Below are 121,896 nucleotides of genomic sequence, written 5' to 3' on the forward strand. Positions count from 1 at the left end.
CGACAAAGGCTTCGACGAGGACGTCGAAGGAATAAGTGGGGGAGAATGTCACGGACAAACTTCTAAACAGGATGTTTGATGTAATGCTTATGTATGTCCGTGTCTTTCGGTATGTTCATGCTTTGTACAACATGTAGAGGGACGACCGAAGGCTTAATAGTCGTATTTTAGTTAGGTTGGTGACCGCTTTAGGCTTGTAAATAAAGATTGTGTCATGTGGATATGTGTGAGAGATTTTTGATCTATAATGGATCATTTTACCCTTTGTTGTGCAACTGTTCAGAGCTTGTAAAGTATGTTTGTAATTTGCATTGTCTATGAAGTGTTTTTCGGAGATGTTTGCTTGTGGATCCCGATTGAGGCGTTCTCTCTAACCCGTTCTCTCTTTTGTTGGTCCTAAAAGATAATGAGAGGCTTCGGGGAGGCTAACCTTTGCGGATGGACATGCAAGGGTGCCGCATGACTTAGGCAAAACCAGCTAAGTCCGTGACAGTATGACGCAACATTCGTGACTGTTGGTTTGCGACGTTTGTTGGTGATTCATCTAGGGCCAAAGTATACCCTATCACCTCTCAAAAAATTGGATGTTAAATATCTAATGTTCGCCCCTTCCAGTAAAATATTATATATTGCTTGATTATTTAAAATTTAGACACACATATATATCTCCTTCAAATATTTATATGTTTAATATATGTTTAATCAATTAAATTTAACTATAACAAATTTTATAAAAGTTCAAATTTAAGTACATGAATAGTCATTTATTACTTTCACCTCTCATGAATATAATTATTAACTATAATGACATATATATACATATATGCTAAATTTAAATTTAAAGAGGCAAACAAAACTAATTTTGAAGGGTTATATACATATATATAATTTTTATTTTTTCCGATATATATAATTATGAAGAAAGAAATCATTGTCCACAACAGAGCTAAGAAATCAATTCCGATATATATAATTATTCTCTTTTCCCCTCGAATAAAATAAATACAAAGATTCTGAAGAATAATACGTCAGAGTTCAATTTAATGCATCAGTCAACAATAGAGCAGACTCCGGACGTCATATATATATATATATATATATATATATATATATATATATATATATATATATATATATATATATATATATATATATATATATATATATATATATATATATAAGGGTTCATAAGTTTGAATCACTATACCGATTGATCGATTGTACGATATGCATCGCTTTGTTGTAATTGTTGATATGACGAGACGCACTTAACAACATGAAAAAAAATAATAATAATATAAAAAAATAGATTAAGATTTTTAAGTTAAAAATAAATATAAATTTAGTAAAAATAATCTAAATTAAGAAAGAATAACAATAAATATTTTTTTTGGCTTCGAGAAATAACTTTGTGACATGTTTTAGAATGTCCTTATATTGATTCGAATTATTTATAAAAAAATAATTTGAATTATTAGATTATATATTAAATAACTTAAACTTCAAGATTTAAATTAAGTAATTGATCGATGGATATATCTGGTTTTATCATAAAAAAATAACGATGAGACTCCATGAGTAATAGATCGGATCCTCGATCTTCTGTATATGTATATCAATTTGATATGTATATTGAACTCAATCCTGAAATTGATCCCATAACATAATATATTGATACAATATATATCATTAGTAGATAAATATTGTGATGATCATAGTCTGATTATCGTAAATCATACGTGTCCGATATGGCTCCTAAGGCAAAGTATGATTGTGGTAAGTATTGACGCGAATGTTAGAGAATATTAAAACTTCTACTTTCACCATTGATCTATTACTTTATATCAAAGATCGATTATAGTACTACTACTCGAAGAAGAATGATCAACTATTACCGTAATGCTATTTGTCATAAGATTTTCCATAATATAACAATTGTGAATACAACGAGCTTTGCTTTATGGCTACATCATGTAGGCTCTATCACATCTACTCAAAATTATCTATTATCTTTCTCTTCCCCTTCCACGTATAAAATTAACAAGTATTTTGCTAAGCTATATAATCTGAATCTTGAGTAATATATGAAAAATATTGCTCCTCGGTCCATGCACAATCTTTAAATTATGACGTGACTATTGACTCCCCAGCATCACTGTAATAATCAATCAAGATATTATTGTCCATGTCACTATCATGTCTCTGAACTGAGTGAGTTATTGAATGTAATTGAAAATGTGTCTCGTCGTCCGGCTCAATTTTTTCTAACGGTGTGACTGATGCTACAATCTTCCCCTTTACCTTTGCCTTTACATTTGCACACTTAGTGGACAACAAATAGTTAGGTGTCTCTAGTTCATCGAGTAATCTAACTCAATATTATATGGTTCCTTTAATCATGTTTTGATCGACAATTATTTTATTTACAAGCCTAAAGCGGTCACCAACCTAAAGCGGAGAATGAACCAATTATTTTTTGAAATAATCGATCCTTCATAATAGTATTGATTGCATCAATAATATTTAGCAAGAGTTGATATATAATATTTCTAAGTGATAACAATAAATCAGATCACGATCTAAGGCAATACCAAAATTAAATAGTTGAATTTAGATAATACATTATAAGATAAATAATTTTGTTAGTAAGAATTTTTTAAATATTAAAAAATTATTAATTAGATTACATTGAATATGAGTTTACTTGCATTAAGGATGTCTTTGTCCATATAAACTTTGATCCTATAATCGATGATCTATAAATATTGCTCTACCTTAAATCAACATATGTATAAGATAAGACATATGTAAACAATTATCCATATCAACCTGACGTAGGATAACCTAAGGTGGTTTTACTCATATTGTAATTTCATTCGTAGTATCCTAAAATCTAGAGGAAAGAATAATCTCTTTCATATATTTTTTTTGCTTGATCTTGAATACCTGAAATTGCCTTTGGACCCTACCTCTTTTGCTATATTGAATTTAATGCAATAAAATTTATAGCAATCCGAGTGACTCCGAGTCGGAGTATCTCACCATATGTATACTATTGTATCAAAGAGTGAATCCAATGATGCTTATATATAAACTTTATGATTGACTATGCCCAAGCTATAAACTTATTATCTTATGATAGCTCGTTAATTTTCTTCGTTATTAGATCTATATAATGAGCTGCACATGAAGTCCAAAATAATATTTTTTTAATCAATTTTCTTAAAATTGACTCTATTATCAGTGACTATTTGAATAATGAATTATTATATGATCTCCTCTACTATGGTGTCCATTAGATTTTTAATATATTTTTAATCATGAATTTTATTGAAAGTATTAATTGATTTATGAAAAATAATTTGTTTATTGCAATAAATACAAAAATTAACGATATTCATTTTTATTGGTCCCATCTAATTGTCACACATCTGTGTCACCTCATATTTATCTCACTAGTTCTTAAAGGGTTTGATTTAATCCTCCAGTTCTACCACCTCTTTATTTAAATACACATTGTGAATCTCCTTTGATGTTGGAAGCTTGATCCTCATATCGGTCTTTTTAATAGAGGGCTGTTGAGTGTCGATAGATGATCATCCACTCTCGATGCTGTGAGAGGAATATCCCATATGTTCTTGCATAGACAAACCCTGACCAGGGTCATTGGGATTGAAAGATAAAGAATTCTTCGGGAGAATCTGATTAAAGCGATACTCGAGTAGAAACCGTATGAGTCTGACAACACCATGTCCGGTATACGGTCTCTGAGATATTAGATGGATGAGGGACTATAGGTATACTGTAATTGAGGATAAACAAGTCCAATGATTGGATTCCTTTGTATCGTCTGGGGACTACGGCGTAGTAGCCTAGTACATCTACACTCGACTCATCGACTGTAGATGTACTAGGCCACTACACCGTAGTCTCCAAACAATACAGGGGAATCTAATCTATTGGACATGTCTGTCCTCAGTTACCGTATACCTATAGTTCCTTATCCATTTAATATCTCAGAGACCGTATACTGAGTATGGTGCTATAAGACCCATATGGTTTATGCTCTAGTCTTGCTCTAATCGGATTCACCCGGAGAACTCTTTCTCTCTTAATCCGAATGACCCTAACTAGATATTTGTTTGAGTAAGAACACATGAGATATTCCTCTCATGACACTGAGCATAGATGGTCATCTATCGACACTCAATAGTCCTCGTAAGGTTGGCTACCACTTCCGATGACCGATTGTATAGGATCTAAATCTTTCAGACCTATAAGTCCCGTATCATAGAGTGGAGTACTCATACAGGACATCCTTGGTATCTCAAGTCCAAGGATCAGATATACTACTGGGACTACGGAATTGCTATTTGACAATAAGGCATCATCAACCATCTAACATTCCGTAAGCGGATCAATTAGTTAACGCATTCTCCAATTAGTACTTGTACTATATCCCTAGTGTCCCCACACGAGCAGCTATGAGACCAGCTGTATCCATCATATAGACGGGTATACAACACACTAATATGTCCGGTTATCTTGATATCCATCTTGAGTAATCTATGACCGGGATTATTTAGAATTTGTGTTTAAAAGCGAATCAGTCTCATTATCGTGATCTCATCATGATCTGATTCCCATTGCACAGATCCATGAACATCATAATATATTCAAGCAACAGGTAATATAAAGTGATAAAATACCAAATAATAATAATAAGTAAAAAGACTGCATGTCAAGTAATACATGTCATCACTCACATGATTGGCTTGTATAACACTTATGACTAACATATTCTTCTTTAGTTATTGTCTTCTTTTTAATTATATTATCCATAATCTATTATAATGTATCTTAAAATGATTTACAGATCTACGTTGGAACCTTTTTTGTATTTCACAATATCAGAATTCTTTTACCTTTACTAATGTATTCATAATAAAAACACTCCAATGATAATGGTTCTTGTCTCTTTCGAGTATGATTATTTCTTAAGTGTCATGTTCTTATCAAAATTAAATCAAATAAGTAAGTTACGATTAGCTTTAATTTAAAATAATAAGGTATAATTAGCCCTAATTAGCTTTATTTTATTATAATAAACATGTCAAATATTTTAATAATTATTAAATATACAAAATTAACCCATTATAATAATTATTAAATACATAATATTGACCCAATAAAGGGTCAAATAATGATAAATTTATTATTAAATATAATAATTATAATATTAAAAATTTAATTAAACCTAAATTAGTCCTATTTTACTACAATAATTATGTCAAACGCACTAGACATTAAATACATAAATTTGATTAAATATATATCAAATTAGGTTAAAATTATTATTAAATACACTAATCACATAATTAACATAGTTAATTACTCCATAATTATTTTTTCCAATGTTACAAATATGTCAAACACTCTAATATTTAATCTCAAGAAATAAATATTAAACACACTAATAATAATATTAAAGGTCTTAATTACTCCTTAATTAATATTATTTTACCATCATAAATACCTCAAATAATATATTAAACATGGAGAATATAGAATAAACTTAATCATCTTATACATTATTAAAAATTAATAAAAAAAATATACCTTTAATTTTTTTTTAACTTCGATGTTAATCCTCCCTAATTAGCCTTTCAAGTTTGATTCAAATAATAAATTATAACTTTGTGTAATTTTAAAAGAGTGTAAATATGAGAATTAGATAAAAAAAAAATAAGTGAAAAGAGATTTAAAAATTAGAAAGTAAAAAAAGTGAAAGAGGAGGAAGAAAGAGTTTAAAAATCTTTCAAATGAATACAAGTCGGAATAGATTTTAACTATTCCAACCGATATTAACCTCATATCAAGTGATACGCGATCCTTTAGCATATATCATCTAGTACAGGATGATCCACATACCGATCATCTATTTGGACTGGTATGTATCGTTCTTATCAAGCAATATATCGTGACATGATAAACTTATATATATATATATATATATATATATATATATATATATATATATATATATATATATATATATATATATATATCCTTGTTTTGTTATGTTTATCGACATTCAATCAAACTAAATTGATTGATTATAAATCTCGTCATTCAGATTACAAGCTGAAACAAGCTTTGATCGAAGTGTAGCGTTTGTCACTTGGCTTGACTTCTGTGAGTCATTTGGTCGAACACTTACCGAACACAGGGGCAAAGACCACGGAGTTCTTCTGGCCTTCATCAAGGATGTGACGTCGACCGAAGAGTGTCTGTTAGTGGTCTGGGGGAGTGGCTACAAGTAGTCCTTGGATCTGGTCGTTTCTTATCGTTACCTCACATCAAACGAAAAATGATTGCTGTCATCATGTGGACAAAGGTAGGAAGATGGTAGCCTTGCGTTTACCAGTGATTCAGATCAAAGCGAACTGCCGAAGATTTTCCAGCGCAAAGCATCATCTAACCGAGGCTGTAGATAGAGAGGACGATGCATAGTTTGGTGGCATCGACCTACCCATCATCCTTCCCACTCGATTCCATTCGCTGTTCCAGATCTCACTGCTTCCTACAAACGACATCTTGCAGCCATAAAGAGGTGAGTAAGAAAGGCCTTAAAGACACCTGGCCTTCTATTTCCCTTACCCTCTTCGGCGCAGGCTTCTTCTTGGGTCCTCTTCTTGATGGGCTACACTCGAGGGTGAATCTTATGATCTACCAAAATGGAGCAGTTGATGTTGGCCCTCTGCACACCAATATCTGGGTACCACCCTCTTCTGTTCTCTCTGTTACTTCTACTCTTACGTGCTTTGTAGTGCCTTGAAGGTGTTTGATGGAATGATGTTTAACCTGCGATCAGGTTCCTCCTATGCTCGGGGCATTTTATTGCACTGTGGGACTGTTGCAGCTGCTTTTGGATGAAAAAGCACCTTCAAAATCGAAGGTTGGAGTAGGGAGTGTGGAGAAGACAGCAATCTCACTGATGTATGCCATCTCAGCTGTTTGCTTCCCCTTGTGTTTAAGGTCTTCAACCTCATGCAAGTCTCTGGTTTTGGTTCATCAGAACACTAGCAGCTTTCATCGAATTGAGTGCTGAACTGTACAAAGCTGGAGTGGCTGACAATGTCGAAGCCTACACCTTGTTTGCACTGGCAGAGTTCATATGGGTTTTCCTGGATGGCACATGGCTTGGATTTGCCTTGGCTTGCTTTGTTGGTGTTGCATGCCCCCTAGCTGAGATTCCAATGATCAAGTAAGGAGAATTCAGCTTGTTTCTCTCTCCATTTTTCTGCAAATAACAAGTGATCGAAGCATGTTCAACTCCATTGATGTTGGAAATCCTTCAAACTTCAGACTGTTTCATCTGTGGAATTACCCTGGTGCTGATGTCCAACTCTTTGGTGAGGTGAGAGTCTAGCAATTGTCGAGTTGTTCTTGCAATTACACAGTGAAGATTACCACAGCGAATTGCTTTCTCTGCTTCCAGGGATTAGTCAGTTGGACATCAACCTGCTACTTCGTTTATACACCATTCTTGACCAACCTCGCACGGTGGCTGAAGTCTGCAACAGCTGAAGCTGAGGACAGTGATCAAGTAGTTCAATAGAGAGCTTTATCAAGCAGCAGATAAGAATGATTGGTAGAGGATCTTGCAGAAGATCTCTCTCCCTACATCTAGCACTCATCAGCTGGGTTGCATTGTCATCAAGCATGAAGCCTTTACCTACTCTCTGCTGCAGCCGTGAGTCATTTGGATCTGTAAGTCGAACTTTAATTGCTTCTTGTGATGAAATAGAAGTGCTTGTGTTGATTTTACATGCAAGAACTGCACCCTACAAGTTCCATGGTTGAAAGATCTAACTGAAACATAAGAATCTCTGGTTACCACATTTACTAACTATGGGCTTCTTTTCCCATGGTTTAGTCACTGAATTAGCAAAGATTCCTCATAAAACTGAAATTAGATGACAAGATGGTTGTCTATGAGACATGATTGATCTACACAATAGTGAAGTAGCAGGTTGCAGAATATTGTTTACCATTGCACTAGAGAGAAAACTGAAAAATTCATACAAGGAGACAGAATCAATAGTGAGATCATAATCTACTAAATGTTCTTAAACATTAAGTAATTTTATTTCTTTGGAATGCAGATGGAACAAACCCACAAATCCAACGTATCAAAAGGGTAGGCATCCACAAATTTGCCTTTCAGTTTTTTTCACCCAGATGTAAGCCCTAAGCATGTCAACTACATGGCTGATGGTTGAATAAGAATGATCTACACACAGATTAAGAAAGATAAAGAAAGGGGAAAACCTCAGACTTCACATTTATCAATTGAATTTGAAGCCACCAGAAGGGACAGAGGGTTGGCTGATGGCGACCTCGGACGAATGTTCAGCAACCTCAGTAGATCCTAGTGCATCCTGTGCTTCATCTTCTTCCTCGACCCAATACCTCTCCAGTAGCTTTATGGTCTTCTCATAGATCTCGTTGTTGTCATGACCCTGCAGATTCTCGATCTTATCCAATCCTTCACATTCATCGATAAGCTGCGCATAAGGGTTTACTCCACATTTGCCGAGATCCTTCTCGATCTCACCGACCTTGAGTATGTTCTCTAGTCCTTCAAGGCATACAGTCACAATTCTAGGGTCTGGGCAGACAAGAAGATCACATAGAGGCTTGATGCAACCCTGGCTCGCCAAATAACTGCAAAAAAACTCAATTATATGCTTAGTTTTCCATTATATTTCAAAAGAATTCGTAAAGAAGATATCTAAGAGCAACCCATCTTTACCAAATGCCCTAGAAGGACAAAGCAAAAACTTCAAGAGTCAGGTTGTTGCATTTGTAATTAAGTTTAACCAATACATGCAAGTGGAAATTATTTGCTGCATAAGAAAACTGCACTGTATATGTCCCCAAACCTTAAATTTATATGCAAGCACCATGTTTCTACAATTTACATCATGCAAAAAACGTCAGATAGATTTGAAACAAAAAAAGTCCTTTGTGCATGTTTATGATCGACAGAGTAAAAATATAAAAATGATACAAAATAAGAAAGTGAATAGGCTCGAGTATCAAGAATAATACAAGATTGTTGAACTTGAAATGTAAAGTTAAGGTCAATCAGCACTAATTAAAAATCTCAGGTAGACACAATATGACAATATCTCAAGTTGTTTCGGTTTACTGTACTTTACATGTAATCCACGGTAAAAGAAGATCCAAAAAGACTCCTAAAAGGTATCTTGGGGATATCTTGGAGCTATATAATTAAGAAATTCCTAAAACAACAAAGCAATGACTTTCAGGAGTCAGATTGATGCATCTGTAATTAAAATTTAACAAATTTTGTAGATGTTCAAAAACTCTTTTCATTTGCAAGAGGAAATAACTTCAGTGTACAAGGTTTGTGGATATCCATAGTAGTGCAATTTTCTTATACACTGAAGTTAGTCATGCAAGCACGTTGTTCCTAAAATGTTTATGATGAAAGACATGTCATATAGATTAAAATAAATCCCTAATGCACAATTATGATGAACAGACTTCTTGACTATTACCACAAAAGAACAAAGTCAAGAGACTTATCACAATTAATACAAGACTGTAGAACTTCAAAAGTAACTAAGATGAGTATTTACAAATTGATATAACAACAAAAATTGTTATGGTTGCTGTAATTGATGACAGAACAAGATCAAAAAGTTTAGGGCAAGTAAAATCTTCAAGAATAAGAAATATTAGAAGCTTACTGAATCTGCTCATTGGAACTGCCAGAAGTGGCATTTGATATAGCCCATGCAGCCTCTTTCTTGATATCAAATTCTGCATGTTGAAGTAGATGTACCAGAGGACTGATAATATTTGCATCAATAACAGCCTGTTGCAATTGAACAAGGATCACAAAAAGAAGCTAAAAAGGAGCGCTACTTTGAGAAAGTAACACAATAAATCTAGAAGTTCAAAGAGCACAATATAATCCGATCAAATCAAACTCAAACCATATGATCACCAACTTTATGATTCAAGCTTACCGCATGCTATATTCCTATAAGTCCCACTTGAGATAGCACAGATGAACGATATAGCACCAGTAGTTACCTGGATCTGAGCTCTATTCCCTGCTGTAATGTTGGAAATTGTCCAGCAAGCTTCTTTTTTAATGCTCTTTTTGTGACTTTGTGTAAGGAGTTGAAATAGACAAGGGAGAGCACCTTTCTCTATAACTAGCTGCAAGTATGTTTTTACATCTTAGTCTCAGTATTATGGGAAGGGGCACATATAGAACAGTCAGCAATATTTAGGTGCCCCATGGATTAACATGTATAGATTACAGTCCATATATAGAGTATGAAGATACGCAACCATGAACTCACTGTAACAAATGGCATGAAGTCACACATACGAAAACTGACAAACTGAACCATATTCAACAATTACCATCAAATTTTTTTCTTAAAAGGTATCACCTCAATGCCTGACTTAACAAGTACCTGAGTCTGTGAATCATCTCCAGTAACAATGTTCCCAACTGTCCTCAGGGCAGGAATAAGAACTGTAGGTGATGGATGACTGCAGAATATCAATATCTTGTAAATAATAAGAAAATATACAAGGAGAGGAAGACAAAAATATAGAAGAAAGTATATTATAACTGAATTGACAAAAAATTATACATGTGGAAACACATACAGCAGAAGCTCCACAAGTCTTGGACAAACACCTGTCTCTATGACAGATTGGATTTTGTCATTTGTTCCATCAGAAAGATAAGAGAGGGCCCAGCAAGCATCTGTTAGAACCTCTTCGTCACTTGAATGAATAAGATGCCGAAGTATCTGAATCGCTGGTTTGGTCTAAAACAACAACAACAAAACCGTAAGTCCCAACTAATCGGCTACATAGATCTTTTGCCACCATCAAGTAAAATCAATCAAAGGGCACACATGTATATTTAGTGTTTGGCAAACCATATGAGTGAAATAATGCAAATATAAAATAAATTTTGATGGGTGTTATGTATAAATTTAATGGCCAAGAAACCATATTAAGGGAAAATAATTGCAGTTTAACTTCCTCAGACCTGTTCAAATGGTGCTGGAGGCTTCCCGCGGCATAAGTTAGATAACGTCCATGTGGCATTTCTCAGCATTGATATTTTTGAATACTCATTTAGTTGAGCCATTACTGGAAGAAGTGCCCCATGACTAAGAACAAGATCTCTGCAACTTGGTGAATCACCAGCTACATTACCAAGTGCCCATACAGCCTGTTCAAAGTATCAAACGATAAGAGTACTGACATAACATCATGGAAGTTATTAAGGCAATTAACCTTTCAAAAGATAAATAATGCATAAGAAAAACAGAGATAGTGCATAGACCTGTTCTCTAACATCATCATTTGGAGAACTAAGAAGTTCTATGAACTTTGGAACTGCACCATGCTCAATGACAACTCGTGTGTGCTCAGAAGTTCCAGAAGCTACATTGGTCAGTGCCCATGCAGCCTCGAACTGCAAATGAATGATAGCAGTGAGTTTTGTGTCTACAAAGAATCTTGCCATATTTAAAGCATTACACTTTAAAATGTGAAAAATGAAAATACCTGCAGTTGTGGCAGATCATGCCGTGAAAGAAATTCCACAAAACGTGGGACAACACCTGCCTTAATGACCTCTTCAATTGGAGGGCTCCGCTCTAGAAAGATGTTATGAAATATGGATGAGAGATATGGCTTTTGTCTCTTATGCAGATACCTACTAAAATCCTTAAGAAAAACAATTATTGCACACCAATTGACAACAGCTTCCTGAACTGAGTAGTTGCTTCCAATTGTGTATTGGGATTTTCAGACCATACCCCCTGCACCATTCCCTGGAGGTTTTCTATCTGCCATGGACACAAAGATAACTGACATTAAAGCAGGAACAACATTAGAAAACACAAAGAGAAGAACCAAAAATATCAAAAATTGCATCGCCTCCTCATCAACCATCAATATGTATTTAATGGGAAAAGGTATATTCATCTTTTACCAACCAAATTTATCAGAACTTATGTTTCATGATAAGCTTGAAGAATTGCAAAATCTGCAAACATATTTATGATACAAGAACCTTTAGATGCTTGAGCACACGTTGTAGGCTATACACTTGAGACGTCTCGATGACAAAGGCATTTGGATGTTTCAGATATTTCAAGTTAAGCATCATTTTGCATGCATGTATGATGCTAAAATCTAGATTTTCAGTCAAGCAACCAATTGACCGTTATTAAAAAGTAAAAATATGATTTTAGCTATAAAACATATTCAACATTTATATAATTGCTCTAATTTGTTTCAAAACAATGGAAAACCCTTCAAAGTAAAATATGGATAATTTATGAGTAAACTTTAGTGTATAGCTATCATAGTGCTTGTAATAACTTGTCTTAACAAGCAAAGTGTGGAAGAGTTATGTGGGAAGTGCAAGTCAAGCTGCACTTTCACACCTCCCACCCTTACTTTCTTTGATGATTTAAGAACTAAATGTGACTTGATGCTAAAAACAGAATTTAAGAATTAAATTATGTTTCTATTTCACCAAAAAAGACTGTTATAAATCAAACTCCTTTTGAGACTTGGTATGATATAAAACCAAGTGTAAGTCATCTAAGAATTTTTAGTTGTATTGCTTATGCTTTGGTGATTTCACAAAACCATCACAAGCTTGATAAAAAATCTGAAAAATACATCTTAATTGGTTATTTCTTACAATCCAAAGCATATCGATTATATAATCCTGTTAGTGGTAAAGTTATTCTGAACAGAAATGTTGTTTTGATGAAAGGGCAAGTTGGAATTGAGAAACCAATAAAGGTGTAATACAAATTCAGATTCCAGCAGAACTAAATACTCCACAGAATCAAATGACAGATCTTGCTTCAACAAGTTCAACGTCAACCTCACCCAGTAGCAGTTCAAATTCTGATTCCTCAAATGAAACCCCTCCAGGAAAATTTAAATCACTAACAAAAATTTATGACTCAACATTTGCTTTGTTTATTTCAGATCCTATAACTTTTGAGGAAGCAGCTGAAAAAGAGGAATGACGAAAAGTAATAAAGGAGAAAATCAAATCAATTGAGAAGAATAAAACTTGAGAGCTAATGGATCTACCAAAAGAAAAAAAAGATATTGGATTAAAATGGGTGTTCAAAACAAAGTTTAATGCAGATGGAAGTATCCAAAAGCATAAGGCTCGACTTGTAGCAAAAGGATATTCACAGCAACAAGGTATTGATTTTGATGAAACTTTTTCTCTAGTTGCTAAATTCGAAACCGTGAGAACTTTCTTGGCTTTAGCTGCTCACTTGAATTGGCCTGTTTATCAATTTGATGTGAAATCTGCGTTTTTAAATGAAGATTTATATGAAGAGGTTTTTGTTACTTAACCTGAAAGTTTTTTTTGTTAAAAGACATGAAAAAATGTATATAAGCTAAAGACAGCTCTTTATGGGCTTAAACAAGCTCCAAGGGCATGGTACAGTAAAATTGATCATTATTTTAATCAAAATGAATTTAAGAGGAGCAATAATTAACATACTCTTTATCTAAAGAAGGAAGGTGAATATAATATTCTAATGGTTTGTCTTTATGTTGATGATATTATATATATGGGTTCATCTAACTCTTTTGTAGCAAAATTTAAAAAGTGTATGATGAATAAGTTTGAAATGTCTGATCTAGGTTTACTGCATTATTTTCTTGGATCGGAAGTGAAGCAAGGATCAAATGAAATTTTTATTTCACAAAAAAAGCATGCAACGGATCTACTCAAAAAATCTAACATGATTAATTGCAAAGCTACAATAACACCCATGAATGTAAATGAGAAATTGAAACTTGAAGATGATACATGTTTGACAAATGCAATATATTACAGAAGTTTGGTTGGAAGTTTGATTTATCTAACTCATACTCGACCAGATATTACCTTCTCTGTTGGTGTAGTATCTAGGTTTATGCATAACCCAAGCAAACATCATCTCAGAGCTGTTAAAAGAATTTTACATTATATTGCTAGAACTACAGATTATGGTATTTGGTATTATCATAATTTTAAATGTAAATTATTTGGTTTTACTGATAGCGATTGGGCAGGAGCTTTAGATGATAGAAAGAGTACTTCGGGTAATATTTTTAGCCTCGGATCAGGAGCTATAAATTGGAGTTCAAAAAAGCAAGCAACAATTGCGTTATCGACATCAGAAGCAGAATATGTAGCCGCAACATCAGTAGCTTGTCAAGCAATATGGCTTAGAAGACTTCTAGAAGATCTTCATCAAGAATACAAAGAAGCAACGAAAATATTTTGTGATAACAAGACCACAATTGTAATGACGAAGAATCCAACATTTCATGAAAGAACGAAGCATATAGAGATACGCTATCATTTCATCTGGAATCTTGTAGCAAATAGACCCATAACATGAAGTATTATGGAACAGATAAACAAGTTGCGGATATCCTCACCAAGTCGCTTCCAATTCAAAAGCATATTTATTTCATGTCACAAATCAGTGTATGTAACTATGAATCAAGGGGGAGTGTTGAGAATTGATTCATTGTAGTTATCATGTTCTAGGTAATGACCCATGATTTAGAAGTTATAGGGTAGTTCCTACACCTAAGTCAATCATGGGTGATATGATGGAGTGAGGTAGTTACCTCTAGATCCTATAAATAGGATCATAGTTCATGAAACAAGATAGAGTGTGCACACTTGGGAATATCTTGTAAGTGTTCTTATCTTATCTCTTATTTAAATACTATAATGGTTTTCTTGATCGAAACGATTCTTTTTAATTGCATCGTAGTATTCTGTTTTTATCGTTTTTCTGCTCCTCCAGGAAAGGAAATCTGTCTCTTTTCCCCGACATGTTAACTACCACCAATGCTCTATTATTATAATGGTTGCATTGTGGTTGGCAGGTTTAATTTCACTAGGTGACAAGATTTTGGCACACTATCATGATGCATCAGCAGAGATCTGGACTCCTAGACCAGATCGAGCAAGAATTTTAAGTCCAAAGAGTAGTTAATTAGGGATATTAAGTTCATTTCCTAAGAGAACAGGAGGTTCAAGAACCTTTTCCAAATCAGACCAGGAGAAATTGGCGTGTGTTTGGGGTAGGAAAAAAGGTCGAACAATATCTCCCAGCCACTTTTAATTGCAACAGAAGTCTACAGTGATTTCAGCAGAACATTGTCCAAGACAAAATTTTTAAGTTGATAGCGTACCTTGAAGCTTTTCATATGAACACCTTTATAGGTTTATTGCTGTAATAATTGTTTGGTTAATATCCTTAATATTACATTATATCATGATCTCACCAACATTAATAATAATAATAATTAATTATTAATAAATAATAATAATAATAATAATAATAATAATAATAATAATAATATCCATGACATTACATTACGTGATGATCTCACCAACATTAATAATGCTCTAAGTTCGAATTTTCAGAAAATGTTGAATCTTCAGGAAAGGGAAGAAGTGCAAGAACAAAGCCCAAATCCGACCATGAAGAAAAACATAAAATGGGGTATCAACCACATTATTGCAGCAAACTACAAACTACGATTATGCGAACAGGAACGTTAAAGATCGCAAAGAAGACGTTTCCGCTCAGATCAAACCTAAACCTTTCTTCCGACAGATCCACCCAAAAGGACGCACAGTAAAACCGTAGATTAGGTTCCAAGATAAAGCCACGACAGATCAAGGTCACACCAAGGGCGGAAAAAAGGAAAAGCCGCACCTTTTTGTCGACCCCAGACGGAGAGAGGGCGGGTGGCTCGCCGATCGCCTGCTGCGCGGCCTGGAGGAGCACCTCCCTCCTCTTCTTGGTGAGACTGTCCTCGCGCTTGCTCTTCCTGATCTCGATCAGGTTCCCCTCCCTCCGCCGCCGCCCCTCGTCGACGTCCACCCCGGCCTTGTACGACTTTTTCCGCACCTCCGCCCGCGTCCCCGGTCGCAGCGACATCCTCGCCCCCTTCGAGCACTCCGACGGCTCTACCCCCTCTCGGTTTCTATATGTATCGGATCGATTCGAAGAGATGAGAATTTGGGGTTGGGAAGTTCCGAAGTGAAAGCAACAATGGCTACCGGAAAGCGATCAGAAGTGGTCGGGGCTCAAATTAAAATATATATATGTTAAATTACTAATGTGCCCCTCCCAATTCGCAGTTTTTCGTATTTATTTCAGTAAATCAAAATTTAACACATATATTTTTTTAAGGTCGATTTTCCTATAAAATATTCATATTTAGGTATTTTTCAATTTTTTTTTTCAAATTACATTCTTAATTTAAAAATATAAAATATCTCTCAAAAAAATTTTCATCAAAAATTTCACTCATTTTCTTACCCCTTTTTAACTATTATAGTGTTTTCATTTTTCCTTATTTTATATTTTTAATAATATTTATAATATTTTATTGATATATTATAAATATTATAAATATTATAAAAAATACTGTGATATAATATGTAATTAAGTCAAATAATTAAGTTAGATTTTTTTTTTCTTACTTACCATTATAATTTAGAAAATCTTAATCCATTTCCTTGTTAATATGAATTAGGAAATAACTATTAAGTATTCTAATGATGATATCATATTTGTTAGTATATTAAATATAAATAATTTATATTAAATAAATATAAAAATAAAAATAAATTTCCTATGAGGGATTTCTCTCTCCTCCGTTCCTCGTTTAGCCACACCTAGCAGTAGCGAGAGAAACGAGAAGTTACACCCTATTGATGAGATATATGTTTCCTTATCTTTCTTGAAAATAAAAGTTTTAATTTTTATTTTGATTCTTTAAATGTTGAAAGTTTTATAGTTTTAAAATAATTATTAATTTTTTAAATATCAAAATTTTTATTATGGTATTGAAAGCTATTAGCTGACTTTTTTTATAATTTTCTTTCACCCTTGTTTAAGGTTTTTATTTTTAGATTTAAATATGTTAAAATTTTACATGTTTTATATATTAATTATATGATATTTCTTGACATCACAACTTATCTTTAATCTTATCCGGATTAGAGTTTTTGTTAGATTAAAATATGTTATCTAAAATTATTGATATTTTTTTATTTGAATTTTAAAATGTGCTATTCTTAATGATTTAAAATTTATTTGACTAGAATGTATTGAAATTATACATTTGTTGAAAATATAATTTCTATTTGAATTTAGGAGGTTATTTTCTTGTATTAAAGTTTATCTCTTAATCTATCTTTTAATATGTTATTTTGTTTTTATTTATATAATTATTAGTTAATATATATTGTAGTATTAAATTGGATATGAATTGAACTAAAATTGTTCATAGGTCAGGCTCAACCCATAGGTCAAGCCATAACCCATGGGTCAGGCCTTGGCTTGTAGTCTAACCCAGCCCAACCATCATGGGTCGTCATATATGATGCACTTGACCAGTCCATGGGCCAAGGCTGAGCCAACTTTGTGTGATGTATGTTCAGTCATGTGTAATGCACATGACTAGTAGATAGACTGGTTCAATCTAGCTCAATATTGTTGTTGGGTTTGAGCCTGAATATTGATTGAACTAAACTAGACTTGATTAGTCTAGATCAATTCAGGGTGATTCCGAATTGATAGACTTATTCAAGCTAGTTTAACCTAAATTATACTAGTCTAGAATGGTTCTAGACCGGTTAAATGAGGATTAGAGATCGATTCAGTTATGTTCTAGTAAATTAAATTCAATTGGATCAATTGAACTAGGGTTTAAGTCAATTGAGGGCTAATTTATATTATTTGATATTGATAATATTTGATAGAGATGTTTTAAATTTATTATTTCATCCTGATATGGATATGATCAGTGTGAAATTATGTTATTTCCCTACCGAGAGCAGGTAGGGCGATTCCCTTCGTAGATTAGCGGGTCGTCAAACGTGGCGACTGGATAGTTCCTCCATCCGCTGTTGGGAGGAACGTGACCCTACTTTGACGGGTGAGGGATATCACTTCATCCGCTGTTGGGAGTGCGATATGAGTTTGCCTCCATCTGTTATTGGGAGACTATAAACTCATCACATAGGATAAAGCCGCTTCATTTGTTGTTGGGGGAGTTCTCCTTCGGGTATTTGATATACGTCAATGGAATGATTGAATTTTGATAATGTATTCATTTTGAGTTGACTTTTGAGATTCCTACTCAGCATTACTGAATTTTCTTTATTTTTTATTTTTAAAGCAACCTCTCCGGTATTTATAAAACTACTTGGATGATTTTTAAAGTTGACATCACTACATTTAATTTTCCACTTATGATTTGATGAATAAAATATAATAAATATTTATAAACGAGGAATAAAATGATTGGCCAGGAAAGATATGTAAAAAAAAAATTGTAAATGCAGGATATGATATTGTATCATTTCATGTCCCTTTAATTATCATTACTTATAATATCATGTTTTTAGGCTTATAAGTTAGAATAGTTGAAATAGAAGTTTATTTATATCATCTTCAATATTTGAAGTAAATTTTACAGAGTTTTTTTTTGACAGATCAAAAATATTATAATAAACAAAAAAATTTAATGAATAATATGGATATTTTTAAAATTAGAGATACATTGTTTTGAATGATTGATCTAATATTCCTTTGTAATTATTGTTTTAAATACAACTTATTAGGTAATTTTTTGTTATAGGAAACTTTTCTAACTTTTTCAAATAATCATGATAAAATCATCATTAATATTATTAGCAATGCAAAGACAAATAATTCTCGTGCACTTTGCCTTGACCTACTCCCAATCATTATTGCTTTTTTTTTCACTTCCTTCTCCCTTATTATTAGGTTTTATTGAAGGAGAAGATCTTTCATCCTTTTTTGCCAAGTGAAATTATTTCTTTCATTAAAATTTTTCATATTAAAGCTAACAAAAATAACTGATGATATCCTTATTGAATTTTTAATCACTAAATCTTTTGGATACTAATACCACTTTATTGAGGAGGAAGAGAAAAAAATTTAATACTAAAAAATCCAGAGATCAATAATAAAAAATATATCGAATAAAAAAAATCAAAAAGCTGATGTTAGATAAATATGATTAAATAAATCTCACCTATATCAATAAAATAAATTAAAATTTTCACTATATAAGATTAATTATGAAGCTCTTAGTTAATTATCTTGATTCAAGTATAACTCACTTTGTAAAAAAAAATTCATAAAGATCATTCTCACGAACACTTATTTTACCTCTCTCATTAAGATCTTCAAACTCAATATATATTTATAAAGATAAATTTTAATTTAATAAAAATTTAATCGATTAGAATTTTTTTCATCAATCTAAATATAATTAATTTGGCCAACCCATATGGCTCGCAGCTGAAGTGGGTCTTTCGAAAAGAAGTCTATCATGCACGTGGCTGAACTCATGCCGTTTCATGTACCTTTCTATGCCTATGCGGCTGCCTGTTTAGCTTCAATGGTCAGACTTTGGCCGATCTTTTGGACTACGCCGTATCAGTGTTATCGTGTCACACAGCTGCTGTATGGATAGCTGCGCACATGTATGACGTTTGTAGATCTTCTTTTAACGTGAACACATGCATAAGAAGAGAGAGAGAGAGAGAGAGAGAGTAGTATATCCATAAACTACGTAATATTTATTTCTGGGAATATACTAATTCCCATTACATGAGATAGGAGTATAAATAGCTTAGGCTTACTTCAAACTTCGTGCGAACCGTTTAGAACCCACCACCACCACCTCCTCCTCCACCGCCACCCCCGATTCCACCGCCCGATCCACCACCTGCACCGCTGCCGCCTCCAAAGCCTCCACCAATGCCGCCTCCTCCGCCAAAGCCCCCTCCATTACCACCCCCGATTCCTCCTCCAAAACCTCCGCCGGAGCCACCGCCAACCCCGCCACCAGCACCACCTCCACCTCCGATTCCTCCGCCAGCACCACCACCAGCTCCACCTCCGCCTCCAGCACCTCCACCGGCTCCACCACCTACACCTCCACCAGCTCCACCTCCAATACCTCCCCCAAAGCCACCACCTGCACCTCCACCAGCTCCACCTCCTTTGCCTCCCCCAAAGCCACCACCTGCACCTCCACCAGCTCCACCTCCGCCCCCAGCCCCTCCACCGGCTCCACCACCTACTCCTCCACCAGCTCCACCTCCATTACCTCCCCCAAAGCCACCACCTACACCTCCACCAGCTCCACCTCCATTACCTCCCCCAAAGGCACCACCTACACCTCCACCAGCTCCACCTCCGCCTCCAGTCCCTCCACCGGCTCCACCACCTACACCTCCACCAGCTCCACCTCCGCCTCCAGTCCCTCCACCGGCTCCACCACCTACACCTCCACCAGCTCCACCTCCTTTACCTCCCCCAAAGCCACCACCTGCACCTCCACCAGCTCCACCACCTACACCTCCACCAGCTCCACCTCCGCCTCCAGTCCCTCCACCGGCTCCACCACCTACACCTCCACCAGCTCCACCTCCATTACCTCCCCCAAAGCCACCACCTGCACCTCCACCAGCTCCACCTCCGCCTCCAGCCCCTCCACCAGCTCCACCTCCTTTACCTCCCCCAAAGCCACCACCTGCACCTCCACCAGCTCCACCTCCGCCTCCAGCCCCTCCACCGGCTCCACCACCTACACCTCCACCAGCTCCACCTCCTTTGCCTCCCCCAAAGCCACCACCGGCACCACCTCCGCCACCTGCTCCACCACCAACTCCTCCTCCAGCTCCACCACCTTTGCCACCTCCAAAGCCACCGCCTCCACCAGCTCCACCACCCTTGCCACCTCCAAATCCACCGCCAGAACCACCACCTCCACCACTCCCTCTACCACCACCTTTGCCGCCTCCAAAGCCACCTCCAGCACCGGCACCTCCACCAGCTCCACCTCCAAAGCCACCTCCAGCCCCGCCACCAGCACCAGCACCACCACCAAAACCACCCCCTCCACCTTTACCACCTCCAAAGCCACCACCGACACCAGTCCCGCCACCAAAGCCCCCACCAACTCCACCACCGAACCCTCCTCCGATCCCACCACCGCCAAGCAAGTTATCTTTCTCAAGCCGACGCCCTTCAGCGATCCCCACAACCATCACCATCGCCAGGACCATCAGTCCGAGGCTACACGCGCACTTCACAGCCTTCCCCATCTCCTCGACACCCTCAAGGAAAGGAGGACTCGCTCCTCTTTTGTGTTTGAGCTCTGAGCGACTGAAGCATAGATATATAGAGCAAGAATTCAATGCAGGTGGTTGGCGGGAGCTCTCTGTGCATTGGACAACAGTTCATACCCACAAATCCAGCAGAGCCGAAGCTACCAAAGTCTACAGAATTGGGCTGTGAAGTCTTATCACTCTGCCAGTGGCGATTCCCATTGAATGCCACGCGTCGATCTCAACCAACACGATGCTCTCCGACACCGCCGCCCCCTCCCTGGTTTTTACGCACTCGGTTACGTGCATCTACGTATACGCTGCAATACTGGAACCGTAACGTCATGCTGCTTTGGCAAACTAGGTTTCAAGCCTCCATGAAGACACAGCCTTCTCCTTGCTTGAAACGACACAGAGCAAGACACTTATAACAAATTATGAGCGTTATGTTGGTAGAATCACAGAGAAGTGACTACCAGTGAACGATCAACTGAAGCCTATATTGCCAGTGAACATTAGATGAAAGAAAAAGGCAACATAACAGCAAGATATTGCATAGGACTGCATGAAAATGATAGATATGCTCGGGCAAACAAGAAACATTGCATTTAATGATATCACATGCTGGATGCTGGATTATGGTCCATTCATTTTGTTATCAACAGGGGGCTCACAGAAAAAGTTCGATTAATACTATACTGTGTAACACGGATAGAAACTTGGTGGTGTACTCTGATTCATGCACAGGGTCTGACACTCTTTGGTTCCTCTATTGTGGCCACCAAATAGAGTAGAACAGAAGGCCAACTTTTCTTGCCTTTGTAGCCTGTAACAGCAACTGTTCATCTCAGTAGATGGCGGAGGAAGCTGATCAAAATGGATATACATTTTACTGCTGAATAAAAATGTAGATGTGATGCTTGCCATTTCCTTGTTTTATGAGAATTATTGTGACCTTTGTCTCAAATAATTCAGGATTCTTAATCTAGCTAGGATGGTAGACAACGTGTAATGTCATCAACACTCCTTGACAGAGAAGAAAGGGAACACATTCAATTGGCTAATTTTCTCATGTGCTTGCAGAGAGTTATTACCAAATCTACTGTACAGTACGACGCTGTCATTTTTGTACTGGAAAGTGACTTCGTTTAGGCAGAATGTATCTTTCAATCAAGTCGTAGATTTGGTGAAGGAAACCCTGTTCTTGAGGCAACACTTGCCTGCTCTTCAAGTTTCCTACTGCCTAAGTCATGTCATTAGACATGAAAAATGACGAGACTGTTAAGATTAATTTAAACAGTTGATTAGATAAAGTAAAAGATAAAGATGTAAATTTAAATAAATAAATTAGGATGAAAAAAATTATTTGAGATATGATAGATTTTTTTATTATTTTAAAAATTTATACTTTATCCTTTAATCAATATAAAATGGTGCTTTTGGAACAATCCAAAAGCTACTTGAAATTATATAGAAAAACTAACAGTTCTATGAAGATCAATAAAAAAAAATTGTTAGTAGATCTAGAAAAAAAACAAGAAGACGAGTAAGTGCTCATAATCTACTTCTTCTTATCTTCAAAGGTGATAATTATCAATTTTGAGCTATTAAGATGAAAATTTTATTTATCTCATTAGGATTATGAAATTTGGTAAAAGATGGTTTTGTTAAGTATGATCAACAAGATTCTAATATTACTAAAGATAAAAAAAAATAAGATGAATGAGAATATATAAAAAGATGTAGCTATATGCTACAATAAGCAAAATAAGATGATTCTCTATTTTCCCAAATCATTATGTCATGACATCAACATAAGTATGAAAAATACTAAAAAGTGTATTTGAAGACACAAACAAGGTAAACATTTCACAACTTTAAATTCTCTAATATGAATTTAAAACTGTTATGATGAAAGATTCTGAATCTATCATTGATTTCTTCTTAAAAAATATCCTATATTATGAACCAAATGAGATCTTACGATGAAAATCTTAAATATCAAATTATAGTAGAAAATATTTTATAAAGTTTATCTCTAAACTTTGATATAATTTATACTACTATAAAAGAAGCTATAGGTATAAATACATTATCTATTGATGAATTAATGGATTCCTTTTTAGCTCATGAACAAAAAGTAAATATATCTTTAGAAAAAATTTCAAAACATGTTCTTTAAATGAAGATAGATCAAAAAAAAGGACCAAAAGAAAATTTTAAAAGTTAGATCTCAAGGGAGAGATTAAATTAGCAGAGGTTATGATCGATCAAATGAGGGTTAAAGGAACTCGAACAAAGGTAGTAAAGAAACCTATCAATATTTTTATTATAAAAAGATTAGATATATTGAAAAAAAATTATTAGTACAAAAATAAAAATCCATGCTCTTATTATAAAAAATATATGATCATCTTGAAAAAGATTATTAGAAAAAAATTAAATAAATTATCATGAGAAAAATAATGATGAAAAAAAAGATGAAGAATATATTTTCTTTATAGCATCTAATAAAGAATATTCTAGATCTATTTGGATTTTAGATAGTGAATGTAGTAATCACATGATATGGGACATAATTTATTTCAAAGACTTGATGATTCAATCAGATTTACAGATGGGAAATGACATCAAGATTCAAGTGGAATGAAAATGAATAATTTCTATGAACACCAAATCTGATAAAAAAATTTATTGATGATTTGATGTTTATTTCTAATTTAAGACAAAATATCATTAGGTTAGGGCAACCGATGAAAAAGAATATTATATTATTTTTTATGATAAAAATACTTAATTTATGATTAAAAAAATAAAAAAAAAATTGATAGCAATTCTAAGGATAACAAAAAAAATAAAGTGTTTCATTTATTATTTTTGGATTTCTCCTTCCATGCTATTGTTATTAATGAATAAACATTATAGCATAAAAGTTATGACCATTAAAATTTTTCTAGATCTATACAAACTATCTCATATAATAAGTTCTTTAAAATTCAAACCGATAAGAAGATGCCTTAGAATAAGACTAAAGTTGATGAAAGTTTTGATGAGAGCAATGAGGAGCCACAATTAAAGAAGCGAAAAGTTTTAGATTGTGTTTCATCTACCATTGGTAAACTTGTTACAAAGACTACAAAAAAGAAGAGCACTAGTAGTGATGAAGATGAGGATGATAACTTTCAATAAAAATTTTGATAAAATGGTAACAAACTAAAATGTCTCAACTATCAAAAGACAACGTGGTTGTGACGAGTCTTCTTAGAAAAGTGAAGATGAGCAAGACTCTGAAAAATGTTAAAGATGCAAAAAAATAGTGGATGCAGTGTCGAAGATCAGTTTATTGATATCTTCACAAAAACTTTAGTGAAAGAAATATTTTATTCCGAAGATAACTTTAAGTTACGACTATTCAAATTAGGGGGTGTGTTAATCAATTCAAATAGTTAGATTATATAAAGTAAAAGATAAATATTTAGATTTAAATAAATACATTAGGATGAGAATATTTATTTGGGATACAGTAGATTTTTTCTTTGTTTTAAAAAACTTATATTTTATCTTTTAGTCAATATAAATAGGTGCTTTTGGATTAATCTAAAAGTAAATTGAAAGGGGTAATTACATATTACACTCTATAGTTAAATAGAATTTAAAAAACAGTTTTGAGATATCTACACTTATGAAAGTAAAACATTTACCCCAATTTTGTACATGTTGTCAATTTCATCATGAATAAAAAGGGTAAAAAGTTAATTTCCTATAAACTTTTCTGTGGACGATAGCGGTGTTGGTGGGGCACAAGGTCGGTAATGCTAGTGGCATACGAGGCTAATACTCATATCTCTTCTAGAATACCACCCTCACACATCTATGGTTGCGTTGCAAACTATAAACCATCGACAACATCGGTGGCACGTGAGGTTGGTGCTCGGATCTCCTTTGGAATGCCACCCTCGTGCACCAACCTCACATGCCTCCAGTTGCGCTATTGATGATAGACCGATGACAATATTAAGTAAAAAATATTGTGCCACCAACCCCCCATTCCTTGCAAAAGAAGAGTAAGACGAATGGGTGAGGTGACTTGATGTTTATGTTCTCCAAGCAGTTCATGGGGGGCGATGTCGAGGCTATGGACATGATAGGAGGACAAGCTCTTCGAGCAAGCCTTGGTGGTGTACCCGGAAGGCACCTTGGACTAGTGGTCTGCCATCGCAACAATTAGCAGAGTGGAGTTCCGCCAAGGCATTGGAGTGCTACTAGGACCTAGTGGAGGATTGCAACATGATCGAGATGTCGGACTACTAGGGCAAGGCAGACAACGGTGGGAGTGACGACGAGTTCAATAGATGTGCATAGCACCACCAGTAATAGATCGCCTAGGGTAAGAGAGAGGAGTGGAAGTGCGGTGTCCCCTAGGCTAAGATCGAGAAGGGGGGATTGGAGAAACATCTCACGGTGGGTAGTGAAAATGAGAATACCGATGTAGGTCACCAGCCATGCCTAGAAGTTCTTCATTCGCTAAAACCACAATAGTGCCAGTAAAAGAAAAAACACAGAGAAAAAGAATATACATGACATCATATAAAAAATTAAGGGTAATTATTTTGTGAAAATAAATATATGATGAATTAAGATCTCGGTGATTAGAAACCCAAAAAACAATAAGAAAGGTGATCATATGTTTTACATTCTTGCTAGCGTCAAAAGTTTATATGAAATTATATTTTTACCACTACAAAATTGATGATGTGAGGATAATTATAATAAAATATTTTATTTTCATAAATATAAAAATCTTAATATTATTTTATAAAAAATGTAAAAATCAAAATACTAATCATATATAACTAAAAGGATAATATATAATTATCCTTCGATTGAAAGAACTCCTAATTCTTTCTATTATTCTCTTTCCTCCCTAAAGTTATACAAGAAAAGCCAACAAAAACTAACCAGAATGCCCCTTGATTGATGAACCTCCACCAAATGCAATCCTTTTCGCTAATGTTGACCCTCTTGTTCTGTTAATACTATCCTAAACTACAATAAATAGAAGGTAGAAAGACAATGACAAAAAATTTTAATACTGTCATTATCATCGGTCGATAAGAACTCATGGCAAAAAAAACATACTGTACATACTACATCCACATATAACACTCGAAGAAAATGTTTTTCTATCAAATCGGTAATTACATAAATGATATACAAAACGACGTTTCAATTATATCATTCCGAACTTAATGAATTAGATTTTAGCTCTTAAGCTAGATATCGTTCTCCCGTGATCAATCAGATCAATGCTAACATGATCTATTCCACACAAGAATACGATAAGTGATATGAGACGTGAATATTTATTTTACCTTCGAGAAATTCAGGATTGATCTGGTTTAAGATTTATTTCTTTATCTATTCCACACACTATAACTCTCAGAAACAAGTTGGATCGATACCATCATATCAAACTTATAATCAAAATTGATTGTATCAAATATGAGCTTCATTTTGCCTAAATTGTTAGGAGACAAATAGCCTATAATTCAAATAAACCCTTAATTGTCAGATTTAAAGATAGGGCCTACGTGATAACTTCCACTTTCAATGGAGATTTAACGTCGAATTCACTTTTTATACATATATTTTTTAAAAAATATTCTATCAACTAAAATCTACAATATATAAAAGATACTTATGTTAAAATAACTTTTGCATATTAAATAATAATAATAATAATGATAATAATAATAATATTTTAAAATTGATTAATAAGAAACTTCGGTGTTATTTTCATATCAACTAAAATCTCGGTGTTATTTTAGTGATTGGATGTTGCACTCGTGCAATTATCCATTCAGTTCATCCACAACATTATTAGAATACTTAAGTTGCCCAAAGTTGGATAGGATATAATATGAATATTCTCAACTTTTTATTTTATTATTATTATTATTATTACTATATACTACTTAATCATATAATCCTAGTTAAAGATTTTTTTATGTTAAATAATGATGATGTCATGAGTACTGTATTGATGAGTCAATACGGTTGATCCACTATCGAAGGTACAGGCTCAACCAAATGTCTTGGTGATATGAGAGACTTGGTGAAGTGAAACCGTACAAGCGACCTAGTTAGAAGTCATTCTGTTAGTGAGGACTCGGTTTGAGATGATCAGGTAGGCGATATAGGACCTTCTTGGTTGTAAGGTTCCTCCTTAGGGCTGGGTTATCCAGCTTTCCATGGGCGGATAGTTGTCTCGTGGCTGCATCCTGATAGTAGAGTCACCTCCTAATCATCGACGATCTTACATGACAAGTCAACGTTGGTGGTTGTCTGGGACAGTCGTATAGTCCTTTCAATGCTTAAGTCAGCAAAAGGGAGAAGATAATAGTGTAAGTTGTATGATTGAGTTGATGTGTAAATAATCCTCTCTCAGCATGAACTGATGGGTTCCTTTTTATACTTGATCCCTGAGCCTTTTTATTGGCTAGCCTAAGATAAGATTAGGTGAATCACTTGATATCATTAATGCGGGGCATATCGGGATGTAGTACGACGTCAGCTAATGACTTAGAGCCCTATTTAGGTGTCGGTCAACCTCGGTGGCAGATGAGTTGGCATGAGATAAAATCATCCCTATCAAATAATAATAGAGATGATATCTTGAAAATAGATCAATTAATATATAAAATAAATTTATTGGTGAAAATAGATGTATTTATATTTATTAACGATAAATATGGTTGCACATAGGCTTAATATAGAGAGCATTGCAGTTACAAATCTGAGGCCAGCAAAGTTCTTCGCCTGCTATTTATTAGGATCGCATGCATTTGTTCTCGGCGCCGGGCTTCCCATTCCTCAGCCAGCAACCATGAGGCCAAGCCACCTCCTCCTCATCCTTCTCTCCCTTTTCTCTTCCCTCCTCCCTTTCGCCTCTGCCGGTCCCACGAACAAAATTGGCGAGGTCGCTGGCATATGTTCCCACACAGACTACCCATTCCTTTGCATCTACGCGTCCACCACTTACGGCCAGTCATATCTTGCCATCGACGCTGCGTCCTTACTCGCCATGCACATCAAGATGACCGTCGATCACACCCAAACCGCGAAGGCCATAGCGTCGACCTTTGCCGTCAACCCAACCACAACCCCCCAAGTGAAGCAGGCACTGGAGGTCTGCGTCAAACAGTACGATGATGCATTCGATGATCTCGCGACAGGGAGCACCGCCGTCGCCGGGCACGATGCAGGCACAGCCAACAGCATGCTGAGTGCAGTCATATCGTACTACGGCACATGCGATGATGCTTTCGCGGAGATTTATAAGGCAAATCCCTTGGCCAAGCAAGATGATTTCTTGATGAAGATGGTGAGCAATGCCCTCGCTCTTGCCCAGTTGATCCTCCAGTGATGGCTGCAGCTTTTTCTTGGTGGCAGCGGAAGAGAAAGTGAGAGGGAGGAGTTTGTGGCATGCAAATGGAGATGTGGTTTGTGCCTATAATTGGTTTTCATCCTCTTTTGTGACTCCCTATATCATCAATAAATGGGAGCTGGCCTAATTATCAGCCATCTTAGATCTTATGATCACTAATTTGGTCTAATTAATAATTTATCGGATGCTATTAACGATGATGATTGTATTATCGTGTCAGGTGCCAATGTCATGCATAAATTGGATAACGATAATTTAAAATTATCTAAAATTAGAAAATGAAAAGATAAAAACATAAAAGTATATGTGAAATATACATTTATTATATACAAAATTCAAATAATAATTTTAAGATGTCAAATTAATTACTAAATATAAAGTAATAGAATGTCAAGTTCAATTGTTTACCAAATGAGATAATTATTTTCACAAAAAAATAGTTGATAATAATTATCAACTCGACGAAAGTGCCAATCTCAAAGCTAATGATCTAAGCGGGTTAGATAGGCTTTAATATTCGTGAAATCTGATCGCTGTCGTTGGTAAAGATGAATGAATAGTTTTGTAATTCAGAGCAAATGTGGGGGCGTATATGTAATTGGATAAATAGAGAAGAAAATTGAAAGGTCGGTTTCTCTAGAAAATACTCGAATATTTTCCAAACAATATCCTTAATTTAAGTATTATTTGGGTATTTTAGATGTTTTTATGAAAATAAAAAGGTACCCACTTTTAATTTTTTTCAAATACCCTCAATTTAAAAAACCTAAAATACCCTTTACAAGTTTTATGTCAAATTTTTTGCTCATTTTTTAACAAGTCTTCAACTATTATAATATTTTTTAATAATATTTTATTATATATTATTAGGATATTAAAAATATTATAAATGATATCATATCCTGCTTTTTTTTTATTGTCATTCGTCATATATCACTATAATATTATATTTATAATTTTATAATTAATTTGATTAAAATTTAAAAAATATTTATAATATTTATAATATTTTCAAGTAAATTTTGTAGTAATTTTGTTATGATGGTTAAAATACTGTAACATGTCAATAATATTATAACAAATAGATAGTTTCGCTATTCTTAACTTCGGGCATTATTTGAAAAAAATAAAACAAAAATATTGATTGAAAAATACTTCAAATATGGGTGTTTTCTAGAAAAATCGCCCAAATAGAAACCTAATTCCAAGTGACTCGCTTCTCTTATCAGATCAGATTCGTCTCAGGGAAGCAACCGACGGCTTCCGCTTTACCTTGCGAATTGGATAAGAGGAGAGAGCGCGGTGAGTCGGGTAAAGGGGAAGATCCGGCAGAAGCTATGGTGTTCGCGGCAGCGACGACGACCACGACGGCGCCATCTTCCGCGGCCGCCTCCCCCCTCCAATCCCTCGCGAGGGGAACCCTTCGCCTCTCATTCGGCAGCCCTCTTCTCCATCCCCAGTCCTCCTCCGCTTCTCCCAAGTACCCCTCTTGATCCATTCTCGCCTTTTCTTTCTTTCTTAAAGGATGATTGATCTTACCGTTTAGTTCGCTTCTTCTCTACCAGGAAGGGTAGGAGGCTCGTCTGCAGCTGGAGCTCTCCCAAGGCCGTTTATTCCGCTAACTCCTGGGCTCCCGAACGATCTCAGAGGAAAGGGATTTGGTCTATCAGGTATCTTCTTCTTTTTATTTGTTTCTTCTATCGCGTTGCTAGGAATTGAGTAAAGATTTGTCCTTTTTGCGTGTGTGATTTTTATTTGGTTCTAATTTAGGGATGATTTGGTGATGCCGTCGTCACCCTATTTCCCGATAGAGGCACAGGGAGGGCAGGGGCCGCCGCCCATGGTGCAGGAGCGGTTTCAGAGCGTCATCAGCCAACTCTTCCAGCATGTATGATTTTGGGATATCCTATTGTGGTTAGATTTTCTTGATTTATAGCCAACTCTTGTTTGTAGAGAATTATTCGGTTCGGCGGACCTGTGGACGATGACATGGCAAATATAATCGTGGCGCAGCTTTTATATCTGGACGCTGTTGATCCTACAAAGGTCTTTTACTTACCAAATGGATATGCTATTTTCTATGCTTTCTTAACTAGTTTTCTTTCACAAGTATTACAGTAAGATGCATAAAGATGCTCTTCTATGGACTCTAATTCGAAACCTATTAACTACACGAAACTATGTGAACCACTAGGATATTCAACAGACATTTTCATTGACTTTACTTATTTTGAGTTATATCCATAGGGAACTTCATTTAGCTTCCTGTTTCTAGTTCTCACCAGTGGTAAATATCCACTATGCTTGGTCATAACTTGTAACTTTGTTTTGTGTTGAAGAGAAGCACATCTATATGGAGCTATTTCTGAGATACATCTTGGATGTACACAAGTTATGACGAGCTTGATATTTACTTATATGTATATTCATAAGGTGCACACTGGCACTGGAAATTTGGGTTGGTAATTCTGAGATTTGTTGAACTATCATAGTATTGTCTTTTCATTTCCAGCTCTTAATGCTGTATAGTTCAGAACTGATGTAGCTCAATGATAACCAAGTTTTAGAATTTTAGGAATTATTACATGGTTCATAGACAAGTGAACCATTCCCAGGTCTTAGGGACACACAAGTGATGCAATAACAAGCAGCTTAGGCCATGGTTCACAGACCAATATAGTTTTCAAATGTTGCTCTTGTGCGTTGAACCTCTTAGTTTAAGTTGTTGCAGACCTAATCCATGCATCTATTATCAGAAAAACCTTTTCCCTTGCTATAATTTGATATGAATCTTGATTGGCTTGTGGCATTAAAGTGTCTTCTGAGAAAATTCAACATAAGGGTTGATGCATCCTACTCTAGGACAAAGAACTATGTCTTCTTTTTAATTTGATTTAGTTGAGTCTAGATTTTTTTCAGTTATTTCCTAGACTTAATTAATTTTTCGATGTTGATTTTGTTTAACATAAGTCTTCTTTTGTCATTACCTTGGGTTATCTTTCATTTTTGTGCTAGAATGGTGACAAGATAAAGCAGAAAATTTATCTGAGTTCTAGATGATTTTAAACTTGTAAAGCATAAGATTGGGTCCTAAGCTGCAATTTTAGTTTGTTAGTCTACAAATAAAGGCTTCATTGGTTGACACATTTATAACAATGATATCATGATTATTTTTGGCCAAAAAAGAAACAATGTTCCTTTCAGCCTTGTGGACTTGGCTATCTTTTTGTCTCCCAATGATGTTTTTTGTTTTTTCCTATCTTGGTCTTCTTCCATCTTGCAGTTTCTTCACTTTTTTCTTTACACTTTAAAACTTATAAACTTGGTTAATCATTTATTTGCTGCATTAATTTTCTATGGTATATTTATGATTGATTCAATATCATATTAGAGCACAGATTTGGACTACCATGTCTCTTTGTGTTGTGTCAAGTATTTTTTATGAAATTATTTTGCATATGATGTGTCTTGGGTCTTAACAATAACAACACAAATGAGAGCAGGAACCTCAGAAACTGCAAAACTACAAGAAGCAATAGTTTCCGATATTTATATCTCTTTGCTCCTTCATCTTAAGTTAATAAGTGTGCATGCGAAATTTAAGTGCATTTACTGCCCTTTTGATGATTTTACAGCAGGATACTAAAGTGTCCCACCATGTGTGAGAATTTTGACAATACCTGGCTGTTTTGTAACCATCATAACAGATAGCTAAAAGGATGTTATGAATATTAATCTCTTTTATTATTACAGCAGGACTTTTATATTTAAGCTGTCTTGTGTTGTTGAAATCGAGGGTATAAAATGTACAAAAAAGTTTTCTGAATCTTGATTTCTCTCGTGACTCTGTGGTTTCTCATGTGATCATTCAACTTTTAGATTCAAGTTATTGGTATTTACATGATCAGGCTTTGATTAGAGATCTGCCTCCTCCTGTTTAAATGCATAACTTTCTGTAAGATATTCAGTGAAATGTTTGGTGTCATTTATTTTTTGATGAAAAAGAAAAAAATGAATCTTATTCTTTCAAAACTTCAATTGATTATGTTGTTCCTTCTTAACTGAATTTTCTTAGGAATTTTTCTTTGTTGATCTCTATGCTTTGTAAATGCCATTTTCATATGATTTCTTTTTTAGTCCTTTCATATAAACAAGTCAATCCTAGAGCATCTTAGTTATGGAAGCCATCTTAAATCATTATCTTGTTGTCTTGTAGGATATTGTCATGTACGTGAACTCTCCAGGAGGATCAGTTACAGCTGGTAACATTTCTTCTGCTTTATACGTATGTATGTTAATATTATCTTTACACGCAGCTGTGTGGTGAGCACAGAGTGAACTATTCTTTGGCCTTTAACTAAAGAATATTATCTTTACTTTTCTGTTGTGCATTTTATTCTAAAGTGTTTGAGCTGTATCATTTCTAGGCATGGCTGTATTTGACACAATGCGACACATTAGGCCTGATGTTTCTACTGTTTGTGTTGGTCTGGCAGCCAGGTAATGGCACAATGCATTTTATTCTAACATAATGGTAATGTTTCTACCGGCACAACGCATTTTATTCTAACGCACATCTGCTCCACCTTATATGAGAATGCATTTTGTCGAGCTCTACTTAATTTACTTGTGTATAATTATAGCGCAAATGTTTAGGCACTTGTTTTTGGTGGTTTTGTTGGAACTTCCATGTAAACATGGAGCCATGTGAAGAGATATCAACAAATACAGAGTACAGAACATGGAAATTGATATGCAGTCTTTTTCAGACAGTAATATGGTCTTTGCTTTCTGTGTCATATTGGTTGTGTATGACTGGAACCTAGTTGATCCTTTGTGAAATTCTTTTCTGTTCTATGTGCATTGATTGGTCTGGCCACTGGCAATGACAATTATAACTATTTACTTGGGCCCTGAACTTCTGAATTTACGTTTGGGGATTAGCAGATAACAATATCTTACTCTAGTACCTACAAACACTGTTTCAGAATGAAATTGAAGTACGTTTCAAATTTGTTCTGATGAATTTAAAGGATAAGTAAATTCTCCACCGCCTACTGGCATAAACAGTGTCTACTAGTGCCTATGTTCATCATTATTGTCTGTAAATGTGATTATAATAGAAGCTGCTTCATTTATAATTGTTTTCCCCTTCGATCAATTTATCACCATCACCGAAATTGCTTGTGTTTCTTGATTTATTATATTCTTAGTTATGTCCATCTCCACTGGCCACTAAGCTGGCTTTTTTTCATTGTTTCATCTTTCAACAACAGTATGGGTGCTTTCATTTTGAGCTCTGGCACAAAGGGTAAGTCTTCTAGACTTAGGTTACTCAACCAAGTTGATAATGGCTTTTCCATTCGTTTTATGTTTGTGCAAATAAAACTATTGCAGGGAAAAGATACAGCTTACCAAACTCCAGGATTATGATTCATCAACCTCTTGGAGGAGCTCAGGGTGGGCAAACCGATATAGACATCCAGGTAAAAGCCAGATTTTCTTTTTTGTGAAAATTTTCATAAAACTGTAGATACTTTAACACATTGATGTGGATGATGTATGATTTGTCCTGAGATGTCTAGTCAGTCTTTGACTGGACGTGAGAATGTGGACTTTAGATGCCTGCCAGAGTGTCAAGTAGCGATTATTTATCATCCAGTCTTAATTTGCATTTTGATGTTAGGGCTTGGGAACCCGATGATTCTTAAGAGATTCTTGGTTAAAGTCTCAAACTCAGTTGTCATAAAATATCACTGTTTATCATGTTGACTTGCAGGCAAATGAAATGCTTCATCACAAGGCCAATTTGAATGGATACCTGGCATACCACACTGGTCAAAGCTTTGAAAGGATCAACCAAGACACTGATCGGGACTACTTCATGAGTGCCAAAGAAGCTAAAGAATATGGTTTGATCGATGGTGTGATCATGAATCCTCTCAAAGCTCTGCAGCCACTACCAGCCACGCAAGAGTGATTGCCGATCAGCTAAATGCATTGTTAGATGTTACTTCTGTGGCCATAAGCGAGGAAGGGTGATTTTAGGAACAAATTGCCCAAGAGAGCAGTGTTTTTGTTATTTGTGTTGCAAAGTACTGCATGCACAATTCCAGATGTAGTATTAGTCTACGGTTTTCTGGATACTGAGACTTTATTACCCACAAGTTTTACAATTAGGACCAGAAAAGGAATGTTGTAGTTGCTTCATTTTATCTTGTCTGATTGATGATTGTGATCTTGATTATATTTTGAGGTCTGTAAGGCTCTGATTCTTCTCAAACCCCGAATTGGTAGGAGCCCGATGTCCCAGAGATGTTTATTATCGATTCACACATATTATTTGTTTTAGCCAACATTTTAAAACCGAACCTGGATAGTAACCTGCTGTTCTACCCCAGTCATGAGTCAAAGTGGTTGAATTCATAGGTTAATTAAAAAAAGAATAAAAGCATATATAATAATAATTCAAACTGGGCTTGGATATAAGTTTTTATTTTGTTGAAAAAAAGCCAATTAGGTATAAAAATGTAAGTGCTTGTAATCTTGTATTCTAACTTGTCATTAATGTTAAATCACAATAAAACTGTCCTTTTAGGTATAATATTAAAGATAATGGACTTCAATACTTTGTAGAATGGATAGATAACAAAGGAGAAAATATAAGATGTGCAAGTGGCACGATTCATGCATAAACTATATTCGCACTGTATTATTTTCAACGCAAAACACATTCCTATACGCTCAATTGTGCAAATTTTATTCTACTCCTTCAATCCATGTATTCCATCTCCATTTATAATGCGTCAATCTAAGGAAGTGTCTCAAAGAAACCAACGGACCCATGTGCGATCAACGTACGTGCATTCGAGTGCCAAGAATCGTGCGCGCCATGATCATCATTGCTCTCCACCTCTGTGCTTCCTCCTATTTAATCCGTTAGTCTTACTTCCAACTACAGAGAGAGAGAGAGACAGAGAGAGAGACAGAGAGAGCAATGGGATTAAGTAAACCAGAGAGACAAGAGGAGGAACCGTTCATCCGTAGCTTTCTCAAGCACTTCTTCCACACGCTATCCATCATCACCATTTCTCTCCTCTTCCCCGCCTCCTTCCTCACGCTCGACAGATTCACCGCCGCCTCTACCCCCTCGATTCCGCCCTCTTCCGTCCTCGCTACCGTCTTCCAGCGCGCCGCCCTGCCTGTCATTAACGGACTCGTCTCCGTCGTCTGTCTCGCTGCTCTCGTGCACTCGCTCACCGGCCGCATGGTCAAGCTTCCTGCCGCGGTTGCATGGACTCTCCTGTGCCTCTTCCATGTCTGCCTCAGCCTCGGCACCGAGGTAACCATCGCCTCCAGAGCCGAAACGATCGACGACGCGCTCGTTCATCACAGCATTACGTGGATCAAGCGTGCAGTCCTCTTCGTCGGGCTTCACAGGACGATGAGGGTATGGGCGAGCATGGTGGTCAAACGGGTGGCCGACGACACCATCTTCGGGGCGGAAGTCCAAGAAGACATCTCCGACAAAGTGGTGATCTCAGTGGCGTTCGCGACTCTTTGGATAACGATGCTGCAGAACGACATTGCCCGAATGGTGTTTGCTGCAGTAGAGAAAGGGTTGACGAAGGACATGGACTTGGATGGTTACGTTGGCTGGTTTGTGAGCCATGCCATTGTGACGACAGGCATGGTGAGAAGTGTGCAAGGGCTGCTGTGCGCAGGGAAGTTCTTGTTTTGCCGCTGTAGAGAAGCAGATGAAGACCACCTCACTGCAGATCACAAGGTTTGATTGATATTGTGTAAAGTAGTAATGCCTAATAGATATCGTTGATGGCATTGAGTCGTCTACTATTGTCAATTTGTAGTGGAACTCTATTTCTCATCTCTAAGTTTACGGCAGAGAACAAAGAAATGAATCAAAGAAATGTTTTTACATGTGTAAACAATTGATAACCTTGATCTATGGTTCATATTGAAAGAAACAATTGTTGGAGGCTAACTCATTGAAGATATGCCACTCACAACAGCTTAAAAGACTACAGATTGCTACCACTGGACTAATGGATAAACCAAGCATTCATTCCCTTTCAGTTTGTCATCACCCAATGGACCATCACACAAGCAAGAAAAGTTGAAACCTTTGAGAAATGATTGCTGATAGCAATGCAGGATACAACAAAAATAGAGAATTAGCAACTAGGAAGAAGCATAAATTTTCATGACAACTTCAGCCAAACATGAGTTGTGTCATTACATCAAGCAACCACTCAAAGACATTTAGCAGCATAATGTCACTAGATGCAGAGTCATACACTCATCACACTATATGCTGAACTAGAACTCCATAAGACACTGATTCAAAGACAAACTGAGAGAAGACAGGACAGTATGAACAGTAGGAAGCAAGCAAGCTCTGAACTAATAGACCAAGCCAGTGGAGACGAGACACACCACATAAAGTTATCACAAGGCTGACTCAGAACTGAAGCATGTCGGCTGTGGCAGAGATAGGCTGCGCAGGGCGAGGAAGCTGCCATGGTTTCAGGAGCTGGTCAGGTATCTCCGGTATGTCCATGGCCATCCCGCTAAATTCCTCCAAGAAGCGGAGCACCGAGTTCAGCGATTGCAATCTCTCAGTCAATTCCGTCAACTGAGCCCTGAGGACAGCGTTCTCAGATTCCACCTCACCGTAACGCTGGGTCAGCAAATTGATCTGCATCTCAATCTGGCTGTTTTGGTTCTTGAGCTCTGCCGCTTGGCTTATCAGATCATCGAAGCGCTGCTGCTTTCTCATCCGGGACCTCCTTGCCGACTCCCTGTTCGAGAGCATCCGTTTTCGCTTGTGCTCGTCGATACCGAGCAGGGGGGACTCTTGACATCCCGTAGATCCGCGGACCGGCAAGGAAGACATCGTCTTCTTTTGTCCAAGGGTTTGATTACTTCGTTGGAACTAAATCAGGCAAAATCGGTTCTTTCTCGAAATGAATGGATCAAGCCACGAGCTTTACTTCATGAGAAGACGTAGAACCAGTAGAGGAAGACCACCGAGAAGGAGTGGAGGAAGCAGATGCGCAGAATAGCGAGATTCATAAGAACTAGATGACGGTTCTCCACCAAATCAGGCGCGCAAACTTCGACATCTGTGCAGGGGTTACAACTAGCCTCAGAAACCCTAGTTTCTACTGACAGAATCAACCATCAAAGGATGTTGCCCACAAGAAGCAAGGTAGTGTTCTCAGAACAAAGCAAAAACAGGGGAGCTCGATGGCAAACCCAACCCTCCAAAGATCAGATTTTGGGAGCAGGATTACTAGGAACTAATCAGACAAATAGCAGAACACCACTGAACAAAATCGAACAAAAAAAAAAAAAGGAAAAACAAAAGGGAAGAAATAAGAAAGACTTACCCGAAGAAGACGGCGACGACTGAACCGAAGAGAGGGCGGCCAGTTAATGAAAAGACAACAGAGAGATACCCAAACTCGGCTATTTATAGAGGAAGAGAGGGGCATTTTGGGCGTATCTTTGTCGCTTCTTCAGCGGCTGTTCACTGCTTCGTGGGGGGCATTTTGGGCATATAATTACTGCTGCCGTTTGGGTAGGTGTGGTTGGAGGAGAGTAGCAAATGGGCTACTTCGGGTTGGTCTGCTTCTAATTACTTGGGCTTAACTTATAAGCCTCTTATGTTGTTAGATTAGTAATTGAGATGTCAAAATGACAAAGATGCAAAGTCTTGAGCAAGTGAAATCAAGATTAAAATTGGGGCTCATTGGATCTTTTTAATTATTTGAAGTTTTATGATGTATGATGATTCAATTAAAAATACTTATCATAGTATCAAAGGTGGTTGCCTGTTCAAAATTTGAATCTACATCTCTCTATCCAATTCGATGTTAAATTAATATTTATATAATGTTCTTTCCAATTGATTTGCATCATTCAGTTGAATTTAGTTTCACTTATCAAGTTTGATCTCATATGAAAGGGGATCTTAGAGTTTATTATTGATTACATAGTTTCATAAAAGTTCTAAGTATGTAGGATTTGTGATAATTCAATTAAAATATTTATCATCCTGTGGAGGTAATTGAGAGCTTCTTATATTCTCAAGAACAGCACGCATGCATGCACTCACAAAGGATGTCACTTAGATTTGCCGTGCAAAGATGCCTCCAAGTCCATGGTTTTGGCCTTTGGAAGATTAGGAAGCATGAAAAAGAGAGCAGGCTGTAACCTTCACTTTTACCTTTCCCAGTTCTTATCCTGCTGAGCTTTCAGTCAATCCAATTTCTCTTCTCTCTGTGACGTTTAAATCTTGTAGTCCTCAAGAAAGAAGAGAACTGCAAGCGTGAAACTTTGGCTGATTTAAGCTCGCATTCCTGAGCTGAATCTGAGATCAACTCCGCTCATGTTTCTTGGAATCGGAGATCAACTCCCAACTTATGATGGGAATGATTCTGAATGAAGGAGACTTTGACAATGGCTAAACCATCTCACTCACTAAAAGAAAGGAAGCATTTCATCATCATAATCATCAGTACTTCTGTATGAAGACCGGACATGGGTGTTTCTTGGCTGCATGCAGTCGCGTAGTCCCCAAGTAAGTGTTGACAGTGGCAGAAACGATTGAATGGAGGTTGAGACTTTGGCTTATGGGACTGCGTGCGGTTGCGTAGGCCTCAGGGAGTGTGTTAACGATGGTTAATAGATTGGATTAGGATAGAGTTTTCATTTGTGATCCAAGAAAGAAAGAAGAAGAAGAAACATATCCTCCAACAAAAAGCCTATGCCAAACATCATCACTGCTACTACTCATCTTGCTTTACCCACTTGCCTTATGATAGTAGAGCTAAATTCCCATTCCCCCAACACAGTCCTCATCATTATTAGACTCACATCATATCATGCCTAATATTATTATTTTCTTAGGATTTGGGCTATGTGTGTTGGATTCTTGTAGCCACAAATATAATATCAAAGCAGCTAATATTTATAGATGGCTGGTTACTTATTTCTATCAGTTTAGTCACATATCAAAAATTAAAAAGATTAATACATAATAGATTTGGGCTTTGTGTATATGATATCAAAGCAACAAATATATATAGATGGTTACTTGTAGCTTATAAACATTGATTTATAAGTATTTCTATCAATTTAGTCTTATATCATTATTATTAATTTATAATTAAATATTTTTTATTAGTGATTTAGGCTTCATAAATTAGTAGATCAATTATCGCATCACATCAAACAAATAATATTTGAATTATTTCTTGATGACTTGCTCATCATTAGAAATCAAACTATTGATTCTTGAAGTATTCAATAAACCCTTAAATGGAGAAGATTGTAACACCTCAAAATCTAGATTTACATCAAAAATTTGATAGAACATAAGTTTAATTTTTCTTGAATCAGTCATTTAGGTTTAATAAATCAATAAATTAACCATATCATTAGATGGAATCGTGCAATATATGGTCATCAAAATGCCTACATGGATCATTTAGCAGCCATAAAACCTAGTAATTAAACCATTGATTCATGCAAAGCAAGGCATCCACCTTACCCTATACTGTAGCAAGTCACAATTAATTCCCCTTCCACAATAGGTCATGATTGAGGCAGCTCCTTCACGTAAACACAACACCCACCAAATCATTAATTGGAAGTGGACTGCTCGACTGGTGGAGCCTGCAGCAATCTTTGAGTGCTGAGAGAGACTAGTGATGGAAAGCCAAGAGAGTAGATCTCAGACATCAATCCATCAGCAATTGACTGCCACAAAATGCCTACAACTCCCAACACATGTTGTGTAGCCAATTCACTCCACTCATAATGCTCATGGAGTACTTATTCCTACCATTTGATGTTACAGGACAGTCTCTGAAAGTGAAATTACCATATACAACAAACTAAAATCTGTGACTCCTGAGATAGATGTACATGAATTATCCCAAGGGATGTAATATTATTATATTGGTGTTGACAAAATTAACTACTTGATTAGTCTTATGTATATAGGAAAACATTTATATTTTTATATGAAGAATGTTAAACTAAGATATTTAATAGTGTTGTGAAGCTTAATTTTATTTGATCCTTTTAAAAAAATATATATCACTAGCTCCCACATTTAAGCTCATTATCCAATGTGAAAATACATAAATTAACTTGAATAGGATGGTACATAAGTAATTATTAATATATAAATTAATAATACAAAAGTAAGATATGAATAAGGATATATCTCGAATCGAGTAAGAGTTTATTGAATATAAATCCTCTCATTTATCTTGAGAGAAAAATCTGAAAGCACATTCGCTTGTATAGATTAATCAAACATGGGACATATTAATAATTTTAAGAATTTTATTATATTAGAGGTGTGAATGTCTCTTTGTTTATTTGATATTTTTTATTTCGATAAGCATGGAGCTATTTGTCATAGATTAATCAAGTAAATTTTTTTTTTATAAAGAACCTATACAAAATGATAATGAAGACAAGGGGTGACAAGTAGAACAAGATAAACTTGCTAATCTAAATAAATGGTTTTGATTAATTTCCTTCCTTATATAAACAAACTAATCATTAATTGCTTATGGTAAATTAGGCTTTTTTTAATCAATTAATGTTGATCCTTCAAGGTGGAAGGACCCTTTTGCCCATGCCGCTAGAAAAGGAAATCCATCTTCCCTAAGAAATGCTCCTTCTTGCATTGGTTCACTTTCTATTGATTGATAGATATTTTTCATCTGATGTGAAGTGACAAAACTAAAATTTTCATATGAAATGATGCATTCAATCCTTGCTTGATCATAACCAACTGTCATTTGATATCCAAGGTTGTCTACATTTCATTTTCAGTCCATATTGGAACCTATTCCATTCTTGAAAATAATTTGATTGAATTTATCTCTCAACGTAATTGCATCGTGTGGAAGGTAGCCTACACATGAAGTGGATACAAGACCTAACAGGGATGGGGAAAGATTAATAATGTTCTTAAGTTGGTGTCACTTTGTGCAAACATATATAAGGCTTCATAAGTCATCTTGAACTTTATATAAGTAGGATATAATTATCATTTAAGTCAACCATAATGAAAGTATTAAAAGATATTTATTTATTATTTTAAGAGGGATATTGGCCTCCATCCCATATATTATAATTTTGAAGTCTTGTTAGATCCAAAATCAATATGCAAAACTTACTTAAGTCAACTTATTTCCTCAAAAAATCTTGAAAAAAAAAAAGATGAAGAGTCATGGAAAAAGATGTGCTACCATCCAAGACAGTGAATGAGACATTGCATATCTTGTTAAGTAAAAAGGTTTATTTTTTTAAAATATTTGTGAATCATGATCACCTGAAAAATTTGAATCTTAGGGACATAAAACCATATGAAAATATAGTAACATATATATGTGTCTTAAAAATCCATTGAAGAATAACAACTTATAAAGAATAAAGGGTAAACCAGTAATCTCCTACTGTGGAGATAGACATTCTACCATCCATAAGGGGTGATAATTCAAGTGCTCTCCTTTTATAATTGTGGATCATAATACATAGAAAAGAAAGTGAATCCTAAGGATGTATGAATTATAAGATGTGTGATTAATAGTTGTGAATCCATATGAGCATGTTATTGCTGATATATAACTCATAAAAGCCTGACATGGTACCCATCTGAGTCCAGTTGCAATGAATTGTGTACCCCAAAAATACACTGCATGGACGGCGGATTTTAGATTTCCTTGGGTTGGGGCTCTCAAGATTTGGACAAAATCCAAGGGGGGAAGAATCTTGAAAGGGTCAAAGGCAGAGACCAAAAGTGTCGGCGGGGCAGTTGCTGCCCGCATCATCGGCACGTGAGAGGTTGGCGGGTGTGGGAAGATTTGGCACGAGCCAACACGGACCAGAATCCGACGTCCTCGCACGCACGCTTTGGGTTTCTTCTTCCCCCTCCCCCTTCGACCTTTCTCACGCTATGCCGCCCCCCTTAATTGGATTCCAATTTACCGCACCACACTCAACCTCCCTCCCTCCCTTCCCCTCACACTACTATAATATGTTCCCTCGCCTTCCCTGTGCTGCCACATCTCTCTCTCTCTCTCTTCCTCTTTCTTCTGGTGTCTCAAGGTGCTGCTCCCTCTTCCTCCATCCTCGCTTCCTTTTCTATGCTCCTCAGAGGTATGTTGGTTTAGATATTTGGAATCAAGTTTGATGCCTCACCTTTGTGTTTGTAGAGAGGGGAGGGTAGGAGATGGCGGGTTGCAATCAGGGGAATAGAGCTTCCCAGGGTGAAGAGGTATGATTGTGATTCCTGGTCATGTCATTCTTTTTTCTTTCTTCTACAAGTAAATATAGCATTAAAATCCATAAGTCGATCGATTTTTTCTCAAGTCAGTGGACATGAAAGAATGTTTGCTTGGGTTGATCATCCTGGAGGCATGATTCTTTTACGTTTGAATTAAGGCATCCCTTGCAATTATTATATAGCAGGAAAATTAATGTGAATTAGGATTGGAAAAGTTGAGGAGGCACAAAGAATGAGGGTGTACAATTAGGTGGACTCAGTTTGGAGAAGAAATAGGAGATTGAGGTCTATTGCTTCATAAGCCACCTAAAATTTAAAGAATGTTGCAGGTTACGCGGTACTGCTTTTGAGTTTTGATGGTTTCAGTGCTAGCTTCCATTTTGGCAATTTGGTTGTCGGGTCACTCATCATATTCTGATCAGGAAGGGTTCGCTGAGGAATTGGGGAACAAACAAAAGTAATACGAGCTCTCACTGGCAAACTCTGGAATAAATTTGTACTATTCGTGAACGGTTTAAAGCTATTTAGGTGAACTGAATCACTGCTGAAAATTCTCATGTACGATGCTAAAGTTGCAGGTATCAGCTCTATGAGAGCTCACAATAGAAGAGTTTCATATGTGATTTGGTCCACCTAAATAGGAGAGTTGATAACTTTTGGAAGGCATTTTTTCCATGCTAAATCATTGAATAATTATTGGCTTTTAGTTCGTAAAGTGATAGCAGTAAGTTTCTGTATATTAAATGGAGAAGAGATTATTCAATCTACCAAATAAGCTCTATAACAAGCCATTAGGTAATTGTCATGCCGTGCATCCCTTGCGAGTCTGGATGTCGTGCTTTGGACATGGCTTCCCTTTTTTGTTTTGTTTTGTTGTGTTTTTTTTGGTGGCGTGTGCTGCTGATCCAAGATGCAAGTTGTAATGTCCGGATGAGTTTAAAGGTAGGCGGTTAATCTTCAATTTCCTTATTTTTATTGGACGGTGAGACATTTTGTTCAAGTCAAGGAAATAATATTGGGATGAAAAGAACACAAGAAGACAAAACTTTCAATTATTTCAGATCTTCACAAAAAGTATCCTCTGATAAAACATTGAAGGATGTTTCAAGGCTTCCTTTGTGATACATTTCTTGAGAGGAGAAAACCCTACAGCTGTTTTTGTAATAATTTTCTTGGGTTCACTATTTACATTTTTAAAATTAACATATCTTAGGCTAGAAATTCTTTGTTTTGAATTAAATCTTTCATCTCTCATTGGATTATTTATCCACTTTTGAATTACATATCACTTGCTACTTAATCTCAGGTGATCTTGGAGAAAAAATATGGAGGAATTGCACCAAAAAAACCATTAATCTCGAAGGTGAGTTTGTTTCTTTTGGGTGATTATGTTTCTACTATTTATGCATGGTAAACCATATAGATTCAGGAATCTAACTCCTGGCTTAGATCAAGCCTTTCATAGGTTTCTGATATTATTATTATTATTGCACAAGCTTCGGTGGCATAAGCTTCTTATTATATCTCCTAGCATGTTTATCTAAAGCTCTTCATGTGTCTAGTGTACTTGATTATTTCTTGCCCTAATCATTAAGCTAAGGTTTCTTTAAGAAATATTTTAAGGAATCAACACTCATCATGCTAGAATTAGGCTCACAAAGAAAGCAATCTCATTGGAGATGCCTGTTCAAGATGCATTGTTAGGTTATTCTTCTTTAGAGAAGGTATTGGACTAAATATTTAGGGAGGACTTTTATCAATGAAGGGCCAAGTGTAATCAAGGGCAACCTGCCTCTGATGGATTATGACCATAATTTTGTCTCAGATCTTGGCTAATACTGATGTACATGGTCATTACTGGTTGGAGATGATCATATGGAATTATCTAGAGAAATGACCCAGAAGACTCTAGAGTTGAATGGTGACCAGAATACATGTCTCATATTAAGTAATAATTAATTTGTATTGTTCTTGTTGGTTGCAGGACCATGAAAGAGCCTACTTTGATTCTGCGGACTGGGTCCTCGGCAAGGTAAGCTTATTAAACTTCCATGATACCTTTAAATGATTATATCCAAATACAGGGTGTGAGAAGTGGATACAGCAATAATATTTTCCTTTTCAGAAAATAGTCTAAAGAAATCAGATTATACTCGGCGTTATAAGCAATCCAAAAGTACAATTATGATGGAAAATGCTTTTCACCCTTCACATCGGGTCTGTGAGTGCCCACACCACCTAAAAATCTTAACCAAAATGGTATTTACCATTATCACAGCAAAAAATAGGTTTCGCATGATCAGGTGTGTAATATATCACTCTACAAAATTTCTTCAGGTAATTTGCTTCTTAAAATGGTTTTGGAGCATTTTGCTTGTGTCATATCCTTTTTGCAAAAATTCATTGGGAATTATTTCAACGCGCTTGTTGCTGTACGAAATAAAGTTTCCTCTTTTCTGATATCTTGATAGTAGTGGAAATATAATAATCCAAAAAATGGTATAATGAATCAAATTATATTTGGGTTTTGTGAAATAATGTTAACATATAACTAGACTGGTATGACATGAACTCTGTTTCTTTTCCCTCTCTGCAGCAAGGAACTAGTCCAAAAGCAAAAACTGCTATCGAGTCTCTGAAGCCCAAGCTGAAGGTATCTTTATTTCATCATTTTTTGTATCAGCACACAGTCACAGCATGGAGATCTTAGATTTCTTTTGCCTTCTTAGCTTAATTCCTTCTCAAGTTAATATTGTCTGGCTGAGAATTAGCTCACCATAAGTAGCAATTAGATAGAGGGCACTGCATGATACTCTAGAACATGAAAATTGATTCACTCTGCTTCATCGATCTCAATATATCTCTGTTAGTTTGACGCCATCATTTTCACTGCAGCGTACTCCGCATCATCAGCTCCCACCACGAAGGCCAACATGCACATCTGGTGTGGAAGATGCAGTAAGCTTCATTTGCTTAGCTTGGTTCCTCTTTTATCCAACATTATAAGCTTGAAATGGCTAGTTTTACGGCAAGCTTAAGTAAGCATAATTTAATTGTTTTGCAGGATTAAACTGCTGGTACAATTGAAGTCTTTGATGAATCGGTGGGCTAAACCTTCATCTTCCTCCAAAAAAAAAAAGGAAATATGCTGAAAAGTTTAAAAAAATCATGAAGTCATTCATGTGAAATGTCATGGAGTTGGTGATAAATATTCTGCACTTATTTGAGAATATGAAACATGGACTTCTCTACGGTTGCAACCCTTTGTTAATTCTAGAAATATAGTCACCGTGGTAAAGAAGATGTGTTCTTTTCGTTATTGGAGCATTCTATAACTGAAACTTTGGTTTCAAGTCGGCAATATCCACAGGACTAATCATGTCAGTGAGGATTTTAGCTTATTATCTGCATTGCTGGCTGCTAAATTATATATAATGGTGAATATTAATTTTGCAAAGTCGATTTTAACTTTACAATATATTTTCAAAAACACTAAAATTACAAGAAGATAAAAATCCATATACGAATAACGCCTTCATCATTTGACATTCATTCAAAAAGGGAAAAGATTGCTAATATTATTCACAAATATTCTTCTATCCATATCCTGCATAAACTCTGAATGTTCAATAATTTAACGAAGCTTTAGGTAGAAAGGGCAGCAGTGGAAACAAGGCGCTACAAAATTGAATGATATATTTATTGTACCTGCGACATTGCAAAGCATGTAGCATTAATTCTTACAAGACAAACCGTGAACATTTAGAAGACTCACAAAGATTTGGAGGATTATCTGAATCTTGCATGCTTAGGGGTGGTCTTAGTGTGCGTGCTGCTGCATTTAGAGCAGTACCAGTCCCCCTCGGGAACAGAATCAAGTGGAGGATCACAACAGTCAATATGGGTACCAATCCCACACCCAACAGCACCTGCCTCATCACCACAGATAAGCATCACTTCCCCCCTGCCGGCTGACCCACAAATAGCACAGCTGAGATCATCACTGCTTTCTTCTGACAACAATCTGGCATCTTCGCTTATCTCTTCAGAGCAGCTCAACAATTTTGAAAATGATTTCTCAGCCCAACTGTGTGTTTTATAGAGCACATGCTTCTCAAGAGAATAACCTGGTTTACAAACATATTCTACTAAGTAATCAGCTGCTACACATGGGATCTCATGCCTCAAAAACTCTTGCACCCACGAGTCAACTCGTGGCATACTTGGACTGACAATGGCAAAGTCAACACCAGCCTTGAGGATGCGAGTGTACGGTGGAGAGGTTGCCAAGATAGTGCCATCTCCAGCTTTTACCACACGCTTCAATGTATCCTGGTTCAGTAACAGCACAACAAAAACATATGAACATTAACTAATAGCAAAACTAACGTTTGAATATAGTACTGAAGACCAAGACTATTAAGTATAAATGTCCATTGGGTTCATGGCTATTATAAGGAAAATGACACTATAATAGGATTACATGGAAAAAAAATCTATCTATATAACCACAAGATACTACCAGAGTGGGTGCGATACATTCTCCATATATGATGATACTCATGTTATAGAAGGCACCATGTCCTGTCCGCTCTCTCAAGAGTCGCCATTGCCTAGGAGCTTCTAAATTGATCGCACCATCTTCTGTAAGACCTTTCCTGTACCACTCAAAAGGCTCTTCCTCCAAGAATTTTCCAGCTTCACAACTAGCAGTTAGATAATCTGTTTTCAGAATCCACCTGAATTCATAAGTCAGTTACAGATTAGGTGAATGAGGTGCCAGTTATCTACCAAGCGGCAAATGTTGTTTTTATAGCTAATTACTATACCACATACGTAAGAAAAAGCATCAAGCAAGTCTTAGGGCTACAAAAGTCAATCAAGTATGAGAATTTTGATAAAAGGCATTGTTTAAGTGGTACAGCAAATCCTGAACTTCATAGGAAAGCATTCATAAACCACTCAGTCCTCAGGATTATTTGATTCCAGTAACATACCTTCCAGCAGCAGCTGCTGCAAAGAACTTCTCTGTTCTGCGAACTGGGTCTGGAGCAATAAAGTGTGTCGCTTGATAGGACCAATGGTGGGAATCCCTGCAAACTTTTCCTCCAAGTCTTCTAATGACTGCCTGGAAATGCTTTCTCTGAATGCGTTGTCCACTTAAAATGAACCATGCAGGTTCCGAGTATATAATTTTTTTGGTCTTTCTTATTTCAATCTTTTGACAATTATTAGAATTCTGAATAATTTTTTTATCATGTTTGTTGACCAATTTACTGCTGCAACTGTTACTACAGTTAGAACTGAATCGGGAAACTTCCTCTGGCTTGTTCTCCTTTTCTGGATCCATTGATGTTGTGTCCTTCCGATCACTGGTTGCATCCTTTTTGGCATTTGCGGGGATAGAAACTCCTGCAGCTTCCACCCTTTCCTTCATAACTTCATCAGAAAATGTCTCAACCACACCATTCCTCAAGTTTCTGCTTACCTTCTTATCCTCTGGTACCTTCATCTTCTCTACTTTACCTGAAATGACTTCAGCTTCCTTGAGATATTTATCTGGATTGTCAACATATTTGTCTTTCCTACTGCTCAATGCATTATGCTTTGAGCTGCTACTCAAACTCCTCTTGGCAACAACCTTCTTAATGTATGAACCAGATGCAACTTTAATATTGTTTCCTTTACAAGCATCATCACTAGCAGTGGTCAAGAAATTTCTGGTTGTCATGGCCTTGCCATCAGAAGATAGGGAAGCCTCAAATTGCTGCAATACATGGTTCTGTGTAAGTTCCTTCATCATAACATTTTGAATTTCAATCCTGGCAGTCTCACCATTCAAAGATTGGGTGCTGCATTCAGCTTCCACTGGACCACCCACAGATATTTCAGGCCTTTTATCATTGCAAAGCATTTCATCAGTATGTTTGCCAACAGCCAAGGAACCAAACTGGTTTGCAGTGCTTCTCATAATTTCGCAATCATCTACCTGCATTAGCGCATCATCTACAGGAATATTTGGGAGTGCCTTGCCATCCATAGAAGCAATTACATTTGTGGCCATCTGTGCCATGTTGAATAAATCAACTTTTCTGCATTCCTGCTTATCTAAACCCTGCTTTAGAATAGGAATGCTATGCTCAATGACATTTGAAGATTTGATCATAGCAGGCTTCCCATTTGAGAGTGAATTTCTCTTGCAGCTAAAGGACCTAGAGACAATTGTCTGTTGATTTACTGAATTTGAAGGCACTGCATCTTCCAAAGAGTGGTTGGCATCCATAGGCACAAGATACTTGTTTTCTTTAGGTGAAAGGAGAACAGGTTCTACTTGTGCAGATTCTGTATCTGGTGACTTACGCTGCAGGGAAGAATGCATCAAAGATTTAGGGGACTTTGAGCCACCTCCTGAAACAGAAACTTTTCTCTTTTGAGGCAAAACACTACTGGTTGCTTCCACGTTATTTATCCCAATATGTGCCATTGAACCTTGAATGTTGGCTGGCTTATCAGTTGCTCTACTTCCTTTTGGTTCTGATGATAAGACATCAAAATCTTTATAAAGTCCTTTCGGGGAAGTATGAACTTTCATAAGTGATTCTTCTGGTGAAACTGACTTATTCCGAGACTTCTTTGAGAAAGGGACTGATTTGACACCAACCATACTTGATGTTGATACAGTTCTAGCAGACAATGAATAGGCCTCCTTTAAACTACCAGAATCAGATTGGTTAAAAAGTTCCCCACCAACCATAGCATCTCTTATGGCATGATCATTGCTAGTTTGTGCAACATCCCCCACATTCTGATGATGGACCTTGCTTCCAGGACTGCATTCAGACAAAGTGTTTCGAGAAAAGTTGTCTGTGCAAGGGCTCGTAAATAATGTATTATTCATGATATGATTATCAGCAAAAGCTGAGTGAATTGTCATAAAAGTATCTTTTGGAATGCTGAGCTTTCCCCTCGATGGAATAGACATATCAGAATCCCCAGAAAGAACTCCACCATCAGAGATAGATTTTCCCATACCACTACGCCCCACTGACTTTTTACCAACATCTTCAGTTTCCTCATCTGAATCCTTTGCCTCAGCCTCCAAAACCTCTAATTCCCAACCACTGTTCAAATAGAACACATTTACAAGGAAACTTATCATGATAAATGATGGTAGTGCTGAAATAACATTATAAAACACCATTTTGTACCATATTTAGAAGCATTTGATTCGATATGGTAATGTAGACAAGATGAAAGGAGGGATATAGGAATCATGAGTCAGAAAAGCATGTTAGTTCTTTTAGTGGCATGGAAAGAAACAATGCTTCACTTTTGGCCATCTCTGTGTTTATTCAACGTTTTCCATGTACGGACAAGTTTCCGAGGATCCTGTCTCCATACATGGAGGGCTTTTGTGAAGATAAGGCTTCGAAATACAATAGCATAGAGCTAGTGTTCATAATTTCACTAAATGACAACCAAGCTTGCAGACATTTGACATGACATCTCAAGGACTTTGTATTTCCTAACAAATCTCCAGTTCCATAAAGTAAGCTGAATGACTCATCAAATTCTTACTAAAACAACAAGGGCAAGCGATAGAAATGTAACAATTTGATGTGAATAAGTTGACTTACAGCCATTAGATTAAAAAGGTGATTAAAGCTTATAGGAATTAAATCCATTAAAGAATTTGCACATAGTTTGTAATATGGGATGATCCTGATATACTACAAATTAGATATTGGTAAGGAACAAACCAACAAACCAATGAAGGAGGCCCCCACTAGTGTGAGGTCTGGAAAGAATTAATGAATGCAATCTTACTAAGGTATTTAGAGAAGTATTACTTAAACCTTAAGTCTCCCAAATCCCAAACGAGCAACCTTACCTTTGCGCTAAGGTGTACTCTCAAATTTGTGTCTTCTATATAAAACTATCATTTGCCATCAATCTTGAGTATTATAATGTTAGTCATCACCACTGTGTAGTAAGATGAGAGAAAACGATGTAGGGAGCAAAATGGGAGTATCAAAAATAGTTCTTGAAATATTGAGAGGATGATACCACGGAATTCAGAATTAATCATGTGCCTCATGGTTCTCGCTTCAGACAATTTTTGTTCCACTATTTGTACTTCAACTATGTAAGGCTGAAAATAAAAGTTTTGAATCTTTTACATGACATAGATAAAAAATTTACTGCATAATACAATTGGATTATACATACATACATACATACATACATACACACACACACACACACACTGCCAAGGACATGCCAATATGTCCTTGGTGACTTTAATAAATTTGACAGTTGGAGTCCTCAACTGATTCTTGGCAGTCTATATATATGCCCTTTGAGCTACCAAATCATACAACTTTCAATATATTGAATGTGGATATTGAGAAAAACACTGAATGACCTCTAAAACTATTTTAGCTCTCTTAGGTTTTTTACCTTGTGTTAGATCATCTGAGAAACATCTGTATACTTATGGGATTATAAAGCTCAATGAGAACTGAGAGAATTTAGGATTATGAGAGCTAAGGATTAGCTTTTAAGTCAATGAGTACTATATGCCAGTAATTAGATTGAAAGTGCTTCTCATGAGAAAAAAATCTGAACTTCAAGCTTAAAAGAAAGAGCAGAGGGAAAGAATTAAAGAATTTGCCTTGGTTGTAGATTATTGGTTGTAAATCTGTACCTCAAGCATAAGGACTTGGGAAGTGGGTGTAAATCACTTGTGATCAAAGCACTATAAAGGGCTTGTGTCCTCTTTTCTCTCTCACCTATCTAGTTCTTATTGTTTTGATAATTGTTTTCTGCGCTGTGCTTGACTTGTGACTAATGTCTATAAGGATGCATTATAAGAATTCAATATACTGCATTCAAGGTTGATTTTGAGAAATTGAATCAAATCAGAATAGTTTTAGCAAAATAATCTATGAATTGAATATGCATCGGAATATGAAGTTTCCTCCCACCATAGTTGTCCAAGGACAAGCTTTGGAGAAGAACACTGAACTTATTGGATGATACACTCAAGAACAATGAGTGTCTTCTAGTCTATGCGTTATGAAACTTCAAGGATGCTTATGCATTGATGGATAGTCATAGGCCTACATATAGGCTAGACAAGGGACCCCAATTCATAAAATATTTAGTATCATACTTAATTTTATCCTTAATGCTTTCATCCATCATGAAAGCAATTTAAAACATTTTGAGGTAACCTCCACCTTTGTGACTAATAAAAATATTTTATTTAGTCATCAATGTTATGCAACTTATATCACCATTATCATGACAATAATGCAATTGAAATCGCAATTTGACGTATGAACCATGTTTATTGTGAGATTCCAATGACCTTTGGAAATCCAACATTCTCTCACTTGGTCCATATATCACAACAACATAAAATGGTGATGAATGATAACATCTTTAAATGACCAAAAAGACTCTAGTCACATCACAACTTATTCTCATGTAAAGGATGCAATACATGAATCATAGTGGTTGAATCCAATTCATAGAATACTCCCTTCCATGTATTACAATAGATAACACCCTCTAAATGAACACTTTATGAGTCAATTACTTTATGAATGATTCTTAATCATTTAGGGTCCAACAAACTTTATCTATGCATACTTTCTGTACACAAAAAGACTTTATTTATAAGAATTTTAAAGTAATATATCACATCAGATGCTAAATGAACTAATAATCCCCATATGCTCCACATGACCTTTATATCGTATTGCCGCCAAACCTTTGGTAAAAGGATCCACAATCATTAATTCAGTGCTAATATGATGAATATCTATTTCATGCCTCTTTATGTGATCTCTAACAGCAAGAAATTTATATCGATGTACTTGTTGCAACTTCGACTTATATTGTTCTTAAGAAAGAAACAATGGTTGAGTTGTCACAATAGATCTTTAAGTCAAAAAATTTTATCAACAATATTTAGTCATGAGATGAAATTACACAACCATAATGCCTATATAGTAGCTTCATAGCAACCAATAAATTCAGCTTAATTTTATCCTTAATGCTTTCATCCATCATGAAGGCAATTTAAAATATTTTGAGGTAACTTCCACCTTTGTGACTAATAAAAAATATTTTATTTAGTCTTCAATGTTATGTAACTTATATCACCATTATCATGATAATAATGCAAGAAATCATAATTAGACATGTGGACCATGTTTATTATGAGGTTCCAAGGACGTTTGAAATTCCAACAAATAGTTCTACATTGTATTAAATAGAGCTCGAACTTCCCCTTGGGTTGCCTAAGCCCTTCAACGCATCTCTCTTGTCAGCATTAAGATTATTATCCATGACTAGTTATGGGCTAACAACACAAATTGACATGTAGATTTAGCAAATGTAACAACAGAAACCACAATTTAACTGATAAATACTTGCATCCATTGGAACCATTAGTAAAACAGTAGCTGTGTTCTATTCTTAAGCACATACTCAAATGATATTTCCAAGAACCATGCTGTGAAAATTAGAAGTAAAATATTTACTTTCATTTGAGATTCCTTGTCAGATGAAATAATATCTAATGCACCCATAAAGATATTATTATAATGATCTCCATTCAAGGATTACTAACTGATGTGCTAACTAAACCACATTTTTTATGAAATCTATGGGGTAAAATATATCCAGACCAACAGACAGCAAGCTGCATTAGGCTTGGAGACACCAAAGACCTATTTAAAATTTTAAATATATATAGGTTAAACAAATAAAAAGCCTCAACAAAAATATTAAATGAGAAACATAAACAAATAAGCCCATAAGGAAGCTAAATGACAAAGAGAAGCATGAGCATTGGCCTGACCTCTTTGTATAATTATCTATTGGCAAGATTGCCCACGCTTTTAAGCTGAAGAAAAATCACAAAAAACACCATCAGCATTTTATTTTCATTTTCCTACAGCTATGGGTTGACATATAAATGTTTCCTTATGAAAAGTAGGGGAAATTAATCTTGCTTTACCAATCTTCCAGCCATCTATGATTGACAAGTTTGATATTCACTTTCTTAGCAAGCTCATATTTCTCACCTGAAAGCCAATAAACCAAGTCAAATATAGAATTTATTTTCACCATAGGTTTAATTTATTTATTCTACTGGGCATCTCCACTATATACTATAAGAAATCAACTTTTCCATTCTCTCTTTGTGTGACCGTGTGTGCCTCGGATGCTTGTATGTTTCTATTAATTTTAAGGGTGGTCAAGATTTTCCTTACATATTAAATGTGCCCACACTTTGTTTGCATATGCAACATACGATGCAGATAGACCTCCAAGAGGAAACATGAAGACATATTATAGGGCTCAATATTGAGCACTCAAGAAGATACACACTTCTGTACCACAACTAACCAACAAATATGAATATTGAAAAAGCAAGAATCCTACACAAGTTATTCTGCCATTTAAAGTAGACAGTACAATATATAATAACAGACACTATTTGAGCATGCCAACAGCCAGCAGAAGATTGTCATAAAGAAATCAGTTAACAGATTAATACAATCAACAAAATGAAACATTAGACAATTAAAACATCTAGCATAAAGTTGTATACAGAATAGCTTCAGTGAGTAAAGCCTTGTTCAAACTCTGTGATCATTATTGATTTTGAGTCCATACTTTTCATAAATGGCTCCCATATACAAGTCAAGCTTAAATGAAACCAATTTCAAGATAATTAAAACAAGGGCCAGAATTGAATTACTAAAGAAAAAGATATGAAGTTCTCATGTTAAAGAAGTAAACTAGAAGAATAGTCAAAACAAATGATGGAAATTGCATAAGGTTAAGCATCATTTTGCACAATCTATTTAGTGTTTACATTTTAAATAACAAGAAAAGAGAACATGCATTGCACATCAAGTTTGCCATGACTAACATTACGGTTGATGTATGAAAGCAATAAATGAGGATTGCTTATTAAGATAGATGTAGTACATACCCTCAAATTTGTAGCAAATGAGATGGGTAACCTGGTTTGCTATCAAAGGCTTAGAGAACTTTGCCCCCATCAAGGAGACCATTTTCTGTGAATCATATGAAGTAATGCTGTGTTACTCATTAATATATTGCCAAGGAGATAATATGCTGTAAGAAAGAAAATCAACAATTTTAATATACAACAAAAACAAGCAATAATGTCTCAACTCTCAACTATTGCAATCCGGCAATATCATTAGTTAAAATCTCAGGTATAACCTTCTTAGGTTTTCATTTACCTCTCCTCAAACCACTATACTAATTCTCTCACATCATCTAATTACATCATCTATAAATCTTCTTGGAACATATTCATGTCATATAAGAGTTTTCTCATTTAATCCTCTACCAATACTATGTCTAACTATTCATTAATAAAAATATTATTTTTATATATTTCCTAGCAACTTCACACATTTCTCAACATTCTAGTTATTAACAACTCAATGCTCAAATCCATAGAGCAAGACTACTATAAAAATTGTTTAATAAAATCTTCCTATTAATCTAAATGGCACATAGTGTTCATACAAAATTCTTGATCCCTCTCTTCACTTTAACCATACAGGTTATGTTATAATACACATCTTCATCACACTATCAATAGTATTGAATAATATATGCAGAATCAGGATCCTCAATTTTGATGTATACCACTTAATACGAGTAGTACATTCCGGTTTGAGAGGATATCAATATGCAGACTGCTCTCTACCAAGCAGTACTAGTGTTTTGACCGGTACCAAGGCATATAGACTGGTAATGTGCTCCTATATATTTGGTACATGCTTTAGAAAGTTCTTATATTATTTATTAAATATTAATATGTAGGACAGCTAAATGATTAGTCCTTGTAAATTTGAAGATTTTAACATATGCTAAGAACATGAAACTTGTCATGACTCAAGAGACCTAGTGGCTTTTTCAGCAGATGGAAAATCCAAAGTTTCATTAATAGTTGACACCTAGTGTTAACATATTACTTCTGAAACTCATCCCAATTCAGTCTGTATACTTACAACCACACTAAATGCATGCTTTGCCAAATCAATAAATAGACTAAGCTAGGTCCATACATACATTTGTATGTATGTGTGTGTGTGTGTGTGTGTGTTTGTGTGTGCAATTCAATCTATTGAATTTTGCAATGTGAAATCTTTTGCTAATATTAACTTCGACAAAGCATGATCCTTGAATTTTTTTTTTTTTTGTCAATTGAAATCTGACATTGTCTTTCATTTGGCATGAGAATTAAATCTATGGTTGTTAATAAAATAAAAAATAACATCCCATCTGTGCAAGAAATAACAAGTCTAGAAGACAATTGTCTATGATATTTACTAATTTAAGAGTAAGATTCTTCCTTAAGTCAAAGTACATTTCAATTTCAGGAACATTTCAGAATTATGGATTCCATGATCAACCATGTTGGAAAAGTTAATGGCAAGCTTTTTTTTAAAAAAAAATTGTCCATAATAAATATATAGCATAACTCTTTAAATATGCAGAGCATTAGCATATGTTTTTGGATTTAATTTTTAAAATGTCCAATAGTGATAACATGGCAAGATGCTAATGGCATGCCTGTCTCACAGCAAGGTCATCAAATGGGAAAAAACACACAAGTATTACCATGATATCATCACGTTCTTGCCTTTGATATCCAGTCAAGCAAATATGCAGTGACTTACTGCCAGGAATTCCATTCAGATCTTTTACAGGGCAATATAATATCTGCAAATAGGACATGAGCACACCATCACTAGTAGCTAGAAACAAGTAGAAAGGAAAAGTTATGAGGAGGATATCTTGTGATACACACAAGCAGAAGATGCCAATAAGACATCCCAAATTGAACCACAATACAAAGGAGTTAGAACTACGAAGAAAAGTGTTTTATCATTATCCACATTTATTTTGCACTTAAATAAGCCCACGAAATGGTCCAGCATGTTGTCTGCAAAGGATAGTACATATGTAAATCAGTAGAAATTCCACTATTTTTATTTTAGGAATTCAAGTCACAGAAGGCTGTCGTCATATAACTAAAGGTCTCCCCCTTGTACTTGTGTTGTCATAAGATTATTCAGGCTCATGGACTTCTGTATTGAAGTAATACGAATTAAGAATGTCAGCACAAGAGATTCAGCATTTTATAGAAAAGTTGTTTGCCTTTCAAGAGTAGGATCCCTAATATTAGCATAAGCATGGTAATGGCTCAGGTTAACATCCAGAGAAATTAAAACTTCCCTTTGTAATGAACCAGCAATACAAAGCACCATCATCAATATTCAAAGTTGCATCGACAAAATTGACATAATTAGCTTATTAATACAATTAGATAATTATAACCATCAATATTTTAAAACACTTGAATGCTTTCTACTAAAAGTGGAAGAGTCTTTGCAAAACAGAATAAACAGGATACCATAAGTATCTAGTGATTTATTGCAGGGATCAAGCATAAATTAATAGTTAGGTGCGTGCCTGGACAAGGAAATAAAATGTTGTTCACATTAATGTGGCAAACACACTGAATTTTCTATAGATATTTGCTGTCAACCTATTATTCTTAAATTGCTTTCAATCATGCAGACAAGTTGCACCAAAAGCATCTAATGACCAAATTACATAACATCGTAACTTGAGAAAGGACGAGAGAGACTGACCCTTTTAGCATCAGCAAGCATTCCAATGTCCAAACTGACATCAATCCACAACTCAGTAACCAGTATTTTCCCATCATTCCGGGCAGCAACGCATACAGGATCCTCCTTCACGAGAACATCAGCATGTAACTAATCGATTATTCACAAAACAACCCTGCCTGATCAAATCGTACGACTTACATAGACGCGACCAGACACGATCACATGAGTACAACTCCGATCATAGCGACCGACATCGATTCCCCCTCTTCGCACAAGCTCAGAGCGATACTGAAACAAAAAAAATACCAGTAACACAAAAAATAATGACCAAATTTGTACGATGGTGAAAAGAGATCATCAGGGCAGGACCAACCTGAGCTTCTGATACCGAGTCAAAACCGAAGAGAACGAACCGAACGCCACCGAAGATCTTATCCGGGGCGCTTGAACTCGAAGATCCATGAGATCGGTGCATTTGGGGACCGGGGACGTTCGACGGAGCCCTAATCGGACGGAAGAACTAAAACCCAGGTGATCGAAGAAGCGGGGTTTGCGACCGAAGGAACTCAAGGAGGCGGGGATTGAAGATTGGATTGGGAATAAGGCGGCTTCTCAGTGGGGGAAGAAGGAGGCGAAGCGCGCGGAGAAGATTTGGGAGCGGGGTTTGTTTTGGTGGGGAGGGGGCGAGTGAGGGGGGATTTTTGAGTTGGGGTTTCGTTTGGGGAGCGTTGGGCGGGAGAAGAGGCTTGTCGTGAAAAATAGCTGCTCACGTGTCCCATGTCACGTGCTGATTCGCTTTGCTTCGGAAAGCCCGAGGCCGGCTCGGGTCCGTGCCGGGTCGCTTGGGTTGGGGCTGTCTTGGCCCGGCTCGGGTGCGGAGCCGAGTTGGCACATTATATGATAGTTGCCGGAATCGGCTTAGTCAAACCTCATGTCATTAAATCATGGGCCGAACCGACGGATCGATCAATTAGTGCGATTGTAGGTCTAATAAATTTTCTAAAAAAAAAAAAATTTAAAAATAGAACACTAAAATAATAATATCAATGAAATATTTTGTATTAAATAAAATTTTATAATCCATATATGTATATATTCAAAAGCGAATGCCTTTATATTAAAATGAAATTTTAGAAAAAACCTTTGTTTTCACTTTTCATCACAGAATACTCTCATTTCCATTATTTTCCTCAAAGCATCACTCCTTTTACAATATGATAAAATTAATTTTAATCCATCCAATTGGAGCAACATATCCCATTGATGGTAGCTGATTGAGAGAAAGGATTTCTTCCTCCGTTACATATCTCAACATCCCACTTGTCTTAAAAGAAGGCAGCAGTAAGAGAGAGCAAACCAAAGAATGGTTTGCTACTGTAACAACAGAATTCATTATATGCCACCAAATAAACTAGGCTTAAAGACAACAGGAGACTAGTTATACTTTCCATCTAGTTGAATCAAATTAATGGATACATCAGCTACGAATCATGTTTGAGCAGTACATTCTGTTGATATCAATCCTATTAGACAAAGCTAAGTGGACTGGATCAGCTAACTTAGGCAGCAGGTAAGGTAGAAATGATGCTCTACTTTATGCGGAAATCAGCTAGAACTTCATCAATCAAGGAGCTCAGAATCTGTCCTTGAATCTGTTTGCCAGTTTCAAATGCCTCAATCTCAAAATCTACCCACCTTCCCAAGTGAGTGCCCATGTCATTGAACACAAGCTCATCTACCATGCAGTTTCCCATGTTCTTCCATCTTAAAATCTCATCATAAATGTCTTCGGCCAAATCCTTTCTAGTGATCGTTGTTCCTTTGACCCATGCTTGATATCCTGATTTAAAGTACTGGTTATGTTTCAAGTCCATACATTCTTGCACACAGTCATACAATAACTTGCTCCTTGCCTTATCATTTATCACCTCTCCTTGCCCATTCTTACTTCTGCTGTCTTCAAGGTCATTCAGAAGAATAGGATCAAATGTCTCACCAACACGAGTTAAATAATATGAGCCCAAATTTTTGTATGTCAATCCGTTGTTGCACAATATCTCCTTCACATATGCTAATTCCTGTTCGTCTGCTTTCTTATTGTCTGCACCACTGAATTGTGACCGCTCCACTGGATCCTTAGATAAGGAAGAAGCGGAATCAGATAATTCGGGCTCTGTTTCAGCTAATTTCCTTGAAGAATTGAAGTCAACAATATTCTGAGCATTGACAGAAGATGGACACAGATTGCTTCCTGGGGAAATAAACAGAATATTTCATTGTAATAACAACAAACTAAATTAGTAGACGGATTAAATAAATTATGTTTACCATCTGTACTTCCTGAGCTCTCAGATAACTGCCAACTTTCACTTGAGAAGGATGCTTCAAATATGGAAAGTGGACTGTGATGATGGTAGTTGGTCACCTCCTTGCGGGCATCACTGCTCCTGCTGCTACTGCTGCTGCTGTGTTCAATCCTTTCTGCTACCTGAAATAGTGTTAAAATGTGCCAGAAGGAGTTAACACAACTTTTAACTTGCCACGGGAATTAATTTCTACAACTAGATAGTACTTAAAGGGCCACCCCAGACACTATGGCTTCTTGTTGTTATTAAATTAGATGCTACTTTAAACTGATAAATGGAGGTATCAAGAATAAGCCATTCGCTCCCAACTCATGCAAATGTTCCCGTCACTAAATCTGAAGCATACTTTCCCTCAATGAGAAGCAGTTGACTACAGGATGTGATGGAAAACTCAACTGTCGGCACATTTTCTCCAAGTAGATATGTTAGTATTTTCCATATAGTACAAATGAAGTAGTTTATCAATTAGCCCGCTTAATAAAGATTAATAGTGTGATTCTCTACACTATCTGTACAAGCAGCTTAAAGCAAGAATTTTTAACATCATAATAATCATGGGGTCATGCATAAATATGTACACTAGAATCTGGTCTTTTCTATCTTAAGAGCCAAAACCTCATTGATAAACTAAATCATTTTGGTACCTACGACACATGAAAACTGCAGAGACAACTTAAAAATATTCATGTAATGCATGGTCCAAAAGGCACCATATTTCTAGTCTGGCAGATATACCAAGTTAAAAACCCTGAGTAACTTGTGCATTTTATGTTGAAAGAACAATTAAACCATTCCAGATTGCATAAATGAATTGTAAAAGGCAATGACAATATCCAACCTGAATTTTTTCTGAGTTAGGCATATATTCTTCAAAAGTTAATAGATTAGTTGACATACATGATTAAAACTACTGACTTTATCATAAATTTAAAATAAAATAATGAAAATTTGTTTATATACTCATTACTCAATATGATAAGCATGTTGCAGGCTCAGACAATTTCTAGTGGTGTAATAAGAATTATTCCTGACCATTGTTGGTAAAGCTGTTTTGGCTACTAAACAAAATAACCAAAACAAATATTCTGGGTTTATCAAAATAAAAAGAAATTATAAACATAAATCATTGTAATATGGTAAATAATTCAGGAAACATTAAACATACCTGCAGCTTATTCTTGATTCCAGTCACCTGATCATTTGTCGACAAAATGCTAGTGTCATATAAATTGCCAAGACCATCTTTGGGTGGCCTTACTGGGAACTCCTCATGGTCTGCTGTCACAGAGCTCAAGCAATCGGAACCAGATTTTGAATCCTGTGGAATAGGAACAGGAGCTGCAAACTTTGCTGCTTTTATGAAGTTATGGGATGGTTCAATCCCAGATGTCAGTTCCCGTAGTTTCTGTTCTAAAAGATGGCTCAACGCATCACCACTTAAAACATTCAACCCTGGAGATGGTAGACTTTTTCTGTTTACATCCGAAAAATTCTTTTCAAAGCAGCCTCCATTCTTTTTATCCCATTTATCCACCATCAAATTGCTAGATTGAGATCCACCAAATGTTTTTACCAACGGGGATGTGAATGTAAAGGATATGATATCTGTTGCATTTCTGTTATCCTCAGAACGCCTCGTATGCTCATCTACTACAATATCAGGTTTAACATGTGTTTCATGTCTGTTCATAAGCCCGTTATCTATTTGTGAACTCTTCTCAAGGTTGAAGCTCCCTTCTATTAACCTTTTCTTTTGCGGGAAGTCCTTGTTACTGGATGATGACCCTTCCGTATCAAGGCCTGTGATTTCTAGAACTTGTTTCCTGGATCCAACTCTGGAGTTTCCTGAAATCTTGTTTACATTCCTATTCTTTCCAGAGGAGGCATCCCCAGATAGAACTTTCCTTCCTTGCTGATGAGAAATCGACTGCTTTGAACCCAATTTGCCTTTACTTGATAGGCAATTCTGTTTCTGATTGTTTTGTCTGAGGACACCAGAAACACTGGCCGGGGAGGACTTCTTCAATGGCCTATTCTTTTGATTGTTTGCTTGGCTCCTGAATGGTTGGTTTGCTTTATATTCTTCTTGCTCTTTCTGAACTGCTGTACTCCTAGTTGATGGACCTAAGCCTTCCCTTCTCTGAACATTAACTTTAGCTTGGATCGCTAAAGAAATGGATTTACCCTTAGCTCTTGCTCCAGCTGCATTGATTTCATAAGGATCTGGAGAGGACCTGACTACCACAATCTCTTCTGTCCTATTCCAGTTCCTGTTCAAGGGCTGTTCCCTAGAGAACTCTACATTAGTCAAGTCAATGGGTGTTCTGGATAATTGTAACAACCGCGATGTCCTCTCTGGAGCTGCCATGCTTTCCTTTGGATCACGAACTCTTATAGGTACTGAAGGTGACCCTATTTTTCCCTTTGTATTGGGATGAACTTGAAGCCCTGGCTGAATAATCTTTGCAGCTGCTTCCATAATTTGTGTTGCACTTTTAGCTGAGCTGAAACCTGGGTTTTTGATTGGTGACAACAACTTGTGGTGGCTTAGTGGTAGAGCCTTTGCTGACCTTGGAGGTATTATCTCCCTTTGGAACCTTTCTATTGGGCTGCTTGGCATCTTCTGAGACCTTGTTTCCATAGTCTTCCTGAAACATCCCTCAGCTCTATGGGGAACATGGTGGCATCTTTCATTTGTGTAGAAATCAGGACTTCTTTGGCCATGGCTGTCACGAAGAGATCGTGTGTCGAAGAAAGGAGTGGAGTAAGGCTCTGAGACACCCACTGTTGGCATCGAATCGAGACCCATAAGCCTGGCTACGACTCCTGGGGCTCTTGTCCCATTGCCCTCTTCATCAGTCACTGATGAAGCGCAACTGTAGTCACTACTTCCTTTGACACTTGCTATTCCAAGTATCTCATCCTCATCAAGCTGGCAATACAATAACAGGTGAGTAATAAAGATGAATATAAACCAAGGTAAGTCAACCTATAGAGAAAATAATTCCATTTGACGAAGTGCAACAAGACAACTCACCAAATGGAGCTGCGTTGCCGGCAAAGTATCGTTGCTTCTCTTTCCTTGCTTCGTGGCCTCTGCATGATAAACACGAGGAAAGAATCCAGTTCCAATTATGAAGGGAAGAATTACTAAGCATCATGATTTGCGAACGGGGCAAGTAGATTTACCAGGTGAATTGGAGAACAATTTCTTCCTTGACTTCCGGTTCCAATCGAAGAGGTGAAAGAATCCACCAGTCTTCGAACCACCCCTTTCTCCTCCCATTGTGAATCTTCAAGTGTTTATGAACCCTTCAAAGGCACATTTCACCCTTAACGCATCGTCTCTGTAACTTCACAAAAGGAACGAAAACAATCGAAGTACTTCAATGCAAGAAGACAACTTCAGCTGTCCAAAGGTATCAATAGCGCAGATCCTACTCATTTGCACGCTCAACGAGTAAATCAACCAAATAAGAACACAAGAAAATTACTGATTCGAACAGAGAGAGACATGAACTTCACAGAACAAATGAGAAACAAAGTACAAGCTTTAGATCTATTCAATAAATTCCACAAGGGCCCGATCGATCTAAATCTTCAAACCAGTCGACGCATGAACAAACCAAGAAAACAGCACAAGAGAAAAACATTTCCAAAAATCACAGTTTGCTTCCGACCGATCCATTTCACCATAAGAAGAACAAACTCTCCGAAACCGAAGGGCCAACCTGAACCCAGAGGGAACTCAATCGCCCAACGGGATCCGCCACGCCCCGCCTTGCTCTCTCCAAGAACCGCCCGTGAGTCCCGGCTACGCCAAGGGTGTTGGTGGCGAGAGATCGGGTTTAGCCCTGAGACCGTCAATGGAGAGAGAGCGAGATCGGGTTGATAAAGTAATGGCCAGAAACGCCATGGAATTAATATATAACAAGAAAAAACTTAAATTAAAAGGGGGCGACCGTAACCCAACGGCTCTTTTGGAGGAGGGAGATCCATTTCAAATTCCAAACGATTCCCAAGTCTGCTCCAACCGCTCCTATATGTCGGTCTGTGCGGATACGCATCGGGCCCTTCGCTTCTCGTACCTGAAACCATCTCGTCCGTTTATCACGGAACACGAAGAAAAAGGACGGCGGATCGAGGGCTCCTCGTGTTACGGGACCGGTTCGGGCAGTCGGGATCTACTGCTTGGGCTCCACGGCACGACGACCTCGGTCGATGACGTGGTGTCGCGTGGTTGAAAGGTCCAGCGGGGTCCACATCAGGATCGGAGGACGTGGAGCTCCAAGATTCGAGTTCGAACAAACGTGGCACGAAGGGCCCCGCAGGAAGAGGACAATGATGCGAACCGTGTTGGAGTGCAGCGTCTCTGGTCCGCAGCAGCAACGGCACCCCATGACCGCAGGAAAAGCTTTAAATACACACTGACGACTGTGTGTCTTCTTCACCTGAATCCTACAACAAAATTTGACATGAATTATCAAATTAAGATGAGAAACACGACAATGTTTTTGAAGTGAAAGATGTGAGGATAGAATTTTGTACTAAAATAGAGATTGAAGATACATTCGACGAAATGCATCGAGCAACATCGCAAATGCATCAGTTTGTCCATTGTCGCATAAATTATGAGTCTCAAATTCAAATACATCATTTAATATAATATTTTTTATTTTTTTAAATATCAATTTGGCCATTTCTTTTATTTACGTTTAAATAGCTATATTGAGACTAGGGGTTGAAGGCATGACATGCAATTTCAAATGGTATCGCCCGATATGGTGGTACGTACCAATCTAACGACATACCAATACGTGGACCGCTCGCTACCGGACGGACCGTGCTACAGTAATATACTGTGTCGGTGCTACAGTAAGAGGAAATCCCTCGATAAGCTCTGGTGTACCGTTCAGTATACCCTTAGTACCGCTTAGTATGTTGGTACCATACCGTATCGAGCCAACCTCGAAATATCGGTACGGTACGATATTGAAGGTATATCACGTAATAAATGACTAAATATTTTAACATCACTTGCTACTTTATAACCCTTTCCAAATCCACATAGACACATAATTGCTCAACATGCTTTTATCACAAAGGAATATTGCCAGCACTAGTAGTTACATACCCATGACCAGAGAAAAAGATGGAGCAGTAGAGAAAGACTGGCTACCTAATTCATTTCATATTGTGAAGTTGGTGTCACGATGAAACCTTTCAAAGTCCCAATGATTTGTAGTCACTAGTATCTTCTAAAGAAATCATAGTCAACAATGGATTTCACACAAAAAACTGCTTGAGAAAACATAAACAGAATCCACAGTTCTACCTAAAATTTTAATAGCTATATTCCTTTCATCATCTAGAGTGCATTTGAAGTTGGCATTAGCACTCGGAAAGAAAAAGTGGGAAATAGTGATCTAATTCCAACTGATAGATGGCAACAGTCTGGTAAGGACCCGTGATCTTGGTTTGGCCAATGGATGCAATTTAGCCAGCCATGAAATGTGGTAAATAACTCTTCCAAGAAAGGCCGACTAGCTAGTTGGAATCAGCAGGAACTACCTTTAGTCATAGCTGCAAGTGTCCAGTGCTCCCTACAATATCTTGCAGCTTCCGAGCAGCAGCATTCAGAGTATCACTGCCCTTACAGAAAGCGAACCTAACATATCTTGTTCGCAGGTTCTGATCATCAATGTCTCCATGAAAGAATCCACATCCAGGAACAGCTGCCACTCCTGCTTTCTCAATTAGTACCTTGACAAATTCGATCTACAAAACATAGACATTAAGCAAACATGTCAGCAGGAATATATATGCAATTTATACAAAATTATTTGTTGGAATGTGATAATATATGTCAGATAAGCTGCTGTAAAGAGCTGGATCAATATTTTCTTGACAAAACTGAATCATATGCAAGCTCTGTTTTTGTAATATTGATAAGTACATGTGTTCTCTCATAGGAATGTTAAGATCACCATGGAGAACATTCAAGTTCTCTACTATGCTGCAGATATAACAAACCCTCAGACTGGAAAACCTAGGGTGAAAATGTTGATCTCGATGATATGAGATATCATATTTATGTTGGGTATTATCTAATATTCAAGTTTATGTGTCAGATTGCTAGCAACTTTGTCTTATGGATATGGTCGGATGTAATCTAAGAACACAACTAACAAAGCTAGTTTTGCGTCTGCAAACATGTGAATGCTCTATGGTGCATGCAAAATAGCATGAAAAAGACTTCTGGCTGCTACACCGTACAGGCTATATAAACAAGTAGATTGACATTCAGAATTCACATTTAGAGAATTTAGCTGCACAGAGATGGAAATTTGCGTTATATAATTCTACAGGAAGAATGACAAAAAATTGTGAAGACCTTACAAGTTAGAAAGCAATGTCACCTACATCGGAAACTAGCCAATTCTTTGGTAGCTCTGCAAACACGAAAACTGATCCTTGAGGTTTGAAGCTTATTTGAAAGCCAACATCAGATAACATCTGGATTACAAAATCTCTTCTCGCCTCATATTCCTTGAGTGTTATGCAACAAAAATATTGAAGGCCTTCCTGAAGGTAGTCTCATTTCAACCACACAAAAAGAAGAAAAAGTAAGATCAGTTGCTCACTGCTTTCAGAGACTTAAAATATCGTGGTGGACTCTGCAGGGCTGCCAAGGCTGCTTCCTGGAAAGGTGAAGGAGCTGAATCTGTGATGCGGACATGGATATTTTTTATCGCTGATGCAACGGTGGTCGGTGCACAAGCCCAGCCAATCCTCCAACCTGTTAGCTCTCAATCATAATACCCGAAAGATTGGCCTGAATAGTTTATGATGTAACTTGCAAAATAGCCCTCTAGAGTAGGGCCTTTTTGGGATATCAAAGATACAAAAGACAAATCTAGTTGGAATTTGGACTAGAACATAACAAGAATTGAACAAAAGAACAATTTGGAGGATTTATAAAATAAATAAAGTTAGCTGTCATCAATTGGCTTGCATCTTAAGGCTCTACTTTGCAAATAATTTGTTGCCAATAATTCATCATAGCTGCTGATTCACAAATAGTTTTTCTTTTGAAAATGTAAATTAAGTAAGATAACTCACAAAAGCAAGCTACCAAATTTCCATATTCAGCTGCCAGCATAAGCATACATGACAGTGAACAGGACACCCAGAGCATTTGCAACATTGCAATCAGATTGTGGCCACTGCTGCTCACCTGTTACGCTAAAAGTTTTGGACAAGGATGATGTGATGATTGTCCTTTCTTGCATTTTGGGAAGGGAAGCAAGGGATATGTGCTTTTGCAAATCAAAAGTTATATATTCGTACACCTGAAATAAAAGTTAAAAACAAAGATTATTATGATAAAACAAGTTGACTTACAGGCTAAAGTTTTATCCTACAACACTGTTGGTAGTGACTGATGATACTTGAAGCTGTGTAAGACAACACAATTAAAGAAGTGATAGATTATCAAATTATCCATACAATGTGATACTTGAATTCTCAGATAAATCTGATCACTTATTTGGATAATCATGCAATTTTTATTAAGATTTTGGGCTAGTTGTTCTTGTTACTGACTAAATTAGGTCCACTGTCATCTTATGACATCAGGGTTGGTTCTTTATTTTTTTGTCCCTCTCATAATTCAGTACTTCTATAAATATTTTTTATCAAGATACCATATATGAAATTGAAGGACCAAGAAAGATGGAAATATCATTCATAGACCTATTGTTTCTCGTATTTCCTATTGGATAATTAGATAATCCAATACTTCGATTCAGATAATGATAAATGTCAGACATGGAGATAAAAAACCAAAAAGAAAAAGCTATACATAGGGAAACACCTCTATAAATTGAAAATTTACCAAGGAAATTTCACATTAATGCCTCATATCTGCCAAGCAAGGTAAAAAATAATTAACAAATTTAGAATCTAGGGTTCCCACGTTCATCACCAAATCATAGACCTCCAGTGGCTAATTTAATTTATGCATCAATTGGATGATGAAAAAGGCAACATCCACACACCAAACTCGATATATCAGCTGGGTCTTATTTGATCCTAATTTGGTTTATGGTTAAGGCTTAGCAAGACTACAACTATTTATGCTTTTTCATTATGTATGCTTACAGGTAGTAACGTAACTAGGATATGCAGATGAGGGAACAATTAGTCAAGAACTGTCTCAAGCAAATTTGCCATTTCTTGTTATCCAACATATATGAAAAGTTTATTTATATAATTTAAATAGATAAATACCATACCAAAATTTTCAGAATCCACTATCTGAAAGATTTTTATGTGTTTCTGTCTGAAACTGAGTCCACATTTAAAATTAACAGTCAACTATGTTACGTGAAGAGCTATTTATATCTGCAATGGCAAAAAATTGTATAACCAAAAATGCAGGCAGACCACAGATGTGTAGCCCAATGACAAAGATAATCTTTGGCTTGAAAGGTACAGTTCCAATACAGAGTCAAGAAATCTTATTACATACTTCATCTGTAATAGCCAAACAGTCCATCTGGCAGCAAGCTGCAGCAATTGCTTCAAGCTCTTCCTTACTGAAGACCTTTCCAGTTGGATTGTGTGGACTGTACCAGTTCTAATTAGTTGTTTGGTACAATCTAATTTTCTAAGAAAATACAACACTGCATTTAATATTATGCACTTTGAAAAGAATTGGTAAGAATAAAGTTGATAGGACACATGAAATTTTTTCATACTTATTTTAAGAATGAACTAGATGACAAGATAAGACACCTTTGGATAGATAACATCATTCAAAAGCAAGCGATCCACCAACAACTGGAAAAAACACCTAAGATGAACTACAAAAGGACTTGCGTTTCGCCCGGACCAGTACAAAATGAGCAGCACATACCAGTCCAAGCGCTAACCGATACGCGGACCTACCCCCAGTCCAGTCCACCATATAAAAGGGAAAGTGGGAAACCCTAAATCCCACTTCCGTGCCACCTCTGCTTCTCACGCAGCCATGATTGATGCTGTAACTTCTCCCCTCCGTCCTGTCACCGCAATCGATGCCTCTGCTTCTCACGCATTGCCACGACCTTGCTGCACACCGTCACACATGATCTTTGTCCTAATCACTTCTTAGGTATGTCTCTTCGTCTCTTTCTCTTCCTCTTCCTTCTTCCTCCTCCACCGCTTTCTCTTCTTCCCTCTTTCTTCCTCCACCATCCCTTCCTCTTCTCCCTCTTTCCCTTTCTCTCCAAAACACCGGTACCTACCGATGTACCATGTGTTGGTACATCGGTACAGACTGGTATGCATTGATCCAACAAATCTCCGAGATGGGTCCGGTACCCGAAACGACGAACATTGCTAGTACAACCTATTGAGAAAAACAAGAAGTTACATGTATTAATATGGGGGTCAGTTTCTAGGAAACATGACATGGGTAATTCATCCAACCTAGTGACCATCACTGGCACAGGTAATTCTTATCACTGAATTGTGACAGAAGACAATGAATTACACATGAATGCATTCATGTAGGAAGATCACAATTTCCTTTCTTTATTTTATCCTGATGTTAGCTGCTTTCTAATTTATAATATACAATAATATCATTATAACTTTTATGTCACTAGATGTTCTTAGCATCAAAGATGAACCCCTTCACAGCATCAAAGAGAATCTTGTCAGAAAGAGATTCTTAAATTATAAGTTATGTAGTAACAGTCTATGAAAACATAAATAACATCCAAGAGTTTTCTAGAAGCTTTCATGCTGATATGTGCAGTCAGCACAACATGCAATACCATGAACAAAATCATTGATTGGAATCAAATTGCACATGCAAGATACACAGTTTTGTCAAAGGTAAGACTTATACGAGGAACTAATGCAGTTGAGCATATCCAACATGATGTTTCATAGCTAAACATCTCAAATGTTTTAGGTTGAATGGTAACAGTTTAATGATAGAAATTAAAACATGAAGGATAGACATATGCAAAGTACAAAAAAATAATATTTCATGTTATGAGTGCAGAAATAAGCTACTAAAATAAACCAGAATGCACAAAAAATGAACTAATGCTTCACATGGATTCGACAGCATTGTATTAAAAGTTTATTCGTTGTCATATATAATTTTATCAAAACTGAACAAAATGCAAAGGAAGTGCTCTTATATAAGTATTTGGATAATATAGTACTGACCTGTTCAAAACCACAGCTTTTGTTCGACTGGTGAAGGATTTCATAAATTTATCTACATTTAGTGTCCAGTGAGGTGGCTCCAGTGGTACATTGACCTTTGGTGATAGATTAAAGGTCCAAAATGTAGACAAATGACTCGTCAAGTGACTTGAGAACAGCTTAAACAACTTTAAAAGATATACCTCCTCATGAAATCACAGGTGCAGAAGAGTAACATTGATGTACAAGCAGTGTTGTTAATTGTTTTTCGCAAGTTCCAAAATTACTGAAATTACAATTTAACTTACAGGGATACCTCCAGCTAAAATTATGCATGACTCATATGTCTCGTAAGCAGGATCAAAGAGCAGAACCTCATCACCCTGATCAATTGCTGCTAGACAATATAAACAATAATTATACACTTAAGAATCTCAAGAACACAGGTAAGGTTCTTTCTTTAAAGACTTGAAAAACAGATAAAAATATCCATACTTGCCAATATGGTTGCTGCAAAGGCCTCTGACTGACCACAACATATCACAAAATCTGTAAGAGCATTTACATCAAGACCATGATTTTGTTTCATCATTACTGCCAACTGGTCGCAAATACCTTGAACATGCCTTGAAGGAAAAAAAAAAAAATTGACATCAGTTACAGTAATTAAACATTTTAAATGATAGAACTCACTGACAAAATCTTGCTGGAGCTGAATTTTAATGTATTGGAGACTGACAATTTTAACTAATCAGTGCAAATACAATTTCTCAATCAGGTTTACTTCTATTTTCATACAACAGAAAAACCAAATCATAAGCATGTGCCTAAAATGTGACATTTCATAATTTTTTTCTAGATCTTCTAAAAGATAATCAATAAGATGTTTGGTCTGGTTTCTTTCCAAAGTGAAAGAATAATAAGATTTGATTCATGGATTTGCAAAAGAGTACTTGAACTTGCCAGCGAATAAAAAGTATGTGTCATGACTGAGTACAACTGATGATAATAGAGACAAAGAGGGATCAGGAAAAAAAAAAGTCTGGCTATATGAAACTCTGAGAGTTAGTTGGACTAAGATCCCATCCAAAGAGAGATAGATACAAGGTACCTAAAGCTCCAATGTATATTTATTGCTCAATGTTGGCTTTTACAGTGGCATTTTAGGTTATACCTGAAGCATCACAATGAGTTAAATCAATCATTTATATGTACTTTCCAACAATGGTAGGGAATTATTGTATGAATTGAGCACATGCATTTGGCCAACTACAGCATAACCAGGTTAACCAAATATATGGTCACAACTTGAGCTTTTACGAAAGAAAATTGTAGCACAACCGCAATTTCAGTTCAGGTCCATACTCATTTGAGAAATTGACAAAGAATTGGAGTTCTAAAACTGTTTGCAATGGAACCGATTACACAATCAAGTGTCAAACAAACTATATCAAGTCCTGCAGGTATGCTTTTCTGCAATATGTTGCAGAAAAGTTGTTAGTGCAAGATAACTAATGGCTTCCATGAAAAGTCTAATATACTGATCATCACAGTTAGCAAGTGATGGTAAGTTGGTAAACCATAAGCCAAATGACAATTGTACAATGGAATGGTGATATTTCAGCAAATATTGCCTCTTCAATTGTTGCATCAAAAGCATAAACATATCAATTCAAATGGAGCGTTGTCAAGGTTGTAATGGATTAACTTTCCACATGCTTACTCTAACAGAAGAAAAAAAATCGATTTAACTTCATATAGTCATCATTTCTGAATACCGTCAAAACGAGCTCCAATAGATTGATTCCAAGCATTCCCTAAATTCTACTTATCACTGTTTGGCATCAAGTACCAACATTCCGAACACCGAATTCATCGCCACCCCACACTAGAAGGAGATGGGCATACTAAAACTTGAACTCGACCACCCAAGTAGATATCTCGGCAACGGCAGCAGATAGCAGCCCAAACAGAAGCTATTCAAAGGAAGGAATCAGGGAAAGAAGAGGAGACCTAGGAAAGGACATGACCTGTACTGATTGAGATCGGCGTTGATGGCCGCGACGGCGGCGCGCTTGATGTGGGGAGGAGCGGGAAAATCGGGAAAACCCTCGGCGAGGTTGATGGCCCCGCACCGCTGGGCGAGGTGGGAGAGCTCTTGGATGGCCGACGAGGTCAGCGATCGCGACGCTTTCGAAAGCTTCCGTTCCATCTCCTGTTGCGCGCTCTCCTTCGTCGGAGGTCTCTCGAGGCGACGACACCTTATCCCCTCGATCCGTTGTGGTTAACTCTATGTTGATGAATCCGTAAGCATTCGTACGCATGGTTACTAATATACATCACAAGCTGTGGAGCATTCTGTTTAACATGCTAAAACACCACGCAACATCAATAAAATTTGCATATGCTAAATCAGAATTCGATTATCCGATGTTGATACATATTTAAAGTCAATCGAGATTTTTTTCACATTTATCATAATTCAATCCCAATCAATACCATACTCATCCAAGATGTTCCCGACAAATGACTATCCGATGCTTAAGTTAATTTTAGGTTTGACCAAGAAAATACGTTTGACACACTTTCCTCGTGCTAAGCAAGAAAATAAGTCCAAGACTTAGCAGCATGAAAATATACCCAAGACACCTTTTTTAAGCTAAACACAACAATATGTTTGAGACACTTCCTCGAGCTAAGTATGAAAATATATCCATGGAGTCTTTCTTAGACTAAATTTAGAAATATGTTCGAGATGTATTCCACGAGCTATACATGAAAATACATATGAGATGCTTTCCTCGGTCTAAGCATGAAAATGTGTCTGAGGTGCCTTAAGCTAAGCACAAAAATGCGTCCAAACGTTTTTCTCGAGTTAAGCATGAAAATACGTGCATAATGCCTTCATGGGTTAAGCATAAAAATACACACAAGATACCTCCCTCACATGACCTTATGCCCAAGACACTCTTGGGTTAGAGAAGTCAAAGCACGACACATCGAGATTATTGGTTATTGGAGACTCGAAAACCAAATCACTGTGCCAAGCAAGCATTAAGCACACCTCATCGCCTTAAGGAAGACCCTAAGGTGTATCTCTAAAGAAGAAATATAGGAGAAAAATTCACCCCCTAATCGCAGTTCACCACATGGTTGCTCAGACGGCACAAGTGACAAAACCCAAATGACATGACAACCACCAAAGCACAAGAACAATTGTGAACATAGAAGAAAATATTTTGCTCTTATCGTATAATATTACTTCGAGCCCAACCCGTTATAAAATTCATCAATTTATTATTACCAATGTCAATTATTGTTTATGTATGATTCTACTTTCCACCCTAGTCCTAACTTAAGCGTCGGAGGGACCGAGTCGAGCACCCTACCCAACTCTGGTCTTCCTACAAGTTGACTCTTCAACAAACACCCGAATCATCCTCTCGGGCATTTTTGGACTCTTACGCACGTGACCCACAACTGAGTCGGGCTGACAAAGATGTCATAGACAATCACACCATCACTGTGAATACACAACTTAAACTGCTGGTTAAGGAAAAGATTAACATACAGATCTCCTCTCGTAGTTGATGTACAATAAAGTTATCATTATCCTCTAATCCTACTTAGTCGCCATTGAGGTGCAAAAAATCTTCATTGTTGCTTACGCGATGACACCTCTCACCAGCAACCTTCATAAGTATTGGCACACATGCTCGATGATACCGTCGGGTAAGCCAAATTCATGTAGGCAACTCTTCTCGCGGAGCGCCGTGCAAGCGCCATCCACTTTGATACTGCTTTCAACTTAACCCACTTGCTAGATGAAGTCGTGGCACCAGCATCAGGCACATTTGGGGTGCAGCTTCTGTTTGTACTGCTATCTGATACATGAACCAAGCCATTGTGTTGATCCCAGAGCATGGGGAATTGACCGGAGCACATGTCAGCCTGAGCGTTGAAACTCATCAGTGGGTGGTCATCTACTAGAGTTGCAGGATTGCTTGATGGCATATCGAATCCTGTGTTAGTGTTTAATTGGAAGGAATCAGATCTCTGTGCCAGACGAAAACCCATCTCAGGAAACATGTCTTTCATTTCAGGTAGATCATCTATGATGCCAATCCCTGCCTGAATGGGTTGATGCAGTAAACCCATATCAAGAACTGGATCGCCTGCCAAAAGTATATGTATGAACAGACAATCCCGCAACAGGTATAAAACATAACACGAATTGATTTAGAAGTTTGGATGACAATTACCTTGATTTGTGAGGGGAATATAGGGAATGTGTTCATCCAAGCAGCCTATATCTGGGATAGTAAAAGTGTTGGTTGCAGGTGATAGCAACCTTTGACGGTTGTCAACCATTGGTTGAATGAACTCCATGATGAGACCCGGAGTCCTATAAGCATTTTCTTTTAATTTGTCAATCAACACCTGCAACAACCACATGCGATTGTCTAGTTTGAATATGGAAATTCACACAAAGCAAATGACTTTAGTGGTTAGATAATGGCTTGAAATCCTCTACAATCCAAGCTGTAGAGAAACTCTACAAGCCTGTGTATGCTGACCATCCTGGACTGGTCCTTTCCGTTGACTACTATCATGATCTCATCTTTTCTATTCTCCCTACAGAATAATTTAGAAACCAGAGAAAATACAAAAGCTATGTTCACCTTCAGCAACAAAAAGCACCAAATGTTGTCGATAACCTCCAAAACTATGGTTGTAGAAGATTTGCACCTTTCATTTAACACCTTTGTTATACACCATTCCTTGTCATCCATAATGTGCTATATAACTTATACGAAGCATTCAGCTTCACAGCTAGACCTTTTCATCATAGGACTTCAGCAAATAAATCAATGCTTGTGATAAGTGATTGTTACACTGCTAGTAGAGTAACCACATATCCACTGATGGTCCTACTGGATCATCTTAGTTTTTCCATATTCTATATGAATGCAAGAATTCTTAATTTGCAATGAATTCTCGAGAAAATTCACATTTTCCATTGTAAGATTAATTTAGCAGGCTTCTCCTATCTAAAATATTCTTGTTATTACTAGTTCTTATAAACCAACTTAATTGTCCTTCCTCATCCAATATGAGATTAAACTGGGGAATTCTAATATCACTTGTTTAGGGTTTGATGTATTCGTCAATGTCCAAAATAGCACAAAATTACCCTAGGACCAGGATGTTTCATTGGTAAACTAATCATCAAATTCTTCTACCTATAAAAAATTAGACCGAGAAGGCAAGAACTACAAATTCCACAAATAGGTCAATCAAAACTATGATAGCCCCCAATAGATTTCCAAGGCTATAGGAATCTCAAAATACATCAGACTTGGGCAATTCCAATCAGTTTCCGGTTGATTCCTGATTCTAATACAATCCAGAGAGCCTGAGTTGTTTGGACCTTCACTAAATGACCTACAGCAATGACCATCTATTTTGTCTTGGCATGATGCACATGCAAAAGATCATCAAAAGATATTATTGTTTCCTAAATACCTATACATTTGAGATCATGTTCAACAAATTAGGACTTCCATTTTAGGAACTCCATAATAGATTTTGATTCTCTAGAACTGAAGCCTCAATCCTACCAATTGGATATCAAGCATCAATCTATAACCATATTCTTTAATCTAAATTTGCAAACATATAATAATTTCCATGTCTTAGTTCTTCTTGTCCGTTCTCAAAAGATATAAATCTATCTTCTCGGTGAACCTATTCCAGTACATAACACATGTGATGACTAACTTAAAGAAGGAATACCAAGCCAATCTCTCTCTATACCATATATTTTAAAAATCTATATTGCAAGCATATATATATATTTAAGTGTCGTAGGTTCTTTTTCATTTTTGTAAAAAATATACAATTATCTTCTTGGCAATTCTCTTTAGTACATAACAAATGTGATAACTAATTACAAAATAAAGGAATCACTAACAATAAATTTTGTTTAATCTCATAGAATGAAATACAAACCTTTTGTGTTGCAGGAAGTTCATCCAGGTAGTAAAATTTTTCTTGAATTATTGTCCCAAGAAGCTCATATATAGAGTTAAACAGGAGCACAACTCCTTGACTAAAGTTGTAAGAGTATAACTTCTCTGCTGGAACAATACATTTCTTAGCATGCTCAACTGTTGCCTCCCACATCTTATTTGACATCCCACCACCAAGTATCTACAGATCAGAAAGAGAAATGAGAATCTACTAGTTAAAAAATAACTCAGTATCGGGGAACTAATTGACTTTCTTACATTGCGCAGCGTATTCTGATCCATTATAAAATTCCTCAGGAAGTCCTGAACAGTCATTATTCCACTATCTGCAAGCCTTTTATGAAAAACACCATCTTTACCTATCTTTTCTAATCGCCATACATCATCATTCAATGATGGAGGATGATGCTTTTTATACACTGAAATCAAAACACATTAAATGTAATTTATGAGTAAACAGCTGCGAGATTAAAAGTAATGGAGTAGACCAAATGTAATTTATGACTTATCTTTGCAGTAAACAATGGACTTCAATGAGAAGGCGAATAATACATACCAATCAAATAGATTGGCTTGTTGTTGTTTTTAATACAATAGATTGGTTAATATTTAAAAGATCAACATATCATCAGAGCAAAGAGATACAAAATAAGTTATGATTCTAATAATGGCACCATAGTGTCTTCACTAACTGACATTACATAAATTCAGGATACAGGCAAATGACAATTTTTTATCAGGTTAGTCCTTGATTCCTACAATGATCAGTAGTGACCTCTAGATCTCCAGTAAGCTGCTTAATATCATGTCTTGAATGCTCTGTTCTTCCTGTTTACACAGAGTAGTGACACTCTGTTCACATAGTTTATAGAAATTGCAAGTATTTTCAAATTACCATATAAAACACTTTCACAAATAAATAAAAGGCAAACAAGGACTATGAAACAACAGCTGGTTGAGCAAAGAAAAAAATTATTTCCAGGTTACACATACGAGCCTAATTTAAAAAACCCTGTGCCAGTAAGCTACTAATATCTAAAAAAGGCAAAAAAAGAATATTTAAGTCAAAAAAAAATCCTATGGTAGCTTCTTTAGTTAAGTTCACAAATATTTCTTTAAACTAGTAACCTTAGTTTTGTTATGCATCAAAGATAATGTGTTCAGTTGGATGTTCCCATTGAAGTTGATAGATTTTCCAAAGACATCAGGGCTATCAAATTAATAGATTTCTATTATAACACATGACATCTTAACTTGAAATGGTGCACTAGTTCTATTCTGTTGCCAGTGTTCAGTTCCCAAGGAAATATAACAAATCCTTGAGGATCCTTGCACATGATGTCCAGAATATTATATATCATGATTGTCAATAAAGTTGATAACACATCTAATCTGCAAAGTCATAGCATGTAAAATTTAGATAAACTTACATTCTCCACGATGATCCTTCACCAGAAAAGGTCCACTTACTGCCTCCTGAACTCTATCGATGCATCTGCTTTGAGAAACCCTTGCACCAAGTCTGAACCTTCGACTTCTTGTCCAACTGGAGTTATCAGTAAAGTTGGCATCTCCAAGACAACCAACCCCTTTGATCAGTGTGATCATCAGTTCACCAGACAGCAGAGGCCTTTTGCCCTCTCTTTCCCGTACTATGCTATCACCAAACTCCTTTTCAGTCCATTCTTCTTGCCCATCGAGACCAAAATCACCATCAAGGACAAGAATTTCAACCTTGATTGAAGAAAGAGGACCACATGTGATAATCTCTCTTGAGTCAGAATCAACTATAACAATCTCAACAGGCTTTTGGCCCTCAGCTTCTATCTTGCTGCTCGTAAACAGTGTTCTAGGCAAGCTGTTCCGAAACTGTAGACAGTATCGATTGCTCACAGCTGTCTGAATCTTGTTAAGGGGAACTCTATAACATGCAAAATATAAAAGAAAAGAACACACAATTACATAATAGTAAAAAAAATATATAGGACATTTCACTACCAGCTAATTTAATCACTCATCAAGTTAATGCATGCTTTGTCTTACTTGGGTAGATTATGCAGGAATAAGAACACAGATACATGATTCATGACTATCAATGTATGATACATTAATACTTCAAAATGAAAATAAATGTTAGTACATTTTCAATAGTTTGAACGAAGCAGCTAGCATATCAATTGAGGGGACCATGAGAATTGGAATAATTGTAGATAAGAAGTAAAACAGAAAACTATAGTCATCAAAGGCAAGTGTAACAAAAATCAATGAAAAAAAAAAAGAAAATCATAATTAACAAATGTCATTGTCAAGAGTACCATCTTGGCTTTCACAAGTTCTATTGACTCAGGATTCAGGAAATTAAATTTAGATATAACAAGAAATTTTGAAAGTTCTAGCCAAATGTATTAAGAATCAAAGCATACCATGTCAACTAGATAATAGCAAAAATTCTCATGCTCTAATAGGAATATTACAACGTCTGACATGGCGAATACACTTAATTAAGCATCATGGTTAACCCAAAACCCTACCTGGGAGGTAAGCGCATATCACGCCATATAGCATTTTGCACCTCTTCTTGCACCTTGCAGGAAAAAAAAGATCACTAAATAAGAAGTCACCTCTGAAAGTTGATATGGATGATTTTAGCTTCATAAAAAATGCAATATCTCTCAGATTCATGCAACTTCCGAGATAAAGGTTTTATGTGCCAGAAAATCACCAAAAGAACGGGCTATTAGAAAAGGATGCCCATTCGTATAGAGAATTAGCCCACAATTATGCACATATAACATAAAAACTGCAAGGTAATTAACAGACTTGAATAACCAGAGAGTACGAATTTCATAAGAAAAATGACAATCAACCTAATCTTACCACACTTCGAAGAAAAGGTTCTATCTTTGGCAAATGCTGCAGTATATATTGCGTCGCCATCACTACTCTCATAGAACTGCATTGAAGAAACCACAAATAAAACAAAGAATCAGCCAATAATTATAAGACTTCCATTAACTCAATCATACAATCTACTCACTCGAGCGAGGTTCGCTGTCGCTTTGTTTCGGGAACCAACGGCACCCCATCGTCTACCCCTTCCCCTCCCACACCCCTCTTCAGACCCATCATGAGGAAACTAAGGGGTGATATCAGCAGAACACTTAACAGCGTCAATGTAGCACGATGTTGGAATCACTGACATATATGAAAGCGCAAAAAAGACTACTTTAGGGGCGAAGACACGCCGAAACTTCCCAAACCGTAAAGGACACACCCGTCCGTGGGGAAAAGAGATCGATTAAGTCCCATAAAAAAGGGACCACGATTCCAATATTCTTCCAGTCGCGAAATTGGCCCGAACAATCCAAACTCAGGTCGCGGGTTCAGGGTTTTGCGGAATACCGACCGCAGAAACGACATCGACGGGTGCTGTTTTGGAGCAGAATCTACCCTGGACGGTACCCAAAACGGCGAAGATTCGGAGAAGGGGCGAGGAAGATGGCGGAGCGCGCCGATCGAGGTCGGGGAACGTGAGGGGCCCGTCGCGATCGATCGAATACCTCGAAGCGATAGGGGGGTGGATCCCACATGGGGGAATCGATTCGGAAACCTAGATGCCGGTCGACGAGGTAAAAGCGGGCAGCGAATGAGCAAAAGCTCGGGGAAAGCGCTTGTGGTTTGCGCGCTTTATTCCGTACCTTTTCCCCCGCTTTCGATGTCGCCTTGGACATTCTTTTAGTGACTGGACCCTATTTTGAAAATTTTGGCACTTACCCGCTAGCTCACCCGAGACATGGAAATGCTCTATTCATGGGTCCCGCATAGACCCACCAGGGTTAATGTCAGTTCCCCGGCCAGAAGAAGAGTGGGCGTTTGGTTACGTGGCGGAAAGAGTATTTATCCGTTTGGCACTAACAACGGCCGAGCCAATGCTTCCATTGAAATCACGTTATTGTTTTACACACATAAATATAATATATATATATATATTTGCATAATCGAAAATTAACGAATTTAGCATTATAAATTTTAATGCATCACATATATCCCTTCATATACTAAAGGTATTTCATATGCACCATTATTGTCAAGATCTGTATGAAAAAATATTATGTTGTTGAAGTTAGAGAACTATATAAAATGCCTAAAATATGATAATATTTTTAATGTCATATAAATTATTAGATAATTTAATGTAAAATAAAGTTTAAAGGTCAAACAAGCTCAACCACCAATGGATATATGCAAGATTTTAGGTTTTGGATGGCGTGGGGGTGGAGGGCATAAACATCGTAGCCAGTATTCTAACTCCCGCACCCACAACTAAATCCAAAGCCATGTAACCATATTAATTGCAAAAATGGAACTAAAATATAAGCAATGCCAATTATACTTTTAATTAGATTAATATAAAATAAATATATTCAGTTTAGGGAGTGTTAAGAATATAAAAGTATATAGATCTTATCTCATATACTGACTTAAGCCTTTAGATGTAATGACATTAATCAAAATTTAAGACGACATCAAATAGAAAACTAAAATTAGCTCACTCTCAATTTTATCAGTACTATTGGAAGAGAAAACACTTTGAAGAAATTAGAACAGACAAATCATGTTACTCGAGAACATTTTTCATCAGACAACAAGAATTCCCATTTCTGTAAGTAACACAAAGAGTGCTAACACATTCCAAGTGCAACTTATGAAAATATAACTAATTTCCATAGTGGCCACACGATAAACAATCAGAAACAATCCTTACACAATGATGACTGATACAGTAACACTTCGAATGTTATATCGTTAAGTAAAGCAAATGACTGTTTCTATTATTTTGAGTTAGACAGCTCCATCTTGTTTCTCAGGAAGAATTTTAATGATGTCAGAAGCCCGGAAAGCTCCATTCATGAGCTCGGGAACAGACAGTTTCAGATCAAAAGTAATTCTCTGGAGTACATAGCATAGTGTCGTTACATCCTGCATTGCTCTGTGTGCTGGTCCGTCTAAAGGAATTTCATAGTGCTCACGAAGTGCCTTCAACGAAAAGGAAGGAAGCTTTGATCCTGCAAAGTTGAATAAAAAAACAAAAAATAGTTTAAAAAGTATAATTAAACTTGGCTGGGTATTTGGGTTTTTTTATTCTCATAAATAATAAATAAAAACAACAAGACTGTAATGTCTTTGCCGTGTAAAAACTCGATAATAGTATATTTTATTTTTATCTAATCCTAAACTACTTCCAGCAAGGCACAGTCTGATCTAGGGTGTTGTCAATAGGTCACATGCATCCTAGTGTCAGGTTGAGAGACTTATACCAGACCTATGTGACCTAGGAATCATGCCAAAAGTTCAAAATCAAACTCAATCTCATCAATCACACAAAGAACAGCATGAGTGACCCATTTTCGACAAATTGGACCTACCCCTTTACAAGACAAAAATGTTGAGATTGATATGCTAATCCAAAAATGGCACATTCAACACAGTTAACAGTGTCGATTCAAGTCACTGGTGTCAGTTCCTATAGTCTTCTAGTAGTTGGGTCAATCGTGTCAACCTATTTATGATCCAAACCCACCCAATCCTGCTAATTTTGTGTTGCATTCATGTCAAGTTTTTTCTGTGTTGAGTCAAGTTACAACACCCCCAAGTCAGCGTCCTGAGTGAGTTTAACCTAGCAAGACTTTGTAAATCACACTAGACAATAAGAGCACATCCACTAGAGGAAGTGGGGTGAAAAACAGTATCATGATCTAGTTAACTTACCTTTAAGTTATTTCTGAAATTCAATATTTTTACTGCAGAGGTAGAACAAAGTAACAAACAATTTTATAGGGATTACAAAAAAATGTGATATATATTTTCAGGATATACCAAAATTGTTATAAACCAACACCAACGAGAATCAAACTTAAGTTAATACAACAAAAACCTCAAATTTCATAATACCGACTTTCTAGATTTTACAGTTTTGCATGATATTGGCTAATCAAGAAATGTGGCTTGCAACCTGAATTACCATATTGTGTCCAGTACTGCCACTTTTGAAGAACTGACAATGACCTAATCAATTAAGAGACATTAGGACTATTACACTGTGACATCTCATTACCAAATTAACACAAGCTAACTAACTAAGTATTCTAATCATGATCAAAGTAATAGCTAGCCACACAAAATATTCTAGAATCTATTGATTCTTGGAGTTATCAAATAGATGAGAACCTAATATTTCTAATGAAATGCCCTTTTATTCTGGTCAATGTCATCGACACTGGTATCAGATACAATCAACAGATAGGACTAATGAATCAGTAATTTGTAATTTAGGAAAGAAATTTGTGATACAAGAAATAGGACAAATGAATCGGTGACCTACCATCTGCTTTCACCAGCTGGCGTGCAAGTGGAAGAGTGTCAACAAACATCCAGTCTGGAGGAATCTCCACGGAGCAACGCTGGAATTCTTTGATCATGAAAGGTACATCAAACCGACGTCCATTGTGAGCAACCCATATTACTGGTCTTCCGTCCACTTGGCGGCTCCGAACGTATTGCAGTAGGATAGGAACTAGCTCCCTAAACCTATGCTAAAATAATGAAAGTAAGATAGAGGAAATAGAGCATAGTTATCGAAACTTTTTCATGGAACCAGCAACAGGAAAGTTCAATTTTAGAAAATGTTACACATAAAATAAACATTTCAACAAAAGCATGCACATGCTGGACCTTACAAGCCAATCCTTGTTCAGAAAAGCAAGAATGAGAATGATCTTTCTCAAACTAATTGCAGTACCCTAGGAAAGATGACAATCTTCTGGTTCCATCAAAATTTCCAAAATTTCCTTGTTTGACATGTTGTCACACTGCTGACTCGCAGCCTCGTAGCATTAACTTCATACTTCTATTTCAAGATACCATGCTTTTTATGTATGCATGATACCATCAATAAGGAGATCAAATGTTCAATGAAATGGAAATGTCACCTGATACCACGTATGTGAAATCTGATGGAAAGAACAATGTCCTCTACATTATGGATATTTGGAAATGAATAATGAACCATCTTTACATACTACATTATATACACAGTTGAAGTATTTCCAAAATTGAAATGGTTAGCAATGCACATCAGTTGCAACCATGAATATGCTAAAAATGCAAATTCAGAACAGTCTATTGTGTTTGTGTGCCTCTTACTTGTGTGTACGTGTATACATGCATGCCCAACTCTATGTGCATGAATATAAATGAGACAATAAATTTACTTTGTTCAAGCATTTACATTAAAAATTGATTTAGAATATTGGAAGCAATTAATTGAAAATTATTATGTCAAACTCTGCTGTTGAGATAGAAAATTTAATAGCACCACAATAATTTACCAATGGTTCATTTTTTTGGCAACAACCATAAATTGAATTGTTTACTCCAACAGAGATAATAACAAGCAGATAAGCAAATCTAGAGCCTTCAAGAATAGACAAGCATACGTTGGGACATCAGGCTTGTTGACCATATAAGTGCGAATTCCATGAATATACGCATTTAATACATCTTTTTCAGGATTTATAAGGGTTTGGAATGTACTGTTCTTGCCACCAATAAGATCACGAAGTGCAAACTCAATAATCCTTTCATTTTGACGACTGAACCCAGTGGTTTCAATATCAAAAACGAGAATAGTTGCAGGCCGGTCAAAGGCTTTCCTGATAGAAATATTTTCTTGGATATGGTAACACTGAACAGCTTTAAGTTTGTTAAGTTCTGGCTGATTGATATCTTTATTTGTTGATGATCTGACCGTTTCTTTCTCAACCTTCCACTCAGGATGGCTACATGATGTAATAAAACTCCGTGGTTCCCATCTCAACACTTGTACCAGGCGTCTTAACTGTTGCAGTTGACGTCGCCTAGTGTTATAACGTTTCTCAGGAACCAATGTCGTACTAAATCTGAGAAATGTGAAAGTTGAATTGCTTCCGAGACTGTTCCACAATTGATATAAATTTGCTGACCAGATAGAAGCTAAGGACATTCTTTAAAGAGAGTGGATTTGGCATCAAGGATCTCCCAGCATCAAAACTCATATGAAAATCACCAACATCTGGAGTTCTGCAAACAAAAGTGCATCAGTGTACTGCTAAAATTCCCAGAATCTGCATCAACTTAGCATGTTTTAATCCTAAATGCAAATGTAAGGAGATCAAATCAAACTGAGATTTATTCGGGCAAAGGCCTTATGACATGTATAGTATTTTGATCGATTTTCCACCATAAAAAGGTTTTCCAGACTGCCAAATTTGACCAACACAGAAATCCTGCTTCACATCTATGCAAATTCTGTAACAGTTATTGACCAAAGATGTACTATGCCCTTGATTCCAAAATTCATCAGAATATCAGATACTTAAAAGGCATTCTGGAAAAACGTCTCATTTAAATCATAAACATTAATGCATTAATACTACCATGAAAAAATAATAAATTGTAACGCAACAGTAACCCAATATCTTCCCTCGTAATGAATGAACTATAATACAAAGATTATAATAAAATAGTCGATAACACAGATATGACCGCTAGTTCTGTTATTCGTGCATCACTACAAGAAAACATTCCTTGATGAACAGTTAAATGATACCGCAGAATTTCCATGAACATCCAGAAAGCGATTTATTGTGTTAATATAATAATAAAAGATTCCTGCAAAGTATCACAATAAATGCTAATAACAACCGTCAAACAAAAAAAAGATCTTATATATGCCAATTTTCCATATGCTACTCCATGCTTGATGAAATGCCTGAAAGAGAACAATCGCTCGAGATACATAAAACCACAAAGAGCATCTCTGAAATTGCTACAATGTCCTTACACTGCATATGAAACATATAAAACAGTCAACACGGACAATCAATCAACAAACCACAAAAATCGTGACCACAAGCCATATGCTCGACAAAATTCCAGAATGAGAGATCCCAGCAGAGACTGCCCACAAACCCACTCGAAGAACAAGAGAAATCATACATACAAGAGCGGATCTAAGACAAGAAGAAGTACCAGGAAAAGTAGCACGCGACAGAGGGTGGACGGCCGAGGAAGGAAGGTATAGAGAACGATCACGGCGTGGGGCAAGTGGTGGTTATAGAAAAGCTTGCTTGGCTTGTGGGGAGAGGAAACGGCCGTAGACTTGGGGGTGGGAGAAGCGTGAGCTCGGTGGTGTTCTCCGGATCAAGGGGCAAGAACCACTCAACACGGCACGTGCCTCCGGTCAGAAGACACGGTCTCGGAAGCGATTTAAGCGGGGAGATCCCGTGTTGCCTTTTTTTTACTCCTATTGGTTGAAATTTAATTGGGATTTGTAAAAGAAGCTTCAAATTCAGCCTGTTTTTCTAATTCAATTAGTATTTGTAAAACTGGTTAAAATTCAATCTGTTTTTATTATTGACAATAATTTACTATTAATAATTTCTTTAAAAAAATTAAAAATAATATTTTTTATTTATAACTCCAATATTACATATCTTACTTTTTTTTTCTATTTTTCACCACAATACCTTATTTCATCCATTCGATACCGATATCGTTAGCTATAGATGTTGCTCATCTCGCCCTTCTATGCCTCTTCACTTAATGTTGATGCCTCCAATGCTCACTTGATGCCCCCTAGTGTCAATCGTATGCTCTTCTCATTTATCACCTCCATAGTCTATTTTAAAGAAGCCTCTAACATCATAAAGGCATTAAGGTAATCAGGCTTCGACAACCATTCGAACGGTTGTTGTCGCTTCTGTTAATAATCTTTATAGGGGTCATCCCCCTTAACCTCACTCACTTGGATCATTACCGATTGTATCAAAAAACAGGACTAAAAATAAGATGAAATTTTCGTTTAGAGGGATATTTTTTAAAAAATAAAATAAATATTATAAATAATAACAAAAAGGTTATGAGTAAAAATCTCATTAAAAAATGAAATATAGTCTTATTCATCAATAGTTATATGATGTAAAATTTTCAAGTAATATGGTTGATTTGAGTCTATATTGTCACATAGTGTTGTCGCTTCACAATGCTTCAAACACAATGACGATCGTTGCTTTTTTAGGGTCCATATTAAACATCTCGCATATGCCTTAGTTTCTAGCCTTGGTGATCTTATTTTGTTTAGGCTACAACTTATTTGTTTTAATTTTTAGATAGTAAACTTTTGATAGTGAAATATGTAATTTAATTTAACTTTTTATTTAAATAAATTTGATTAGTTTAGGAATCTTTCATAATAAATCGTCAGATATAAATATCTATTTAAGGTATAGAAAAATAAAATAAAATAAATTTGATATTGATTGAATATTATAAATTTTGATTGAAAATCTTATGAATATTTAATTTTACAAGAATGAATGTCTATCGATCAAAAATATTATCAAAAAAATATTCTTCAAATCAAGTCATAAATATTATATTCTTAAAGAAAAAAATTATATATTTGATCTAATATAATTATATTTTTTATCTTGAACTTTTAAAAAGATATTAAAATATTATAATGCATCGAATGAGTAAATTGAGCTTTTCTTATATGAGGACCAAGGTACAAAACCTTCTTATTAGCATTTTGCTACTTGAGATAGAGTGAGTCAAATAATTATCTTTTTATTTTTATTATTATCTTTCTGTTATGAGAAGATGTTATTGATGTCCTCGTTAGCCCGAGGTGCCTCCATGATAGAAACATAAAGTATATGAGGTGCCACTTATACAAAGACCAAGGTTGAGAGATGTTTCATAACTCAGTCTCTCTAACACCCAACTTAATAATTTTAAGCATGCGAGTGTGTACGTAAGTGATCAAAAAATGATCCCCTTTCAGTATGTTGAAGATGAGCTTTATACATGATTGTCAAAGGGTAAAATATTTTATGAAATATTTTATGTAGATGCACCCTTAATTGCCTCCAACAACCTCTCATTGGCATTTTCTCCACGTGGGAGATAGAAGAGACAACCAACAATTGCCTGCTTTGGACCCTTGTTTACGTGGGCAAATAGATGAGGGGTAGTCTTTATTTTCTTCTTCTAACTTGGATATCATGCAAAGGTTATGTGTCAAATGACAATTGGTTAATGATACGTGTCGAATAACCCTATCATTTGCCTCCCTCGCACGATTGGTTCTTCGATTTCGTATATTAGACAAACGCCAAAGGAGATCGGAGTTGCCTAACCTATGCCTTGAATCGATAACCTTTGTCCCTTGACAAAGGGTCATTCCTCGCTGATAGGCCCTCCTCGATAGTAGATCAATCATTATCGATGTAAACCCATCTCTCCTTCAGGTGTGGAGGTTAGCAATGATGGATTGGGTGTCTGTCCTTCCCACCTCAATAATGAGAAGGGGTTAAGTTTCGACCTCCATAGCTTGGCGATGGCAAAAGAGGGGGGTCGGGTGCCCGACCTCCCTACCTTGGGTGAAGGAAGCTTGTTTTTACTCAAGGTGCTCATATATTACAATCGATTTTTTTTTTCCAACTTACATGGTCCACCATGTCGATCAGCTATATTGGGCAGTGGCCTACCCACCTTAGATAAATGAGAGGTCGACGCTTAACCTCTCTACCTTGGGTTCTCTTTCCTTTGTGCCTCCCGTAGTGATAGATTTATTCTCATACATGTTAGGTTTTCCTATCCTGAAGGAATACTTATATCCAATACTATAGGAAAGAGATTGATTCTCTCCCTATAAATCCCTCTTGGCTATGAGGGTGAAGCTCTTTATCTCATTTAAGTCTTTGTGATTTCTCTTATGAGCTTTATCTTCTTAGCCTCAATTCTCCTCTATAAGGCAAGTTGATCCTTGGTCTTTTTTTTGAAGATATTATTGTAAGATGTCATCATGAGAAGTTGTCTCAGGGCAAGTCAATTCTTGGGCGTCTCATCTTCCATATGCATCAGCTCTTCAGCACCTCATTCTTCTATCTTTGTAGGTTGGGATGTCTTTCATTTCTCTCATAAGCTGATCCAAATCTCATGATCATCAAATGGCCGAGGTGGTTGGTGCTTCATCCTTAGACAGCCCAAGAGTAGAGGAAGTTCTGACCTATTAACTATTGAACTTCCCTTATCGATGGAGGTGGAGGAGGCCCATGTTAAACTTTTTTAGAGCTTAAAATGTCTTGGCCAAAGTTGCTAGTTACAAATTGGCCATTCTGCTTTTCACTATTATGTCATCCACATAAGCTTCAACATTTCTCCTGTATGATGCTCGAACATCTTGTTCACCATAATTTGATATGTTGCTTCAATGTTTTTTAACATGAAGTGCATAACTTGGAAGCAATATATGCCTTAGTACATCATGAACGAAGTATTTTCCTAATTCTTTGTTGTCATTCTAATTTGGTTATACCCTAAGAATGCATCCATAAAAGTGATGAGCTCATAATCCGAGATAATATTAACTAACTGATCAATTCAAAGGATGTGATAGTAGTCTTCAGGTATCCCCTGTTGAGATCAGTATAGTCAATACATATTTTTTATTTTTTCATTAGCTTTTTTAGTAAGGACAACATTAGCAAGCCATTGGGGTTACTACATCTCAGTAATAAACCCTACTCTTAACAGATTGCCTATCTCGTCACTAATTATTTGCTGGTGGTTAGGAGCAAACTTGCGAGACCTTTACTTCATTGGTTGTGCTTCAGGAGAACTGTTCAGGTGATGTTGGGCTACGATAGAGTTGATTCTTAATATATCTCTTGGCAATCATGTGAACATCTTAGCATTTTCCTAATGAAAGTTGATGAGTTGCACTCGTCTCTCTTCGGGAAAGTGTTGCCGCAACCTTGACAGTTCAATCGGGTCTGGCTTTGTCTAGGGGCACTTCAATCAGTGGCTCCAATGACTTAGGATGTGGGATGGACTAATGAAGTCTATAGGTAGTGCCTCCAGTCGAGCTTTCTTCGATAGGGAGATTATCATCGAGTAGTACTGTGTGACTTCCTTGGGTTACTTCTTAGCTCTTCCAATGTCAGCTCTCATCGAGAACTTCATCTTTGTGTGATAGGTCAACACCACCGCTCTCAATTTGTTCAGTGTAGATTGGCCTATGATCGTATTATCCTATGATCACATTATACGCTGAGAGAGTATCCCCCATCATAAACTTAGCCATTAAAATTTTGGAGCAAGGCTCGTCTCTGAATGTGATGTGCAAGTTTATAGCCCTAAGAAGTGAAATAGAATCACTAGTGAATCTCGTCAAGGAAGAAGTCATAGGGATAAGGTCATTTGTTAATAGGTCAAGTTTTTAGCAAGCATCAAAGTAGAGAATATTAACAAAGCTATATGTGTCAATCATGACATTTTTACCCAAGCGTTGATCATCCTCATAGAAACAACCAAGGCATTCAAGTCAAGATACTTCGTCTCTTTCTCATTAAAAGTTATATTGAGTTATCTTCTATCCTTATGCACTATTTAATGGTAGCTCATATGTAAGTCTTATAACTCGAGAAGTTGCCCCTCCTGTAAGATAGGTTCAATAATGATAATATTGAGGTTGGGGTGAAGGTTTTCAGTGCTTTTGAATGAACCGCTCAAGGTGTCTTTGACATATAAGCTCTTTAATATGCTTTTTCAAGTTATGATAATCTTTCATATTATAACCATAATATTAGTGAAACTAATACTTGGATCTGTCTCTTTTTTCCAATGATGTCTTCATCGGGTGAGGGTGTTTTAAGAGCCTCTTCTCTTTTATTTATGAAAAAAAATTAATTCTAGTCATATTTAAGAGGGTTAGCTTGGAACTTGGGTGAGATAACTCAGGTTATTGATTTCTCCTCTTCTGCATCGACCTCAAGGTTAGGGTTGATTGTAGCCACTCTTGCTTCGATCACTTGTGTGACTTCTCACACTTGCCTGAAACTATTATCTCAATGATAACATACTGATTAGCCCTTTGAAGTATCTCGAGTACAATTGCTAGTGGTCTTTCTATTAATAACCATAAGAGACAAGAGGGCGTGAGTCTCATCATGAATGTCTATATTATAAGTGACGGATGGGCATCTACCACACCTCGGATCTTATTTGTAAACCAAGCAATAAAGTTTGCATGTATTTCGTTCTCCCCTTGCCTAAGTCCATGGAGTGTTGTTACTAAAGGCCATGGGCATATATTCCCAAGGAAATGAAATTCAAACTCCTTCACAAGTTAGGCAAATAACTAATAGAGAGCAGTTTTAGGTGGGCATAACATTCTCGTGTTGGACCTATTAACATAGTCAGAAAGGTGTGACATATAAAGGTGTCTGAAATGTCATATTATAATATTTGAGCGCGAAAAGCTGTAATGCATTCATTAGGTCAGCACTATCATCGAACGCTTATAAGGATAGGTGATGAAAGTTCCTTGGAATTAGTTCATCTTAAATTTTCTGGGTGAATGATGACCAACTCGATGTGAGGTCGACCAATACTTCCCCCTTTGATTATTGGAGCCATCGTCGCATCTCCTCCAAACACTAATTGATCTGTTGTAGTTGGATTTACAAGAAATCCTTCGTTGAGTTTGTTGACCGAGCCTTAGATTTTGGTAGGTTTGAGTGGTGGTGCAACCCACTGAATTCTACGATTAGGCACTAAAGTACTACCTTGGCCGACAATTCGATAGATCTCAAGTGCTCTTAGAATGTCGGCACCATGTCGAGTTAGGAAATCTCGACAAGTGCTGGTGGCATTGGCTATTGGGCAACCTTGGCCGACAATTGATGGCCTATATCTTGCTTGTTAGGGATCTGTACTTGCCAAGGTTTAAAAATACTTTATTGAGGACAAATAGTTGGCCTAGGGCCGTCATTGAGGGTGAGAAACTTGGTTCATTGAATAAATGCTAATATCGCATTGACATATGTGTCAAGGTGGATGCAGCCATATGCGCAAAAGGGCAACTGTTGTCCCCTTTAGGTGAAAGTATTATGGGTCAGGGGCAAAGCTTTTTCATTTAAGTGTTCATTAAAATGTTCAACAAGTGGGTGTTCTTGCAACATTGAGCCCTCCTTCTGGCGTAAAATATGTTACAAGAAGATGTTGTTAATATCTTGTTTAGCCATACGTAATCAAGAACCGTGTGCACAGGGTTATCTGAGGTGAATTTAAGGTGAAAATACTAAACTCATAACGTGTCACTTAGATGAAAATCGAGGTCAAAAGATATTTTTTTATTTGAACCCTCTAATGCCTAAGTTAATAATTTGAGGTAAATGTATTTAGATACGAATGGTCAAAAAGTAATCCTCTTTTATTGTGTTAAAATAAATTTTTATACATGATCATAAGAGACAAAATATTTTATGAAATATTCTACTAAGAGCAGCCCCTAACTACCTCCATGAATCTTCGTTTAATCTTTAATAAGGGGAAATAACTTATAATTCACGTGAGTACATAAGTGAGATAACTTTTATTTGCTTTTTTTAATTTAGATATCATACCACGATCACCGATCACGTATCTGACGATTGATAGACGAACTTCTCTTCGTCACTTTATTTTTTTCTCTTTTCATTCATCTATCATTAATATATATATATATATATATATATATATATATATATATATATATATATATATATATTCCCACTGCATCAAAATCCTTACAAAAGTAAGCTCCGTTGTATGAGAGAGAAAATGGGCTTGATGACATGATCCAAAATGGTAATCATCTCAAGCCTTAGAACCTCTAAATGGCACATTAGGAGATTAGACTTTAGTTATATGCATCAGAGATGGAACAATATCTTTAATGTTCTTGCTTTTTATTCGAAAAATAAAAAAACTAAATGATCATTGCTTTCTATTCGGAAAAAAAAAAGAAAACAGTGGCTGATCATTTGACCTGCACCCACTTGTATGTGCAAGAGGCTTTCTTGTTTTTGCCTGATGGAATTTAACCTTTTTGTTTTTATTGTGTTACAAATTTCTTGAATTTTTTGCGGTAATGATATTTTACCATCACATTCGTCATTCTCGTCTTATCATTTTTTCGATCATTTTTAAGGTTTAAGTAAAAAAAATTAAGCTAAATGTCACGTAGATTGGACATGTCTTGCACTAACAGCATGTCCCCGCCGTAGCCGACGAAGCGACGCCGAGCATGATCCTCACTTTGGCGTCGCGGACCCGCTGGCGCGGCGCGATCTTGATCCGCCAGAACCCGCGGCGGCGCCGTCCCTGGCTGCCGTCGAGGCGATGGTACCCGCTCCTCTCCCAGAACCCCTTCAGTCCGCCCCGGTACAAATCCATCGTCGCCTTGTGACCGAGCGAGCAGGAGAGGTAGGTGCCGTTCCTTTGGTTGGATGACGGTGGCGGCACCGTCGTTCTCACAGCACTGTGTTTCATTGCAGTGCATGCACTGTGCTTCGTAGAAAGATAACACGAATCTATTCTCGATCTTCGTAGAACATCTGCGGTTTCCTTTGGCAAGAAGAATCGGTTTGCAGGCTCAGATCGGACCGGCTGCGGATGCATCTGCAACCGGAAGTGAGGAAGCTTCGAGGCCGGTGCAAGTGGAATCGCTTCTCTTTCGCTACATGCTGACTGCAGCTGAGGCCCACCGGTGAGCGGAAACACACATGGCCGGCTGTAGAATCCTTGGAATGTCATCAGATCATTCCAAATGAAAGCTGTACTCTTCTTGCAATATGTTCCGATGTCGGCAAACGCTGCATGCACCCGTTTTCGTAGTGCGGTATACAAGATGTATTCTTAGCTTGGCGTGCAAGGTTCTCAATGATACACATCGACCATCGATTGCCGTGACCTGTATCCCCCACCGGGATTCCAACCCTCTCCGATTTGCCCACCCACCGCTGCCAATCACGTGGGTACAGCGCAGCGCGGGATTCCACGCCGGCCCAACCCCGTCCGCCATCGGCACGTGCGACCGCCATCGCCGTCGCTCAGGGTCGTCGCCCCGGCCTCGGCAAAAGCGGGCGGCGCCCGAGACGCCGGTTCGCACGTGCCACCCCTCCGCCTCGACGCGATCGCTTAACACGTGGATCTCGCGGAGTAGTCAAAATAAGCGAATTTTAATATCCCAATAAATATTTTTTAAAATAATTATCGAATGAAAAATCGAATTTATCAATTGATAAATTCGAAGCATTTGTAGTAATAAAAAAGTGCAACTTTTTCCAGCTTGGGAAAGTAAAACGAGTGAGAGGGTGGTGAGGAATCGCTTTATATGATACCCGCACACCGAAAGCGGAGGCTCCCACTGCGCTCTCGCTCGCTCCCATCACTCTCGGTCTCCATCCGAGATGGCGAAACGCCCCGCGTCGCCGGTTCCCACAATTCCCCGGGCCTTGCTCCCGCTCCTCTTGCTGCTAATGGCAGTCGCCTCCCCACCGTCGGTCTCGGCGTCGAGGGCCGTGATCAGGGACGGCACCTCCTGCACAATGTGCGCCTCTTGCGACAACCCCTGCCTGCCCGTCGTTTCCCCTCCCCCTCCACCTCCTCCTCAGCCGCCGTCCACGGCGCAGTGTCCCCCGCCGCCGTCGTCGTCGTCGACGCCAGGCACCTTCTACTACTACTCCCCTCCGCCTCCGTACGGAGGAGGAGGAGGAGGCTACTACTACCCTCCTCCGGCAAACATCTACTACACGGCACCGCCGCCGCCCAACCCCTTCCTGCCATACTTCCCCTTCTACTATTACAGCCCCCCTCCACCCTCAGACCACAATTCCGTCGCCGCGCCCTCGAAACCCTTCTTCTTCACCTTCTTCTCCTCCTCCATCCTTCTCTTCCTCTTCTCCCTAGCGTAGGAGACTCTTTTTCTTTGCCTTCCCTACATGCGCCACTACTCTTCCCGAAATATCCCTGTTAGCTCTTCCCATCCCCTCCGACCGTTCCCAAAATACCCCTGGTGCCGCAGTAAAGGCAGCGGCAGCCGGAGCCGCCGAAGAAGGCAAAAAAGAGGGTGAGATTGTCTTCGCCGCTACCAGTCTCTCTCTCTCTGGCAGTAATTGTCGTTTACTCTGTTGACGTATCCTGTGATTCAGTCATATCATTGTGGAATTCGTGTTGTAATAGTTATAGGGACAAGAACAATAATGCTGAGATATGTATCGTTGAATAAGTAGTTTATAATTGGATGTTTATTTAGTTTGATGGATTGATCCTAGAGCAGAGTGCAGATGAGCTTGCAGATTGACGATACGTACAAAGATGAAGAAGAAGAAGAAGAAGAAGATGGAGAGAGTACACAATCGAGGTGGTGGAAATGTCGGCGGCGGTGTATCGATCACATGGGGGAGTTTGGTAGATAACGACGCATGGGGAATGATGTGGTGGTCTGTGCGTGCAATTATTGCTGCAAGCCACCATAGTTTGGGATACGATTGCCTTCTAAACGAACGTCACTTGAGTTGCCGATTTAGGTTGGGATAGGGGCATTAACTCGGTCCAATCTAGTGGAACTCTTTTATTTGGGCCCGTCTCTATTGAGGTCGAGTCAAATCGTAATGTCTCGATTCTTTCGGGCTGCCTATCTTATCCATCACCCTCGATTCTACAACCTAAATCGATTGTTATCATCGATACTATAAGTTGCGCTACCTGATCTATCGTTAGTGCGTCGTAGACCGTCTTTGCATACGTATAATTTACGAACCGTTACGTCGTCTTTGGAACAGCACAAAGAGCAAGTCGCAACAGCCACTTGCTTCGGCTCCGTGCCGCGTGTCAGCGTCGCCATACGACAGCTGGAGCTGTGACAAACCCTCCTCCTCGTTGCCTCCGCCGGCCCGAACGTGTCTTCGTGCGTGCCAAACTTCTCGCTCTCCTCCGCTCCTGCGTGCGTGTGTGGTTCCTTTTCGTGGGTCCCACGCGTGAAGGCTCGTTCATCGCCTTTTTGAGCCGGCCCCACCCTTTCGACATGGCCACGTGGATAGTAAGTCACCTGAGGTGGATTTGTTGCCCACTTTTCCCAACAATTATCTACACTATAATATATTTTTCTTTTTTGCACTCTTAGGCCTTATTGTTATTCATTTGTAAATAAATATAATTATGTCCATTAACATATATTAATAGTCAGGAAAAAAAAAAAGATAGTTTCAGCATCTCAATAAAATTCCTAACTCTAGAATTTTTAAATCACTATTATTTAACGATAAATTAAATAAACTTATGGCCACCAATTTTACTGATCATAAATATGGCTCTTTCAACTACAATTCAAAATAAGGATAAATTAATCTAAAACAGCAAAAGAAATTGAGAACTTCTCTTTGAGTTAGAACGGGACCGATGTAGAGTTTTTGAATTTTTTAAATTCATTTTGGACTATTTTGGATGGGCAAACTTGATCTAAATCAAATTTGTCTTCCATTAGGATTAGTGTTGTAATTGTACATAAATTGGAATCACAAACCACTTTGACTTGGAAACAACCTCATAACCCTAATTCTAATGAATTGTTTTAGGAGTTAGATGTATGTATCGGAGAAGCTTAGTTTGTTTTGAAGTATATCTCTAATTGGATTGTATTCAACGGTATATCTCATCCAAATGCTAAGTTAACATGTGATATTGAGAATATTGTCGTTTAATTATCATCCGACATGTGAGTTTCATTTAGTATCCAAATTAGAAAGAGAAGCTAAATATCATCATTTTGTTGAATCTTGTATTTTGATGATGAAACAAATTGATAATTGTGTTTATGTTTTGATCTGTGTTTTGAGCGACACAGGATGCTTCAATCAGGATGAGACAATTAAAGCAAAAAAAATCATGTTAGGCCGAAGGAACATGTCAGGACGTCGGGCTGATGGATCGGTCGATGTATTGACAGAAGTCTTCAAGCCATGAACTTGGGCATCGGGCCAAGAAGAGTGGGTATTGCGTTAAGAATATCGGAGTTGCGGAGTCAACTGACCGATTGGGCAATAGGCTACAGGAGAGGACGATGCGTCGAAGAATCGGACGAAGCGTCAAGGGACCAATGACATACCGGACAACTTGATTAATGCTTAGTATTAATTGTTTAGATCGAAGTTTTGTTTCACATGTGCAAGATTAACTACGATGGAAGTAAGACATGTAGCAAGAGTTGCACCGGAGTCAAGACCATGATCGCGTTGGGGGTTCAAGAGTTCGATGGAAGTCCAGACAATCGTCGGAGGTTTTGCAGGAACAAATCCGAGAAGTCCAAGAGCTTGCCAAAGAAGCTCGTCAGAACTCGCCAAGTGGATCGTCGCAAGTTCAGGAGTTTGCCGGAAGTCCGTCGGAGCATCACCGAAGGTTCGTCAGATGTTCGCCGGAAGTTCGTCGGAAGCTCGCCGGAAGAAACGCTTGACGCACCGGAGCAAGTTGCAGTAAATGTCTTAAGAAATATCATAGTTAGTATGTAGATTAAGTTAAAAATGAGAGGTCATCCCATTAACTTAATCTGGGGGCAATTGGGCCCTTGACAGACCCAAATTAGGCCGAATGAATCAGCCCATTCGGACCTAGAATTCTTGCCAAGCGGTGGCACAGCCCAGGAGCTCAGTCTCCTAGGAAAGCTGGGCAGTGCAATCGCCCAGGTCAGGTGGTGGTACCGCCTAGGCTTAGTCTCCAAGCGAGACTGGGCGGTGGTACCGCCCCTGTCAGACGATGGTACCGCCTGAGCTCGATCTCCGAGAGGTAGTACTGCCAGGACCCCAGAAATCCGGGAGATGACATTTTTTAGCTCCAAATTCAAACTAGTTTGGGGCCTATATAAACCCCACCCTTTCCTGCATGAAAGGAAATCGAAGATCCAATCTCACTATGTAATTTTTAGAGCTAAAAAATGTTGTATAAGCTAAAAGTTCTCCTCCCTCTTTTCTTCCGAGTTTCGATAATTCAAGAGAGGAGTGAAAATTCTATAAGGGTTGTCTCCTAAGCCTGTCAAAAGGAGTGAAACTGTAAAAGGGTGGTTGGCCATTGCTTATTGAAGGAAGGCCTCTAGTAGATATTGATGACCTCATCGAAGGAGGAAGCCGAAAGTGGATGTAGGTCACGTTTGACCGAACCACTCTAAAATTTGGTTTGCATTTCTTTTGTGCTAGTTATCTTAACTGTAAACTGCCTTCCTTACTTTACTTCAAATACGTTTCCGTAAACTTTCAAAGTTATTATTTGCACGAAACGACTTTTATGTCGGAATCAGATTTCTACGTACGAACGTAGTTTTAATAAGTTTTTCGCTGCAGTAATTCACCCTCCCCCCTCTTAGTACTTTTGATCCTAACAAATTTACCCATCTATTCACATAGACAATGGTTTAAAATAAACGATTATAGATTATTCATTTCTTGTCCCCCCACATAAATAAAAGGTCAAACATAAATTATTAGAGGTGATTAGTGATTATCATACTATAAAAAGCTTATATTTAATATAATAAAAAAGGGATCACCTTTTGACCACTCGATGATCTACGCTCATCATCTATCTCAATTTATTAATTTGGAAGTTGAAGGGATGGAAACCTTTCCTTATATCAATCGTCATGCAAATAGTACCTTAAGGATTTAACATTTTCATCTTGGATGTATTTTGAACAATCACGTTAGGTTGACCAAAATGTCAACAATTTTTTCTTGTAATAATAAAATAATATACAATGTTTTAATTAATAAAATAGCATACATTTTATTCATTAATTAGATGAGCTATATATAAATTTAAATAGTTATTTTTCACCTTGTTAATCATGTAAAAAATAATAAAGAACTAATAGACCATAAAAGGTGAAGGAAAGCATTAATATTAAGATCGGATAATCTCTCTCTATCTCTCGAATCTATCTCTCAAATCTAATTTGAATGTAGAAGAGATTACATCGAGAACTCGTTTTATCTTTGTTTAGAGAACAAGTGCACAATTACATTGGGAGCCTTCTATACCTCATTCAACATACATCAGTTCTGTTGATACGGATCAATCTAAACCCGTTCAAATCAATCAACACGCTAAAAGATGATCACCAATATTGATGTTAGATGATAATATTTTTAAAATATTATTTAAAAATTAAAAGAAATCAACTAGTTTATTTGACAAAACAATGTATCGAGATCAAATTCCGCCTCCTTCACTTGCAAAATAATTGAAATCCAATACAATTTTGATGTCTATTTTTCGATAAAATAGGGAAATGTTGTTAATTTTGGGTTGGTCAAAGGAGAGACAGAGCAACTTTGACTTGTTTTATTTAAGTGGTCACAGTCCGATGGTTGGTGTCACGTCTTCTATTTATCCACCCCACGCTGAGTTGTTTGTCCCGCGACCCAAACATTTCATGCGCCACGTCAGCCTCGTGACTTATCTCATAAATCACGTCTTTGTTACACCCATCAAATCACAACTAAACTTGTCCAAATTCATTATTATTATTATTATTATTATTATTATTATTGATATACTATTTAAAATTTTAAACAATAGAAGGTTCGAAATTTTATGTTTCGATTTTTCGGCCGATCGAACCGAGTCAATTAAGACAACTAAAAAGTAAAATAAAAAATAAATACATTTTTAATGTATTTTTTAAACATGATTGGATTCGAGCAATGAGATCGATAGTGGACGATGGAATCTTTCTGCATGGGACGGGAAGAGGGGACGAATTTATTCGAGAATAAATAAAAATAATAATCTTAATTGAATAAATAAATATGGATTATTTTTGAAGTAAATAATATTAAGTTAAATTATTAATAAAGAATTAATAATCTAAATCCGACAAGATGTGGAACTACCATCTGTCATACATGTACAAACGGAACAGCCAACCACAAAACCCAAATAATGCCTTCTTCCCCCTTTCTCTCTTCCTATTCCCATCTATTGCCTTCCTTTTCCATGGATTCCTTCCTTCTCCCGTCCAGATAAAAAACGACCGACACACCTCATGTCCTTCCGGCACTTCCTACCATCGCTCTGGTCTCCCACCACCTCCGCGCCATCTCTATCTTGAGCTCCCTTAGCGACTTCACCGCGAGGAGGAAGAGGAAGGAGAGAAGAGAGATAAGAGGAGAGGATGTCGGTGCTCGGGCGGTGCTTGGGGGAGAGGCGGGTGCGGCAGCTGCATCGGGCGCTTCGCAATGGGCGGCTGACCCTGCTCTGCCTCGTCATGACCATCGTCGTCCTCCGAGGTACCATCGGCGCCGGTCGCTTCGGCACCCCGGAGCAGGACCTCCACGACATCCGCCGCCTCCTCCACAGCCATCCCCATCACCCCCACCGCGCCCTCACTGAGCAGCAGCCGCAGCATACCGATTCCAACGGCGCCGAAGAGGAGGAGGATCCGCCGCGCGATCCGTCGAAGCCCTACTCCCTGGGCCCCAAGATCTCCGATTGGGACGAGCAGCGCGCCGACTGGCTCCGCCGCCACCCGGAGCGGCCGAACTTTCTGGGCTCCACTAAGCCGCGCGTCCTCCTGGTGACGGGATCCTCCCCGAAGCCCTGCGAGAACCCTGTGGGCGACCACTACCTGCTCAAGTCCATCAAGAACAAGATCGACTACTGCCGCGTCCACGGCATCGAGATCTTCTACAACTTGGCCCTCCTCGACGCCGAGATGGCGGGCTTCTGGGCCAAGCTGCCCCTGATCCGCTCCCTCCTCCTCGCCCATCCGGAGGTGGAGTTCCTGTGGTGGATGGACAGCGACGCCATGTTCACCGATATGGCCTTCGAGCTCCCCTGGGAACGCTACGCCCCCTTCAACCTCGTTTTGCACGGCTGGAACGAGATGGTCTACGACGACCGCAACTGGATCGGCCTCAACACCGGCAGCTTCCTCCTCCGCAACTGCCAGTGGTCGCTCGACCTCCTCGACGTCTGGGCGCCTATGGGCCCCAAGGGCAAGACCCGTACCGAGGCGGGCAAGGTCCTCACCGCCTTCCTCAAGGACCGCCCCGTCTTCGAGGCCGACGACCAGTCCGCCATGGTCTACCTCCTTGTCACCCAGCGTGACCGGTGGGGTGACAAGGTCTACCTCGAGAGCGCCTACTACCTCCACGGTTACTGGGGCATCCTTGTTGACCGCTACGAGGAGATGATCGAGAACTACCACCCGGGCCTTGGCGACCACCGCTGGCCCCTCGTCACCCACTTCGTCGGCTGCAAGCCGTGCGGCAAGTTTGGGGATTATCCCGTGGAGCGCTGCCTCAAGCAGATGGATCGCGCTTTCAACTTTGGGGACAATCAGATCTTGCAGATGTACGGGTTCACCCACAAGTCGCTTGCCAGCAGAAAGGTGAAGCGGATCAGGAATGAGACCAGTAACCCGCTGGAGCTGAAGGATGAACTGGGGTTGCTGCATCCGGCGTTCAAGGCCACCAAAGTCACTGGCACAGCATCCTGAGTAACTTCTTTTTTCTTCTGTACCTCTTGTTCTTTTCTAGTTAAATTTAGAGCTATTGTCATCATGGGAGGCTTAATTATCTAAAGATATATTTATGTTGTATTGGTGTTCAATATCAGAGAGTTCCTGACATATGAATATGCATCAAGGATAGGAATAGTAATCTTCTTTTATTCCATTTCTTTTATTTGTTGCCACTTGCTTATCCTTGAGGATCCTCAGATTTATCTAAATGTGAAAAGAGATTATTGTCATCTTTTGGTTTGGACATGAAGTAAAGTCACAGACAAAAATAACAGTATGTTGTCAGTAGAAATATAGAGTTTTGTTGTAGATGTTCCTCTTTCCTGCAAAGGTTTGTTTGTTCTCTGAAGTAAAGGAGGACCACTGTAGTGTTTGCTTGGATGCTACTTGTCTTGCTATTGACATGGTCAGGTCCTTATACCCAATGAGCACCTCAATGGGTCACTTGTTTCATTTCTAAAAATGATAGTCTGCATAAACTTTATTTTGTCACAATACATGAAGCAAAGGTCACAAGTTGTTATGCTATACAGTCAGATCTGCTTGTACAATTATTGTTATGTATTCGTCTGTTTGTTCTGTTCAGTACAAGTTTTGAGCTTTTGATAGATGAAGGTATTGGATAAACCACTGGCACCATGGAATCTAGTTTTAAGTCATGTGTTGTGACCTATCTGGTTATTGTTACTCGTATCCTGGACAGTATTTCTTCGGATTCAAATGGAAAAGTTCAGTTCTTAAATTGATTTTATTGGAAAAGGAATATACAAGAGCTCTTTTAATTCTCTTCTGGTAGTGGCTAAACATCAGCTCTCTTCATTTTTCTCCATAGAAGTTGAAATCTGTCATGTTATGCAGAGAATTGAGCTCTTTTTGCAATATGTAAATATTTCTGTTGCAATTTTTCATCTCATTGCTACCATTGAATCCTAATATTTAAACGACTATGGCAGTCTTGTTGATTTTGTCAGAGCTCTATCTTCCTATCTTCATGTTAATTATGCATCAGCTCTCTTCTTTCTTTTGTTATATATTCGGAGAATTGGGATTTTTTTTTTGCAATTTGGCAACATATCAATGGAACTTTCCATGTTATTGCTACCACTGAATCCTGACATTAATAGACTATGAAATTCTCATTGATCATTTCAAGTTTTTACCTTCCTTTCATAATCTTGAACACACTATTAAAAGACTTATGAAATTCTCATTGACATTTAGTGGCTTCTTTGCTGATCCATGCTAAGATGTGCATACTAATGATCAGTGAGATGTGCCTATTACAAGCCAAATTACTTTTCATGTAAGTGTCAAGTCCTGATCTCTTATAGACTGTGCCAATTTTCTTAATAGTCTTCTCAGTTATCTCATACCCAGTTGTTGTTCAAATTGTTGAGCTAATAAAGAAGGTATTTTGCCAATAGAAGTTAATTTTATTGTGATCTGAGAAAGTTATGACCCTAGTTGTGCATTATTTTATTTTTGTCGCATGTTACACCCAAAAGTTATAGCTTCCGACAGACAAAAATACCAGGCAAGCCACTAGCATCATGACATCGAGTCCTTGTTTAGGTTTTTGAACTTGTGAAGTTCAGCATTGTTTTATTCTATAAAATTATGATGTTTGCTGTACTTTCGATGGGGCTTGCTGTGCTTATGATGTATTAATAACAGACTTACGTATTCTTAAAATATGTTATAGGATGATAAAATTTCCATCGGAGCTTATGATGCTACAATAACACTAGTTTGAAACTAGAGGGGAAGCCGTGATGCCATGTTAAGGTTGTGACCTGATTTATCAGGATTTGAGTCATTGAAACATAATTTTTAACTTGCAAGGGTTAGGTTGTGTACACTGACCTCCCATGATCCACATGCACCTCAGTACCCCTTTTTGTTCACTAGTTTGCAACCTTAGCTTCTTGTCTATTTTCCTGTCATCATACTAGAGCATCAATTCTTTCCTGAATTGATTCTGCATCTTTTGAGTATGATCTTTTCAAGTTCATTGATCAACACGGAGAGGTGCATGCAAAAGCTAGGAAAGGATTATTCCGATTGTGACCTGCATTTTTAAGTAACTTTGTCATGTAAATAGCACATCCTTGACGTCGCATACTGTTTCAAAATTCTGAAAAACTTGTAGACTTTATTAGGACCAGCGGTTTTAAGCAGTTCTGTACCATGGAGCATCTAAGCTTGTTTTCTGCCCCAAAATGGTGAGACGAATCTTCTTCTCTGCTAAGTAGGCTAAATCATCTTTTCCCTTGTGCGGCATTCCAAATTGTTCTTGTATTCATTTTCTTAGCTGTTTGGGCTATATTGACAGGTATATTTTCCTCTCATCACATTAAAGCTTTGATTTTATACAGAATTGCTTTTGAATCAGCTCTTTAAATTCATTGATTGATGTGGATAGGTGCATGAAGAAAACTAGAAAAATAATATTCTTAATTTTCACATTACAAGCAGCTTTATGAAAATGCAGTCTTGATCTCACATAACAGCTTAAAACCTATCTGCTACAAGGAACATTAGGCTTTTTATTTTATTTTGACCCAAAATATGAAAGGAAAACTTCTTCTCTGCTAAGTAGACTAAATCATATTGCCCCTGTTTTACATTCCAAATGATTCTTGGGTTCATTTTCTGAAACTGTTGTTAGATTACTTCCTTTAATGAGTCCCCCAGTTGTAAGTCCTAATAACTAGATGCAAACAATATATCTTTAAACTCTGTAGAATCTGGAGCTTTGTAGCTTTTATTGTGAGGCGTGAATCTTTTGTTGATTAGAACTTTTGTTACATCCAGTTAGTCTTCTCTATGCAAAAAACATTTTCTTATTAAATAAACAGTATAAATCTCTTTTAACCCAAATTGTATAATTGTATAAGTGCTCCAAATTTTGTTCATCTTAGAACATTTATTGAGTTTCTAGCTTTTTAGCATTAAGTATGGGATTTCAGGATGTGTGATATAACCTAAATGACACTCAAACAAAGGAATTTTCAATGCTGTTCACATGCATGTCTCATATTAATATGCTTATATGGCAATTGGTTGCATTCAAGGCCCTGAGATTTAATGACTGAACTTGAGAGACCTTTCTTCTTTTGTTTGATTGCATTCAGGTTTCTACTTTGTGCTTTTAGTTACCTACAAAACAAGTGATAATTTATATTTGCTATCAATCATGCTAGGAAACTGAATTATTTGTCACATTTAGGGGCATGAATGATAAATATTTCGAAAATCAAATTATAACAACACGATAGACTGAGCATGCTCAACATCTGTCTTTGATAATGTTCTTATCTATCAAATTGTGCAACTAATTTTTACATTTTATATGCATATGTTGCATTTATTCAGTAACATTAGATCCTGTCAGGTTCTAGGTAAACTATGTTGTAATTTCTAAAGGTAATTTTTGTCTCATGGAGACTAATTTCTGATATTTAGACTAGTAGATGATACTCTCGGCAACACCATCAGAAATCCATCTCATAATATTTATACTACTTTATCAATTTCCCTAAATTAATCTCATTTGTTCATATCACTTCTGATATAGATCGGCTGTCATAAGAAATATCTTTCGATGGTCATATGCATGTATTTATTGACTTCCAAACCAATATACTAACAAGCTCTACGTGCTTAGTACATATTAAGACTTCAGCCTTCTTACAAGCTAAACCAGACGTGGAGTACTCAAGCGACAACCTTGCACTTTCCACTGATCGGCTCCCAAATGGCCGGTAGGAGAAACCTCCGGCCACCGGCGCCGAAAGCGTTAAAGCTGGCTTCGCTCTTGTCATTGATCAACAGGTTTCCGGGATTCCCCGGATAGGCACCCTCCCCGAATATTCCGGCGCAGGCGGTGGCGGCCTCCAGCGGCGCAAGCCGGTTGCCCTGGTAGTAGCCATCGCGGAACGGGTTCGTGACGGCCCCAGCAATCACCGTGGCGATGTTGATAATGGTCCCGTCCACGCCGACCCCGTTCGGCGCCACCAGTGGCGGCCCCGGCTGCCCGTATGCCGGGGCAGCGTACGGCCATGCGCAGAGGCCGGGGCACTGCGTCCCCGGGTCGCCAACGTGGGCCATGACCACCCGTTTCCCGGTCGGCATCAGAACCGTGCTGTGGAAGCCGCATGAGCTCGTGCAGAACTGACCGACGGTCACGTCGGAGGACGTCAGGACCATATAGACGCCGGTGGCGTCGAGGGGCAACGAACCTTTCGCCACGGAGCTTCTCACCAGGTCGACTAAGTTGGAACGGGTGAGAGATCGTCCCAGGGAGTAAGCCCGGTCGGATGTCTGGGCGGCGACCTCGACGGTTGCTGACGCAGGCTTCCCGGTGTAGTCTTTGTACTGTTGCACGGTTGACCACCATTTTGACACAGTGGGTTGCGGCGAAGGCGAAGACCGAAAGGAGGCGAAGAAGTCGGAGACGGCGGCTCGGTGGGCGGCGGTGAATGAGCCATACCATATGATATAGATGTTGATGGGTGAGCTGAGGAGGGAGCCATTGTGGTAGTGGAGGGTGGTGGAAAGAGCGGCTAAAGAAGAAGATGATGGTAGAGCCAAGGAAGCAAGGATAAGCAAAGTTGGAAGCATGGTTGTAGTGGACTTGGCCATGCTTTTTAAGTGTGGTCTTCATGTTTCGGATGTGGCTGCCTCTTTATAGAGGCTTGGAGTTTGGGACTACATGGAGATTGGTTGCTGAATCAATGATGATTGATTGAAGAGATATTGTTTACAATATTTTTTCGATTGTTCTGAGTTTACTATAAAGTATTTCATAAAGGAAAGATTCTAGTTATACAAAATAGTGGCTCTTAGATAATATTCAACATATTCCTACTATCACATGCTTAGTTAAAATTATCTAAGTTATAAGAGATCGTTACGTTATCCATATGCAAAGGATTAGTCTAATTACAATCTCGTTTAGACATATAAAAGAACAAATTGATTAGTTCTGAAAATGAGTGATGGATAAGTCCTGACATCAGACAATATTATAAGTAATTCGGTAAACACTTTGTGTATAAGAGAAAAAAAGAAAATAATAACTTTATAAGGTAAATAAATAGTTGTAAGTCTACAAATGACTACTCACTGGATGTCATACACGTTGGCAGGTTCCTGTAGGTTTTACGTGTGAACTTGTGAATCCAATTAATGCCCAATATTATCCCAAACCCTTGTCTAGTCTTATGTCACTTGGGTGATTCTATGGTACTGAGATGATTAACATTTCGTACCATAATACAATCTATAGAAAACAGGATATTACACACAAAAACTAGACCATTTTAGAATAGTTTTATCCATTCTGGTAAGTAGTCATTTTGCAACCATACAAACTATTTCTGCTCATAATTTTTAAGAAAAAAACATATAAAACAAGGTAAAATATATTGCCAAACATATGTATATGCAAACAAAAGTGATGAACGGTTCATAGACGTAGGTGTTGCGAGTGCACGACGACCATCCATGACATTCACCCCCACTTAAATTGTCAACACCCTCATTGACGTCTTGTTAGTAGGCTTTACTAATTGCTTCTTCATATTATAGGGCGCCTTTAGGTTGTTAATTAGCTTTTATTTGGGGAAGCTTTTGCTACTTCACCAAATACTCAATCTGCTCTACACGATAAAGTAGCTTTGTCATGCAATCCACTAAATTGACTTCAACTCATTTTCATAAGAGGCTCTAGTAGGAAGTAGACGAGTTAGAACATTTCAGAAAGTATCTTGCATATCTGAGTGATAGGTTTTCAAGTTACTTGAAAAATATTATAAATTTTGAGCTATGTCTTGCAACTTGTAGGAGATATTGCTTATTCGATTGATAATTGGGAAGGGCCTTTCGCACACCAATTCGGAGTTTATGTCTAAAGAACTAGAGTGATACTGATTGAGCTTCACTAGTATCAAGTTGTCGACTTTAAACTCTTAGTCGCCTTCCCGAATTTATCCATTTCTTTACTTTTTTTTATTGCCTTCTTCAAATAAAATCAAATAATATTTATATTTCAATATCATTTCTTTATAAAGTGATATACTAATGTTGCTGGTGATTATATGTGACAGTAGCGACATAGAAGAGTCATGTGATATATACTAAATTTGATTTATATTAATCTTGATTAGTTTAAGTCATATTCATTGTTAAACTTTAAAATTTCAACATAATGAGTAGTCTAAGACTCTTTTTGGAATTTGATATAAAAAACAATGGCACATAAATAACCCAGTGACACATCAGTTTGTTCGATTGATACATCAATCGGAATTTGGTCCCATGAGATTGGTAACATGGCACCAAGAAAGATACTGATTCGATGTCGATAGTTGACAAACCTGAGCTTAGAACAAGCGGTTATACTGTAACCACAGCTCTTATAATTTGGCATACGATCTCACAAATTATTGATGATCAAATTACTCACAAAATTTGTAAATAAGACTAACTTATAAATAAAAATTGATCAGCTCTGAACTCACTAAAATTAATCTTCTATATTAAAAATTCATGAGGGAAAGAAATAATCTTATAGAATACAATCTTTATGATCAATCAAAGACATATTTAAGTTGGAATCAGGATTCGTCCGGTGTAACATCACTGGTCCTACTAATCTAATGAAAGATTCGATCGAAGACTAATCTTCGATATGCTAATCGAGACAAGGAACCTACTCTACCTCTTCACGATAAGCTACTTGTTGCCGGAGCAAATTAAGATGACCTTAGTCCAGCTAGAGGTCAATCCATGTTGCTGAAGCACGAAAGATCGAAATAGCTAAGTTATTCAAGGATTGAACAGTGATTGATTTGTTGGTGGTCCAATGAAGTTTTCAGCAGATTTTATGTTAGGATATGACAGAGTTATCAATCAGAGTCTAATATAAGTACACAGATTGCATGAACTAAAAAACCCTTCCTCCACCTCACATGTGATTGTCATTATAGCCGTGAGGGGCTTAATATATGGTCAGTGAATTGGATATGGAAGGATTTGCTATGAAATCAAACAAAAAGTGAAATCACCACAAGGAGTAGTGTGCTTGCAAATTTTACGATTTTAATTGGATCACACGCAATCTCCCTTTGGAATTGCATACAATCGAACGAGAGAATTGATAAGGTGGCTCCCAGAGATCCATATGTTGGTGCTGTGAACGCAAAATATGGCCATTGATTAGTTTAAACTTTTAGAATTTATTCTAGATAAGCTTGTCGTACCATATGCATCACATACTTAAGGACGAGAGATTTTATTCATATTCGTAGTGTCAAGATATCAAATGATTAAATTGTTGAGGGAAGATCTCTCGTATTCATATTTGATGGTGTGGTTATCGATGATGTCTCTCTCAACTCGACTTGATCTTTGGATGTTGTTAGGAAGTGATTTACAAGAAGACGAGTGGATGCTCTTAATCTTTACGATGATGATGCTCGTATAAGGATTGAGATAAAAAAGTGGAGTCACGATTGAATAGTAATTAACTTTGACAACGATATGATTATCGTATCATTGGGTCCCACCTCTAGTGTCGATTAGGGGGGTTGAACTTTCCAACTATCAGTATTCTTATCATTTAGAAAAATATTTATTGTTTTTATTTGGAGATGACGGTATGATTGGGCTTCTCGGACTTTAAGAGGTCTTTATCATTTTTCGTGACACATTTGATGTGTTGACGGATTAGGCGATGCTCGTTTTCTCTCACATTACCATTTAACCACAGAGTAGAAATAGAAAGAGAACTGAATGAAGTTAATCTCACTCCCAATTAATTCATGGCCTCGTAATACTCATGGAAATTAATTCAATTCATTAATCCATCCATTTCTAATCTATCCAATTAGATCAAACTAAATATATGATATTTTTTAAAAAATAATATTTTTATTTGATTTGAGAAAATATTTTTTCTCTATGATATTCCTGCTTGATTTATAATTTTTAATAATATTTAGTTTTAAGTAGATATTGAAGTTATTATACATGTAAAATATCCCTAAACTAATCGCTACTACAACAATAGTTGACCTTTGGAGAATCGTCCATTTTGATTTCAATCACCATTCCATTTGGCCAAATCACGACAAGAATCTATTCAAATATTTCGTTCATTACAACCTGAAGAAACGAGGATAAGCAGCCATCGCATGCCAACTGTGCGCATTCCATTCATGGACGAGGCGATCTTCCCACCGCTGGCCTCTAGATAAGAACAAAACCCTCCGATCAACCCGACGGCATCAGAATAGAGACCTGCAGAGGCAGCTAAAGCTCCAGAGATCTAGAAATGGCAGACCGACTTGTCTACTCTCCGCTTCGGACTGCATTGTTAATCTCGGTCTTGGCAGTCCTATCAAGTATTCTTTCTCCCTCTCTTCCTTCCTCTGTTGTAGTGTTAACTGTATGTACAGGGACAGTGTGGATTACCAACTCGTGTTTCTGCGTTCAGGCGTGCATGGCATCGGCGTCAACTACGGTTTGGTTGGCGACAACCTACCCAAGCCCAGCGCGGTGGTGGATCTCTACAAATCCAACAATATCGATGGCATGAGGATCTTTAATCCAAACCATGACGTCCTCGAAGCCCTACGAGGATCCAACATCACACTCATCGTTGGCGTTGAGCACAAAGATCTCCAACCTCTGGCCTCCGATGCTTCCGCAGCTACCAACTGGGTTCAGACCAACATAGTACCCTACTCGCCCAGCGTCTCCTTCCGCTACGTAGTCGTCGGCAACGAGGTCATCCCCGGAGATTTGGCGCAGTACGTCTTCCCCGCCATGCAAAATATCCAAACCGCACTCGATTCCGCCGGCCTACAAGTCAACGTCTCAGCCTCGGTTGCGCTATCTGTTCTCGGCTCATCGTATCCTCCCTCCGCCGGTGCTTTCACTCCGGAAGCACAAACCTACATGAAACCCATCATACAGTTTCTCGCCAGCGGTGGATCCCCGCTCCTCGTCAACGTGTATCCTTACTTCGCCTACAGAGACAACGCCGATCAGATCGCGCTGTCCTATGCCCTGTTCACCTCCGAAGGAGTGGTGGTGACTGATGGAGCATATGGTTACAAGAATCTGTTCGACGCAATGCTGGATGCGACCTATGCGGCGATGGAGAAGGTGGGAGGGGCGGATGTGGCCGTCGTGGTGACCGAGAGTGGCTGGCCATCAGATGGCGGCTTTGCAGCAAATATCAGCAATGCTCACACATACATCCAGAATCTGATCGATCACGTTGGGGAAGGAACACCAAGAAGACCTGCACCGATCGAAGCCTACATATTTGCCATGTTTAACGAGAACCAAAAGGAAGCAGGAACGGAGCGAAACTTCGGTCTCTTTTACCCGGATGAGCAACCCGTCTACCCATTAAGCTTTGTTTAGCCAAAACATGGTGGAGGAACTCATTCCTATATCTCAAAACCCAAAACCATAAGGCACCGGAAGAACTCCCAAAATTCTGGTCCTTCAAGTCTCGCACTAGGGAATACCCATGTTTAGGAAACTTAGAAGGGTTATCTTTCTCGATGAATCAACGCTGTTAGGGCTCACCAAATAAAGAAGATATTTTCCAATCGAATAATGCACTTCTTATTATGAACATCAGCATCTGTGTGCCTTCACATGTGGATATATCAGTTGTAATTATAGGGAGGAGGGGAGATGAACTTAGTGGTGAGAATTGCAATGAAGAGATAAATGAATCTGTATGTGAATCATGTCATATAAGAAGAATTTAGTGATACGAATATTAATCTTACTAGTTCTGGGGTTGTAGTGATGTGAATGCTGCTCCAACAAGGAAGGCCTAAGCCGATACGAAGGATACACCTCGAAGGAATAACTCATATACTAATTATGCACTAAAAACATATTGTTCGGGGTTTGGATCCAAATCGAGTCTAGAGTCCGAGCTTGTCATAATAAGCTTTGGAGTTGAGGATGAAGTGGTTTTATAACGTCTCCTATAAAACTACATTAGGGGTACACCCCATAAAAATCACATATGATGCTTAAATTAATAAAGAAATTGGGGAATTCATAAGAAGAGTTGGTATACACTCAAATTATTCGAGATAGTCATAGAAAAACACCTTAGGCCTTTTTATGGAGAGCTTTAATAACTATAGGAATTAAGCTAGGAGTTAAAGTATACAAAATCGATAGTACTTATTAGTCATTATTTGATCGTGACGACGTCAATCAAATTGTTAAACATTACGATTAGTGCAAGCAAGGTCTATGTAAATAGGGCAGGGGAGCACGACTATCATGTTATGATGATTAGATTCTTGAGATGGCATTGAGTCGGCATTAATGTGGGCATCACACTTCACCGATGTATCGATTAATAAGGTATTTGATAAGACATGATGTGGTGTTGGATCATCTGCACGTTAAAAACTCATTCTTATTTACGGGGCCACACCATAGATGGTGGGTGTTGTTACCATCGTTATAGTCACTCAAGAAGAGATAAAAAATATTTTATGATTGAATTCAAGGATGTTTCATGATTTGAAAGGGTACATATTGACATTAGCTTTGACTCGATGACTGGCTTGCTAGCTCACTACCAATTGGACGTTGATGTGAGCAGAGAAATGCCCACATCCCCTTTCCCTACAACAGACGGTAGGGCAACAACCTTTCACTTTCCTATATTACGATTTTGGGGTACAAGTCGACTATCCGGAGCAGTAACTCCCTAGTGGCAAAGCCTATATGCTCCTTTCCTAGTTGATTGGCACAGTCGATCGCCTTCTGCTTATTTCGGGTGACTGCCAAACAAGTGACACCCCCATAGTTGTCCCATAGTTGTCCTTTGTTGACAATGCATTACATGGATCGTACCATCTCGCCAGCTAGGTAAATGAGTTACAAAGAGGGTATACGGGCTCGTCCCCATCAATTATAAATCTCCCTTCACATACTGTCTAGGTATAAAAGTCAATCTTCAAAGCAAGAAGAGGGGATTGGACTTAAGACTTCTACTATTCATACTATTTATGCAGTACACATTCTTCCTAGCTTACTTGTCCTCGTAGTGCCTCTCGTGTGAATGGTTGGACATTCCTCTAAATGCAAATCTCAAATGCTCTCTATTTTAAATGACTTCTTTTTCTATATCTTCATGCATGTTTCTCTCAAACGGTCGTGCGTGTTGGTTACCCTCAATGTAGCCTCCCCCATGTTTGTATACCAAGTATTTCTATATGTACTTGTCCTACTCTGATACCAAATGTCATGAATTTAGTTGATTTTGCCTAAGTCATACGACACCCTTGCATGTCTGTCCATAAAGGTTAATCTCTCTGAAACCTCCCATGGTCCCTTAGGATCTATAAAAGAGAAAATAAGTTAGAAAAAACGTTTCACTCGAGATCCATAAGTAATTATTTTAGCAAACATTTCATAACCAATGCAAATTACATATATACTTTGCAAGATCTGAATGATCACACAACAAAGGGTCCAAAATGGTCAACTATAGATCAAAATACTCACAAGTGCTCATATAACACAATATTCATTTACAATAGAATCATTGTCTAACAATGAGGTATTATCAACCATCAAGTATTCCGTGAGCGGATCAATCAGTAAACTTATTCTCCAATGAAGGCATGCACTGTAGCATTAGTGTCCCTATACAAGCAGCTATGAGACCAACTGCCTCCATCATATGGACGTGTATATAGTACACCAGTCTATCCGGTTATATCGATGTCCCTCTTGAGTAACCTATGACCATAATTATTTACGGCCTATGTTTAAAGGTGAATCAATCTCATTATCATGATTTCATCACGATCCGATTCTCATTGCACAGTTCCAAAGATATCACAATATATATATGCAACAAGCAATATCAAGTGAGAAAATATCATAATAATAAAAAGCAGAAAGACTATTGTCATGTCATACGTGTTATCACTCGTGTGATTGACTTATAGGGCACCTATGATTAGCAATCTCCTATTTAACCTAAAGTCAATTACCTTTATATCTGATCCCCATCAGACCCCTATGACGCTCAAAGATAATATGAGACAACAACTTTGTCAGTGGATCTACGAAGTTATCTTTGGATGAAACTCTTTCTACTACTACATCTCCTCGAGCCACGATCTCTCTAATAAGTTGGAACCTCCTTAGAACACTTATGATGAAATCTGAGTTACCTCATTTGAGTAATCGCCCCGTAGTTATTACAATATAAGAGAATTAGCTCTTAGATCTATGATGTACTTCATCCAGACTCCCTCCTTTGCTGCCTTTGTCACAACAATGTACTCCGTCTTTATGGTCTAGTCAGCAATAATATCTTACTTTGAACTCTTCCAGCATACTATTACATTCAAGGTGAACACATAACCTGAATTAAACTTGCTATTATTGATATCAGACTGGAAGCTCGAGTCCGTTTAGCCCTCAACCCTAAGGCTACTTTCTCAACATACTAGTAAAAGATTCTTAGTCCTTCTCAAGTACTTAATGATCCACTTTACTGTTTTTTAGTGCTTCAAGCCTGGATCCACCTAATACCTGCTCATGACACTCAGAGCATGTGTTATATCAAACCTAGTATATAACATAGCATACATGATAGATCCTATGGCTAAAGCATATGATATCCTCTGAATGTTTGTCCTTTCTTCAATAGTTTTTCGGGACATACCCCTAGAAAACGATATCCTATGTCTCATCGGTATGAGAACTCTCATAGAATTTTTCATGTCAAACCTTTTGATAATGGTGTCTATATACCTAGATTGAGATAAGCCATGTATCCTTTTGGATCTATCTCTATAGATCTCAATCCCTAAGACATAGGATGCTTCCCCTAAATCCTTCATGAAAAAGTGTCTAGATAGCTAAGCCTTTACTATGGAGAGTATCCCTCATTTTTAATGATTATGATATTATCCATGTATAGCACTATAAAGGTAATAGCGCTCCCACTTACCTTTATGTACATGCAAGGCTTATATTTATTCTTAACAAAGTCTTAAAATCTGATCACCTCATCAAATTTTATATTCCAACTTTGGAAAGCTTATTTTAGTCCATAGATGAGCCTAAGCAATCTGCACACCTTATTTGGACTATCCTTAGATATGAATCTCTCAGGATGTATCATATATTCCTCCTCATCGAGATTGTCATTAAGGAACACAGAATTCGTATGGATTTTAGCATGACTATAAGTGAGAAGGTTTCGCCATAATCAACACCATGCCTTTAACAATAATACTCTTTAGCCACTAGCCTTGTTTTATAGATCTCCACATTTTTATCTACTTCAATGTTCTTGTTAAAGATCCATTTGCAACCAACGAGTACAATACCCTCGGGTGCATAAACTAGGTTCTAAACATTGTTGGAGTATATGAAATCCATTTCAAAATTCATGGCTTCTTACCACTTCCCAGAGTCTATACTCGTAATATCCTCTTTGTAGGTATAAGGATCAATATCCTCTCCTCTGATATGTCCCACATATCTCTCAAGAGAACGCGGTACTTTACCGGACCTACATAAAGTTGGAACCTGTGTACTAGGTACCTGAATAGACTCGGGTTGTGGAGTAGTGCTTGAGCTTAGTTCTCTAACCTCACTCATATTAGATCTTATTCATAAGATCCAATAATTCAGGGTCTTATTGGATATACAATAAGATAAGGGCTCCGGCGAATATCTTATTTTCATAATAATTTACTCGACTCATCGATTGCGGTTGTACTATGCCACTACGTCATAATCCTCATACGATATAATGAAATCTAATTTTTTGGATCTATATATGCTTAATTATCATGTACCTATAGTCCCTCATCCATCTAATATCCTAGAGACTATATATCGGGTATGGTACTATCAAGCCTATACAGTTTCTTCTCGATTTTTGCTCTAATCGAATTCTCTCGGAGAACTCTTTCTCTCTCAATCCGAATAACCTTGGTCAAGGATTTGTTTGAACAAGAATATATGGGATATTTTTTCTCTTAATACCGAGAGCGAATGATCCTCAATCGATACTCAATAACCCTCATAAGGTTAGTTGCTACTCTTGATGATCGACTATACTTGATTTGGAACTTCCAAACTAAGTTTGGTATCAAAGAATGAAGTACTTATATAGGATATCATTGGTATCTCAAGTCTAAGGACCAGATATACTACTAGGATGATGGAATCGCTGTTTGATAATGAGGTATCATTAATCATCTAGCATTCAATGAGCGGATCAATCAATGAACTCATTCTCCAATGAGCACCTATACTGTAGCCATAGTGTTCCTACAGTATATCAGTTTGTTCGGTTATCTCAATGTCCCTCTCGAGTAACCTATGACTAGGATTATTTAGGGTCTGTGTTTAATGGTGAATCGATATCATTATCATGATCTTATCACAATCTGATTCTCATTGCATAAATCTAAGGATATCATAATATATGTATGTAATAAGTAATATAAAATAAAAAAATCATAATAATAGAAAGTACAAAGACTGTGTGTCATGTCATACGTGTCATCACTCATGTGATTGACTTGCAGGACACCTATAACTAACAATCTCTCACTTGACCTAAAATCAATCACCTATATGTCTAATCCTTAAGAGGACGCACAGGCCCATCCCCATCAATCGTCAATCTCTCTTCGTTGGCTGCCAAGTATAAAAGCTGATCCTTAATGCCAAAAGAGAGGACCAAACTCAAGACTTCTACTATTCATACTTCGACTCATACTAACTTTACCATCAAGTCAGAAACTCCCCTCGACAGGAGAGTTAACTTGCCAAACTCTCTGTAGAACTCCAATCAGAGAACTTCTCTCATATGTCAAGTTGAAGACTTAACCTAGCGACTCCAGATGAAGAGTCCCTTCGGCCCTAGTATAAAGTAGAGGAGCTTGCTAAGTATTAAGATCTAAATGGGTCTGACCAAGCATGCTAATAAAATATATAGCCTAATGATCTCGTGAGTCCTCTCTGACCATCCCGGCTTGGCATGGAGTCCTCTGAACACCCGAACGATTGATGCCTTAGAGATGACTTTGTCATCATGCAAGAGAATGACATTTTCAATGAAAGTAATAAGACATCTACTCTAGTGCAACACAACAATATGGAGGTCGATATGGAAGTCGAGAGAGGGAAGAGCTAGAGGAGAAGATAAAAGAAAAATTAGGGTAAAAATCAGCTTGGTGGACAAAAGGTTGTTCTCGAGAGTTCTAGTATGTTGCACTATTGCTCGAGTCATTTGTCATATTCAATGACAACGAGGCCTATCATCGCCCTCGTGACCTAATAATCGTATTCTAGTTTTGTCATCTTTTTATTTTTTTCTATTAGGAATCGTTTTATGTGTTTAAAATATAAAGTTATAAAATATAAAACTTTTGCATACTTGGAGTAATAATTTTTTAAGGGTAGTATTTTTTGAGTAATAACTTTTACATACTTTGAGTATAATTGTATGATGAATAAGTTTTAGGCATCAATATCAGGGCCTTCTGACTTTAGTGGCTGGTAATTGCTCACTAGTAGGTTTAAAGCTCTTGAGTGCTCCATGGCTCAAGTCTTATCAATTAAATGAAGGTTTGTCCAAAGTCCTTGATTCGATCTCTCCTCATTGTAGTTGCTAGTTCAGGTTCTCAAGGGGAATGACTGCTCGAGTCTCGTAGGTGAGACAGTAAGGGAATTCTTCCCCGTGGAGTTGTTCCATAATTCGCTAGAATGCTTGAATATTCATCAATCTAGGCCTCTTTGGCTTTGATCGTCTATTCTCCAATGCCTATGAGATAGTTTGGTTTCTCACCTTACTTTGGCTATTTGATTCGGGGGTATGTCACAGAGTTGAATCATAGAATGATCCCAAAAGATTCATAAATTTTTCTAAATTTTTATGAATTGATGAATTTGATCATATATCGTATTGACATTAAAAGATGGTTAAAGCATTTGAAGGGTGTGTTGTATCTAAAGCGTTTGCTTTAGATGTCATTCATTTGTTGAAGACAAAAAATATCTGAAGTCGACTAAGTACAAAGATAGTTTGCCTAAGACATATGCATATGCATAAAAATGTAACCCAAAACATCTCATTTACTTACTATGCATCCCCAATACAGGACAAGAACCAACACAACAATTTAATTATTTATTAATACAGATAATAGCAGTTAAGGCCCCGAAACAAGCAAGTCTGTACCTCGAAGCACAATGGGGCAGGTGAGTACTTTTAGGCAATGGGGGCTCGACCAAAATGTGCATCAGCCCAATCGACAAGGCAGATGCGCACGAATGGTACTCGCAAACATATGGCCGACACCACATGCCAAGTCTACGTCGTTCCATTCATGACTGAGGCAATGTTCCCACCACCGGGCTCTACATAAGAAGAACTCTCCTCTCACCCTGCCGCCATCAGAATAGAGAACTGTAGAGGTCGCTAAATCTCCAGAGAGAAATGGCTGGCGGACGTGTCTTCTCTCTGCTTCCCATTGCATTGTTAATCTCAGTCTTGGCAGTCCAAACAAGTATTCTCTCTTCCTCCTCCCCTCTCTCTTTCGTGGCCTGCATATGTGTGTTTTTTGCAGTACAGGGATAGCGTAGTATCATTCTCCATCTCGCACGTGGATCCGCATGGGATCTAACCTTCACTTTGATGCGAGTGTAGATTACCAAGTCTTGTTTTGCGTTCAGGCGTGCATGGCATCGGCGTCAACTACGGTTTGGTTGCCGACAACCTACCCCAGCCCAGCGCGGTGGTGGAGCTCTACAAATCCAACAATATCAGTAGCATGAGGATCTTTAATCCAAACCATGACGTCCTCGAAGCCCTACGAGGATCCAACATCCCACTCATTGTTGGTGTTGAGCACAATGATCTCCAATCACTGGCCTCCGACATTTCCGCAGCCACCAACTGGGTTCAGACCAACATAGTAGCCTACTCGCCCGGCGTCTCCTTCAGCCACATAGCCGTCGGCAACGAGATCATCCCCGGAGAATTGGCGCAGTACGTCCTCCCCGCCATGCAAAACATCCAAACTGCACTCGCTTCCGCTGGCCTAACAATCCACGTCTCAACCTCGATTGCACTCTCTGTTCTCGGCTCATCGTATCCTCCCTCCGCCGGTGCTTTCACTCCGGAAGCACAAACCTACATGGAACCCATCCTGAGTTTTCTCGCCACCAGTGGATCCCCGCTCCTCGTCAATGTGTATCCTTATTTCTCCTACAAGGACAACCCCGACCAGATCGCGCTGTCCTATGCCCTGTTCACTTCCCAAGACGTGGTGGTGATTGATGGACCATATGGTTACAAGAACCTGTTCGACGCAATGCTGGATGCGACCTATGCGGCGATGGAGAAGGTGGGAGGGGCGGATGTGGCCGTCGTGGTGTCCGAGAGTGGCTGGCCATCAGATGGCGGCTTTGCAGCAAATATCAGCAATGCTCAGACATACAACCAGAATCTGATCAACCACGTTGGGGAAGGAACACCAAGAAGACCTACACCGATCGAAGCCTACATATTTGCCATTTTTAACGAGAACCAAAAGGAAGAGGGAACGGAGAGAAACTTCGGCCTCTTTTATCCAGATAAGAACCCCGTTTACCCAATAAGCTTTTCACCCAGTCAGCCACCTCCTCTTGACGCGATAAGCTCCAATGGTTTCAATTTTAGAAAAATGGAAACCATCAAATTTATTTCCTATTTACTATTTCCCTTCCTTGTATTCTTCCCCCTTTTGTAAATGCCTGTTTGGTGGGAAGAGTAGACTCCAACTTGTTAGAGATAGCTAAGTAATCATCATCTTGTAGATGAAGTTGGATTAGAAGATGGGACTATATTGGTCCAAATTAACAGTCAGCTCCATCTGAATTCGGGATTAAAGACATCAAAGTGGAATATATATATATATATATATTGAAGTGTCCTCAGTTTGTTCATTGATTAATTTTAACATCAGCCATTTGGATTTTGCTTTTACATAGTGAATCTTTTTCCAATATATTGTTGTTTATACATCTTCTTCAATTCTACTCCATTTTATTATACCATCTCATTCTATCGCATGAGGTTAACCATGTAGTACTGATGATAAGCTGATTCGGTAAAATTATTTTTTTGATATCGCAACCCCGATGATTATTGGATGTTTGATTTCACAACCCATTGATAATCGAATGAAATGTTAAATTATATAGTTTTATTTAATTTAAAAATTATATTATATATTTATTTAGATTTTAATTATAATTATCAATCAAAATTAAAAAAAATAATTATCGTAGGATTACTTAGAAGACGATCTTGATGAAAAGAGACTTTCTAATTATCATCTCACATTATCTCCTACGAGATGAAATATCAAAAATTAAAATTATAGATCTATTTTCAATCTCTTAGTCCATAATTTATCACTAGGAGAGTTCGTCCTTGTAGCGGAAGTAAGGATCCCGTGTTGGGCACGAAATCCACTATGGGGTTCGTGTACTTTGATAATCCAAGAACAGCCGATGTAACTGCGGTGTAGACTTTGATGTGAAGACCGGCGGACGAGAGTGCAGCGTGGATGTTTTGCATGGTGGGGAGGACGTACTGCGCCAAATCTCCGGGGATGACCTCGTTGCCGACGGCTATGTAGCGGAAGGAGATGCCGGGCAAGTAGGCTTGTATGCTGAAAGGTCGGAGGTGAGAGACTGGAGATCTCCATTATCGGAAGGGATTCGATGACGTCGTGGTTTGGGGTAAAGATCCTCATGCTTCCAATACCGTGCAGTTCGTAGAGAGCTAGGGCGGTGGTAGGTTGTCCGCCACCATGACGTAGTTGACACCGATGGCATGCACGCTTGATGCAAAACAAATCGACTCACGTAAGTATAAAACATGCATACATGTAGACTACAATCTAGAAAAAGAGGAGAGAGAGAGAGAGAGAGGGTGCTCGCTGGGACTGCCAAGATTGAAATTAGCAGTGTAAGGCCAAAGACAAAGGAGATGCGTCGGCCAGTCGTGATGACAGTTCTCAGAAGATACGTGTTTGAGGTGTACGTGAGAAGAGGGTTCTTCTAATATAGAGGACACTGCAGCTCATTCATGACTAGAGAATGGCCTGTGTTTGCATCTAAATGTTTCGAATTCCATCTCGATGCACCTCACCGTCGGTGGTCGATCTTCTCGTTGTGATCAATGGAATGAATCGGTACTAATTTCTTTTCTCTGTACACCACCGCATCTCCAATTACTAGTGGCAGATGGTTCGGATGAAAATTTGGATTGATAAGGTCAATTAATGTTTTGACCTTACGACACTCACGATAATTTCCATAAAATTTACATTATACATGGTGTATAATATGATACTTTCCATGAAATTTACATTATACATCGTATAGAATTTTCCTACGTAGAAAAGTTGCCTAATTTTTCTGAAAAATCAACATTCAACTAATCTAGTCAAAATCAACATTAAGACGAATTTGTATCGGATGAAAGTCTTTGAATAGAACTAAAGAGATAGCAATATTAGAATAAAACATTAAAACATGCAATGTATTTTAAATAATTTTATTCAAGGACCAGAATTCTGAGAATGTTCCCTCTTCTGGTTCATTATTTAATATCATATGGTTGGTGTATCGGAACAAAGTTCCTTAAGCCACAACAATTATTCAGCTGAAGTGAATAGAGTAAACAGGTTGCTTATTCGGATAGAAGAGACCAAAGTTCCTCTCCAGTTCCGAATCCTTTTGGTTCTCGTTGAACATGGCAAATATGTAGGCCTCTATTGCACTCCCAGGTCTTCTTGGTGTTCCTTGGCCAACATGGTTGATCAGATTCTGGTTGTATGTTCCTGCATTGTCGATGGTCGTCTCAACATCACCAGCAGATGGCCAACCACTCTCCGATACCACAATCTCCACACTCGACCCTCCCACCTTCTCCAACGATGCGTAGGCTGCGTCGACAATGGCATCGAAGAGGTTCTGGTACCCGTACGGCCCGTCATTCACTACAACATCCGGGGAAGTGAACAAGGCGTAGGAGAGTGAAATCTGAGCTTGGTTATATTTGTAGCTGAAGTAGGGGTAGACGTTGAGTAGGAGGGGGGCTCCATTGTTCACTAGGAACTGCACTATGGGGTTCATGTCGGCTTGTGTGTCAGAAGAGAAAGAACCCTCGGAGGGAGGGTATGATACCCCGAGAACGCGTGTTGAGACTGAGGTCGAGACTTTGATTTGACCCTGCAGATTTGCTGAAGCGAGAGCATTTTGGACGTTCTGCATGGCGGGGAGGACATACGGCGCATCGTCTCCGGGGATCACCTCGTTTCCCACCGCTATGTAGCGGAAGGAGACGCTGGGCCAGTAGGCTACCACATTACTCTGAACCCAGGCATTGGCAGCAGATGAGTCCGACGCCAACGACTGGAGCTGATCATTAGGAACACCTACGAGTAGTTGGATGTTGGATCCTCGCAGGGCTTCGAGGACATCAGGGTTTGGATCATAAATCCTCATGCTTCCAATGTTGTTGGATTTGTAGAGATCTACCACCTCGCTGGGCTGTGGTAAGTTATCTCCGAGCCTGCCGTAGCAGACACCGATGGCCTGCACCCCTGAAGCAAGACAAGCTCAAGACTCAGTAATCCGTACAGAACGCACGTATGTAAACTACAAAAAGAGGAAAGAGAGATAGATAATACTCGTTGGTAATGCCAACACTGAGATCAGCAATGCAGTGGCAATCACAGAGCAAATGCTATGGTTCGCCATGATCTGTAGTGGCCGTGGGTGTGATGGCCTGTGGTGTTACACGGTGCTTATATAGAGGCCGGTGGGGGAAACAAGACCTAATTGAAGGTGGCAGGTGAGACGCGACCGGTTGTTTTGAGTTCCACTCGCGTACGCCCATTCCCTCCGCCGATCACGGTGGTTTGCTCGGTCTCCTCAAAGTCGTATTTCGTGTGGAATGGGGGCAGTCCTTCCCTTATCTGTAC

At 37.7% G+C, this 121,896-nt stretch overlaps 19 protein-coding genes across 26 annotated transcripts; 9 read left to right on the plus strand and 10 right to left on the minus strand.

The window, feature by feature from the left end:
- Positions 1–6,201: 6,201 nt before the first annotated feature.
- LOC103995318 (uncharacterized) lies at positions 6,202–7,830 on the plus strand. Its single transcript, XM_009415883.3, has 5 exons — positions 6,202–6,778; positions 6,875–6,999; positions 7,079–7,267; positions 7,369–7,420; positions 7,502–7,830. Exons 1-5 carry the CDS (start codon positions 6,506–6,508, stop codon positions 7,619–7,621), a joined length of 759 nt encoding a protein of 252 aa, XP_009414158.2. The 5' UTR covers positions 6,202–6,505; the 3' UTR covers positions 7,622–7,830.
- A 261-nt stretch (positions 7,831–8,091) lies between these two features.
- LOC135619697 (importin subunit alpha-4-like) lies at positions 8,092–16,181 on the minus strand. The gene is made up of 10 exons (XM_065121959.1): positions 15,846–16,181; positions 11,825–11,921; positions 11,638–11,729; positions 11,414–11,545; positions 11,114–11,299; positions 10,723–10,886; positions 10,524–10,602; positions 10,132–10,260; positions 9,783–9,910; positions 8,092–8,730 (listed from the first exon to the last, which is right to left on the minus strand). Exons 1-10 carry the CDS (start codon positions 16,068–16,070, stop codon positions 8,352–8,354), a joined length of 1,611 nt encoding a protein of 536 aa, XP_064978031.1. The 5' UTR covers positions 16,071–16,181; the 3' UTR covers positions 8,092–8,351.
- A 3,656-nt stretch (positions 16,182–19,837) lies between these two features.
- Positions 19,838–21,286, minus strand: LOC135620415 (glycine-rich cell wall structural protein-like). The gene has a single exon (XM_065123340.1). It carries the CDS (start codon positions 21,284–21,286, stop codon positions 19,838–19,840), a length of 1,449 nt encoding a protein of 482 aa, XP_064979412.1.
- A 6,852-nt stretch (positions 21,287–28,138) lies between these two features.
- LOC103995489 (pectinesterase inhibitor 12-like) lies at positions 28,139–28,885 on the plus strand. The gene has a single exon (XM_009416085.3). It carries the CDS (start codon positions 28,176–28,178, stop codon positions 28,713–28,715), a length of 540 nt encoding a protein of 179 aa, XP_009414360.3. The 5' UTR covers positions 28,139–28,175; the 3' UTR covers positions 28,716–28,885.
- A 1,062-nt stretch (positions 28,886–29,947) lies between these two features.
- On the plus strand, positions 29,948–34,946 carry LOC135619698 (ATP-dependent Clp protease proteolytic subunit 5, chloroplastic-like). Its single transcript, XM_065121960.1, has 9 exons — positions 29,948–30,216; positions 30,302–30,406; positions 30,507–30,624; positions 30,690–30,782; positions 32,953–32,998; positions 33,164–33,236; positions 34,013–34,047; positions 34,134–34,222; positions 34,516–34,946. Exons 1-9 carry the CDS (start codon positions 30,074–30,076, stop codon positions 34,714–34,716), a joined length of 903 nt encoding a protein of 300 aa, XP_064978032.1. The 5' UTR covers positions 29,948–30,073; the 3' UTR covers positions 34,717–34,946.
- Positions 34,947–35,733: 787 nt separating this feature from the next.
- LOC135620416 (uncharacterized) lies at positions 35,734–36,528 on the plus strand. Its single transcript, XM_065123341.1, has one exon. The coding sequence runs from the start codon at positions 35,734–35,736 to the stop codon at positions 36,526–36,528; it is 795 nt and encodes a 264-aa protein (XP_064979413.1).
- Positions 36,529–36,965: 437 nt separating this feature from the next.
- Positions 36,966–37,789, minus strand: LOC135619699 (bZIP transcription factor 53-like). The gene has a single exon (XM_065121962.1). The coding sequence runs from the start codon at positions 37,648–37,650 to the stop codon at positions 37,216–37,218; it is 435 nt and encodes a 144-aa protein (XP_064978034.1). The 5' UTR covers positions 37,651–37,789; the 3' UTR covers positions 36,966–37,215.
- Positions 37,790–42,728: 4,939 nt separating this feature from the next.
- Positions 42,729–46,319, plus strand: LOC135619701 (uncharacterized). The gene is made up of 7 exons (XM_065121964.1): positions 42,729–42,890; positions 42,998–43,059; positions 44,375–44,431; positions 45,053–45,100; positions 45,665–45,721; positions 45,964–46,026; positions 46,133–46,319. The coding sequence occupies exons 2-7, from the start codon at positions 43,015–43,017 to the stop codon at positions 46,136–46,138; spliced, it is 276 nt and encodes a 91-aa protein (XP_064978036.1). The 5' UTR covers positions 42,729–42,890; positions 42,998–43,014; the 3' UTR covers positions 46,139–46,319.
- On the minus strand, positions 46,168–58,576 carry LOC135619700 (BRCT domain-containing protein At4g02110-like). Its single transcript, XM_065121963.1, has 10 exons — positions 58,147–58,576; positions 57,972–58,061; positions 57,792–57,896; positions 56,755–56,856; positions 55,085–55,169; positions 54,101–54,167; positions 53,942–53,986; positions 48,066–50,189; positions 47,591–47,807; positions 46,168–47,400 (listed from the first exon to the last, which is right to left on the minus strand). The coding sequence occupies exons 1-10, from the start codon at positions 58,246–58,248 to the stop codon at positions 46,858–46,860; spliced, it is 3,480 nt and encodes a 1,159-aa protein (XP_064978035.1). The 5' UTR covers positions 58,249–58,576; the 3' UTR covers positions 46,168–46,857.
- Positions 58,577–58,962: 386 nt separating this feature from the next.
- On the minus strand, positions 58,963–64,055 carry LOC103995311 (uncharacterized). 2 transcript variants are annotated; one of them, XM_018829621.2, is made up of 6 exons: positions 63,871–64,055; positions 63,329–63,486; positions 63,177–63,235; positions 61,305–63,071; positions 60,102–60,261; positions 58,963–60,024 (listed from the first exon to the last, which is right to left on the minus strand). In XM_018829621.2, the coding sequence occupies exons 2-6, from the start codon at positions 63,423–63,425 to the stop codon at positions 59,363–59,365; spliced, it is 2,745 nt and encodes a 914-aa protein (XP_018685166.2). In that variant the 5' UTR covers positions 63,426–63,486; positions 63,871–64,055; the 3' UTR covers positions 58,963–59,362. The 2 variants fall into 2 exon arrangements, with proteins under 2 accessions (XP_018685166.2, XP_009414150.2); XM_009415875.3 differs by having other exon boundaries at positions 58,964–60,024; positions 63,329–63,492.
- Positions 64,056–65,421: 1,366 nt separating this feature from the next.
- On the minus strand, positions 65,422–72,660 carry LOC135619702 (uncharacterized). 5 transcript variants are annotated; one of them, XM_065121967.1, is made up of 9 exons: positions 72,376–72,659; positions 70,841–70,971; positions 70,654–70,739; positions 70,367–70,461; positions 68,673–68,769; positions 67,377–67,491; positions 66,784–66,938; positions 66,563–66,688; positions 65,422–65,917 (listed from the first exon to the last, which is right to left on the minus strand). In XM_065121967.1, the coding sequence occupies exons 1-9, from the start codon at positions 72,555–72,557 to the stop codon at positions 65,717–65,719; spliced, it is 1,188 nt and encodes a 395-aa protein (XP_064978039.1). In that variant the 5' UTR covers positions 72,558–72,659; the 3' UTR covers positions 65,422–65,716. The 5 variants fall into 5 exon arrangements, with proteins under 5 accessions (XP_064978039.1, XP_064978037.1, XP_064978042.1 ...); XM_065121965.1 differs by having other exon boundaries at positions 70,654–70,742; XM_065121968.1 differs by having other exon boundaries at positions 65,779–65,917; positions 66,539–66,688; positions 70,654–70,742; positions 72,376–72,660.
- Positions 72,661–73,871: 1,211 nt separating this feature from the next.
- LOC103995309 (calmodulin-binding protein 60 B) lies at positions 73,872–80,044 on the minus strand. The gene is made up of 8 exons (XM_009415872.3): positions 79,415–80,044; positions 79,255–79,330; positions 78,909–78,961; positions 77,808–78,298; positions 76,636–76,796; positions 76,358–76,558; positions 74,608–74,785; positions 73,872–74,520 (listed from the first exon to the last, which is right to left on the minus strand). The coding sequence occupies exons 1-8, from the start codon at positions 79,504–79,506 to the stop codon at positions 74,027–74,029; spliced, it is 1,746 nt and encodes a 581-aa protein (XP_009414147.2). The 5' UTR covers positions 79,507–80,044; the 3' UTR covers positions 73,872–74,026.
- Positions 80,045–81,060: 1,016 nt separating this feature from the next.
- Positions 81,061–85,685, minus strand: LOC103995308 (exonuclease DPD1, chloroplastic/mitochondrial). 3 transcript variants are annotated; one of them, XM_009415871.3, is made up of 4 exons: positions 85,447–85,685; positions 83,874–84,495; positions 82,760–82,959; positions 81,061–81,443 (listed from the first exon to the last, which is right to left on the minus strand). In XM_009415871.3, the coding sequence occupies exons 2-4, from the start codon at positions 84,416–84,418 to the stop codon at positions 81,220–81,222; spliced, it is 969 nt and encodes a 322-aa protein (XP_009414146.2). In that variant the 5' UTR covers positions 84,419–84,495; positions 85,447–85,685; the 3' UTR covers positions 81,061–81,219. The 3 variants fall into 3 exon arrangements, with proteins under 3 accessions (XP_009414146.2, XP_009414143.2, XP_009414145.2); XM_009415868.3 differs by having other exon boundaries at positions 82,760–82,965; positions 85,447–85,683; XM_009415870.3 differs by lacking the exon at positions 85,447–85,685 and adding an exon at positions 85,310–85,426 and having other exon boundaries at positions 82,760–82,965.
- Positions 85,686–93,716: 8,031 nt separating this feature from the next.
- LOC103995307 (extensin-1) lies at positions 93,717–94,220 on the plus strand. Its single transcript, XM_009415867.3, has one exon. It carries the CDS (start codon positions 93,717–93,719, stop codon positions 94,218–94,220), a length of 504 nt encoding a protein of 167 aa, XP_009414142.2.
- A 5,017-nt stretch (positions 94,221–99,237) lies between these two features.
- LOC135619704 (probable xyloglucan 6-xylosyltransferase 1) lies at positions 99,238–100,973 on the plus strand. The gene has a single exon (XM_065121972.1). It carries the CDS (start codon positions 99,470–99,472, stop codon positions 100,793–100,795), a length of 1,326 nt encoding a protein of 441 aa, XP_064978044.1. The 5' UTR covers positions 99,238–99,469; the 3' UTR covers positions 100,796–100,973.
- Positions 100,974–104,536: 3,563 nt separating this feature from the next.
- On the minus strand, positions 104,537–105,463 carry LOC103995304 (protein PHOSPHATE-INDUCED 1 homolog). The gene has a single exon (XM_009415865.3). It carries the CDS (start codon positions 105,461–105,463, stop codon positions 104,537–104,539), a length of 927 nt encoding a protein of 308 aa, XP_009414140.2.
- A 3,859-nt stretch (positions 105,464–109,322) lies between these two features.
- Positions 109,323–110,440, plus strand: LOC135618403 (glucan endo-1,3-beta-glucosidase-like). Its single transcript, XM_065119288.1, has one exon. The coding sequence runs from the start codon at positions 109,418–109,420 to the stop codon at positions 110,255–110,257; it is 840 nt and encodes a 279-aa protein (XP_064975360.1). The 5' UTR covers positions 109,323–109,417; the 3' UTR covers positions 110,258–110,440.
- A 6,913-nt stretch (positions 110,441–117,353) lies between these two features.
- LOC135620417 (glucan endo-1,3-beta-glucosidase-like) lies at positions 117,354–119,630 on the plus strand. The gene is made up of 3 exons (XM_065123343.1): positions 117,354–117,423; positions 117,590–118,564; positions 119,431–119,630. The coding sequence occupies exons 1-3, from the start codon at positions 117,354–117,356 to the stop codon at positions 119,628–119,630; spliced, it is 1,245 nt and encodes a 414-aa protein (XP_064979415.1).
- An 805-nt stretch (positions 119,631–120,435) lies between these two features.
- On the minus strand, positions 120,436–121,689 carry LOC103995303 (glucan endo-1,3-beta-glucosidase). The gene is made up of 2 exons (XM_009415864.3): positions 121,603–121,689; positions 120,436–121,515 (listed from the first exon to the last, which is right to left on the minus strand). Exons 1-2 carry the CDS (start codon positions 121,670–121,672, stop codon positions 120,569–120,571), a joined length of 1,017 nt encoding a protein of 338 aa, XP_009414139.2. The 5' UTR covers positions 121,673–121,689; the 3' UTR covers positions 120,436–120,568.
- Positions 121,690–121,896: the final 207 nt, after the last annotated feature.

Source organism: Musa acuminata, chromosome BXJ2-8, assembly GCF_036884655.1.
Source record: "Musa acuminata AAA Group cultivar baxijiao chromosome BXJ2-8, Cavendish_Baxijiao_AAA, whole genome shotgun sequence".
In the NCBI taxonomy this organism is placed as follows: Eukaryota; Viridiplantae; Streptophyta; class Magnoliopsida; order Zingiberales; family Musaceae; genus Musa; species Musa acuminata.

What these genes read in the sequence shown, in the direction of transcription:
- LOC135619702 (XM_065121965.1), bottom strand. Translation starts at nt 72,557, where the DNA reads ATGGAACGGAAGCTTTCGAAAGCGTCGCGATCGCTGACCTCGTCGGCC. An exon ending in AAAGCTGTGGTTTTGAACAG is followed by an intron (nt 68,770 to 70,366) that starts GTCAGTACTATA and finishes GAACTGGTACAG; the next exon opens with TCCACACAATCCAACTGGAA. An exon ending in GTTTGGCTATTACAGATGAA is followed by an intron (nt 67,492 to 68,672) that starts GTATGTAATAAG and finishes CTTTTATTTCAG; the next exon opens with GTGTACGAATATATAACTTT.
- LOC135619698 (XM_065121960.1), top strand. Translation starts at nt 30,074, where the DNA reads ATGGTGTTCGCGGCAGCGACGACGACCACGACGGCGCCATCTTCCGCG. An exon ending in TCCTCCTCCGCTTCTCCCAA is followed by an intron (nt 30,217 to 30,301) that starts GTACCCCTCTTG and finishes CTTCTCTACCAG; the next exon opens with GAAGGGTAGGAGGCTCGTCT. An exon ending in TTTGAGCTCTGGCACAAAGG is followed by an intron (nt 34,048 to 34,133) that starts GTAAGTCTTCTA and finishes AAACTATTGCAG; the next exon opens with GGAAAAGATACAGCTTACCA.
- LOC103995311 (XM_018829621.2), bottom strand. Translation starts at nt 63,425, where the DNA reads ATGGGAGGAGAAAGGGGTGGTTCGAAGACTGGTGGATTCTTTCACCTC. An exon ending in CGGCAACGCAGCTCCATTTG is followed by an intron (nt 63,072 to 63,176) that starts GTGAGTTGTCTT and finishes TTGTATTGCCAG; the next exon opens with CTTGATGAGGATGAGATACT. An exon ending in GAATCAAGAATAAGCTGCAG is followed by an intron (nt 60,262 to 61,304) that starts GTATGTTTAATG and finishes ACACTATTTCAG; the next exon opens with GTAGCAGAAAGGATTGAACA.
- LOC135619704 (XM_065121972.1), top strand. Translation starts at nt 99,470, where the DNA reads ATGTCGGTGCTCGGGCGGTGCTTGGGGGAGAGGCGGGTGCGGCAGCTG.
- LOC135619699 (XM_065121962.1), bottom strand. Translation starts at nt 37,650, where the DNA reads ATGTCTTCCTTGCCGGTCCGCGGATCTACGGGATGTCAAGAGTCCCCC.
- LOC103995303 (XM_009415864.3), bottom strand. Translation starts at nt 121,672, where the DNA reads ATGGCGAACCATAGCATTTGCTCTGTGATTGCCACTGCATTGCTGATC. An exon ending in AGTGTTGGCATTACCAACGA is followed by an intron (nt 121,516 to 121,602) that starts GTATTATCTATC and finishes GTCTTGCTTCAG; the next exon opens with GGGTGCAGGCCATCGGTGTC.
- LOC135620416 (XM_065123341.1), top strand. Translation starts at nt 35,734, where the DNA reads ATGGGATTAAGTAAACCAGAGAGACAAGAGGAGGAACCGTTCATCCGT.
- LOC103995309 (XM_009415872.3), bottom strand. Translation starts at nt 79,506, where the DNA reads ATGATGGGTCTGAAGAGGGGTGTGGGAGGGGAAGGGGTAGACGATGGG. An exon ending in AACCTTTTCTTCGAAGTGTG is followed by an intron (nt 78,962 to 79,254) that starts GTAAGATTAGGT and finishes TTTTCCTGCAAG; the next exon opens with GTGCAAGAAGAGGTGCAAAA. An exon ending in GATATGCGCTTACCTCCCAG is followed by an intron (nt 78,299 to 78,908) that starts GTAGGGTTTTGG and finishes TGCATGTTATAG; the next exon opens with AGTTCCCCTTAACAAGATTC.
- LOC135619700 (XM_065121963.1), bottom strand. Translation starts at nt 58,248, where the DNA reads ATGCACCGATCTCATGGATCTTCGAGTTCAAGCGCCCCGGATAAGATC. An exon ending in TCGTGTCTGGTCGCGTCTAT is followed by an intron (nt 57,897 to 57,971) that starts GTAAGTCGTACG and finishes GTTCTCGTGAAG; the next exon opens with GAGGATCCTGTATGCGTTGC. An exon ending in TGCTTGCTGATGCTAAAAGG is followed by an intron (nt 56,857 to 57,791) that starts GTCAGTCTCTCT and finishes TCCTATTTGCAG; the next exon opens with ATATTATATTGCCCTGTAAA.
- LOC103995318 (XM_009415883.3), top strand. Translation starts at nt 6,506, where the DNA reads ATGCATAGTTTGGTGGCATCGACCTACCCATCATCCTTCCCACTCGAT. An exon ending in GCTGAGATTCCAATGATCAA is followed by an intron (nt 7,268 to 7,368) that starts GTAAGGAGAATT and finishes TTCAAACTTCAG; the next exon opens with ACTGTTTCATCTGTGGAATT. An exon ending in ATGTCCAACTCTTTGGTGAG is followed by an intron (nt 7,421 to 7,501) that starts GTGAGAGTCTAG and finishes CTCTGCTTCCAG; the next exon opens with GGATTAGTCAGTTGGACATC.
- LOC135619701 (XM_065121964.1), top strand. Translation starts at nt 43,015, where the DNA reads ATGGCGGGTTGCAATCAGGGGAATAGAGCTTCCCAGGGTGAAGAG. An exon ending in CGGACTGGGTCCTCGGCAAG is followed by an intron (nt 45,101 to 45,664) that starts GTAAGCTTATTA and finishes CCCTCTCTGCAG; the next exon opens with CAAGGAACTAGTCCAAAAGC. An exon ending in CTCTGAAGCCCAAGCTGAAG is followed by an intron (nt 45,722 to 45,963) that starts GTATCTTTATTT and finishes TTTTCACTGCAG; the next exon opens with CGTACTCCGCATCATCAGCT.
- LOC135620417 (XM_065123343.1), top strand. Translation starts at nt 117,354, where the DNA reads ATGGCTGGCGGACGTGTCTTCTCTCTGCTTCCCATTGCATTGTTAATC. An exon ending in AGTCTTGGCAGTCCAAACAA is followed by an intron (nt 117,424 to 117,589) that starts GTATTCTCTCTT and finishes TTTTGCGTTCAG; the next exon opens with GCGTGCATGGCATCGGCGTC. An exon ending in TGACGCGATAAGCTCCAATG is followed by an intron (nt 118,565 to 119,430) that starts GTTTCAATTTTA and finishes ACTGCGGTGTAG; the next exon opens with ACTTTGATGTGAAGACCGGC.
- LOC103995308 (XM_009415868.3), bottom strand. Translation starts at nt 84,418, where the DNA reads ATGTCCTTAGCTTCTATCTGGTCAGCAAATTTATATCAATTGTGGAAC. An exon ending in AACAAGCCTGATGTCCCAAC is followed by an intron (nt 82,966 to 83,873) that starts GTATGCTTGTCT and finishes ATTTTAGCATAG; the next exon opens with GTTTAGGGAGCTAGTTCCTA. An exon ending in CCAGCTGGTGAAAGCAGATG is followed by an intron (nt 81,444 to 82,759) that starts GTAGGTCACCGA and finishes TCAACTTTGCAG; the next exon opens with GATCAAAGCTTCCTTCCTTT.
- LOC135619697 (XM_065121959.1), bottom strand. Translation starts at nt 16,070, where the DNA reads ATGTCGCTGCGACCGGGGACGCGGGCGGAGGTGCGGAAAAAGTCGTAC. An exon ending in CGTCTGGGGTCGACAAAAAG is followed by an intron (nt 11,922 to 15,845) that starts GTGCGGCTTTTC and finishes TGTCCATGGCAG; the next exon opens with ATAGAAAACCTCCAGGGAAT. An exon ending in ATGATGATGTTAGAGAACAG is followed by an intron (nt 11,300 to 11,413) that starts GTCTATGCACTA and finishes TACTTTGAACAG; the next exon opens with GCTGTATGGGCACTTGGTAA.
- LOC135618403 (XM_065119288.1), top strand. Translation starts at nt 109,418, where the DNA reads ATGAGGATCTTTAATCCAAACCATGACGTCCTCGAAGCCCTACGAGGA.
- LOC103995307 (XM_009415867.3), top strand. Translation starts at nt 93,717, where the DNA reads ATGGCGAAACGCCCCGCGTCGCCGGTTCCCACAATTCCCCGGGCCTTG.
- LOC103995304 (XM_009415865.3), bottom strand. Translation starts at nt 105,463, where the DNA reads ATGGCCAAGTCCACTACAACCATGCTTCCAACTTTGCTTATCCTTGCT.
- LOC135620415 (XM_065123340.1), bottom strand. Translation starts at nt 21,286, where the DNA reads ATGGGGAAGGCTGTGAAGTGCGCGTGTAGCCTCGGACTGATGGTCCTG.
- LOC103995489 (XM_009416085.3), top strand. Translation starts at nt 28,176, where the DNA reads ATGAGGCCAAGCCACCTCCTCCTCATCCTTCTCTCCCTTTTCTCTTCC.